The sequence below is a fragment of the Chionomys nivalis genome, chromosome 1 (genome assembly GCF_950005125.1).
Source record: "Chionomys nivalis chromosome 1, mChiNiv1.1, whole genome shotgun sequence".
Taxonomy (NCBI): domain Eukaryota; kingdom Metazoa; phylum Chordata; class Mammalia; order Rodentia; family Cricetidae; genus Chionomys; species Chionomys nivalis.
In genome coordinates this window covers 84891166-85035344 of record NC_080086.1, presented here as the reverse complement: position 1 = coordinate 85035344, position 144179 = coordinate 84891166, and the positions used below count along the sequence as shown (strand labels likewise).

Sequence of the window (144179 nt, the reverse complement as noted above, 5' to 3'; positions counted from 1 at the left end):
CTGTCTTGTCTCTTGTTGAGACCTACATCTGAGGTTTTTGTTTGACCTTGTAAATTTTTCATTTCCAGTTTTATCTCAGTTTGCGTTTCATTTGGTGATTCTGCTCTACTTTAAGGTCTTGAACTGTTTCCATTATTTCCTTCTACTGCTTGTGTTCTCACAGACTTCACTAAAGAGGATATGTATTTATATCCTCTATAAGGTCTTTGGTCATCTTCATAATAACTATTTTGGAGTCCTCGTCTTCTGCTTTAGCTGTACTGTATTTCTCAGGGCCTGTGTTGTAGTGTTCTTGGATTCAGGTGGTGACGTATTGTCTTGCTATTGATTGTGTTTTTTTCATGGTACCTAGGTATCTGAAGTTGGGAGTGTTATGAGTCTAGGTATTGGTATCTGGTGCTGTCTCTGTTGGGTTGGTGTTTCATTCCTTGGTTTCTGTGGCTCTCTCTTCATTGTAGGAAGGTTGTGGTGGTTGTTCAATGCCTGGTAGACAGTGCATCTTCAGAGCAGTGTGCGGCAGACAGGAATAGAGCTGGGCTAGGATAAAAGGCTCAGACTGCTTCAGGAAAGAGCTAGGGGGACCCTGTTCACACCGAGAGGTGGAGTCAATAGGGAATTGGAGATGTCATGGGAAGAAAGGATCCTACAAATAGATTACAGTAAGGCAACTAATTTTCTGGAGAGACAAGGATGAAAGAGATAGGAGGACCCTGGATAGGAATTAAGAATAGTTGCTTCTAGTGAGAGAAATTGAAATGGAAGAGGGACACCTGTTAGCAGGTTGTTATTGGACTGGTTGTAAGAATGAAGAGTTTGTAATGAAGGATAATGTGATTTGCCTACCCGAGTCCTTGCCAAGTATGGCCACCAAAAGTCCCAGCTAGAAAGTCTTTCTCAGTTTCAGGGACTAACAAGAAAAAACAAGGATGTGCTAAAAGTCGGAGCTGAGAAGGTCCACAGGAAGGGGGAAAGATGTGTCCTATTCAAGATTTGGCAAAGTTTCCCAGGACATAGAGGTACAGTGGGAAAACAGACCCCTGCAAGCTGGCTGTTACAGAGATGGAATGAGACTAGAAAATTTCTAATGGAGAACAAGAAGAGTGAAAATCACCCACCTGGGTCCCAGTCCCATGTAGCTATGGGGTTCCCAGGCAGAGAATATTGTTAGGTATAGCTGGCTGACATAAAGGAATAAAGGAATATACTTCATTCATAAGCTTTATCACATTAGTTTTAGTGGGTATCTTTGTTTCTTTGTTAGTCATGGGTTTCTTTTGAAATTTTAGTTTGTTACATTTAATTTCATTTTCTGTGTGTCTCGATTTGGGTTTTAATCCGTGTGGAGAGACACCATGACCACAGCATCCCTTATAAGGAAAACATTTAATTGGAGGGAGGATCACTTACAGTTTTAGAGGTTCAGTCTGTTATCGTCATGGTGGGGGGCATGGTGGCATGCAGGTGGACATTATGTTGGAAGACTGAGAGTCCTCTATCTTGCAGGCAATAGGAAGTGGATGGACAGTCACACCGAGGGAAGCTTGAGCAAAAGAGACCTTAAAGCCTGCCCCCACAGTGATACACCTCCTTCAATAAGGCCACACTTGTTAATAATGTCACTCACTTTAGGGCTATTTTCTTCTAAACCACCACATTGTACTGTAGTAATGAGCAACAGGCTGCATCCCTGGCGCCCGGCCGCCCACACGGCTAGCTTTACCCGAAATAATTACATGGAAACTGTATTCTTTTAAATACTGCCTGGCCCATTAGTTCTAGCCTCTTATTGGCTAACTCTTACATCTCGATTAGCCCATTTCTATTAATGAGTGTAGCGCCACGAGGTCGTGCCTTACCAGAAAAGATCTTAACCTGAGTCTGTCTGGAGTGGGAGAATCATGGTGACTGCCTGACTCAGCTTCTTTCTCCCAGTATTCTTTTCAGTCTACTCCACCTACCTAATTTTCTGTCCTATTAAAGGGCCAAGGCAGTCTCTTTATTTAACCAATGAAATTAACACAAAACAAAAGACTCTCCCCCATCATTGTACATGTGTGCACAAAATATGTGCAAAATATGACAAGTTTGCAGAGGTCAGGGGATAACTTGAAGGCGTTGTTCTCTCCTCCTACCATGTTGGTCCCAGAGATTAAATTGAGGTCATTAGGTTTGTGGAACACGTCTTTACCCATTGAGCCATCTCACTGGATGGTCATATGCTTTTTTAAAATTTATTTATTAAAAATTTCCACCTCCTCTCATCCTCCCTTTCCAGTCCTGAGAGAAGTTAGGGTGCCCTGCCCCGTGGGAAGGCCCTCCCCCTCCATCCAGGTCTAAAAAGGTGTGCATCCAAACAGACTAGGCTCCTAAAAAGCCAGTACATGCAGTAGAATCAAAATCCGGTGTCATTATCATTGGCTTCTCATTCCGCCCTTATTGTCAGCCACATTCAGAGAGTCCGATTTGATTACATGCTAGTTCAGTCCTAGTACAGCTGGCCTTGGTGAGCTCCCATTAGATCAGTCCCGCCGTCTCTGTGGGTGGACACACCCTTTGTGGTCCTTACTTCCTTGCTCATGTTCTCCCTCCTTCTGCTCTTCACTTGGGCCTTGGGAGCTCAGTCCAGGCTCCAATGTGGGTCTCTGTCTCTGTCTCCATCCATCGCCAGATGAAGGTCATACGCTTTTAAAAAGTAGATTGTTTAGAATGATATGAAAGTATAATATATCTCAATGTAGATTTTTGTAAGTGATGTCAGCAATAAACAGCCTGTTGATTAACATGGGTCATAGAAGGGTGAGATTTAGAATAAATTACCTCTAGAATTTTCTTACAAATCATTCTCAGAATCCAGAGGGGAAACTAATGTATCATGTTCTTATGATAATCAATTTTTTGTTGTTGTGACAAATGATTGAGAGAATTTAAAAAGAAGAAAGATTTGTTTGTCTGGGTTTTTTTTTGAGCTTCTTTTTTATTTCATTTTATTTTTCTGAGTTGTTAGGAGATAGAAGGTAACAGAATTACAATGCTGCTTACCTTACTGTGGCTAGAAAGAAGAAAGCTATCAAGGGTATGTAGCCAGAGGCAAGGGTATCTTTCCAGAACGTGTACTTACTAACCTATTTCTTATAGATACAACCTGTACCTACCAACCTATTTCTTATAGAGAGAACCTGTACCTACTAATCTATTTCTTATAGGTAGACCTTGTACCTACTAACATATTTCTTATAGATAGACCGTGTACCCACTAACCAATTTCTAATAGATAGACCATGTCCCTATTAACCTATTTCTTATAGATAGACTGTGTACCTACTAACCTATTTCTTATAGAGATTGTACCTACTAGCCTATTTCTTATAAATAGAACCTGTACCTACTAACCTATTTCTTATAGATAGAATCTATACCTACTAACCTATTTCTTATAGATAGACCTTGTACCTACTAACCTATTTCTCATAGATAGACTGTGTACCCACTAACCTATTTCTTATAGATAGACCGTGTACCTGCTAACCTATTTCTTATAGATAGGCTTTATACCCTCTTTTCCAACATTTTCTAACAACGTTGCCATGTTGTAAATATATCCAAGGACTAATATACTCATCAATTAATCAAAGATTCCCAGGACACAATCACTTCTAAAGTCTATCAGTTTTTAGCCCATGAGCTTGGGGAGAGCATGCCATACCCAAACCATCCCACTCACACTATCTTCCTGCCCTCACATGGAAGCTGCCAGGCCATCTTTCTTATTTCTCTGTTCCACTGTCTGAGGATGATTTTCATCCATGTACCTCTTACCTAAGATGCCTACTTTTTGGAGTACTGTCAGGTAACCTTCCTTGTACTACACATTCTTAAGGTAAGGTATGTCCTCTGAAGTCCCAAAGGCAACTGCACACTGTGGCTTCCTCCTTTGAAGATGAGAAGTGTATTTCTCAACATTGGTGGTGCAGGCTCCTCATGCTGTCTTGTACTTTCAGTATTTCCCAGAGATGTGCATCATCACATTCTAACAGCTTCCTATTGTCTGGGTTCTGGGAACTCTCTAGTAAGCAACTATTCAGAGCCCAGCAATTTGCAAAACATTCTACATTCACCCCTTTAATCTTTAACTCTGTCCAGATGTGGAACAGGTTCTACAGTATGAGCTCAGACTGGTGTCAGGTATGACACCAGCCACTTGTGAGCAACTTCTCCTCCTGAACACCACCACCCTTGGTGCAACCAGTATACCGCTCCCTCTCCTTCCTCAGAACAAACAGCCTTGGAAGTCTTCATTCTTCACCCACTAGACTGTCCTCTGAATGTATTTTCAAATATTTGATTCCTTGCGTCAATAGCTTAGTCTTCAGTGGAAGTGGCTGAACTGTGGTTTACACACTAACACTCAGAAGGAGGCAATGCTTTACTCAGAACAAAACAAACACTTTCAAACTTTCGCTGTGATAACGGCAGAATGGAAAATATAAGAAAATTTCCATTTGAGTAAGAAAGGAGTGGGCCAGTGGGCCAGGAACCATGCAAGGCAGCTCTCTGGATTCCATTGACGGGAGTCATCATTACAATGGTAGGTGGACTCTTTGGGAAAGAGCTGAAGAGGCATTTAAGACTTGATGAGTTTGGAGGATATTGGAATAGAAGAGATATAATTTAATGAAAGTTTCTGAGACAAATGCAAAGTTCTCCTTCTCAGCTTCTATTGCCAAGAATAAGTAAAGAGGGTGGAGACCTACAAGAGAAATGAGCAGACCGACACACTGTGTACAGGAAATGGGAAAGCAAGAGAAGAACGCAAGGAGCCTCATCCCAATGAAAATGAACATAACATAGAAGAGCCTCTGGGGTGCAGTGTAGCTTCATGGGGTCACTTTTAGGGAAAAGAAAAACAATTGCCTAGCTGAGAATCAGATATCATTTCTGTGTGGAAATTATACCTGATGTAAATCAGAAGGCCAAGAAATTATGTGCAGAAATTATCAGTTATAAAAGCCCATTTAAAAAAGAAACACAAGATCTAGAAAATCATTTTTATAAAATAGACTGGAGACTTGATACTTCAACTGATAGAGCCCTTAGAGCAGAAAGAATTACCCTTATTTCTATAGTGGTCATTATACTTGCATCTTCTCTGGGACAGGTAATGACTTAATTAAACAAATTTATATGAGTGTCCTTCTCCATAGAAGGATTGCATAACAGTCAGGAAGTGTTAGCTCAGGACAATTCCACACAAAATATGTTTCTTGGCAGATTCGATGCAAAACTTGATGCAAAGTTTGCTTAGTGTTAAGTTATTAATGTGTTTAGTTTTACTGGATCTAGAACTCTCTGGGAGAGTCCAAACCTGACCTGGACTTTCGATTTTAACACCTCAATGAGCCCTCTTTCTTAAATAAATATTCTTATTTCAAGGTTCACTGAAAACTACTTTATAATGAGTTTGGAAAAGTTAATAAAAAAACCTCAAGCACACTGAGGAAGGTATATAGCATGCTAATATTCACGTCTACCTAGAAATGAATTTAAAGACAGTTTTTAACTCATTTTACACCTTCACAGAGAATAAGGAAAGGCCTATGAAATACATAAGAAATATTTCTGTAGGATTTTGGGATAAATAGCAAAAAGCCTCAAGATTATTCTTTTTATTTAGTGAGGAAAATAAATACCCTAACTACTATTGAAGGTACATTTAAGGACCAGAGAGATGGCTCAGGTAACTTGCTGCCAAGGTAAACAACACGGGTTGTTGAATCCTTGTGACCTGCATGACAAAAAGAGAGAACCAATATTTGCAGGCTGTCCCTTGGCCTTCTCTGACCCCACACATATGCTGTGTCACACCCACAATTTAATAAATGTAGCAAAAATTTTTAGAGACAATTTTCATTTATTATTAAGACAATATTAACAAATGTTGTCATATCTCATGATAGTATATTCGAAGGTTTTCCTTTGATTTTGGCTTATTTTGATACAAAATTCCCTTGATGTGCAGAAAAACTCCTTCAGTCTTCCCTGGAAGCCTTTCCTCTAGATGCTTCATTTTTGTGTACACATAGTTTTCACTGCTTTTATAATAATAGTTAAAATAATATCTGATTATTGGTGTAGTTTTGAAAGTTAAATTCAGAGTCTTTGTATAACAGTTTATTGTGGAAAGTTTCAAATGTACATCGAAGTCAAAAGCATTGTATGGTGTGCACTGATATTCTCACTACCTGAACCTACCATTAACACTTCAATCTACTTACGCATCAAACATTTATGCATCTACCACCCCCTTTCCACCATCAACCAATGTCTCTTTTTGAGTTATTTCTAAATAAATTGCACAGAAGGTTTTAACCTTTCCAACGTCAACAAAACACGTTTCAGAACTTTGTGTATCAGTCTCTTATTGGAAAGCCTTTGCCTCTCAGAACTCAGTGGGATCCAGGGAGAAGCACAGTTTTGTTTGGCTGGATGGAACTGATTTTTTTTCCTTTTAAGTCTAAGCCATGAAGCAAATGACAATGCTTGTCGACCAAAGAGAGAATGGTGAGAAGTGTGTGCTGTGAGGAGTCATCGTTCATGTGGCAGCAGGTTGCTTCAGCCCCTAAGAGTGTATGTGCAGTGGGGGAATTGTTACTAAAGATCATGGCGCTGCCATTGGCAGATTTCACATAGATACGGTCACTTATAATGTTTATTCATTTAATCTCAAGCAAGATTAGGAAAGAAGCAGAAACAAGCTAGAACCTACTGGAAGAGACTGCTACAGGGAAAGATCCATTTCTGAGTACACTAATTCCTACCCTGAAGGTGTTATGCTGTGTCCATGTCTAAACAATAAATAAATACCAACCCAATCTTCAGGAGGTTTGCATAAGGGGAGTAAGGTAGTGAACCGTGATATTAAGTGATAGGGTGGATGAGTCACCAAATACCTTCAGAGTACAATGGAGGATGTAGCTAGCTCTGATCTGGAGGAGAGGGTTTTTTGCTAAGTGTGGAATACTGAGAGACATTTAAATCGAGAGGTTTCCTAAACTATAGACTAGTCAGTGAAAGCTAGCTATTTTTTTTTATAAAGTGCAGCAAAACCTACAAGTGTATATTCGAAACAGAGGGAGAAGCTTCCCATATTCCATGGGAAATTGTTTCAGGCCACCCCAGTCAAAAGAGTTATCATTAAGAAAATGAAAGAGAACAAATTCTGGGAAGAGTGCTTGGGAAATGATGTCTTATTCACTTCAGCTAGGAGCGGAAACTGGAAGAACCACTGTGAAAATCAGTGTGAGGCTTTCTCAGAAAAGTAAATAGAGAATACAATATAATCCACCCATACCATTGCTGTACACTCACTTAACATACTTCAGACACCCTTGCTCAGCCATGTTCATTGCTATCCTCTTTACAATGACTAACGAATGGAACCACCATCCATTTACAGACTCAAGGATGAAGAAACCATGCATACACACAATGAAATGTTATGTACTTGCAAGAAAAAATAAAATCATGTCATTCCAGGTGAGATGGATGACCTAGAAATTATCATGTTAAAGAAAATTACCAAACTCAGACACACGTCTCGTTTTAATTCATATGCATGTTCTAGTTTCAGGCCATTATATGATTGTGTATTTTTGTGTGTGCATTCAAATGTATGTGTGGAGAGAGAATCTTGAAAGCATAAAAGGGAAGAAGAGATCTTTAGGGATGGAGGAGGGAGCGAAAAGGGGAACGGAGTATGTGTGGTGTGGAAGTAGAGACAGCAATTTGCAGAGGATAAAGAGGAACAGAAATTAGGGGTGGAGTATGGGGGAGGACAGTGGGAGAGTGTGATGAATAGAACAAATTAAAGTGACTTTGAGGGATAAAATACTCTAAGGAAACAATATTTCATAGGGTAACTTAAAATTTTAATATAGAAAAGAATTCTGCTTTCACTCTAAGTCAAATGGGATGTCACTGGGCGGGGGAGAGGGCTACACAGATGAGGAACATAAACATTAAAATCTCACGGGAGCTACTGTGCTGATAACAGGAGGGTGCATGGGGTACAGGAGGGTAATCAGTACAGGCCTTGGGGTCTTTCAATACAATGATGGCTTGTTGTCAGTCTAAAGACTCTAAGCACCTTAATTAAGGCAACATCCCTAGTGACTGATGGGACTATCAAACGACAGAGCCAGGGATGGGTAAATGTTGTACATAATCTCAGAAGTGATCCCATGAATAAAACCAGGGTGCCAATGATTAAGCAAATTATGAAAAAGCATATTATTTCATTGCCATTTAGTCATCAAACTGAGAATTCTCTGTTTTTATGGAAATGGAAAGCTATTGCTTAGGGGTCTGACAGTCTAGAAAATGTTCATGGTTATTAAATACAGGCACTGAGATCTAAGGAGGAGTTAAAAATGACTCCATGATTTGGGATCTGGAGAACATTCATTCATTCATTACATTGGGGAAAATGGGTCTTACGAGGGAGTCAAGAAATAGGTTTAGGCACATGGAAACAAGGGTGACTTTGACATCCCCAGCAGAGATGGCAAGATAGCTATTAACATGGGGCATTAGAGTTGGTGAGTGAGTGCTTGATCAATTGTTTCTTAAATATGTTGATTGGCATAGGACGGTACATATTTTCAATATTACTTTTGCTAAGATCTATTAACTTGTGTGCAGCCTCCCATCTTTCCCATTTAATGCACAGTATACATGTGCAGGCTTGTTTTTACTAGAAATACACTTTGATCACATAATTACTATGTTCGAGGCTCTATGATAAAAAGTCAAAAGTACCTACTTTAAAATTGCAAATATGTATTTTCTGTTATCAGACTTACATGCATGAGCCTTCTGCTAGTCAAAAATGGATTTCTTCTCTGTTCCTGGCTCTGGCCATCCCCATAGTGTTTATTAAACTGTTCTTTTATTGCATTACTGCTCAACTTTCACCCTCTCTCCAATCCTGGGTATTAAGTCCTTCCATGGCTATTAATGGTGGAGAAGGGGCCACCACTGTTGTGAGCTGTTACTTGCTTTAATAACATTAGCCCTTACTCACTGACTTCCACTTACTCACCAGCTTACATATGTGCATCACACACTGCTGTGCATAAAAACATGTATGTATGCTTGTAAATATCTGTAGACATGTACACATGTACTGTATATGTAAATATTATTGTAAGCAGGGATTTTTGCTTATTTTCCTTTAGAAGTCAATAATTTTCAAGGGCACAGTAAGTAACACACAAATTATGAATGGTCGTTTTCATTTCTCATTTAATCTATTTGATTGGCACACTTTAAACATCACATTGTGATCATTATCCAAGCTTTTATTTTTGCTATCATAGATAGCCACTGTAGGAAAAGATGCTACCACTATCCCATTGCATAATGCTGAAGGTGAGTCTTGTCTGGTCACAAGCCATGCGTGATAGAGCTGAGAAATGAAGCCAGACAACTCAGCACCACAACTGGAACCTTTGTCTGTTCCAGCTCCTCCCTCTCCTACAGAGATAGCACAGGCTTCTCAGCAACCACACACATGGGTCCAGATAGCAGAGGTATTAAAAGAATTCTGTCCCTTTTGCCTGTCAAAGCCTCCAGGCATCAGTGGACCTGCATATTTTCTTCTCAGACCGAGAGAATTACTGTCAATACCAACAATAGCATCAGATTAATGACTTGTAATTTCTTAGGTTAGTTTTCTCCTACGTAGCAATTTCATGATAGAGGAATCTTTAAAATTGCTTTGGAAACAGGGAAGCGATACTTCAGTTTCTCTGAAAGTCACCTCAAAGAGTGAAACTTCTGAAAGAAAAGATTGACTGGAAGCCACACCTAGGAGTAGGTGGAGCCAAGGTCCCGAGGCTGGAGGAGCAAAACCCTCTCATCTCATTCCTGGAGCAGGCCTACTGAAATTCCTGTTTTCCTCTGCAAATTTGTTTCTTCAAATGTATTCTGACAGAGAACTCACAGAAATTCAGTTTTCTAGCCGGGCGGTGGTGGCGCACACCTTTAATCCCAGCACTCGGGAGGCAGAGGCAGGCGGATCTCTGTGAGTTCGAGACCAGCCTGGTCTACAAGAGCTAGTTCCAGGACAGGCTCCAAAACCACAGAGAAACCCTGTCTCGAAAAACAAAAACAAACAAACAAAAAAAAAGAAATTCAGTTTTCTATTGGTCCACACAGCAGAGGAGACAGAGGAGTTGGGATGAGAATTGCATAACTGTTGGATTGAACGTGATAACCACCATCACACCTCACACAATGACCATCCATCTGCATCAGGGTGCCATGGCAGTGAAGACTCCAGGCACAGAGATGCCAAGGATTGCATTTGAAGAAAGTGTTCATGGGTTAATGTTGCTGCATCTACTACACTAGTGCGACCCAACACAGAGAAGCATAAAGAACGTTGAACTATATGCACCTCACTCTGAGCACATGTATGGGTGGGTGGGGTGCAGGGGTCAGGGTGTATGTATGTGTGTTAGAATAAAATTACTTTTACATTAAAGATATTCTGTATTTTTGATGAGCATGTCTCGGTGTGGATAACATGTAAGTATCTAGGAAGCCTCTGTTTCTATTCTCTAAAATGAGCATGTGTGCTGTAACGTTTACCTTCGGAGCTCTGCAGGAACACATTGAGTCCCACGTGCATTTTTGGATATTGCTCTAAGGCACACAACTCTCTTTCACTCATCTTCAAAACAGACCCCCAAAATAACAGGAGGTAAACAAATATGCTTACGAAAACTCACAAATTTGGAGCATAGTATAACCGATACTCACCAATTTACTCATTTAGTAAGATGTGTTGAATATTGCTAAGGTAGTATGGCTGCAGACATGAATATAGGAACAAAGAAATGCACAAGTGAAAAGCTTGGAGAAGTGCTCCCTCTGGTTGGGAAGAAGAAAAAGGATAAACTCAACGGCAAGGGAGGCTTTGACTGGGTTCTGTTTTCACCAGTTGTATGGGGAGCGCTATGAAGAGGCAAGTCAGAAGGCACAAGGGGAAGGAGAGAGAGCCTCATTGTGTGGTGCAGAAATAATTCAGTATGGCGAACATGGAACAGAGCAGGAGAAGGTGAGAGAGATGGAAAAGAAGAATGGTCAGACCTTGGATACACATTGCCTTTCCACAGTTCTTTACTTCAGTCTAGCTGTATGTGGGTTTCTCCATGAAAGGCTCCCGTCGGGTGTCTGAACCTAAAGACATCTCCATTTTCCTTTTTGCAACTCTTGCCTCGCACCATTAGCTGAAAGGTCTGTAATAAGACAGAAGTCCACCAACATGTTAGAGAAAACGGATTTAATGATTTAAAACAGTGCCTTTCTGAAATATTTGAACTCGGTCTATGAAAAGTTAATATTAACCCTGAAAGCAAGCTTCCTGCCAATCCAGAACACATGCGTTTTATTTTGTAACAGATCGTTTTCTCCTGTTGGTTCTTCAAAAGCAGCACTCACAGATCTGCATGACTGTACACAGCTCAGCTCACATTTAGAAGACATTACCAGAGCCGGGCGGTGGTGGCGCACGCCTTTAATCCCAACACTTGGGAGGCAGAGGCAGGTGAATCTCTGTGAGTTTGAGACCAGCCTGGTCTACAAGAGCTAGTTCCAGGACAGGCTCCAAAGCCACAGAGAAACTCTGTCTCGAAAAACCAAAAAAAAAAAAAAAAAAAAAAAAGACATTACCAGAAAACCATACCCATAGGAAGCAAGAAATCAAGCTGTCCAAAAGATCAACAGTGACCTAACTGCTCCGGGAAATCCAATAGATGTGGCAGTTAGGCCGCTAAAGAAAAGCCAGGTTTGCCCCAGGCATTCTAAGGGTAGGAACTTCCTCCTTCAGTGGGAGAAACTGCCCAGAAAGGCAAAGAAGCTCAATTTACATACACAGCCAGATAATCTGCCACAAATCTTAGTCATAGTCTGCTGACTTGAGACACCCTGGGAAATCCCTGTTGCATGGAAGCCAATAAAAGTTAAAAATCACATTTCTCCTCTTGCATCCTTATTCTGTGTGATTAGCATGACTTTCTGCTACTGAGAACTTGTTAACAGAGACTTACAGTTTTCAAAGACTGGGCGCTCTCATCCTAAAAGGCACCACAAGAGATTTTCTTTTCTTTCTTTTTCTTTCTGCCCTACAAGACTCTGAGTAAGACAGCTTGCTCGTCTTCCCCAGGCATGGCTGGACTGAATGCAGCAGGATCTTACACGGAGCATGTGGAGGTAAGAACATGCATCATGCTTAGGTGGCCACCCAGAACTAAGAACACAGTAGTGGACTGTGTGATGATTAAGACCCGCTCTGTATTTTAACCAGTATTATTTGACATACAAAGGTCACTGACGACCATTGCCCTACCTTTGAACTCACTGGGACAGGCTGCTTCCATTGAACGACAGACTCACATCTGCACAGATACCTCTCCCTCTGCCGTGTACTTTACATTTTCTTCTCTTGAAGAAGAGTTTAATTTGGTGTAAAGTTTAAGAAGAATATTGTAAACATGTGTTTAGAAATAGAACATTTAGCAGTAAATGACTTTAATTATTAATATCTTCAGTTGATGCTATAATTGTATTTAGTTACTACAATAACATTCACTATTTCTATGACTTAATTATTTCACCTTCTTAATGTTTTATTGTATTTTTATTGGTTTATTTTGAATCTGTGCATACACGTGTACCATGAAGTGACTGTGGAGTCCAGAGGACCGCCTGCCAGACTCAGTCCTCTCTTTCTCCTGTGTGGGACTGAGGGAACGAACTTAGTGATTTGTCTCAGTGGCCTGTGCTACGAGGATTTTCCAGATAGCTGGATTTTCCTATGTTTCTTTTAAACAGATAGCCAAAATATATTAAGAAACTAAATAGAATCCATCTATTCCTTTAGATATTTAATTTGTTATGTTACAACTTAAACATCTTAGAAGTTGACTCGAATATTTTGATAAGGGAAGAAACACCTTGATATTTTCAACACAGACTGCATTTTGCAGAAAAATAATAAGAAGAAATTGTTTAGAAGGAATAATTGTTTCAGCAGAAGGCCCTTCCTAGAACCTAATGACTAAATATCTTTGCATGTACTGTGATAACCCATGCCCTTGTTAGCAACCAAAATGAATAACAAATACACACAAGAACTCACCCTAAACATGAATTCCTTTGTGTTTGATTGACTCTGATTGGTTTTAACTTGTACCCAAGGTGTACAAGTTATGGTACAATCCCGATGAACCTCTCTAGAAGTGTCTGGTGATGCGTTTCATCCACAAGTTCTTCCTAGCCTTCATGTTCACTATCATCTCCTTTCAATGACCCCTTTTAACATTGTTGTTTGAGAAACTTGTCAGCTAGTATTCCTATGGTTACAAGTAAGTTTTCTTAAATATTTAGTACAGAAAACTTATAAAATTTCAGCGTCAATGTGTTTTACAGTTTTTGCATAGAGAACATTGTGGGGATAGAGGATGCATGGAACAACAGGAACAAAACTATGCAAATGTTTGCTACTTAAAAATTTTTGCATCACAAGCTGAACAATTTTAGAGGACCTAAAGTTTCCATTTTCAACCATGATGTTGGATGTTAGGAAACATGTTAGCAGTGAATATCTTTGACTAGAATAGTGTTCCGAGTGCTTTACATGTCACAGGCTCCCCTGTGATGTTGTCATGCCCTTGGGGAGATTCACTAGTTTAGAATCAACTTCAGGGCACCTCTGCCTTGCTAAGCGCAAAACATGTGGGTAAGACGAGCCTATAGAACTTTTCAGATCAAGGACATTTCTTGCCTTAGAGCACTAATCAGAATGGGTCCAGTTTCTTAGACTCACCCTCAAAAGAGAAAGTTCAAGTGTATTGCCTGGCATTGCTGCCACCTAGGTTTTGATGTCACACTTCAGATTTAGCCAAATGCTTCTTGAGGTAATAAGCTTGTGTATTGACCAACAGAAGATTGCCCATAAAATGTGGTCTGATGAGAAGACAACTCTAAAGTAAGAGAAGTTTAAAAACAAACAACAGCATCCATTCTGTGCAAGACACCATCAAACTCTGAAACACTGAGACATAGATAAGTCAGAAAACTAGTTTTATAAATTGTTTCCAATGAAAGAAGACCTTGAAATCCTCTGACCACTTTTGGTGAGGACCAGTAAGTCTGGACAAGGTGCTTAGTTCTTCATGAATGGCTTTTGGGATTGAGGTTCATGGTAACTGCTGTGCCTAAAACTCTGCATAGAATTCAGGTCTGCCCTGATTACCCAGCTCACTGAATTACTTAGTGACCTGGATGGGGTGCACATAGACTACCAAGATACAGCAATGAGGTAGTCTTTTCTGTGAACTTTCCTGAAGGTGGTCCATTTGCTAGATGGTGGCAGTTTCTAGAACTTCAGTCCCTTTTTTGAATAATTATCTCAATTCCTAGGTGGAAAGTAACTGAAGACAAAGGCTATTAGTTGTCATTATGCCATAATTTATTACTGATCTAAACTGGTATTCTAATGCCCTGCCCCAAAAGGCTGGCCAAAATACATAGAGCCTGATAATTTCTATCCAATTCTACAACATATTTGTGCCATGGCCATAGAGGTAGTAAATTTATTCACAATTTGTAATCATTTTGATGCATTTTACCTGTATGTATTAGACTTGCTAATTTATAATTTATTTGTGAACTGTTTTAGTAATTAATTAAAATAAATGAATAGTAAATAGTGTATTAGGTTGGTACAATAGCTTGTCACTGTGATGAGAAGTTTGTGTATTGAGTGCTGGGAATCAAACTCAGGGCTTTGTGCATGCTAAGCACATGCTGTATCACAAAGACACATATCTCCAACCCCCATATCAAATCATTTTTTTTTTTTTACAAAACACAAGATTTGGCTAAATGCATGAAGTTTTTGAAGGACAGAACTAACCTCTTCTCTTTATTTTATAGGCTGCTTAATCTCAATCTTTTGTTTTCTTTTATTAAAGTGTGCTCCATCAAGAAGAAAGGACTCGAGAAATTCTCTTGAACAAAAGATTAGGCATTTGGAAAAACAGAGGCAAGAGGTAATGTGAAATATTGGATAAAGTCACATAGCCATGTGCTAAGCCTGAGAATAAACCAAGATGCCCTTAATTTCTTTTATCTCTGTTATTAAACACAGTGTTTATCTCTATAATACTGGACTACACTATTTTTGAAAGAAAAGCTTTTAGAAATCATGGTTTGCACTATGTTGAATGAAAAAGTGTTGATGTCATTAATATGGTAGTTATAGCCCATCTCTTCCAATTGTTGATGTACTTACCAATTGCATCATAGACTCTTACTGACTATGACCTTGCAAACTGATATATGATGAGATTTGAACTGTTAAAAGCTTGTGCATAGTGGATTTAAGTTCAGTGACTTCCTGAGTTAAGCACCTAAATGAGTGTGGGTTATAAAACACTGTCTTCCAGGCTGGAGAGATAGCGCAGTAGTAAAGATACTTGTTACTATTGCAGAAGACCCAGGTCAGTTCCTGGCACCCACATGATGGTTTCTGTCATCGGTAACTCCAATTCCAGGGAATCCTATATCTTCTTCTGACCCCTGAGGACACTGGGCATACATGCAGTTCACATACATGTAGGCCAAACACCCAAACATATATAATAAAAGTTAAAGATTAATCTTCAATAGAAAGCACATAAATGACATAAGAAGAAAGGTGATTTCTGAGGTGATACTGGGAATTAGCAGATGCTGTTAGATGTACCATGACTGTGGTCTGGGTCTAATGGGTGCTTGAATTCCTTCCCCTTCTCAACAGCAAAGGAGGAGAGCAAAGTAGAAGCATCCAACTTTTGGTTCGTTTGCTAACTCACTGTGCAGTTCATCTGCCTTGTTCTCGCTTCCGCACTTTCTCTTTCTCTTTGATGCTGAGTAGCACTGTGCTTTGGAAAGTCACTAACCTGTTGCAGCATGATGTTACCATGGCATAGTCCTGCAGGGCAATGGACCCATCACACAGCAATTAACAGACCACTACACAGCTGACTACTAGTAACTGTCAGCCTTTTCACCAATGATTGCCGTTTTGGATTAGGCTTTTGTTGCTGTTTTTTAAATTATTATTATTTAGGTAGAAGGTTTATTTTTTTATTTTTTGGACATGGTAATTAGCTTCTTGATGTCTGCCTCATGCTGCTAATTGTTGAAAAAAAATTTTGAACACAGAATTGTAAACTTCTCATAGAAAAAAATGAAATACAGACCAGGATGTTATTTCTTCCTTCTGGTTAGCAGAAAAATGTAAATGTATTTCTAATACTGTCTGATAACAAAAGTCATTACTTTTGAAAAATCCATGGGTTTAGAAAGATGTTATTGTTCTTTCATCCAGAAGAAATCAACAATATGTCTATAGGCTATAAAGATGGCTCAGTGGTTAAGAGCACTGGCTATTCTTCGCTGGGACTTAGGTTCAAGTCCCAGCACCCATATGGCAGCTTGCAACTGCCTTTACAATTCTGTTCCAGTTTCAGGGTACCTGACACCTTCACACAGACATACATGCAAGCAAAGCACCAAGGCACCTAAAATAAAAATAAATAAAAATGAAGCAAGTAAATAATCATTAAAATTAAAGATTTAAAAACTATTTACATCCTAAAGCATGCCACCACAAGTAAATGACTGCCAATTAGTTGAGTTTGAACTTAAACATACATTCTTTTTTAAAAAATTTTTTCATTAATGTTTATTGCATACTTTTAAAATTTATTTATTTATTAAAAATTTCCACATCTTCCCCTCCTCCCATTTCCTTCCCCCTCCCCCTTCCTCTCCAGTCCTAAGAGAAGTCAGGGTGCCCTGCCCTGTGGGAAGTTCAAGGTCCTCCCCCTCCATCCAGGTCTGGGAAGGTGTGCATCCAAACAGACTAGGCTCCCACAAAGTCAGTACATGAAGTAGAATCAAAACCCAGTGTCATTGTCCTTGACTTCTCAGTCAGCCCTCATTGTCAGCCACATTCAGAGAGTCTGGTTTGATCACATGCTCCATCAGTCCCAGTCCAGCTGGTCTTGGTGAGCTCCCATTAGATCAGTCCCACCGTCTCTGTGGGTGGACGCACCCCTCGCGGTCCTATAAATTCTTTGAAAAAGTTGTCACAAGAATTCATTCTAATAGCCATAGTAAACAAACAGGAGAATATGGAAAGAGAACCTTCATATAATAATTCTTACAAAAACAGAGAGTTTCATCAGACTCTGGATGAGTTAAACAAAGATGAAAACTAAAATAAGAAAAGTTGAAATTTTCTAATAAATGCCTCAGCTGACTTGTCAAGACATGATCTAACACTTAATAAATCTTTATTCATGAACTCGTTATGAAAATAAGAAAATGTGTCCATCAAAATGGCTGTCAGGGGTGCTGTGGGGGATACAGTCCAGCATTACTACATAAAGCTTGAGATGTTCCCTTAGCTTGTAGGGACCACCACACAAAGGAAGCCAGATGTTTGTTTTCACCACAGAAAAGAGTTCAGAGTAAGTCAGTAAGAACTGGAGTTACCCGAAAAGGAAGTTAGACTTAAACAGGGAGTTAATAGGAAGAGAAACTCTCAGAAAAAGAAAAAGGCACATTCCAAAGTGTGGGTATGGGCCCCTCACAGGAGAGCCGAGCTTACTCTCCTAGTGGGAGCCATGCATAGTATTTTGGTGACTCAAGTTTAAACTCACAGAATTGCATGTCCTCCCCCCCACACACATCCATCTAGTTTGATAAGAAAGGTTACAGGATGGCCCTCCTGGAGCCCTGAATGGACTGTACTCTGATAAAAATAAGCAGTAGCTCATAAAGTTTGCACAGAAGAGGCTAAGGCATATACTATACTGCAAATGGAATTTCTAGGGGGATTACTAGACAATTGTGGACTTACAGCAGGAAAAGAGGACAGCCATTGAAACTCAGGCCTTGAACTGTTTTAGCAATCTGACTCAAAACCTCTCTGTGTAATAGGAAATGTGTCTTTATATAGACTCCTTACAGTAAACATTGGAGGTCTTGACTTAGCCTAGCTGATGAGAAAGAGGCTTCCACCCGACTCTGGGGTGAAGGGCTCCTCTCCACACATCCTTAAAATTCTCTCTTTCTCATCATCATCATCATCATCGTAATTTATGCCCTGGCAATGCTTAAGCAACCCTTTTATGGCAGTTCTCCAGTTATTCCTACTCTGGGAAGTGCTAGGCGCTTGTGTTATTGTCGTACTCAAGCTTCCACAGTCTTCCTTTATGCAGTCTATCCAGCATTTTTTGAACCTTCCTCTTTGCTTTCTCTCTCTTTAACCTGGCCCAAAATCATGCCAGCCCAACCAGAACTTGCTAGGAGAGTTGCCTTCATCCATGACTTCTAAAATCTCAATAAGCTCAAACTATGATTTTGCATTTCCTAAACTTCCAAATGGATGGAAATCTTTTGTTGAAATGCCAAATTTTAATAATTTCAGCTCCTGGAAGTCAATCAACAATGGGACCAGCAGTTCCGAAATATGAAAGGGTTATACGAAAGAAAGGTAAGAAACTCTTCATGTGGGACTTTCTTTAATTCTGGTAGTAGGGTCCCAAGAAATTTTTGTGGATCCCTACCTATGGCAAATGAGGGGCAGAGTTCCAACATAATGTTTGGCCTCTTGCACTGAGGATGGATACAATGTCAGTCAATTGTTGGAATGTAGCCTTGGTTCTGTCCAAGAGTTCCTGTGAGCACTCCCAGCTCTGAGTTGTTACTGAGGTTGAGGTCAGGTCAGGAAAAAGTCCATCAAAGAATCAGCCAGCTTCCATCCTTAAAGAAACAGTGGTAACAGGCAGGATGAAAAGGGAATGCCCCCTTCTGCTTTCTTTAAAGCGTGTGGAGAAGCTTTTTAACCAGAAAGAAACCTTTGGGGGAAGTTTTTATTTAATAGGTTAAAGTCGTTATATTATTTGAAAGCATTCCATTTTCAAAAAGACAGAAGAGAGAAAGTAAATCCCCCTAAATAATTCAAAAGGAAGAAAACTGACCACAGTAACGCAACAGCGCTTGCATTTTCTTCCTCATTTGATACTCAGAATTTAATTTAGAAGCAGAAAGACTACTGTCCCACTGCAGTGGTCTGGATCTATACATTCTGAACCAGTCTGTGGCTACAAATTTTAATGACAGTATTCCCAGAAAGAATGTTTCCACAGCGTCCCAGGGCAGCCAGTAAATCCAGAGAAAAGAACAAATTGGAGGAAGCGCCATGTTCAAGGTTCTAGCACAGGGCTCTAATTTGTCAAGAGGGAGAACCACAGATATCCTGGCAAGTTTGCCCTTTGTAGAGGGCTCTACTCATTTCCTGACCATCTGCAGCTTTGTCTTGCCCCCTGCCTCCCAGAGGCCAAGTACAAAGAGCCCACCAGTCTGTTCTCTGGCTCCTTCATCCTTTGGAAGTAAGGGCCATGTGGAGAAAGGAGGGACGAGTAGGAATCCTCCTTTTGGGAGGAAAGTGTGTGCTTTTGTGTAGAGCAAGCCCCCTCTGCTGATGTGTTTTAGGGAAGAGCTCTTCCTTGGGGGGAGTTCCTGGACAGGGTGGGGTGGGGCGCCTCTATTCCCAAGTGCACTGGGCTTGACCGTGGTGTAATTGTCTGTAACTGTCTCCCTTCCATGATCCCCTAAGGTCCTGGAGCTGCAAATGAGATTGGCGGCCACAGAAGATATCCACACCATAAAGAAGGAACAGAAACAAAGTGCGGCAGAGGGCGACAGGCAGCTAGAGGTGGGTGGCAAGCGACTGACCTCTAGTTGAGCAAGATAAGAGTGGTGAAAAACAGCTCTCTAAGGAGCCACGAGCAGGCTCAGAGCACGGAGGTGGGTGGGTGGGTGGGTGGGTGGGTGGGGTGTGCATTGCCATCAGTGGCTGGGAAATTAGAAAGTGATTGGGTGAGGACCTTCCAGGGCTTTACAGCCTCTCTTGTGAGTGACTTCCTTTTATTGCTAGGGAAAAAGTCTCACTATGTCCCCCAGTAGTGCTACCTTTCTTGCCTAGAATTGACTTCTTGCCCAGGCTGGCCTTGAACCTGCTGTTCTCCAGCCTAAGCGTTCCAAGTGCTGGAATGGCAGAAGTTCTTCACCACACCCGGGTACACAGAACACTTTAAAAAACACTTCACATTCATTATCTCACTCAATATCCAAAGCCCAGCCTTGAACAGGTCAGCACTAAGAACACGGGGTCCTGAACCGAGGCTCTAAGCAGCAAGGGTGAGCAGGGACAATGAGAGGGGTTTCTTGTGGTGCAGGCTTTTTCCTCAGGATCTGGACTTTATGACATATATATAAAGTGATGTTGAAGTCTAATGACAGCCCTCTGAAGACATAGTAAGAATAGAAACAAGTATGTGTACTCTCATGGGCAGTCTTGCTGCTGTCATTGTGAAGGCAGAAAGTCTGACAAGACTGTTAGCAGAACCGCTAGGCTAAGAATCTGGGTCTGGGTGTCCTGTCTCAGCCACTTGTGCTCAAGAGGCAAATTAAAGGGACAGTTAATCATGAAAAGCTGAGAGAGGAGATTTTGTCGGTGGACCCACGTTGGGAAGAACAATAGAGAAGCCCTGTGACCTCAAGAACACCTTCAGGGTCCTGACATGAGCTTAAGTTTTAAACAGAGCTGAAGCGGCATCTGCTGCTAAGCAGTCCTGGTTGGGGCACGGCTCTTTGCAGATACTGTCACCACTCTGCTTCAGTCTGCCCAGCAAGATGATCTGACAAACTGTCCAAACCCTACAAAATCTCTTGGGCTAGCACCAGGCTTCATTCCCAGCATGAGATTCCTGGGGAAATCCCAAATCCTTGGAGACATTATCTCAGTAGTCTGACAGTCAAAGGGAGGACCTGAGTGTCTCCGTGAACATCTTCGCTCCTGTCAGGAGCAATACCTCCTATTCCACAGCCCAGGCTCGCTCACCTTGCTGAGGTTACAGTTGGGGTGAAACAGGAAACAGGGTTCTGACAAGCCCCTCTTTGGCATGCAGCACACACTGCCTCCTCTAGCTACACCCTAGCTTGGAATTTCAGTAACTTTTCTTTCATGAACTTGGGAACATTTTCTAGATGTAATAAAATAATATTCTTGTGACTGTGCCATTCTCCTTGGCCTCTCGTCAGCTCTCATTGTCCACCACATTAAGAGAGTCCGGTTTTATCCCATGTTTTTTTCAGTAGCAGTCCAGCTGGCCTTGGTGAGCTCCCAATAGATCGGCCCCCCTGTCTCAGTGGTTGGGTGCACCCCTCATGGTCCTGACTTCCTTGTTCATGTTCTCTCTCCTTCTGCTCCTCATTATAACCTTGGGAGCTCAGTCCAGTGCTCCAGTGTGGGTCTCTGTCTCTATCTCCATCCATCGCTAGATGAAGGTTCTATGGCGATATGCAAGATATTCATCAGTATGATTATAGGATAGGTTCATTTCAGGTTCCCTATCCTCAGGTGCCCCAATGAACTAACTGGGGACATTGCCCTGGGCTTCTGGTAGCCATTCCAGGTTCAAGTCTCTTGCCAACCCTTAGGTGGCTCCCTTAACTAAGGTATGAGTTTCCCTGCTCCCCCATCCAACCTTCCTTTACCCCCAATCACCCCGATTCCCCCAGTTCCCCTCATCCTCTCCTTCACACTTTTCTCTCCCCATCTCCCCTCATCCCCATCCCACCCCACCCCCCAAGATTCCCATTTTTTGCCCATCAATCTTGTCTATTTCCCATAGCTGGGAGGATATCTATATGTTTTTCCTTGGGTTTACCCTCTTGTTTAGCTTCTTTAGGATCACAAATTATAGACTCAGTGGCCCCTATCCATGGCTAGAAACCAATTATGAGTGAGTACATCCCATGATCTTCTTTTTGGGTCTGGGTTACCTCACTCAGGATCGTATTTTCTATTTCCATCCATTTGCATGCAAAATTCGAGAAGTCATTGTTTTTTACCGCAGAGTAGTACTCTAATGTATATATATTCCACACTTTCTTCATCCATTCTTCTATTGAAGGGCATCTAGGTTGCTTCCAGGTTCTGGCTATTACAAATAATGCTGCTATGAACATAGTTGGACAAATGCTTTTGTCATATGCTAGGGCATCTCTTGGGTATATTCCCAAGAGTGCTATTGCTGGGTCCAGGGGTAGGTTGATCCCAATTTTTCTGAGAAACCGCCACACTGATTTCCAAAGTGGTTGCACAAGTTTGCAGTCCCACCAGCAATGGATGAGGGTACCCCTTTCTCCACAACCTCTCCAGCAAAGGCTATCCTTGGTGTTTTTGATTTTAGCCATTCTGACAGGTGTAAGATGATATCTCAAAGTTGTTTTGATTTGCATTTCTCTGATCGCTAAGGAGGTTGAGCATGACCTTAAGTATCTTTTGGCCATTTTAACTTCTTCTGATGAGAATTCTCTGTTCAGTTCAGTGCCCCATTTTTTAATTGGGTTAATTATCCTTTTAAAGTCTAGTTTCTTGAGTTCTTTATATATTTTGGAGATCAGACCTTTGTCTGTAGCGGGGTTGGTGAAGATCTTTTCCCAGTCAGTAGGCTGCCTTTTTGTCTTAATGACAGTGTCCTTTGCTTTACAGAAGCTTCTCAGTTTCAGGAGGTCCCATTTATTCAATGTTGCCCTTAATGTCTGTGCTGCTGGGGTTATACATAGGAAGCGATCTCCTGTGCCCATATGTTGTAGGGTACTTCCCATTTTCTCTTCTATCAGGTTCAGTGTGTTCAGATTGATATTGAGGTCTTTGATCCATTTGGACTTGAGTTTTGTGCATGGTGATAGATATGGGTCTATTTTCATTCTTCTACAGGTTGACATCCAATTGTGCCAGCACCATTTGTTGAAGATGCTTTCTTTCTTCCATTGTATACTTTTAGCTCCTTTATCGAAAATTAGTTGTTCATAGGTTTGTGGGTTAAAATCCGGGTCTTCTATACGATTCCATTGGTCGACTGCTCTGTTTTTATGCCAGTACTACGCTGTTGACTCATCTAAGTGTGTAGGTTCAGCCTATTAAAGCAAGTGGTGATGAGATGTTTTCACTTCTAAAGAAAATAAGTTGCCTAAAATTGATTTCTTAAATTTAGTTACTATATTGGAATGTGACTAAAGTAATATTTGAATCCCCTGCTTTAGTTACTTCTCAACTTGAGCTATATTCTGCAATATTTATTTTTCTATACTGGATTCTCATTAAGGATCCAATTTATTTCACCAAATTTTGCTACCTACTGTATAGAATGAAGAGTTGAGAGATGAAAATCAGAATTTTCAGTTGTGTAAAATGGGGAAGTTCTTGGAGATTGTTGGAGGCACTGAGCATGCCGGCCACTGGAAGGCTAGATTTCTGCCTTTTAAGGGTAGTTGTGGTGATGCTGAGCTCTAAATATTTATCTGCAGCAAAGGTCCTTTTTTGTCTAAAATTTCTGGTCCTTGTCTCTGATATAAAATGGTGCAGGACTGGCCTTGAGCTATTTAGCATCAGTTTATCTCAGTAACTTTTCTTTTTCTTTTCAGGCGTTTTAAAGGTTTTTAAGCAGTCCCTTGGGAACAGGGGTAGATTGCTCCACAGACTCATTGATTTGACTATAGAATGTGAGAATTAGAGTTTTAATGGGTTTTAATGGGGGTCATCACAGTATCCCTAAGTTTTCATAAAGAAAAATATGTTCAGTAGCTCTGTCTTCTATGCCAAGAACATTGCTCAAAGGAATGTTAGATAAAACCTTGCGGGTCCCGTTTGCTTATGTGTGGTGTCTGCCAGAAGGAGCCAGTCTCTTCGGATTTCTGCCTTATCCTTCTCTGTGGGAGTTTTTGATCTGGGTCATGTTTTCTTGTCTTTTTCTTCATAAGGAAAAGGAAAGCCTAAGGGAAGAATTGCAAGCCCTGAAGAAGGAGAATTTGCTGTTGAAGGAAAACAATGCTCTCGCAAATAAGAAGAAAGAACACTATGCCTATGAAATTAAACGACTCAACAAGGTAGCAGATCAGGGTAGGATGAAATGAGCACGGAGGGTAAAATGATAACCTCAGCAGCAGCTGAGTCCTGCTGGGTCACAACAGAGTGGAGCCCACAGTGTGCCTCGTCCTACGTCTCCTGAGGTCCCTCTCTGGTTTACACAGAAACACCTAGCCACAGCTGGCAGTCACGTTTGGCTAGGATGCTTTGGGGAATTTCTGTCCCTGCAGAGGACCATGAAAAGGAGAAACAAAGAGAAATTATATACGTCAGTAGGATTTTTTTTTTTTTGAACCAGATAACGGCACTGGGTGTTTGTGAACAATAACGTATCTCTTGGTCGACCACAAAAGCTTCCTGAGGAAGCAAGCTGTTCTGTAAAGTGAAGGCTGTGGAGCTGGGTGTGATGCATGCATGATGCATGGACGTCTGCTTAGTGCCAGATTCAAGACTGAGATGTCTGATGCCTGGGTAGCCAGCTTAAGTCCATTGTGAGTTAGAACTGACAGAAAGAGGCAAGGCTTGGGGTGCAAACATGTGGCTTCACGGTTAAGCTCAGAGGAGAAACTAAATTGTTTTAAAGGGATGATGATGAGTATGTGAATGTGTGCATATGTTTCTATGTTTGTGTGTATGTGTGTATCTGTATGTGTCTACAAAATATGTGGGTGCGTGTATGTATGTGTGTCTGGGTTTGTATATATGTGTAGGTGTGTATGTGTATATATGTCTGTCTGTCTGTCTGTGTATATGTGTGATATGTGCATTGTGATATCTGTGTGTGTAGATGTGTGTATGTTTGCATATTTGCGTGTATATGTGTATGTGTATATATGTGTGTATATGTGCATATATGTGTGCATAAGTTAGTATATGTGTGTGTATATGTATGTAGATCAGTTAATGAACTAATGTGATATTCTGGAAATGAGAAAACTAATTCAGTACAAAAACATAAACCTCATACTGTTGTTATTTCAAGAGGTAAGCCAAAGGTAAACACAGGAATGCTGAAATATATGGATGAGTTAAGATCTACATCACTCAATTAGGGATTTCATGGCCAAAGTAACAGAAATGATTTTCTATAGCAAAAGAGAGCAGCTGACGGCCTTCACACTGTGTTCAGTCCTGTAACTTTGGACCGCACTTCAGCCCATGCTCAGAGGTGCTATTAAAGATCCCAGGTGAGATGTAAGCTGTGATGTCATTGACAGGATGCTTGCAAACTGGATTCAGCATTAGGTCTGCTTATAGCAAGAGTCATTTTTCAAGAAAGAACAGGAAAATAAAGAAAGACTTCCAACCAGCATTTCATCCTTCAGAGAAAAAGAAAGTGTTCAGACACAAAGTTTCAGGGCAATTAATTCTATGTCTTTTCCTTTTTATCCTCTACTGAAAAAAAATACTCCACAGAAATCAGAGGACATAGGATAACTGCAGTTACATGTGACGTTCTAGTTCATTTTGCCATACGGATGCAAAATAGTTCATTTCTGTCATATGAAAGCCCCAAAACTAAAACAAAAGCCCCCTCCCAAACCAAACAAACCAAAACCAAAACAAAACAAAAGCCCTGTGCATATAAACAGACAAGAGTTTTCTATTTTTTCATTTCTATATGCACATTAGTCTTTGCTATTGGTAATTGTGGTTGACAGAACATTTTTAAATTCAAAGAAATAGGCAGTTACGGTGCACAGCTATAGTCTCAGCACTTCTCCCTCAGGTTCAAGGGCAGCCTGATCTCCATAGCTAGCTCCAGGCCAGGCAGGTGTATCTCTAAGAAAAAAATAACTTTATAATTTGGTACCTAGAAACATAAAACCTCATTAAGAAAAAATAATTTAACAAAAGTCATGTCTTTACTCAAATATAACCTTTCCAAAGAATATTTTTCTTCACATCTCAATTAAAATTATATGCCCTCATTCCAGATACAATCTTTGATTTCTTTCTTGGCATTTATTATTGCTACCCAGTACATAACAATGTACATTTATCATTTATCATCCCTTCTCTATCAATCCACTATTGATTGTGAGCTCCTTGAGTTAGGTTTGGGCATAGTAGGAACCCTGGTGACCACAGTAAATACAGTGTGTGGCCATAGGGCAAATAAGGGCTCATAAATATGTCTTGCTTCTTTTTAAAGTAGAAGAAAAATAAAGCTTTAGGTTAAAAACATAAAACATATTGTATATTAGTTATTCACATAGCAAAGTAGCTATGAAATACAGTTTTCCTCGGTGTCCTCATGGAGGAAAGGCTTGGGAGAAGCTGGCCAGCACGCATCCCGGACTTTTCTGCTTTGGTCGCTGAAGTTTCCTGAGTGTCTAGTACAGGGCCTTTGTCACACGAAGTTCTTAAATGTTCACTGAGTGAGGAAAGGATGAATAGATTAGTAAGTACACAACATATGCAATAATGTTTTTTTTTGACCTGAGAATCACCATTTAACAGGCATCACATTAACATAATGCATAATTTATTGCTTATGATTCATTGTGATGAATATAAAAGAATGCTTAAAACCTCAAGAGATTTCATCCCACGCTGCTCAACTGAAACTGTCCCTTAAAAGCTTAGATATAAAGTGATGATTTCTGAGATTTTTCTTACTCATTTAGCACATTTATTAGTATCTAATCAGATACACATTATTAATATTGCAGCTATTACTATTGGACTTAAATTGCTTGTTTATTTTTATTCATATGTGTGTGCCTGTCTGTTTTTAATGTGCTCTATGTGTTTGAACTGCCCTCAGATTCCAGAAGAAGCACTAGATCTCCTGAAGCTAGAGTTATTAAATAGGGAATAGCCTGGTGTGAGTGCTAGCAACCGAGCCCCAGGGCTCCTAAGTGTCAGATGTTTGGATTTTGTGATGAATGCTTTTCTTTCCCTTTTTTTTTTACTATTATAATAAATATGGAGATATTTGAGTATCCCCCATAGCATGAATAAGAGTCAACCTTTAGCTTCTTGCTAACTCACTCACTCAGAAGAGACACAAGGTTAAGAATGAAAACTTCAGGAAGAGACACTTACACAAGGAATTAAATGAGCTTTTCAAATGTGTGCCTATACTCAACTCAGTTCATCTTGGAAGAAAATACTTCAGGATTTTGCCAATATCAAGTTCTTACAGAAATGTTAGATACTTAGCCAGAGTGAGAATTGGGACTAGTCAGCTAACGCCATCCTGTGCAAAATTGACCTGTCTGCCACCTAATCATTTTGGGAATGCAGGGGTCGATCATTTGACTAAATGTATCAGAACCTATAGTGAAAATGACTAATATAGAACAGGTTCACGGAAGTTGGAAAGCACCAACAAATGTTGATTCAACTCACGTTTCATGCATGACTCATTTTAAAATTTCCTGAATAGCATTGCGGAGTAAACCAGGAAATTAAAATAAGGTATCTGCAGAAGTCGTCCAGTTGTGGGTCCGGGGCATGGCATTGGCACATTTGATCATTACCATTCGTTTGTGAAACCCTCTCTGAATCCTCTCTACTAACATTTACACAGCACAAAATTATGGTCGGCTCTCCTGATATTTCCTAGAATTATGTAGATTGTGCATGTTACAAAAGGATTGGTGCCACTTCTGTTTCACACTTGTAAGGATTCCTAACACCATCATAAATAAATGAGTAAATTAAGACAAAATCCAACTTTTTTTTTTAAATCAACTTTGTTCTTTCTCTAAGTTCCCCCTGAAGGAAGAAAAAAATAAGTTGTTTCTCCTGAAAAGTACTGAAATGTACACTCAATCAGGCTAGGTGGTACATGTAGTTCCAAGACATGCTGTTAGTGAATTCCCAGTCTGACAATATCTGTTCAGGACTACAAGCTGGTTTTTCCTGCCTGTTTTATGACTATACTGTGTAGTGGTGGAGAGAGTGCTCTGCTGCTAAGATCATGCATTAACCTCACTTAAGTTCAGTAAGCTGTGCTGGCGTAGACCTCTGAGATGAACCCTTTCTATGCCTGGAGTACTCACTTGACTAACGAATAAGCTGTCAAAATGTGGTATTGAGGACACTCATGGATGAGAGTGTCTGTCACAACGACATCATTTTTATTAAACTCATCATGAATTGTAAGTCTCTAAATAAGAGTTAATGTCCTTGTATAATCTAAGTATGAGCACTACAGGCTGGTGGTAAAGGATAAGAAGTTACTAGCAAAAGCAAGCTTGTCTTTGACTCTTTATTCCATGACAAAATCATAAAGTTATAGCACATACCATCCCACACAGTCATGAGTAAATAAATGCTTTGATAAATCATAAATATGAATAGTGTGTTTGAAAATGCCAGAACAGAAGAGAAACACAGCAGGGCCTAGAGGCAGTGACTGTACAGTTGGCCACATGATATGGATTGCCTTGGAGACGTGGTGTGGTTAAACAGCAGTGTTCTTGCATCCCTCATTAGACCTGCCGATTCAGAAGCTCTGGAGATCTGGAGACTTGCCCAGGGAGGCTATGTCTGCTCTCTCTGATGCCCCCAAATAGAAAGATTACAGAGATAGAAAATATACTGGAGGGAAACAGAGACTCTGCAGAAGACTCTTGCTCTTTTCTTTCCTTAGCTAGGTGACAGGAAGGCCAACATAGTAATCTCCTTTAACATAGTGGAGGTTGAATAACACACACATCATCATGTGGAAGACAGAGATTTGGAAAGTATGCACATATATAGAAAACCAAAAGAAAAAAAAAAGCTAGCCAGCCATATAGGGAGCATTAAAAATAAATGCTTCCTCTTGTATTGGAGGGGGTTGTACCAATTATGAAATAACTGCTAAGGTCATTGTAAACCTTTTGTCATTTTTACTACAGGCTTTTCAGGATGCCTTGACAATCAGGAGCACTTTGCTTTCTGAGGCCTCCAGGAAGTGTACAGGCAGGTGCAGCCACGCCGAGATGAGGACAAAGGTGGAAAGTCACAAGCACCAGGTAAGAGGCAGAGGCGGGAAGTGGAGTGATCTTGGGAGAGCACAGGACTCGCTGTTCACTTTCCTTTGAACAGGTCTGTCTGTCTTTTGATTAAAATAGTAGGAAGGATTTTCTTATTTAGTTAGAGTGATTCAATTTTAAAACCAAATAGGAAAAATGGAGATGGGTTTTTTTCAGCCCCACTGTTCATAGATGAATCATAAAAGAGGAAATTGAACTTTAGATGAGTTACGGGGCTTCACCCAAGATCACTGAGTCAAGATAGTGGCAAGTGCATTACGCTGGTGTGAGATTCTGTCAGCAGCGAGTCTTGAGAGCCTCACGTAGATACACAGTATTTCTACAACACTTTAAACTCTGGCCCTTTTCAGAGAACGGTAGCAGTAGGGCCATTCCACTGCAGCTGCTGGCCTCTGGTTGACTGACAATAAGTGTACACATTTGCTTTTTTTTTTAATTTAGTGCCATTTATTTATTTGTATGTGGATGTCCAAACACATGTTACATGGTTTGTGTGTAAATCAGAAAAAGTTGGCTTTCTCCTTCCACTGTGCATTGAATTCAGGTCTTCAGACTTAGAGACAGACTCCTATTCCACTGCTGAGTCCTTCTGCAGGTCGCAGTAAGTGTAGCTTGGGAAAGAATTCTCCCCACGGATGGAATCACTGGCAATCAGGCTAGCTCAGCTCCTCCCATCTTTGGGTAAATAATCAACAGTTTGCTGACAGATATCGGTTTCATCCATCCACTACCTCAGCCTCTCTCCAGCTCACCAAGTGAACTTTGTGAGGAAATAGAGGATCTGCAAATTAAACTGTAAAGTTCCATCTTTTCTCCCCACCGCAAGGAGAAGTATCTGGGTAAGCAGTTTAGTTTGGGTTTGATGTGGACAGTGACAGGTATACAATGGTTCATAACAGCAAAGAGGAAAGCAAAGCCCATCTACTGTGTTTGGATGGCTCTATCACTAATGACCCTAATTTACATTTTAACCATTTATTTCCTCACTGAACAGCTCTAATGGACACATCACCAAGTGTCACAGAAATGCGTGTGGTGTGTGGAATTATGTGGCTTCACTTAGGAGCTATTGCCAGTTAGCTCTGCTTTAGAACTTGAAATACTGTTCAGACATTAAAGCCCTTCATGGATATGGTTAACTTACCCCACCACAGCAGTGCCTGACTTTGGCCAGTGATCCACGATGAACGATGGAACAAAATAATAAGACAAATTTTAAAACTATTTGTGCGGCTTTACTTTTGAGCTCCTAATGTGTGCTCAAGAATAATGATTTGTAAACTGGCTCTTCTAAAATTATAATCATAGGTATCTTTATATCCACCATGGGGGATTATTCATGAACAGAGGCTAAGAAAGATTTAGTTTGGAAAAGCACAGATAGTATCTATTTAAAAAATAATTAAAATGCCTGAAAGGAAAAATGAGTTCTCATTCCCTGTAAGACAGACTCAATTCTCAGGTATAGAACAAAGAACCTTTGCCAAACACATGTGTGTTCTTTTTTATTTTATTTTTTTTAAACCTCAAGCCCTTTAGAATTCTGGGTTGTCACTCGGTATTTTAAGAGGTTATTACTGGAGATGAAATCATTTCCATACATTCTTATAAGGAGATAAAAACTACTAGAAATTCTTTTCAACTTAAGTGTATGAAAGAATTACCCATGACACTGGGTCCCAGAGGCTATTTAAGAAATAAGAGTTCTTCTGCTCTTTTTCTTATAATATTTATCTTGGTAGATTTGAGAGTTTAACTACATACTATGCAAATACAGGCAAATTGTTCTGAAGCCCTTTTCTTTAAAGAGTTGTGCTGGAATGTGTCTGCCTTCCAAGACACACAGATTTTTAAATGCACATGAATAGAGAAATCCCAGGATTTCTTCGGTGGATTTCCAGAGTTAATGGAACTGGTACACTTTCAAGGAAGCAGGTTTCATGAAGAGTGTATTAAATAAGAAAGTTATGTGTAATAAAATATATAAAGAGTAGACTCAGGAAACAACTGTGATGAGTAAATACTGATGTTAATTAAAGAAAATGTAGTTAATGTCACCTTTTAAATAATTTTGAAGTTAACATACAATGTAAAGGATTTCATTATATTTTCATAAATATATTTATGCCTATGGATCCTTTGCTTATCTTCTACTTCCTGATATTCTTCCTCCTCAGATATGCTCCTCCTCTCAGATTCTCCCCTCATCCCAGATGCTCCCCTCCTCTCAGGTGCTCCTCTCCTCTCAGATACTTTCCTCCTCTCATGTTCCATGTATTCATTCCATATGCTTTCTACCTTCATGCTTTTTCCCTTTAAAATTGCTTTCTCTCCTCTCATGACTTTCTTTCTATCTTAATATCTACACACATACACACACACACACACACACACACCTTAAATAATGTGATTTATACTTAGAATAGCTAGAGCATTTTACTTGAAAGGCTGTGCCATGCCTTCCAGTCAGGAGGGAATTGGTGTGAGACCTGCTAAGATGGTCATTTTGCTTCAAAATGTTTAAGTCTTTTAAGAAAAGTTAAAATGTTAATCATTCTTTCCTTCTTGATTCACAGTAGATTGTGAGTTAAATTTTGCTTTCTTGATGCTTTTTCCAGGTACCGACATAAAATATTCAATTTTACATCTGAGTTATTTTGGCAGAACCATTTCTAAGAAATTCAAAATCATTTTATGCAATAAAGAAATATTAAGTTAAAGGGGATCATAATATAATTGGATAATTTTATGAAAATCATTTATTTGTTTTAATAAGTAACAACAATGGGTGAAAAATTCTAAGTGTTCTTAGTGAACAAATTACTCTCTTATTTATTTCTTACATGCGAAGCTACTTTAATTCTTTTTGTTTGAGCACAAATTATTTTTTCCTTACATATTTTATTCCTATTATATTAAATTCAGATTGATGATAACTCAGTGTTGAGGTTTGCTGATGTACTTCCTGTTACGGAGCTCTGGTCCAGTCAAGAACAAATATCCATCGATTTAACATTATGGAGAATGACCAACAAATAACTTTTATTCCCATGACATTTGTAACTTTTTATTAATGTCAATAAAACAACCAGTTTTCTAAGTATAATATGCCATAATTTTGCTTATAAGCAAAGAAACATCCTCAGATGTAATATTTTAAGTCTATCAGAATTTTTCTTTCAAGCTATGGCAGCCAAATACTTTTAATGTCTCATTCATTGTTGTAAAATAATAATAGAATTTATAAAAAAAAGGTGCAGGAGATGATTTGGTCTTATTAAGTGTATTGACAAGGACATTTGGCCATACTTTGTGGTGATACAGAACAGGGATGTAGGATGTCAATGGTTTGGCTAAGAAATCAAAAGCCAGATCCCTTTGGGTGTATCATGTAGGAAGGATCCCAGGCTGTTGACTTTGCAAGACAAAGTTGGGCCTTAAACAGTGTGAAGACATAAAGCAAAACAGTGTGGCTCTGAACAATATAGCCGTCTGTGTCCCAGGGTCCTCATCTATCAGGTGGAGATCATGCTGTGCTGCAGAGAGACAGGGAGATGGTGCTGATTGTACAGAAGGTCACAGCTGCTGTCCCATGTCAACACATACCATACTTTGCAAACATGCAGAGAGAATCTCAATGGCAGGCTGACCAATTCCAATTTCATTTAGCAAGTGGTGGAAGTGTCTGTGTTTATATCCAACTAGATTTACCAAGAAAGAATGGTATGACCTGACATATTTGTATAACACTTAAAGTTATCTGAATTTCTAACTTGTCTTTGGGAATTTCAAGATAGAATCAACATATCACAGGTAGGGCAGATCAGTTGGCATCATTGCTGGCAACACACCCACCCTTGGACTTCTGAGTGAGCAGGTCACTCATAGCTGAGTCAAAATCAACTTGGAAACTGATGATTTAAATTCTCCTGATAGATAACATCTTTTTTCTGTATATAAAATCTTGTCAAATAGCGGGGAAAAAACTACAAAGCAAGCAACTAAAATGGGTATTTTGGCCCATACACAAGTCCTCTTGTCTTTAATTGACAAGTTTTTCTTCCCACATTTCCCATGGTCCAAATGAAATATTTTTCTAGTCATGCAGTAGATGGCCCAGAACCATCCATTTTTTCACTATTTCTAAAAATATCAGTGAATAGATAGTACTTAGGAATTGCAGAGGTCATGGAATCCATGTGCCTCTCAGAGTATATCACAGGTACACAGGGTGTGTCAGAGTAGGTTCCAGCAAATACAGACCCCTTCACAAACCCACATGCACCTGAGAAATGCAGTTCTTAGGTGTTCTCAAGCATTATAGATTTTTTAAATGATAGTGCCATCTTGTGCAAGACTTACTTCATGAGACAATTCTATCACACCTAAGTTCTTATTGACATTTAATGTTTTGAACAAGTATTACGATAGATTAGACTAAACTTTCAAATGTAAACACAGACTGGTTGTATATAGCAAGTGTCAGTGAGACTTCTCAATTTTACCTACTTGCAGTAAACTGATACTATTGCTCCCCCCAGATGTGTGTGTGTCTCAGCCTGTAACTGTGGCCTGGTTTTCCATCTGCAAATCCCATAAGTACCCAAAACCACAGAGCTAGTACAGCATCCATGGGTACATGCACTGAGTAAGACTTCCTCCTTCAGCATATGAGTTTATAGGAATGTCTGTTGGTGGAAATGATATGCATCTCTTAAATAAGAGCACCTCTTTTACCTAAGCTCTTATTTGCAATGTTCCCCTGGTCCATGTCCACTGTAATTATCCTTGGGACACTGAACCTGTAGACGTTGGGATATGAGTAGATTAAGTAAAAGATACCAAATTGAACTCTAATTTCTTAAACAAACCTATTTATACAGGCCATTCTCAATTATTTCATATGACACCACTCAAAGTACATTTTTACATATAAGATGAACAAAGTAAATATAGCCAAATCAAACAACTGTGATGCTCTCTTTGGATATAAACTGATATTGAATTACTCTGAATATTTCTAGGTACATGCAAAGGAGTTTTTAGCTTTCCAGTTAAAAGGACTTTCTTGGAATATTCAAGAAAAAGTAGCTCACTAAAATTCTCCTTTGCAGCTGTGTCTGCCAGGATAATTGAGTAATTACTTGTGAATGGAATTGATTTGGCTTGTCAACCTGCATGAGCTTCTTGCTGTCCAAAGCTCTCTTGCTGTCCTTCCACCCCTATGAGCCCTGTATTTGATTCTTCTCTGCTTTGCCAGCATGGGCAGAGTCTTCATCCGTGTGCAATGGTCATATATTTTCTGCATCTTGGAATGACCAGACAACTCTCCCTGCCCAAAAGTTTTATGAGCAATGTCTGTAACCATGCCCCAACTCTGATACTAGAAGTAGGGTTTTCCTAGCAAAGCACTTACATAAATGATTTTCTCCCAGTTGCCTGGAACCTTGGTACTTTTGTGTGGAAAGAGTAACTAAAATCCTTCTCTGTGAGAGAAGATGAAGTCTATTTGATGGCAGAAGGGCACTGGAATTTAGTGATGTCTCCTTTTGGACCCGTGTCTCTCCCTGATGTGGCCAGTTGTTAGTCACATCTGCTCTCTGTCTTTGTTACTGGCCCTTCCGGTCGTCTATCATTACTATACACTTCTGGGGCTTTTCAACCTTGGCCATCATTCTTTTAGAACCTTTTGTTCAAGGATGTAGAAGTAAATTAAGTTTGTGGGAAACATAAGGAAAAGGAGTTCTACAGTTTGGGAAATTGGATAGTCTTGTGAAATACAAGGTACAAGAATAATTCAACTTTATGTAGGAATGGAGATGGTTGGCCGCTTCTGTCAAGCCTTTATTAACAGGAAGAAGGAAGAATTCATGTCCTATGGTGTAGTAAACTATCCCTGTTGATTAGAAGAGGCAAGGAACTCCAGATCATAAAATTATCATCCAAAAAGGCCAATATTTGATGAAAGCAATGTAAAGGCTTATGTTTTAAGCAGTATTCTGTTGTATGAAATCAGAGTAACGAAGCCTGAAGGTGAGTTTTAAAAGAATAATTCATCATTCTTTATATCTAAGCCTGAATTAAATCGCATCTAATAATGTTGGTAAGATTACACTTTATTACTTCATTTTGGCAGCTCTCCTGGAATATAAAGCCAGGGTGTACATCACTTATCCTGTGTGTTACTTGAGACATCTTAAAATAAAGGAGAAGATAAAGAAATAGAGCTGATATCATTTCCTCTTGTAATTCTTTCATTGGCCAAAGGAGCCAAGAGCTTGGGTGTCTGAGGGGTGAGGTAGGTTAGGCTTTGGTGAAGGCTGCCTTTCTTGGTAACTGAACTAAATAAACTATGGTAGTTGAGCTTTTCCACTGAGTTTTATATTTGCTATTCACCACAGATTGCTGTTGTGGCCACCTTGTGAATTCTCCAAGCTGGCTAATTTTCCTTGCCTTATATTTAGGATAGAATTAAATAATTGAGCCCAAGGCCTGCATTATCTGTGGGTGAATGGGGAAAAAAGGACGTCATGTGAGTATGAGCAGAAAATTAGACCAACCCTATGGACGAGAAGAGCTTGTTACTCTTCACTCCAAGAAGTTAAACGCAAAGATGGTGGCTTGGAACTTTCTTGACAGTTAAGGACAGTAAGTGGTGATACAACATCACCAAAAGAGAGTTGGGAAGGAAAGGGTTTGCTTGATTTATATATCCTGAATGACAGTCCATAAAGGGAAACCAAAGCAGGAACTCAAACTGGGGAGAAACATGGAAGCAGGAGCTGATGCAGAGGCCATGGGGGAGTATTGCTTACTGGTCTGCTCCTCATGACTTGCTCAGCCTGCTTTCTTATTGAACCCAGGGCTACTATTCCAGGAGTGGCACCACCCACAATACATTAATTAAAATGGCCTACAGCCACATCTTAGGCAAGCATTTTCTGAATTGATGTTCCCTCCTCTTAGATGACTACAGCTTGTGTCAAGTTGATATAAAACTAGCTAACATAAAAAAGTATAACTTATTCAATGCCGCTGGCTTATTCCCTGAGAGCCAACACTTAAGTGTAAACTTAGGAGGAAATTTTAAGTGAGAAAAAGTCTAATCTATTCAGTGTAACTACTGTATAATATAGAGACTACCTTCTTTAAAGCCTCAGCGAGAGGGAAGCTTTGTCCTGCTTTGCCTACTGAACTGCTTGTTGAATTCCCAAGATATCTGTGGACTCTTTCACAATCCACTAGAAAATATTAAGTTTGTATTTTTTGTTCCTGGCTTTCTTATTGCCTGCAAATGAAGGTATTAAAATAGTATTTATTGACAGCAATATGTTCTTTATTTGATTTGCATGAGATTGTAAGATTTCAAAGATGTTTCTACTTCTTCAGAGATCCAAACACATCATTTCAAGACAGGGAGAAGAACAGAGAGAGTAGGGAACAGAGAGGGGGGTGGAGGAGGGGATGTTCTAGATGTTGTCTCTTCCTGTGATAAAACACTGACTGAAATCAACTCGGGGAGGAAAGGGTTTATTTGACTTATATGCCTGCATTACAGTTCATCATTGGAGGAAGCCGTAGTAGGAGCATAAAGCAGGAACCTGAACACAGGAACTAAAGTTGAGACCCTGAAGGAATGCTGCTTGCTTCCCAAGGCTTGCACAGTGTAATTTCTTATACCAGGACCAACTGCCCACGGGTGGCACTGTGCACAGTAATATAGGTCCTCCCACATATATTGTTAATGCCCCATAGGTATGCATACAGATCATGCTGAAAGAAGCAATATGCCTCAGTTAGGTTCCCTCTTCCCCGGTGATCCTACTGTATGTCAAGTTGACAAAAATTAATCAAGACTGAAAAGAGAGAGGCTGGAGGATGAAGGAAAGGAAAGAAAAAAAAAGAAAGCAAGAGAGGGAAGAGGGAAAGAAGGGAGGGGGGAAGGAAGAAAGAGACAGAAAATGTATAACTTCCAAGTCACAGGAACTCTAGCCAGGCACATGCAGGGGGGCTGAGGTAAGTGGGTGAGATGAGGAAGATCGGCAAAGATTTGTATCAAGATGACTATTTTGTGTGTTGACTGTTGACTGCTTAATAAAATCCACACTGTATAATTATATCGTAATGTGCCACAATTGTCGCGGCCTCCCTTGTCCAGCAAGGATGACGCGACCACCAGAGCTCTTCTCACTGCAGTTTTATTCAGGACCTTTTGACAATTGTAAAATCTCTCTCTCTCTCTCTCTCTCTCTCTCTCTCTCTCTCTGGGCAAACCTCTCCCAGCCCTTAAGTAGGCCTGGGCTGCCAACCTCAGATTGCCAGGTGGGCACTGCCCATAGGTCCATGCATATGCAAGCAGCTGACAGTCATTGCGTGATAATAGCATAAGTCAGGCCTTAGCCATAGGAGTTGATTATCACAGAGAGCACTCGCTTTCGGGATCGCGGAGGGCGGGAGCCAGCACCATCAGGTGTGACTCCACACAGCTCTCTACATTGCCATCAGGTGTGGCTTCACGCAGCTCGCTACACACAATGCCTTTTTTGAAGTCTGTATTTCTGTAACGATGCTTTATTTTTCCCACAGTCAGACTATCAGTGGAATGCTCTTAACCAGACTCCTCCACATGTACAGCACAAGGCACGTGGTAAGAGCACAGCTTTAATAGGCGTTCTTTCATGTTTACATACGAGTGGGGTCTTTGGGGGAAGGCTTATTCAATATTTGTTTGTACTAGGGAGGACTTCCTGTGTAGCTCTGTCACGCACACACAATTCTAATTTGGTGGTCTGGTGTGAACTCCTCCAGACAATGGGAACATGATGAAAGAAACATGTGTCTTGGTTCTCTCTTCTGCTCCTATTCCAGGCTCAGAGTCAGAGACTTAGAAATGAAAACATTAAGTAGAGCCATACCCAGTAACATCAACAGCACTCTAGTTCTACCCCAAAGGACAGGTGCAAACCCACAGCCCAGGGGGAGTCAAGGCAGACTCTTGTTCGTTTTGTTTTGAGACTAATAGCTTCAAACTCACTCAGTAGCTAAGGAGGAGCTTGAAATCCTGATCATGCCATGATGTCCTAAGAGCCAGGATTTCAGGGGTGCATCACCAAGCCCAGAAAGGCAGATGTTTCAAATGTCACTGGCATACAAAAGTACCCCAAAGCTCAGAACAGTTTTCCCTTGAGATGTGATGGCAGAGTCTAAGGAAACGGTCTTTTCTGTTCTGCCAGAGTTGCCCACAGTACCCGTCTCACACAATGCTTCCTCCACATGTAACCACAAGGCACGTGGTAAAGTAGGAAAAATACCAAATGCAAAATACTCAAGACTGAAAATGCCTGTCAGGCTCATTTTCTTTCCTTTACTAGTCTCGCCTTCTCTCTAGAATCAGCCTTACTTTCTGCTTGTTTGAACAGTACCTTTAGGTCTTCCAGGAGTGGGCATTTTGAACAGAATTATAAGTAGAGACCCTCTGCTAGTCTGATCCATTTAAAGCCTTCTGTGACACACACTAACTTGACCTTGTTCATTTTCAGAGATGTGTACTTTTTTCTAAAAGCCTCAAGAGAAGCTCTGTAGCTTTAACTTGTACTTGAAATGCTATCACATTTAAATCCAAGCTGAGTTAATTTTAGTTTTTAACATTCTACACCCCCCTGCTCTGATATCTGCAGTGCACATTTCCTCTCTCTTGGCCCAGCATCAATCCATGCCCACAGGTCTCCGTGACAAATATCCCATGTTGTTGGCATCTCCAATATCCTGGAGTCTCTATAGCCACCTGAGCTCTACCTTCACAGCCTTACAAAATGGTCTCTGAAGACCACCTTGGCAGGGACTTGGATCCTGCCACATGTTGCCTGACCTCAGCTGCTCTCTGAAACCACGGAATGGAGCAGAATTCCATGACACTTGCAACCTTGTCTTTCCTTGCCTCTAGCCCAACACCATGAGGATTTCATTGCCACGCTCTGCTGCCATCAGTAGATGTAACCTGGGCAATTGGACCACAGTCACATCAGCTTCTGTGCTCTGAGCCTGGGAGAGCTCTTTGTTGTGTTTCCACTTCTGAGGAACAGGGAATTCCTTTGGATGTTTTCTCAGTTCAGGCTTTTTCCTTTGGTGCAAATTTGATTTTTTATAAATTGGAGCCTCTAATGAGTGGGTCTTATCTTGAAGTCACATTTTATATTGGTTCTAATGCTGAGTACCATCTTTCTTATCAGTGAAGCTGTTCTGAAAAATCAGAGCTGCTTCATTGTCTGCACTCTGTGTGAAACTGCAAGCTTGCTCTTATTCCCTTCTTCAACCAAACAAATTGTCTTTAAATCCAACTTCACTCAAGTTCTCAGGACACAGGTAGAATGTAGTCACATTCATTGCCAAAACATCATGTGAATGCTAGGAAACATTAAAAAAAATGGGGATTCTCTAATAAAATATCCAGATATATTACAGACAACTAACTAGACTTTTGATTTGTTTTGTTTTCTACTACAGATAGATTGCAAATATCACCAATAAAATTTTGGGTTCCTTTATAATGGAGAAATTAATTAGAAAGGCATATGTTTAGCCAGGACTATTGCATAATGTCTATAGTTTTGAAAGACATTGAAATGCGACACGGTATACTCTTCCACTTTCTATTGGTCTGTAATGAAAATAAGCCATTATCACCATGTGCTACAGTTTTAGTCACTAAAAGACACAATACAATAGAGAATTCGCCAGCCAGTCATTTGCACATTACTATCAAAGTCATCCAAAGCCAAAGTCACAGAAGATAACAATCACATAATATATGAATTAGTTATGATATTTGTTATCTAAATAAAACATGTAAAATGAAACTTATTAGTCATATAACGTCTACTGACATATCTGCCTAAGAAAATATAGTTAGCTTTGTAGTTCATAAACTTGTAACATAACAGCATCTACAACGATAACACTACAATCAAGAAAAGACCGGTAATGTGCCAACTTCAATAGTTTTATAACATTGTTTCTTTTCATCTTCTCAGCAATACTCTAGCATAAGTGTGCTTTATTCTACCTCATATGTAAGGAATTGAGCTGTGGAGAATTTTAGTATCATGTTAATTTCACAGTGCAATTTAGCACTGAATTTAGATTCTTTTACACACAGGATTGTAAACCTTGTGATTTCAATTTCAATTGACAGTGTCTTTGAAAGCTTACTCCCATTACTATATTAGAAATGCTAAAAAGGAGAATGGAAGTTCTTATTTGGGTAATGTTTAATTTTCAATAATTTCTATGCACTCGCTATATGTATTATGCCTTTTACTAAGTTTTTATTATAATTAAAAGTAATAAACTCATTCTACAAACAACACAATTGCTCCAAAGGAGGGCATAAAAGCCACTATACAACACAAGCAGAAAGCATTGTGTTTTCTTTGTCTGATGTTTAGACTATTACTAGGAAAAGACACTGCACTGTATATAATATTAGTAAACATATCACTACCTAACTCATGCATGAAAGGACTGGCAGAGCCTCTCAGGATAGCTGCTATTGAAGCCTGTCATTCTCTGTTCCCCACAGCCCTGTCACTGACTGTGTCTAAATACAGCAGGAGGATGACTCTTTGTGGGTTTGGGATACTAGATAAATTCCATATGCAGAATTAACTCTTCGTGTTCCTACTTCCCCCCTCTACTCTGTAGCTGTTTCATAGCTCAAATTAGGCTGTATTCAGCAAGTCTCTGAATCTGTCCTCATCACAGTGAATCCTATGCTTTCATTATCTTTACCAGTGCATCTTGCTGTGCTTTGGTTCATTTGCTGGGAGTCTGTTTAGATCTGTAATTTTAACTCAGTTGTTTTGAATGTTCATATAAGCACGTAATGATGATTACTAATTAATCATAGGTTTAAATCTTTAATTATACATCGTCTTAGTTTCATCCCTGCTGGTGTGATAAAGTACCCTGATCAAAGCAACTTAAGGGAGAAAGGATTTATTTGACTCATAGTTCTAAACCAATGGACTGATATCTCTCTTTCATTCTCTCCAGGACCCAGCCCATGAAATGGTACTGTTCACATGCAGAGTGGCTCTTTCCATCTCAATTAACAAAAATATGAAAATCCCTCACTGGCACGCCTACAACCCAACCTAACCTAGACAGTTCCTTACTGAGAGTCCCTTCCCAGTCCATTCTAGATTGTGTTAAATGACCATTAAAACAAACCATCACATACATATGATTGTTTAATGACAGTAGTCCTTGTTTTAGCATCTGACTACATATTTATCTACTTTTCAAGAACATTGTTCATTAGTATAACATGTTTAGATTGGAAATACTAGGAATAAAATGATGGAAAAAAATTAAATTATTTTTCTGATAACACATAAACAAAAGTTACTTCTTAGTAAATATATATATTTATATATTTCTGTATTTTTTTTAATGTGACAACTACTTAAAGTATTTTACTTCTGTGATCAGGAGCAACCCCTAGAAGTATGACTATTTTATTTTTTATTTCTTTTTCTTAATGAGTATGTAACTATATATGAGGCACAGTGTGGGATTTCTGCTCATGTGTGGCTCACACTGATCAATCAGGATGGTTAGCACTTTGTATACTCACTGTTTCTGAGTATATGGAAGCCTTGAGATATCCTAGCTCTTTACAAGATGTAAGAAGTTCTGGCATACTCTGGCCACCCATAGTTCTGTGCTTTGATATTCACTATCCACTTTCCTATATTCCCCCAAATGCTAGCCACACTTCTTAGCATGTAGTGATTACTATCATATTCTCTTCTGCTTTGAGACGAAAACGTTTAGCGTTTCATATGTAAAAGGGAACATCTGGTATTTGTGTTTTTGTGTCTGGATCATTTCGCTTAAGAAAACAGCCTTTAGTTCTATCCATTTTGTTGTAGACGACAGGGTCTCATTATGTTGTGATTTAATACTATTCTATCCTGTACAAAACTTATTTGTCCATTAATAGATACATAGTGTCTTGGTTAGGTTTCTGTTGCTATGAAGAGATACCATGACTGTGGCAATTCTTATAAAAGAAAAATTATGGTAGCTTGCTTGCAGTTCAGAGGGTCAGTCCATTTTTGGACTTTTGCAGGGAGAATGGTGGCATGCACGCAGATGTGGTGTTGCAGGAGTAGCTGAGAGTCACATACTAGGTGGTATCCTAAGCATAGGAAACCTAAAGCCTGCCTCCAAATTAACACACTTCCTCCAACAAGGTCATAATCACCCCCAACAAAGCCACACCTCCTAGTAGTGCCACTCCCTAAGAGATTAAGGGGGCCAATTACATTCAAACTATCACATTCCAATACCTGGCCTCCATAAGTTTGTAAGACTATCATAATGCAAAATGCATTTGGTCCAACTTCAAAATCCCCATAGTCTAAAACAGTTCAAAACTTGTTTCAAAGTTTAAAGTCTCTTCTGAGACTTACGCAATCTCTTAACTGTAATCCCCTGCAAAATTAAAATCAAAAAGCAGATAACATACTTCCAACATGTAATGGCGCTAGATATGCCTCACCATTCCAAAATACAGGGAAGGGGACATAGTGGGGAAATACTGGACCAAACCAAGACTGAAAACCAGCTGGGCAGACTCCAAACTCTGCATCTGCACTTCCTTCCACCTTTGCTGACTGCAACACACTTCTTTCCTTTTTGCTGGTTCCATTCCCTGATAGCAGTTTTCCTCAGCAGACATCTCATGACTCTGGCATCTCTAATATTTTGGGGTCTCCAAGGTAATCTAGGCTTCACCTTCACAGCTTTACACAATGGCTTCACTGGGCCTTCATTCAGGGACACCCCTAACACACACCTGACCTTGATTGCTTTATTCCATAATTCTTTTTCTTTTATCCTTAACTCTAAAACCAGACCCCTGCGGCCAAAGCTGCCAAGGTCTGATGATTCCTGGGGATGGAACATAGCCCCTTGTTCAACTACTTCAATTATAATTTCAATTAAAAAAAACCTCACCAGCTTTCTGGTTTCCGTACAATCTAAGTTTGACTGTCCTTGAATATGCTCTTTGGACCAGGCTGGCCTCAAACTCAGAGATCTCCCAGTCTTTGCCTTCCCAGGGCTGGGATTAAAGATATATCCCATCACACCCGGCTTTTAGCTTTTTTTTAAGTTTCTTTTCACAAGTTGGAAATTTAGCTGGGTGGGCTCTTGCCCTGAGGTCACTGCTCCTTTTATTCTATTTCTTAATCCAGTTATCTCCTTGAACATAGAATTTAGCTCCATTCCACTTCCTGGTATTTTTTTCTCCTCAAAATTTACATTTTGTAATTCACCTGCTCAGTTTACTTCTTTTCATTATAAATCTTCATTAGAGTCATCACTAAAAGCCATATGACAGGGTCTATACTAGGCTAGTGTGTCTATACTAGGCTGTTTTGATATTTCGTATGTCAATGGAATTAATCCAAAACTTTTCACCTCAGACTCAGGCAGACTCTTCAGACAAGGGCTAAAGGCAACTACTGTCTTTGCCAAAACATCACAATAACAATCTCTAGGCAACATATTAAATTCTTCTCCTCTGAAACCTCTTGAGGCAGCCCCACAGTTCATCAAATCATATTCAACACGACTGTGTTCTATGCTGCTACTAGTATGGCCCATTATGGAGTACCTACAGCATTCCACTGTTTTCCTAACCCAAGCTCCCAAAGTTCATATTACTCCAAACAGAATTATGGTCAGGCCTATCATAGGAATACTGCAGTCCCTGGTACCAGTTTATGTTGTTGTGAAGAGACATCTTGACCACAGCAACTCTTATAAGGAAAACATTTAATTGGGGTGGCTTGCTTACAGTTTCAGAGGTTCAGTTCATTATTATCATGGTGGGGAACGTGGCGGCTTGCAGGCCAATGTGATGCTGCAGAAGTTGCTGAGAGTCCTACATCTTGCAGGCAACAGGAAGTTGACTGACACCCTGGGCAGTATCCTAAGCACAAGAAACCTTAAAGTCTGCCCCCACAGCGACACACTGCCTCCAACAATGCCATACCCACTCCAAAAAAAAACCCACATCTCCTAACAGTGCCACTTTATATGATTATGGGGGCCAATTAGATTCACATATAAGTGGGATCTATGATTTTGCTACTGAAGTATCTTTTTAATACAATGATTGTTTTCCCTAGGTATATTTCTAAAAGTCTGAAAATTTGGCGTTGGCGGTTGCTCTATAAGAAAAGTGGACATTTTCTATACTACTAATTGCATGGATAACTTAAAGCTCAGCCAATACTGTTGCTATTAGTTTCCTGTTCCTTGTTGCTGACAAGTTTATTAGTATTTTTTGACTTCTGAATAATGGAAGTAATAAAGGTAATAATTTTTATCCCAATGTCTTCCATTATAATTATTCCAGTTATGAAAATGATAGGGTTTTTAAAATATCTTAGCTATTTATATGGAAACAACTTCATATGTCTTATTTTGTTCTTATTTACAAACAAGGCTACATTTAAAATTTTATTTTTGAAGTCAGTATAAAAGGTAATGGGTTTCACTGTGGCATTTTTAAAACATACATTTCATTATGTTTTCTTATTTGTTCCCCTCCCTCATCCTGATGTGTTTTCTGGTCCTTCCTTTGACTTGCTTGTCACATGTATTCTATTGGCCTCTCTTCCCCATCAGGATTTCTTCCTTCCCTTCTGATGACTATAGGTTTGTTGAAAATGCCATTATTATATTGAGGTATATTCATTCTATTATTACTGTCTTTGGGTCTTTTATCATAAACAGATGCTGACTTGGATTAAATGTATTTTCTGGGTCATGTGATCTTAAAGTTTTTTTAGATGTATTGATTTGTGTGTAGAATCAGTCCTGTATCCCTGGGATGAAGCCTATTTGGTCATGTTACATGATCTTCTTAATGTGTTATTGAATTCACAAGAATGTATTGAGAATTTGTGCATCTATGTTCATGAAGGAAATATGACTATAGCTTATTATACGCTTTCTTTTGTTCTTCTTCTGTTTGTATGTTGGGGTTATATGAGCTTCACTGAATGACTTTGGTAGTGTGCCTTCCCTTTCTGCTTCCCAAACAGTATGGAAAATACTAATGCTAGCTCTTTATTAAATGTTTTATAGAATTTGCATCCAGTCCTGCATCTCTTTTTATAATTAGGGCTTTTATTACTGCTTCAAACTTATTGTTTGTTTGGATCTACTTAAGTTTTTACAATATGTCTTTGAAATAATTTTGGAAATCCTCTAAATTTCACCGGCATCTGTTGTAATATGCCCTCTTTGATGTATGATTTTATTGATTTGGGTCTTTGTTTCTTTTGTTTAGTTTGTGTAGAGTTTCGTCTTTCTTCCTCGTTTGTAGCTTGATACTTGTACCTTGCATCCTCTGCCTCTCAGTCTGTGGCGAGAATGCAGTGTCTCTTGGAGACAACAGATAATTGGATCTAGTTTTGTACTTCAGTCATCCAGACTGGGTCTCTTGATTGGTGAGGTGAGATCATTTACACTTAAGATTTTATTGGGAAATATTTACTGATTTCTATAACTTTGTGGTTGTTTCTGTGTGGCTGGATTACTGTTTGATCTGTTCCTTCTGGCCTGTCTATATCAGGGGTTGTTTGGCTATGTGGGATGTGACGAATTTCCTGTTACTTATCCTTTGTTTAGCTACTCTTCACATGATATTTATTCTTTCCAGGGCTGTCATTATTGAGGGGTTGTGTTTGTGCTTCCAAGACCTTCTAAGGGTGCAGACGTCCTGAGGGAATGATGCAGCTGTAAATGTCAAGCAGACTGCTGGGCTTCAAAAGTTTCAGGTTCTATAGCAGTGATTAGAAGTAGATGGCTCTTGAGGTTGCCTGACCTCAGTCTCAGGACTATCAGACTTCAGGGTGATTGCCATTCATGGGATCTGCTCCTGGCAGCCTACAGCAGAGCTATGTACTTTAGCCTTGGCAATATATATCCTCCAGCATTTCACAATGGCCTTCAGAGGCTGTCTATTACCCTGTGGCAAATTAAATTCAGGTTTCTGGGGTCTTGTGATTTTTTTGTGTGCTAATGTTACCAGGGTAGCTGTTTTAAACAATGGGTCCTTGCTGTAGATGGCACCTGACCCCTGTTCCCCAAGCCATACTGAGTGACAAAATGAGATTCCTACATATCACAGAGATCTCCATGTCACTAGAACCTACAATTTGACTTTGAAACTGTTGAGGCCCAGGGGTTGCCCTGAGAACAGGACTACCAGGATCTTTCCAAAGAGCAACCTTGGCTGACCTTTTGGAGGAAACTTCTGCCTCTCTGCCTGTTCAGGGGAATCACCTAACTGGCTTCTTTTCTGGATAAGATCTTTACTTTGTACTTTAAACATATTTTACTACTGCCTTTGTGAACTTCCAGCTCTCTGTTTTTGAAGAGAGTCGTATTTTCTCTCAGTTTGATTCTTTCCCTTCACTGGCTCACGTAGAGATTCCTGTAGGCTGCCATCTTACCTGAAAATGCTTCGTTCATTGTAAAAGGGAAATAAGTGATGATGGTGAAAGTTCAGTACCAGTAGAATTTTGAAACAATCATTGTCAGGTTCAAGAACAAATAGAGAGCTGCACACTTTATGTAAATTTTATAAACCGTGCTTAGAAACTGTTATAGTCCTTTCTTCACCTTGATAAACATCCCTGGGATGAGCCAGAGCAGATTTAGTATATTCTTTCTAAGTCAGTTCTCTGCCTCGGAATGAGCCTATCTTCTTGCCCACAGGTACCGTCTAGGCTACCATATTGCTCTTACGTGTGGGCTTTAAGACAGTGCAGCTGCCACAATCTGATTCCTCCCTCCAACCCTCACCACACCACAGACAGTGTCTCCTACAGGACCCTCAGTTCTGCAGAGACTGAATGTATCCTGAAGAAGGTTTAGAGCCATTTAGACAGGGTCTTTGGGGTTCACATTTCTGTACCAGGAACTTGTTTGGTACTATAAGCCCATAGGACTATACAATGAAAGTACAGCTGACTGGTCTCTAGACTAAACTCATGGGAGGAACCCAGTGAGGAACCCCAATGTGGGATTCCCCTCTGTATGATGTAAATATCATTAGTTAATAAAAGAACTGCTTTGGGCCTATCGCAGAGCTATAAAGGAACAGAACTAGGAGGGGAAAACTATACTGAATACTGGGAGAAAAAAGGTGGAGTCGGAGAGAGACCATGGAGCTGCACTGGAGACAGACAAGCTGAAACTTTGCTGGTAGGGGATGACCTCATAGTGATGCACAGATTAATGGAGATGGGTTAAATTAAGATGTAAGATTTAGCCAATAAGAAGCTAGAGCTGCCGGCCAGTGGTGGTGCATGCCTTTAATTCCAGCACTCAGGAGGCAGAGGCAGGCGGAACTCTGTGAGTTTGAGGCCAGCCTGGTGTACAAGAGCTGGTTCTGGGACAGGCACCAAAGCTACAGAGAAACCTTGTCAAAAAAAAAAAAAAAAGCTAGAGATAATAAGTCAAGCAGTGTTTTAAATAATATGGTATTTGTGTGGTTATTTCGGTTCTGGGTGGCTAGGATAAACAAGCAGCCTCCTCCTACAGAACCCAATTTACAGAGCTTCAGGAATACCTGTCTTTTGAATAGTCACTGTCATTTCTGTAAAACCCTTGTTCTTCCTTTCCACAATGGGATTTATCCCCAAATATCCCAATAATGTATTAATCATTTATTAAGCATAATTTCTTTCTGTACTGGTAACTGCTTGAGCTCTTCCCACATTGTGGGACCCTGGTGTGAAAGTAGTCACTCAGTCAAAGAAACCTTTCTTCTCATAGTCAAATCTACATAAAGCTAGCTCCCCACAATTGTCCTTTATGGCAAAACATTCGACAAGGAGAGGAGCCTTGCAAATAGACCACATAAGAACCTCAAAAGACAGGCACCAGATAGATTATTGGGGATAGTTTTCCTTATAAAATACATTTTATTGTTCTACTAGTAGTTAAAATAGAAAATCTATCAAAAGTTCAACTTGTCATTAAATGTAGTGATTTTGCTAAAGAAATATTTAAGCATATATAAATATAAAAGTGAGAAATATATTTCTCTCCAAACATTGATTATAAATGAATAAAGATATATAGAGATTATATATGATAGACAGATGATAAATAGGTGATAGGCGAATAGATAAAGGATAGATGGATAGAGAATGGATTGAAAGATACTGTATGATAGAAGATAGATGTACGGGTAATGATAGATGATAGAGGATATATAGATGATAGCTATATGTCAGATGGATAGACAGATTATAGATTGCTAGATAGTAGATAGGCAGAATCATGATACATACAGATAGATGAAAGATAGAGATTAGAAAGATAGATAATAGATCATTGATAGAAGGTGATAGGTTGATATAGAGTGTATAGATAGCTGATAGATATTAGATTGATATATAGATAAAGAGGGGAATGTGGCAGATAGATATATTGACAGATACATAGGATTAGATAGCTACATGACAGGTAATAGATGATAGGTGTGTTGGTAATAGATATGATGATAGGTGATTGGTAGATGCTTGATAATAGATGAACAATAAGCAGCTGATAAATAACAGGTAGATGGTAGATAGATATGAGGATAAATGATACTTGGTAATAGATGGAGAGACAATAAATACATGGACAATAAGTAGATAATAGATAATATAGACAGATGATAGGTAATAGATCATCTATGTCAGAATATAGACTGATAATAGATAAATGCAGACAGATGATAGATGGATAAATAGCAATGATGTATAATTACTTATTTAAATTAGTAAATTGCTCATATTCTCTATATGAGTTTTAGGAAAGAAAGCAATATGTATATTATTGCACCTCAAATGGGAAGGAAGTTTGGGAAAACTTGACTAGGTTTGAGGAAAAGTCTACCTTCCCTTCAGGAAAAAAAAAGGTTTGACTTTTTTTTTTTCAAATTCCTATTATTCTCTGGCTTATTTCATGGACACGGCCTCTTTCCAAAGCAAGATGATAAAAATTTTAGCTCTACCTATCTCACAAAAGCACTGGCCAAATGACAAGAGGTACTTGCAGCCAGGAGCCATTAGTGTATTCGGGCCTAACACCCCCAGTTACATGAGTAAATGATACTTCAGTCTTAAAATTATTTATCTTCTCAATGTACAGAAAGCTTCTAGCTTTGGTTTCTTCATTATTATGGTTTACTTTAATAAGAAATGTTGTCATATCACATAGCCACATGCATCTTGTTCCTCATCACGGAATGTGTGATAATTACATTCCTGCAACCTCTTTCTGAGAGGGTGTGTAATCACTCACTCCTCCTCACTGCCATGGCACCTCTTCCGTTAGCTTCTTTATGATGGCCGCACTTTTCTGAAATCTGTTTTATTTAATCTTTTTGAAAAATTAAAATATAAATACATTATTTCCTCTTCTTCTTTTCCTCTTTTTAATTCTTCCCGTGTACCCCCTCACTTTCTTTCAAATTCATGGCCTATATTTTTAACTGTTGTTACATCTCTCTCTGTGTATACATATATAACAATAATTCATAAACATGTAAATGTATTCATATGTTTAGGAATATATGTTCATATGTAATATATTATTTATATATTTCTAAATATACAACTATAACCTGCTAAGTCTATATCATGCTAATCATTTGTATATGATTTTAGGGCTGACCATTTGGTATCAGAAAACCTATTTGGGGCTTTTCCCCGGAGAAGGCTATTTCTCCTACTCTCAGCATATTTTTGTTGCCTATAGATCTTTGCCTACAGTTGTGGCTCCATGAACTTTCCTCCTTCCATGGTAGCCTGGCATTGGTATCTCTGTTCAGGTCATTTTTAGGCAGCCATCTGATGAGAATTCATGGGTGTAACCTCTTATATTTCTAGGACACTGTCTCACAGAAAACTCACTATTCCACTGAGTCTTACAACCTTTCTGCCCCCTCTTCTGCTAGGATCACTAAACCTTAGATGCAGGAGCTGTGTCGTCGATACATCAGTTGGGACCACATCATCACTTGTTCTCTGCATTTTGATTGGTTGAGGTTTTCTGCAAAGATCTTTATCTGTTTCAAAGAGATGTTCCTTTAGATGGAGAAAACTGACCTTTTCTTCATGGTCTTTTGCTTGTTATTTACAAAGATGTGAGCTTCTCACATCTTCAGTATTCCAAAACAGGATATCAAATATAAATATTCAATACGTTTATGCTATCATAAATAAATGAGACATTTTTAATATTTTTTTTCATTTTACATACCAACCCCAGTTGGTACCTCCCCTTCTCCTGCCCCCTTACTTCCCCTGTCCCACCCTCATCCACTCCTCAGTGTGGGTAAGGAATGTTTTTTCCCTTGTCTGGCACAGCAAGTTGAAGATGGACCAAGTGTTCTGCCACTCCCCCTCCCCCATCACACTCATATCAAGATTGAGCATGGTATCCCATCATAGAGAATGGACTCCAAAAAGCCAGTTCATTAACCCAGAATAAATCCTGGTCTCACTGCCAGGGGTCCCTCAAATAGACAAAGCCACATGACTGTCAACCACATTGAGAGTGCCTAGTTCAGTCCCATGCAGGTTCCCCAGCTGTCAGTCCAGAGTCTGTGAACTCCCACTAACTAGGGCTGGTTGTCTCTGTGGTTTTCCCCAACATGATTTTGTTTCCATCAATTACTGGATACAGGTTCTTGTCTTTCTTTAATAACATCATCTTTATTCCTGTTTCCTGTTGCCACATGTAAACCCCTGGTTCTATCTACTTCGTCATGCTCACTTCTGCTGCTCTATCCAAAGCCTACGAAACTAGGTCAACACTTTCATCTTGGTCTTCATACTGCACTAACAAATGTTATGAATTATGGCATTTTCTGTGGCTTTACAATACAGTCAGTACCATTTTATCTTTCCTTTATTTTTTTTTTGTGACAGAATATTGCTACATAGTGCCAGTTAGTCTAGATCATCCTCCTGCCTAAGCCTCTCAAGCGCTAGATTGCAGGCAGGTATTAGGGAAACACTTGGCAAGTGCTTTTTCTTTGGAGGGAGTGGGGCATGAGACTGGCAGGTAACAGTAGAAATGACTTAATTTTACAAGCAAACGTCTAAGCCACTGCAATGCCAGAGATAATGAAAATTTTAGTATAGACTATTCCTCTCCACTCATAATTAAAAGTAGACTGAAAATGATTGCCTCAATGATAAGCATATGTTAGTTCTTGAAACAATGACCGTCTATTATGACCTTTTGGTTTCTGAATAAGTGTGTGGGGAGATCAAGAGTAAAATATCTCTCCTCCTTTTTTTTCAACCCAGAAGTTTATGTTACTTATCTCTAAGCCAGAAGAAAAATGAAATTTAATCTGAATCATTTTCCTACTGTCTTTCATAGGTTTCTCCTCAGAACGGAAATCCAACCAATAGATGTGCACATTAGCAAAGACGAGCAGTGGACTCTCAGTTGTGACCACTTTGCTTCTGCAGGACAGCTGTCAATGTTCTCCTCTGAGATCTGTTCCTGATTATCTTCCCTGTGGCTTGAATACAAGGAAAAGAAGGACCTCTGAAACACAACAGAGCAGCAAGACACACTGTAACCAAGCTGAGCTTTTCTCCACAAATGAAACGGGGCAGCTGCTTATATGACACATTGCTCCTCAAAACTCTCTTCAACTAAATGCTGATGGGTTTGCAAAGATGGTGCCAGGACTTGCCTGACTCCAGTTATGGCACTCTGACATTATATACTGATTTAGAATAACAGATATTAAGACAGGCAAGGCGGAACATTCCTATAATTCCATGGAAAAGTTGAGGCAGGAGGATTGCAATGAATTTGAGGCCAATCTGAGTTGCAACACAAGTGCCGTGCCACATCAGCAATTTTCCATCTCAAAAAAATAATAATATGTGATACAGCCTCTGGGAGAAAGCCTTTTTCCATAGTTGCTAACTTAGTTATTCATTGGTTTGACAGTTGGACTAGTTCATATGTTCATTATTACTGAATTTGAAACTAAATGAATTTGGACAGACAATCAAAAGACCTATAGACTCCCCTTATTAAATGGGTGACCCAAACTGAATAAAATGATAAACATGAAACTGTCCTTGCAATGGATCATTTTTAGGGTTGTCAGAAGTTATGAGCCTCTTTCGTCTTTATATAAAATGAATTATGAAAGGGTAATGCCCTGAAAGGATGGCGGTAGCCTCCTTCTGTCTACATGTAGGTAGCAAGAATTGCCAGATACATGCATTGAAGTTCTTTCTTTTTGACATCTTGTGGATTTGAGCAATGGTTTAAGGAAACTTAACTTTGACTTCTTGAAACTAATTAACCTGAAAATAATATATGCCTAAGTTCTATTGCAGTTGAGTTGCAAAGTGATTGATCAGATTTCTGAAGGAGTTCCTGTTTGTAAGGATGAGCGTTCATGACAAGAGTGTGAGATCTGGAAATAGCTCACACTTCTAGCTGAACTTAAATAAAGCTGGGAACATCCAGGGCGTGTGCAAATAAAACGACCGGATCTGTCTAACTTCCCTTCCAAAATTACACAGCTTGTCTAACTCAAACAAATTTTGTTTTACTTTGTGGGTACACACTGCATAATGATGTTAAAAAAAAAGTCTTAGGAAACTAAGCATTTTTCCTTTGGGCTTTGTATATGCTGTAACTTAACTCTTAAGAAAAGCAGAATGAGGGCTGGAGAGATGGCTCAGAGGTTAAAAGCATTGCCTGCTCTTCCAAAGGTCCTGAGTTCAATTCCCTGCAACCACATGGTGGTTTACAACCATCTGTAATGGGGTCTGGTGCCCTCTTCTGGCCTGCAGGCATACACACAGAGAGAATATTGTATACATAATAAATAAGTAAATATATATATATATATATATATATATATATATATATATGCAGAATGATCCTGCCACATTAGTTTCCAAGCCCCTTGTTTATGCTGCCATTTTTCAGAAAGACAAGTCATCCTTGGGTGTTACTTTACTTCATGTATTAAAAGGCAAAGTATTGGCTCAGGGCCCACAAAACCAAATTCTCAGCACAAAGGAGATTTATTTGCCCCAGAGGGACAGAGGACAGGGAATAAGAGACAAAGATGGGAGACAGAGGACAAGAGAGAAGGGAAGGGAGAAAGGGAAAGGGGGCAGGGGTATTTGTCCTGGAGGAGGGACAAAGGACTGCCACTTGATAGAGGAGGCAGACAAGGCCCATATGCAAATGGTGGTTTATCAAGGAAAAATGGGAAACCCCATGTTGGGATAAGGTGTTTAATTTTAATTTGGCAAGTTAATTAAGTGAGCCAAAGGAGACTTTTTATTGCTGAACTTTAATACTTGGATTCAGTATTTGATTGCTTTGGTGGTCAGCCTCAAGTGCAGGGACTGGCTAAATAAGAAACTAGGTCTTGGGGGCTTGCTTCAGGAATGTAATCTAATGATTTTTAGCAAGGCATAGGGAATGGGAGAGCAAGACATGGCCTGCTATGTGGGAGCCCACAGAAATGGGTGTTTGGAGCCACATGTTAGCTAGAGTGGGCTAGTGTCCCTTCAAGTATTCCAGAAAAACAACTGTCATCTTTAAGAAGGCATATTGTGTATTGGAATTCCATTTCTTCACATTGTTAAAAAAAAGTCATTCTAAGGTCTGTTTCTCTTTAAATTAAGTCTATGAAACAAGATGTGTTATAGAATAAAAAATGTACACACAAGGAAACACTCCACAGGCCAGTAACGAATGCCTGCAACAATAAAACGTGGTTTAACTATCCAACTTGATCCCATGCTATTACCAATTAACAGGTTCTGAACACTGACAAGAATGTATCAGTTTTGACCTTGGGGAAGAATAGCCTTTGTTAATAAGAACTAATTTCATTTTTTTCTCCCAGTGTGAGGGACTGACCTACAAGTGTGAAAAGAGAACCCTTTATGCAGAGTTTAACTGTTCCAGAGAGATTTTAATCCCCCAGTCTTCCTAAATCCCTCTCCCCAGCAGCATGTCTGGAGACTTCTCTGCTTGGGTTCATAATAAGGTTCATATCCTCATATCTGTGGCTCTATTTTATTTTCACAGAGACTTTGTGGACATTAGTGAGGAATAGCTGTGTTGCTTTGAAAGGAAAGGAGGTCATGACGCCTGTCTGGGGAAGGAAACATGAAAGTAGGCACACTTCAAGAGTCTGGCTGATCCTGGAGAATTTCATCTTTGGCTTGAAGACATCACATGAAGGAAAGCATGTGTTCCCTTTGTTTTGGTTGCAATGTGAGTTTAGAGGGAAACTGCAGGTCTGGTAACACCTGGGGCATAGGTCAGCTTTGCCTCCTCCTTGCTGGCTTCACTCTGATTTATTTGCTTTAGGCTTTGTTTTCTGTTTTGTAGTGTATTCACTGAGCTCTGACACCACCAAGGGAAGTATAATTATGTTCTGGTGATGGGTGATCGATCTGAAGCTTACAGAAGATCAGTGATCTTCCTAGAGACCCATGACAAATAGGTGACAGAGGCAAGATTCAACACTGAACACAGAGGGGCAGTTCCGGGTGTGTGAATGTCACAGCTCTGCATTCTAGGACACTTCAGAAAGTTCTGTTCACTGTGAGGGTCCACTTGGTCTTCATTAAGTTCTATCATAGAGGAAAATTTTGAAAAGAAATTAGAGAAAATGATACCTACCGTATAGAATTATTAAAGTTTTATCCTGAGTTAAGAGAAATCTTATTTAGATCATGCAAAGAAAGTAAGATGTTTACAAAGTGTGTGACACTCCAGGTATGGACATGTTGTTGCTTTTGGCTTTCAACCTTTTTAACAAAGGCCAGTCACTAGTAGAATCAGATCTAAAATATATGTGGTACGGTGAAGGTGGACTTATCTGTGCCACCAACTGCTCTCCAAATAACGACACAAAAACATATTAATTATAAATGCTCATTACTAACTAGCCCTTACAACTTAAATTAACCCTTACTTCCTATCTAAGTTCTACAATGCTGTTCATGGCTTGCTACCTCATTTTCTACAGGCCCTGCTACCTCAGCATCCAGCTTGAGACTCTCAGACTCTGCCCTTTTTGCCTCCCAAATCCTGCCTAGCTACTGGCCAATCAGTTTTTTATTAACATTGAGAGCAACACATATTCATAGTGTACAAAGATTGTTCCCCAGCAATAGGAAATAGATATTGGAGGGTAATGTTGAGTCTAGCTGTCATGACTTACATACCCTCTTATTTTCTTTTAAGTAGCCCTGCTGCCTGCCTTCATGAACTGCATGTGAATGGATCCATATTTGAAGGGGAGGGCAGAACAGTTGTCAGCACAGTATCTCCCCCAGCTTAGGGTTCTGTTGCTGCTTTTCCTTGTTTATTTGTTTCTGCCATTTCTCTCTCATTCTGCTGAGATCCGCATGATTCTAGTTCCTAGAGAGCCATTCTGTAGCATTAAAGATATAACTGCATGGAGGCTTCTTTTTCTGCCCAATTGCTTGAACCCAAGTTACAGGGTTCAAAAGAAAAAAAAGGTTTCTATAGTCTCTACTTGTCAGTTATTTGAGGAATCATTTCATGTGACCAGTTTCTCTTTCATAGGATTCATTTCCCCATCTTCTGCTCTAAGAGAGAACACTGCCTGAAGAACACTCTATTAAGTTTACTTCTCTGCTGCTATGATAAAGCTCTGATCCAAAGCAAGTTGGGGAGGAAAGGGTCTTATCAAGTTTACAGGGAACAGTCCATTTAGAGAAGCCAGAGCAGGATCTCAAGACAAGAACCTCGACGAAGGAACTGAAGTAGAGAACATGAAGAAATTCTGTTTTCTTCCTCACTCAGTTTGTTTGCTTTCTGGCTTGCTCAGTTTGCTTTATTATAGAACCCAGGGCCACCTGATCATGGATGGCACTACTCACAATGGGCTATGCCCTCCCACAATCATTAATTGTAAAAACTCTCAAAAGATATGCCCACAGACCAATGTGATGGAGGTACTTTCCGAATTGAGGTTCCCTCTTCCTAGGTGACTCTAATCTGTGTCAAATTGAACTAACTAACCAGCACAAGCAGTTACACTCCTCGTCTTTGTGATTCCATGGGAGAGGAGCCATTTCTCATCATACACCTACACACATCACACACACCTATATATATACTTGGCATATATATTGGCACGTTCTTCATATAGATACTGCACCTATTATATGCATATATATGTATGTGTAGCAATATGTATATATAATATCCATCACATAAATACAATATACACTCACATTGTACATTCCTCATGAGAACCTCACACACATACATGAAACAAAGAACACTCCTCAATCTTGTAAGCTAACTACTTCAAGTATCATATCAAATAGGTATGGAGAGAGTGGACATCCTTGTTTTCTTCCCGAGTTTGGTGGAAATGAGTTTCTCCTGTTCAGTTGATTTTGGTGCTGGCTTTGCTGCAAATTGTCTTTATTATGTTGTGGTATATCCCTCATATTCCTCATTCCTCCAGGATTTTTATCATAAAGGGATATTGCATTGTCCAGGGCCTTTTATGCATATAATAAGATGATAATGTGGTTTTTTTCTTTTAATTTGCTTATGTGCTGGTTTAAGTTTATTGATTTACATATATTGAACCATCCCTTCATCTCTGGAATGAAGTCAAGTTGATCATCTTTTTGATGTGTTCTTAGATTTGGTTTGCAAGTATTTTATTGAGATTTTCTGTATCTATGTTCAAAAGGAATGTTGATTTATAAGTCTCTTTTTTGTATGGTGTTTGTGTGATTTTGGTATTAGGGAAATGGTGGCTTTAAAAAAAAGAATTAAGAAATGTTGCTTCAATTTCTATTTTGGAGACTAATTTAAGTAATGTTGGCATTAACTCTTCTTTGAAGGTCTGGCACAGTTCTACACTGAAACTACCTAGCCCTGAACTGTCTTTTGCTGGGAGATTTTTTTTTTTTAAATTACTGCTTCTATTTTACCAGGGGTCATGGATCTGTTTAAATTGCTTATTTGATCTTGATTTAATTTTGGCTTTTGTATATCAAGAAATTCATCCATTTCTTTTTAGTTTCCTAGTTTGGAGGAATACAGATTTTTAAAGTATGTCCTTTGATTCTCTAAATCTCCTTAATGTGTGTTGTGATGTCCCCCTTTTCACCTCTCATTTTAATAATTTGGATCTTCTATGTATGTCTAGCCAGGTTAATTTGAGTTAGCATTTACCATTAATTTTCTCAAAGAACTAAATTTTCATTTCATTGATATTTAAAATATTGTTTGTTATTGTTTTATTAGTGTCATCCCTGAGTTGGGTTACTTTTTCCTGTGTATTCTTTTGGGGTATAATTTATTCTTGGTTTTTTAAAACTTTAAGATATTTCATTAAGAGCTCAGACCGTTGCTCCAAATTGAGACTCTGCCTCTACCTCGATCCATCGCCAGATGAAGGTTCTAAGGTGATATGCAAGATATTCATCAGTATAGGATAGGGTCATTTCAGGTTCCCTCTCCTTAGTTGCCCAAGGTACCAGCTGGGGACATATTCCTGGACACCTGCGAACCCCTCAAGAGTCAAGTCTCTTGCCAACCCTAAGATGGCTCCCTTAGATAGGATATATACTTCGCTGCTCCCGTATCCATCCTTCCTATATCCCAACCATCCCAATCCTCCGAGCTCCTCCCATCCTCCCCTTCTCATATTTCTCAGAAGGAGGGAGAACATGAGCAAAAAATCAGGACCACGAGGGATGCACCCACCCACTGTGACAGTGGAACTGATTTATTGGGAGCCCACCAAGGCCAGCTGGTCTGGGACTGAATAAGCATGGGTTGATTCCGGACTCTCTGAGCATGGCGGTCAATGAAGACTGATGAGAAGCCAAGGACAATGGCACTAGGTTTCGATCCTAATACATGAACTGGCTTTGTGGGAGCTTAGCCTGTTTGGACGCTCACCTTTCTGGACGTAGATAGAAGGACCTTGGTCTTCCCACAGGGCAGGGAATTTGGACTGCTCTTCAGTATCGAGAGGGAGGGGGAATGGAGTGGGGGGAGGAGAAGAGGAGTGGGGATAGGGGGAGGGAAGTGGGGGGAGGGCAATATTTGGGAGGAGGGGAGGGAAATGGGAAATGGGGAGCAGGTGGAAATTTTAATTAAAAAAGAATAAAAATAAATAAATAAGTAAAAAAAAACAAAAAAAAAACAAAACAAAACAAAAAAAAAGATATTTCATTAAGTTACTAATATAATATTTCTCCAGGTTTTTTTGTTTTGTTTTGTTTTTGATGCAGGCACTTAGTCCAATGAACTTACCTCCTAGAATTACCTTCATTCTATCTATTTTTCTTTATTTTTATTCTTTTTTATTTAAAATTTCTGCCTCCTCCCCGTTTCCCATTTTCCTCCCCTTCCTCCCACACATTGCTCCCTCCCCCAACTCCCCTCCCCCTTTCCCCCCTCCTCTTCCCCTCTCCCCACACCATTCCCCCTCCCTCTCGAGACTGAAGAGCAGTCCAAATTCCCTGCCCTGCTGGAAGTCCGAGGTCCTCCCACTTCTATCTAGGTCCAGGAAGGTGAGCATCCAAACAGGCTAGGCTCCCATAAAGCCAGTTCATGTATTAGGATCGAAACCTAGTGCCATTGTCCTTGGCTTCTCATCAGCCTTCATTGTCCGCCATGTTCAGAGAGTCCGGTTTCATCCCATGCTTATTCAGTCCCAGCCCAGCTGGCCTTGGTGAGCTCCCAATAGATCAATTCCACTGTCACAGTGGGTGGGTGCACCCCTCACGGTCCTGACTTCCTTGCTCATGTTCTCCCTCCTTCTCCTCCTCATTTGGACCTTAAGAGCTCAGTTTGTTGCTCCAAATTGGGTCTCTGTCTCTATCTCGATCCCTCGCCAGATGAAGGTTCTAAGGTGATATACAAGATATTCATCAGTATGGCTATGGGATAGGATCATTTCAGGTTCCCTCTCCTCAGTTGCCCAAGGTACTAGCTGGGGACATCTCCCTGTACACCTGCGAGCCCCTCTAGAGTCAAGTCTCTTGCCAACCCTAAGATGGCTCCCTTAGTTAGGATATATATTTCTCTGCTCCCATATCCACCCTTCCTTATCCCGACCATCCCATTCCCCCAAGCTCCCCCCATCCTCCCCTTCTCACGTTTCTCACCCCATTTCCCCTTAGCCCCATGCCACCTCACCCCCAAGTTCCCAGTTTTTGCCCGGCAATCTTGTCTACTTCCCCTATCCCGGCGGCTGACTATACGTTTTTTTGGGGTTCAACTTCTTATTTAGCTTCTCTAGGATCACAAATTATATGCTCAATGTCCTTTATTTATGGCTAGAAACCAATTATGAGTGAGTACATCCCATGTTCATCTTTTTGGATCTGGGATACCTCACTCAGGATAATGTTTTCTATTTCCATCCATTTGCATGCAAAATTCATGATGTCGGTGTTTTTTTACCGCTGAGTAGTACTCTAACATGTATATATTCCACACTTAATTCATCCATTCTTCCATTGAAGGGCATCTAGGTTGTTTTCAGGTTCTGGCTATTACAAACAACGCTGCTATGAACATAGTTCAACAAATGCTTTTGTCATATGATAGGGCATCTCTTGGGTATATTCCTAAGAGTGATATTACTGGATCTTAGGGTAAGTTGATCCCAAATTTCCTGAGAAATCGCCACACTGATTTCCAAAGTGGTTGCACAAGTTTGCATTCCCACCAGCAATGGATGAGTGTGCCCCTTCCTCCACAACCTCTCCAGCAAAGGCTATCATTGGTGTTTTTGATTTTAGCCATTCTGACAAGTGTAAGATGGTATCTCAAAGTTGTTTTAATTTGCATTTCTCTAATTGCTAAGGAGGTTGAGCATGACCTTAAGTGTCTTTTGGCCATTTGAATTTCTTCTGTTGAGAATTCTCTGTTCAGTTCAGTGCCCCATTTTTTTAATTGGGTTAATTAGCATTTTAAAGTCTAGTTTCTTGAGTTCTTTATATATTTTGGAGATCAGACCTTTGTCTGTTGCAGAGTTGGTGAAGATCTTCTCCCAGTCAGTGGGTTGCCTTTTTGTCTTAGTGACAGTGTCCTTTGCTTTACGGAAGCTTCTCAGTTTCAGGAGGTCCCATTTATTCAATGTTGTCCTTAATGTAGATTCAATGCAATCCCCATTAAAATCCCATCAAAATTCTTCACAGATCTTGAGAGGACATTAATCAACTTTATTTGGAAAAACAAAAAACCCAGGATAGCCAAAACAATCTTATACAATAAAGGAACTTCTGGAGGCATTACCATCCCTGACTTCAAACTCTATTACAGAGCTTCAGTATTGAAAACAGTTTGGTATTGGCATAAAAACAGAGAAGTAGATCAATGGAACCGAGTAGAAGACCCTGATTTAACCCACAAACCTATGAACACCTGATTTCTGATAAAGGAGCTAAAAGCATTCAATGGAAGAAAGAAAGCATCTTCAACAAATGGTGCTGGCAGAACTGGTTGGCAACCTGTAGAAGAATGAAAATAGATTCATATCTATCGCCACGTACAAAACTCAACTCCAAATGGATTAAAGACCTCAATATCAGTCCGAACACACTGAACCTGATAGAAGAGAAAGTGGGAAGTACTCTACAACATATGGGCACAGGAGATCATTTCCTACGTATATCCCCAGCAGCACCTTCATTCTATCTTATAGGTTTGGGTATATTTTATATTTATTTTCATTCAAGTATAAAACATTTTTTATTTCCTTCTTGACCCAATTTTGATTCAGTTGTGAATTGTTCAGTTTCTGTGAGTTTGCACAGTTTTTTTGTTTGTTTTGGGTTTTGGTTTTTTGTTTGTTTGTTTGTTTGTTTTTAATATTTCTATTCTTGAAGTACATCTTTAAACCATGGAGGTCAGATAGGATACAGGATGTTATTTTGATTTTTTTTAAATATCTGTTGAGACTTATTTTGTGTCCTAATACATGCTCAGTTTTGGAGAAAGTTCCATGAGTTGCTGAAAAGAAAGTATATTCTTTAGTATTTAGGTGAAATGTTCTGTAGATATCTTCTAGGTTCATTTGATTTATGGTATCACATAACTTTAGCATTTCTATGTTTAGTTTTTGTCTCTATGACTTGCTTATTGACAAGAGTATTAATGTTTTCCACTATCACTGTGTGAGGGCCAATATAAAATTTTAGCTGTAGTAGTATTTATTTTATGAACATGGGTACTTCTGTCTTTGGTAAATAAATGTTTAGAATTATAACATCTTCTCAGTGGATTTTTTGTTTAAGAATTATATGATATCCTTTCTATCTCTTTTGATAAGTTTTCATTTGAAGTCTATCTTTTCAGATATTGAAATAGCTATATCTGATTTCTTCTTGGGTCTATATGCTCAGAATACTGTTTTTCATACTTTTAAACTAGGGTGATATGCATCCTTGATGGTGAGATATGTTTCTTGGACAGCAGAAAGATGGATTTCTAATCCATTCTGTTACTCTGTCTTTTTATTGGGGCATTGAGACCATTAATACTGAGTGTTATTAGTGAACAGTGTTTTTTTCATTCCTGTTATTTTTTTTTTGCTATGATGTATTTTACTTTTCTTTTGCATTTAATGTTCTTAGATTATTTATTCCTGTGTTTTCTTGGGTGTGACTAACCCCTTAGAATAAATTTTTCCTCCCAAGACTCTGTAGAGTTGGATTGGTAAGTTTAAACTACTTAAATTTGTTTTTATTGTTGAATGTTTTTCTTTTCCTATCAGTTTTGATTTCTAGTTTTGCTGGGTGTTGTAGGCTGTCATCTGTGGCCTTTCAGAACTTGTAGAACCTATACCCAGGCTCTTTGATTTTAACAGTCTGCATTCAAAAGTTAGGTGTTACTCTAATGGCCCTGCCTTTATACGTGACTTGTCTTTTCACATTGTAGCTTTTAATATCCTTTTTGTTCTATACATTTAGTGCTTTGATTTTTACATGTGGTCAGGAGCTTTCTTCTGGACCTGTCTATTTGATGTTCTATATACTTCTTGTACCTCAATATGCACCTGTTTCTTTAGATTGGGGAAGTTCTCGTTTATAAGTTTGTTAAAAATATTTTCTGTGCCTTTGACCTGGGTTTCTCTTCATTCTTCTATCCCTGTTATTTGTAGGCTTGGTCTTTTCACAGTACCCTAAATTTCCATGATGTTTTGTACCTAGATTTTTTTTGTTTCCTTGCTTTCTTGTTTGTTTTTAGATTTGACATTTTCTTTGAGTGAGCAACCCATTTCTTACACCTTGTCTTCAGATCCTGAAAATTTTTCTTCTATATCTTATAATCTGTTGTTGAGGTTTTTGTTTCACATCCCGAGTTTTTCACTTTTAGTATGCATTTCTTTAGTGATTTTATTTCTACTTTCATGTCTTGAAACACTTTCACGGTTTCATTCCACTGCATTTTCATAGTGTGCATTAAGGCATTTGTTCATATCCTTTTTAAGATCTTTGAACATATTGGTAATTACTGTTTTGAATATCTTATCTTGTACTTTACCTAAATTCCATTTCTAATATTCTATTGCAGTAGGGTTACTGGCTTGTGGAGGTGGTATATTTTTGGCTATTCATGTTTGTACTTTTGCTCTGGGATCAAGGCGTCTGGAAATATGATGTTTGAGGTGTTCCTTGGTGTTTCAATATCTTATTTTGTCTTTTTTGGATGGGTGTGCCATTCTTTGGGTGTTGTTGACCAATCTGGATTCTAGAAGTGTTGTGGTTATGGGGTCTCTGATAAAGTGTGCTTCTACTGGTAGTTGGGTGATATAAAAGGGTAGAGATGGTGTAGGACAAAAGGCTGAAAGAGGTAATTGGAGAAGACTGGGATACCCTGAATGTGTATCAAGAGGTTGAGACCCAGGGAGTAGATATAGGGTGGGAAGAGGGCTTCCTCCAGGCAGGCTGTAGCAGGATTAAGAGTAAGTCTGGAAAGACCAGAATGAAGAACTAGAAGGATAATGAAAAATTTCTTACCTGCATCCTATCCCAGTGTGGCCACTGAAGTCCCCGCCAGTCCCTGCCAGAAAGTGTTTCAAAGAAATGGAGATAGACTACATAGATGGGAAGGCTAAGAAGAGAAGAAGGAAAGATTAGGAAGACCCTGGATCCACACCAAGAGGCCAAGTAGGTTTCATTGTAAAAGATTTTTTTGTTTTTTATTCCTTCATTTTGATATGCAAAATCTTACTTCTTGTACCTCAGTTTTGAAATCACCCTATCTTCTGGCTTGTATTCTGATGGTGGTGATGGTCATAGAACTCAATAACTTTGGATTCTTTTTTTTTTTTTTTTTTTTTTTTTTGGTTTTTAGAGACAGGGTTTCTCTGGTTTTGGAATCTGTCCTGGAACTAGCTCTTGTAGACCAAGCTGGTCTCGAACTCACAGAGATCCACCTGCCTCTGCCTCCCGAGTGCTGGGATTAAAGGCGTGCGCCACCACCGCTGGGCTAACTTTGGATTCTTAACAGTTGTGTTATCCAAACAAGGAGGATCTCCTGGTCTTAGTGGTTAATTCCCCATTTACTTTGTCTTTAGAGGGTACACTCATTGTTTTTCACATTTGAGGCCAAGGCCAAACTTATATTCAAACATGAATGTTCCTGATTACAGGACCATTCTTATGAGATGAGGCCGAGGATATCATGTCCAGATTTGATTCTCCCTTTTAGAGCAAACAACATCTTGGAAACACCTCAGAACTAGAATATCTGGTGTTTATGTTGGTCAAGACTTAGAAGAAGATTGGTAGCAATGCCCTGGTCTTGAGAAGCAGACTCCTGGGCATCATTCCATGACTTTTATGTCTCGTCGTGTTTCTTCTAGGAAAAGAATCATGCAGGTATACTAGGACTGACAACAATATTGAAGACTCTTCAACAATTTAAATAAACAACCTTGAAAATCAGTTACGCCTTTAAATACAGTTGAAATGAAAGCACAAGAGAAATCATTGGAGGGTTACACAAAATACTCCCCAGCAAAGCCACTAGGATCAGATAAATACATTGGTATCAGCTCAGTAAACTTTGGAGAAAAGTGACCTGGGGTTAGGGAGAAAAGTTGCATTACAGAGGTCAAATATGCAGCAAAATTCTTGATTTGGAAAATCTGAAGAGTTGGTGAAGCTTCAATGTCGATAACTAAGATTTTTGAGAAGTCAGTTGTCCTCCTTTGTTGATCTTCCCAATGTTCTTAAGAAAAATCTTCAAGGCCACAAACATTAAGCAGTTACAAAGGTGAGCTGCCAATGTCACACAGCCTGTGTCACTTCTGGTCATGGGACCCTCACCCTGCTGTCACCTTGTCTCCAGACTCAGTTTTTCTAGTTCTGAGATGTTCCCAAGATGTTGTTTGCTCTGAAAGTGAGAATCAAATATGGGCATGATATCCTTGGCCTCATGAGAATGGTCCTGTAATTAGGAATATTCATGTTTGAATGTAACTTTGGCCTTGGACTCCACTATGAAAACCAATGAGTGTACCCTACAAAGGCAAAGCAAATGGGGAATTAACCACTGGGACCAGGCGATCCTCCATGTTTGGAAAACACAGCTGTTAGGTACTCAAAGCTGTTGAACTCACAATATGGGCATAAAAGAACTCTAGTCAATCTTTCTTCAGCAGTTCATCTGTAATTTGTGACTACCTAGCTTGGCCTTATATGCGGAGTAAACAATGGCACCATCAAAATCCTGACATCCTGGAGGAGGGCTAATTGAAGTCCCTTTGTGTGCACAATCAAATAATGCTCTGCATTGGTCTTAGCCTTTTGCATTTATATGGGCACATTCAAGACGTTCACACCACATGAGCATAGCCTATAACTGCAAGGGGAACAAACAGATTTCTTTTTTCTCCCAGTTAGAGGCGTACTAAAGGGTGCTGCAGAGGCCATGCCACATTGATCTGGGCTAGGCTTTCTTACACCATCTGGCTCCTTTTCTAGGGATATCCTTAACTAACCCATCAGGGCCTTCTCTCCTATACATCCATCCACGTGAAAACAACAAAGGGAGTCAATTGTGCTGGTTCTCTGTGTGAGCCCCCATACCAGGCTTGTTAGCAGAAGCCTCCTTCACCCAGCCTGCCTAGCCTCCCTTTCTCAGTCAGGAGTCTTCATTTAAGTCCCTTTTAATGAGAGGAGCTGAGCGCTAACTCAATAGTTGCAACCTTCCTCTTAAAGAAACTTGAAGGGTGAACTCCACCCTCCTAGCACAGCCACTTCCAACAGCATCCCTAATAAGATTCTGTAATGTTTCCCTATGGTATTTATGCAGTGCCTACGCAGTTTTATTTTCAGAACCACTGTGCTCCTTCTCAGGATCACTGTGTTATAGGAAACGATTCCATTTGAAGTAAGACCCACCACTTACTGTTTTCCCAAATTAGACTGTGGATTTATATTATTAGAACAACTTATGAGTAATGTAGACTGCCGGAAAAGTTGGTTACTCAGAGATAAATATTAAAAACTCCTTCAACCATACAACTTAAAAGTCCTAGACTGCTTATTATTTCATTGGGTAAAACTTGTTCATGGAAGAGGTGTATTTGGCAGTCAAAACAGGAGGAACAGCTGAAAGAGTTAGCTCTGCTTCCAGTGAACTCAGTGATTCATTTGGAGCTATGTAAGCCGTTTAATCAAGAGGTGCTTAAATAATGCATGGCCCAGGGTAGCTTGCTGACTTGTGGTGATTCTTTTGATTTGAAAAGAATCCATATGGCTCTCAGACCACTTATTACATCACCAGGAAGTCTATTCTTCCTGTTCCTTTTGTCCTTGTTCCCAACTTACTGTGTTCTTCAAATGTATTGTGTCCAAAGACAAATTTCAAAGTGATTCATGTTGGGGGCACATGCAGGCCTTCAATTCACCACCGAGAATCTTGACATTATTTAGTGGAAAATGGAAGCCAGTTTATATTTCTACACCTTCCATTTACTTGGCATACTCTAACCAGGCTTGCCAAACACTACAGCCAACTTTCTGCATCTACGAGACAGGTTTGAACCACTGCTGCATTTCACTTGTCACATCCTTGGTAGGTTGTCCGGGCCAAGCTGCCTATCTTTCTTAGTAGCAGAGAGGTCCACATGTCAACTTAGGGACTTCACCACAAGCCGCAGTTTTGTCATTTTAGTGTTAGTCCTTCACTGTAAGGAAGTACATCACTCATATTTACAAATGCTGTTCTCAAAGTGATCACCAGCAGTAGCAGGGCCAGCAAGGGGCTTTCTAGAATTGTGAATTATCAGGCCATAACACGGAATCTGGATTAGAAACTCAGTGTGAGAGGTTGCAGATCTGCTTTGACAACACTGCCCTCCACCCCCGGGATGGTGGGTTTAATACCAGTTTGCCTGAAAGTGGAATCACCCGAGCAGGAGCCACACAGGAATAACTCTTCTAATTGCCTTACCCCGTGTGGAAAAATCTCCTGTCTCCAAATGTGGACAGCATGGTCAGTTAGCAATCCAGGTAAAAATGGCACGGCCGAAGGAAGATTATTTGCCTTCTCCTCCATTGCCCTTCCATCTTGCCTGCCTGAACTTCCATTTTACTGTTGAATTGAGTAGATTTACCGTGTTGCTGCTGCAAATTCCTTTGCCAATAACAGAATCACTGGGTTGTTATCCCAGTTTTCCATTATTGCCTAAGGACCAGTTTTTCTCCAGGAACTTCCCAGGTTTCCAGTGTCAGATTGGGACTGCTAAGGCACCCGCAAGATTGGGGTACTCCCAGGTTTGCAGCCTCTCAGGTAAGCCAAACCTGTTGCTGCTACTTTAGTGTGTTTATTTAATAAATTCTTTTAGTATATATTCATTTAATCAGTTCTGTTTCTCCAGAGTACCCTGACTAACACTCTTCCAAAGCCTTATTGACACAAATCCTTAAGAGTGAACCATACCTGCCCCTTAACTAGGGAAGTGACTTACTGTATGTTCTATTCTTACTCACAGCTCAAAAGCACAGTGGCCAGAATGGTACAGGAGACTTGAATAATCTTTTTCTTAAAAACATTGTCTTTAGTAGAAAAAAAGTGCTGAATTTTAACATTTTCTCATTCACAGTCAAATCCATTTCAGCACGTTAGACATAAGTTTGCTTCTGGAAAGGGAGAGACTAGTTACAACGCAGTAAGGTGGCCAGAATGGCAGTGATGTACAGGTAGTCATTGTTCCTCTTGTGCCTCTCAACTTAAAACCTGCGAGTGTTTTCAACATTCAGTCCTAAGAATCTTCACCTGTGAGAATTTTTCCTTCCACATTACTAAGCTAAAGCACATCGTTGAATGGTATCTTGTCCTTCATTGACTTTCTTCTCAGTGTTCTCTAGTCGTCTTGACTGGCCTTTTCATCCTGGATGATCTTCAGTCTGTGGTCTCATTCACTTCTCCTTGTCTTTTTCTGGCATCTACTTAATATCTGACTATATCAGATCTCATCTTCTATTATGGGGGACCCTCTAGATTCAGAGTCTAGAAGAGCAGAAAGAGGCTTAGAAAGCATATTCAAAAAGGGAATTCACTAGGGTGGCTTACATGAGTGTCTGCATGCTTGAGAAGCTGAAACCCCAATTACTGCTTAGTCCGTGCAGCTAGATGTCCCAGAATCCCAACCCAGTGATGAATGTCTGGGAAATTCTTGGGAAGTCCCTACTCTTAATGTTGGAATGCCAAAGGTACTAGCTGGTGCCTGACATTAGCAGAGGTGGCATTGGTCACAGAAGGAGGAGGGATAGATAGATACTCTCATTCAGCAGGGAGCAAAGCCATGCAGGCACTTAGCACTGTTTGTTCCTCAAACTTTTTGTAATCTAGACCACAAATAGGAAGTTGCTACTACCTCAAAGGAAGATCACCCTTAGTTAATCCTTCCAGTAAATGTCCCCACAAACCTGATCAGAAGTATGTCACTTGGGTGATTCCAAATCCTGGAAGGTAGACAATCAAGATTAGTCAGTACAACTCCCTTGTGAAGGTCAACTTTAAGCATGGAAAACTATCAAGAGATCAGGAACAGTCTTTAACATACCGAACCACCTTAATTCTGTGTTATTGCCCTCTATGTGTGTATCTTCCAGCCTTTGGAAAAACACATACCTTTGGTCAAGTTATAAGAAGTGGATACTCTTAACCAACAGACAATTTGACATAGAGTGTGTCCCCCATTCCCTTAGATGGGTATATACAGAAAGATAGGTGAACCCTTCTTAGGGAGGTCTAGCTAGCCTCAGGGACTGCTGAGTATGAGGTGGACAGATCTAAAAGCCCAGTTTTCATGCCACAGCTTATCCTGGTGCCTTTCTCATGTCAGCTTGTACGACGTGATCCACAGTCCCCAGCTGCTTTCTGCTGCATCCAAAGCTATGTTGCTTAAAGCATCATTTTTGGTCTGGTACTGTGAGCTAGAAGCCTGCTGAAGCAAAAAATCCTAGAGCTCTGCTGTAGACTCAACCCAAGAAGCAGCAGTTTGTAACCACATCCTGCAGAGGGTTGTGCTGCCTGCTCGAGGGGAGTCGTGTGCATAGTAGGTCCACAGTAAATATCTATTGGTTGAACAAACAAGTGAATTCCTCCTTCAAAGACATCAAACTTGATCACACTTTCTCTTTGAGCAGCCCTTCACCACGTGTTTGTCTCCACCCTTCCTCTGTTCACAGAGTTCTAGAATACAGTGTGAAGAGATTTAACCACTGCATCAAACTTTCCTGGCTCTTTCGGTGATTTATACTGGCAGATCTGGAGCACAGCAAGTTTTTACTAGACTTCATTTCTCTCACCACCACACAGTGCCTGGACCATAACAGAGACTTAATTCACACAGAAGAAAGCAAAGAAGGACGATAGAGAAATAAGCAAATAGACAAAGGATGCCACCTGTCTGTCAAAAGCCCAGGCTAAAAAGTATCTGCCATGACTTTCCTGAAATAAGTGCCAGTTCTTTTTCCTTGATCACAAGTAAATCAATGCAGTATGCCAAAAACAAGAGATAAAAACATATCATCATCTCAATAGACACAGAAAACCCCAGATGAAGTTGAAGATCACAGCAAACGTTGCACTCCCTTGAGTAGCTGAAGCCTTGCCTGGTCCAAAGTGAGGTTCCTACAAGGTGAGCATTCTCACACATACTGCTTCTGTACATGGCATACTAGAAGTCCAACAGAGGCAATAGACAAGAAAAATAAATAAAATTCACTTAAATTTGAAAGAGAGAAGAAATACTATCCTTGCTCATGTAAGAACACTAAATCCTCAACTCAAAAAAAAAAAAATCATAGAATTAAAAAAAATTCAATAAAGTGTCCAAATACAAAGTTGGAGTCCACCCAGGGTATTTCTATGCATGAACAATGAGCTGTTCAAAAGGAAGCTAAAGAAAGGATCTTATTCATAACAGCAACAAAAACAATAAACATGGGCAGGCAAGATGGCTCAGCAGGTAAGACTCTTACCAAGAAAGTCTGGAAACCCGAGATCAACCTGAGAACCCACATAAAAGTGGAAGAAGAGCAGGAGGGTGGTGGCACACGCCTTTAATCCCAGCACTCAGAGGCAGAGGTAGTCATATCTCTATGAGTTTTTGAGGCCAGCCTGTCCTACAAGCAAGTTCCAAGAGAATCTGGGCTGTTACACAGAGAAACCCTGTCTCAAAAAAACCAATACCAAACCAAAACAAAAAAAAGCAGAAGAGACCAACTCCCCCCACACCCAAGTTGTCTGAACTCCACATGTGTGCCACAGCAAGTTTGACCTACAATAATAAATAAAACGTAAATTCAGTCCTAGCTAGTGTCCTAGTGAGGGCTACTATTGCCGTGATGAAACTTGAAACACGACGACGAACAGCAACCTGGGGAAGAACGGATTTATTTGGCTTATGCTTCTACATCTGTGTTCATTGTTGAAGGAAGTCAGGACGGGAACTCAAACAGGACAGTGACCTGGAGGCAGGAGCTGATCCAGAGGCCGTGGAGAAGTGTGGCTTACTGGCTTGCTCCTCATGAAATTCTCAGCTTGCAACACGTAGAACCTAAGACCACCATCCCAGGGATGGTACCAGTCACAATGGCCTCAACCCTTCTCCATAAATCACTAATTAAGAAAATGCTCTACAGCTGGATCTAATGAAGGAATTTTCTTAATTGAGGTTTCCCCCTTTCAGATGACTCCAGTTAGTGTCAAGTTGACATAATACTAGCCAGCACATAGGACAAGATGATTCATATCTAGGATTAATTCCAGCACTTGGGAGCAAAGACAGGAGGCCTGTGAATTCCAGTTCAGCCAGAGATGTACAGTGAGACCCTGTCTCAAAACAATCTCTCCTCCCCAAAATGGCTCAGTAAAAATCTCTAATGAGTGAAATAGCCATAAAAGAAGCTGGATTAGGGACAGGGTAAGATTCATGGTAGAATACTTGACTAGTCTGTGTGAGGCCCTAGGATTTGATCCCCAGTGTCTTTCCTGGCCTGTAGAAGAGCAATTTCTAGCCATTAGCTTAGTAATAAGTAGGATTTCTAAATGACCACTTATTAAAACCACTAGATTTTTCTATGAATCAAAGAGTTTTCTTCACCCCACTGTCCCATTTGGGTTTTGTTCTCTGTGTTTGCTTTACTGGTTCTTGGGGATTTTATTCTACTTGCTTACATAGATTCACGTCACCTTCTAATTTCTTAAACTATAGCATTCCATTCTCAAAGTTCTCTTCTACCAGAATCAGTTCATGAGATGTTTTCTGGACTCAGGAACAGTTACTTTGCAGTTCATATGTGGAAAACTACCGACTAACAACAAAGACATTTAGTTAACACATTGTCCATCCAAGTGAAAAGACAAGGCTTAACTCTTGGAGCCTACAGGAAAGACATTCAGGGATCATGTCACTGATTAGGATTGCAAGCTGGCATTTTTGTCAGCCTGAAGCTATAGGAATCCTTAGAGACACAGTAGCTCATAAGCGTAAACCCAGGCTAGAATTGGTCCCAGCGTATGCAAAACAGATGCAGTCATTTTCCCTTTAAGCTAGGATGGCGGCTCTGGTCAGGTTGCAGACTGTGGCTTGAGTCATCTTTGTTCAGCAATGTAATCAAGAATCATCACATCTCTTCCAGATCTTGCCATGAGAACTCAGACTGTAGGTTTTTAAAAATTTGTATGGTGCAAACATTTTGGTTTTGAAACAAAACAGAAGTAAATAATCTAACCAACCATTGATCTTTCAGAATAAAAGCAGTTCTGAATCTCTTTCATAGAACCGTTCATAGAAGGTTTAGGTTTCAAATTTACTGACAGTAGATTCAGATGCATACAAAAAGTGGTCACTATAGAGTTCTATATCCAGTACTCTAGTTGCACTATATAGTCTTTCAGTCCACTTTTAGGGATATTGTAGTTAGAACCAACATTCAACAGAACCAATACAGATTTCAAGTGGGCTAACATTTTGGAATCTTTGGATGGCTGATGTCTGACTTAAGCATCTGAGTGAATTGGCTGCTTCAAAGACCAGTGGTTACCTGAGGAGGAGTGCTATTCTCTTTTCTTTTTATCGTCCCCATGGCTCACTTTGGATTACTGTCAAGTTTCCACAGCAAGAGCTCCACTTGAATCACTCCACTAAAGCACACTTAATATCACACAGTAACAGTAAACACTGTCTGAGTGAATAATGAATAAATAACTCGGTCACGAACGTTTTAGACAAGACACTTTTAAAACAAGTTGGTTTGTTTCTGGCCACAGTCCCACCAGGCCTTTTGTGTGGCTTGGCTCTTTTTAGTTACAAAATTAGACAAATCTGTAAATATCATCCCTAAATAAATAATGTTAAAGTTCATCCCTAAATACATGAAATTTTTATTTATAGATAAATCCTTCTGTTTTTCTGTTAATCCTCTAGATGTCTATCTTCTTCTTTAAAATTTACTATTTTCTATATTATTTTCTTTAGGGGGGGAAAACTAACGTTTGGATTCAAGGGTTTGTTTCTAAGTCAAATGTCCACTAGATGGAACTATTGTCTCAAATGAATGAGACTTGAAAAGCCCTATTTCTAACTTTCCCTGTTGTTAGGGCATAAAATCTAACGGGTGATCGCCCTCCTTTTCTTTAGTGTCTTTCTTTATATAAGCGACATTAACACTTAAAACGGATGCCATCTGACTGCTAATTCACAACCATGCCGCTGCTAAGACTTCAGTTAAGATGGCCCAATGCTGAGTCTCCCTAGGTCTTTCTCTGTTTCATAGGCTTAGTAAAAACTAATGAGAACACTTTGACTAAAAACTATACCTTAAAACTAGAATTTTGGAGACTTTCCAAATAATAAAAAGTTATTTTTAATAAAAATTATAAAGTATTAAAAAGTTCACACATACGTAAATAAAAACTTTAAATTTACCAACCAAAAAGATGAGGAAGCCCTCAAGACCAGAATCATACCCACCAAGAGCAAATTCTAGTGTCTGTCCCACCTGTATGTTAAATTTTAAAATAAAAATCACTGTGATTCATTCATACACTCTTACTGAGTGTATACAAGTTGTTACATAAATTGCATATCTTCTTTTACCTAATAAAAATTGGGCATAGCAAAGTAATGAGCTCATTTTGTTCCTATTTACAATTACTGTCATGAATATGAAAATCTCTCCTCACTAAAATCTATCATGCTTTGAAATTTTTTAATATATTTAAGCAGCTTCATGAGCAGCTTTTTGTGGTTTTCACAATAGTATTTATAACTAATATTAAAAATATTTATTTAAATTCTATGACATTGAATAGTTTATAATAGTATATTAACTCTAGAATTAATTATTGACTTTATTCTTAGTAGATACAATTTTATTTATGAAGCAATGCAGAAATATTTTAGCTGGGACATCAAGTCTCCAGCTAAATGACAAATTTCCCTCCATGTCACTCTTGAGTATGCACATGTAGCAGCCGATGAGAAGACACCTGTACCCCAGGAAGGAACTCTTTTGGAGGCAATAGGTAAACGTTAAACATTATATGTTTGAAAAGCCAAGTCTGAGCCACTGTGATATCTCTGAAATTACTGTGCTTCTTTTATCCCAGCTTTTTTCCCTATGAAAGCTAAAGGGAAAATTTTTTAAATTAAATATAAATAATTGCAATATTTAATATTTTTCAAAGCTCTCATAATTGAAGAAAGTATTAATTTTTAAAATTTTGAGATATATAGTCTTCTTTACATGTATAGTCAAAATAGTTTACCCAATAATCTAAGATTCTCAAAAACAAAGAGGAATTTTATATTCTTCCTTTAAATCAATATAGAATCTCAAACATTAAATTTTGATTTATTGTTTTATGCATAAAAACAAAAGTAGTTCGCTCTTAGTAAATTTTTCTGTCCTCTGTATTTTGAAAGCATAGAAATTCATTTTCTGGTCTTAGAATTGGACAACTACATTGGTCTCCTAAGAACTCAAAGGCCAGTCTGTTTTATATCTGAGAACACTGTTGACTGAAGTGTGGGCAGGAGCTGATTGCCAGCCCGCAGCCCCAAGGGCATAAAGCACTGGCCCCTGTGTCACAACAGGATGACTGTGGCACTACTTTCTCCCCCACCCAACTACTTCATCATTTCTTAATCCAACGCTTATTATGGCTTTAGAAACATACAAAATTTTGATGTCTTTATTTTTAGTATGCCATCATATCTTTCTAATTCTCAAAAATCCTAACTTACAAATATGAGAAAAATTATCTCTGAGTTTCTATTATATTTTTTTCCATACAGCTCCAGGTTACATTCTGAGATAAAGTTTCTATTACTCAACATATGTGTTACTGCACTGAAATTTTGAGATATAGTTTCTGTCACTCAACATATATATATATATATGTTACTGCACTGAAATCATATTTATTCACTATTCCCAAAACCCTTTTTTGGTATTTTATTTTCACTGATGTCATTCTCCCAGGACAAATGTAATAACCTCCAACTTTCTCACATGTTTAAGACAAATCTCAGATGTTGTTCCTAATTTTTCTTTCTTTTTCTTATTCTATTTATCCACCACCTCTCTTTCAACCATCTACCTATATACTTATCTGGATATTATCCATCAACATCATCTATTTATCTATCTATCTATCTATCTATCTATCTATCTATCTATCTATCTATCTATCTATTCATCCATCCATTCATCCACCTACCTAATTACCTATCTATTTGAGATAAGGCCTTGAATCATAAATCTGGCTTACCTGTTATTTGCTATGTAGCTAAGACTGACCTCAAATTTGCACCCTACCAAATGCTGGTAATAGAGTTTCACCTTACCTGGCTGGTTGCCACCTTTTTGATGAGGTTCAACTTTTTCTAATCAGAAGCAACATTTCCAGGCTTTATTTTTTGATGACTTTGACACATCTTTCAGGTCATTTTTTGTTTCTACTTGGGCTGGTTCATTTACTTTCAATCTGACACAAACTCAAGTCACGTAGTAAAAGAAAAACTCAGTTGAAGAATGACCTCCATCAGATTGGCTTGTAGGGTATCTCTAGGGCATTTTTTAAATTAAAAATTGTGAAAGGGCTCAGATCACTGTGGGTGGTACCATGCCTAGGTGGGTGGTCCTGGGATCTATAAAGAAGCAGTAATCCATGGGAGCAAGTGAGTAAGCAGTACGTTCTCATGACTTCTGTTTAGTTCCTGCTTCCAGGTTCCTTCTTAAAGTGCTACCCTGGCTTTCCTTGATGATGGACTGTGACATGGGAAGTATAAGCTAAATCAGTTGTATAAGCTAAGTAATCCCTTTTCTCCCTAAGTTGCTTGTGGTGATGCTGTGTTACAGCAATAGAAAGAAAATGAGTACAGTGCTGTGTAACATTTGCATATGTTATGTTTTCTGGTAATCTACTTCCACATTGAATGCAACATCAATTTGATAAATACAAGTCTAATTATGCCCTTGACTGGACGTATTAATTACTCTACTGACTTGAAGGACCAAGTCCAACTGCCTTCAGAAGTTTGTTAAGAGTGAGTATGATATGACCATTATCCCTTACCCTCAGCCATTTCCAGTTCAATATTCATGTGCACTTAGCTTGAGTTTCCTCAACTTACAGTGGTCTTTGTTACCCCTAGGTCTTTACATATGTTGTTTCGACCACTCTTAATCTCAGTTCATGCCAAGCATGACTAAGTCCTCATTCACCACACTTTTGAGCCTCCATATCTTCTTCCACAACATACTAACTAACATTACGTCTTTGTCCAAGATCCATCCTTTGTCCTTCCAGAAGCGGCCCACACTTGGTGGACTGTATTTAATTGGTTTTACCAATTTCCTTCTCTTTATGCTTATAAATTAGTTTGTAGAGACTGTGTCTATTTCATGTCTAGCTATTATCACACTTTTTTTATATACAGAAAAAAATTACATGTTAAAAAGACTGTAGGGACCCATGTGTATAATATGTAATGAATGTTTTATAGTAATCACATTTATTAAATTTTGGGAACAAGGGTGCTCCATGGTTATCTAGATGGTTTTATTCTTTTGTAAGACAATGTTTTGGTAAAACAAAGATAATGTCATCTAAGAAAGTCAATAAGTCACACACATAGAGCAGTTCCATCACATTTTGGTTTTGTATGTACAGAGACGGTATATCTATGCCAATTGTCACATCTCGACATTCAGGTCTTCCTCAGATAACCAACAGTCATTTCTAGGAGTAACAGAATAAATGTATTGGCTCCAGGAAAGTACGGGCATTAGCTCACGTGTGTTAGCATACCCTAACTCATTGAAAACATAATTTCTCATAGGTTATACTGAACTACTGGAGAAGTCACTTTACCCCTGCTGAACTACTCTCATCATTAAGGAGCTGAAGTGGTCTCTGTGGTTCATCTTAGAGATGCACATCAAATGGTACACTTTTTAACTCTCCAGAATAGTCATCCACATAATACAAATCAAAAGCAGCAGTGTAGCTTACTTACAGTCCTCACCCAGCAAGAGCTAGGCAGAGGGTCATCCTCTTCAACTTCCCTGTTTTACTCATAAGGGCAAGGGAGACCCAAGAAATAGGGTAGTGTTTTAAAGTATGTCCCACTACAGTAATGGATTCCCCATGTAGGATGTGGGTAGTCATTCATCACTCACACTCTCTGATCCATTACACCCTGTTGCCCTTACTGACCACTCCCCACAGACTGAGACATCCTTTGCTGGCCCCTCATGTTTCCATTCCTAAGAAACCATGAATGTTCTTCAATATATATTTTCATGGGATTATAAACTAACAAAATTAAAGAAGTGTTATCTGGAGCTGCAATATAAAACAGAAAGTCAATGATCATTTTTTTTCTAGAAACTTAAATCTTATTTGTTTAAAGGAATTCAATGCTCTTTTAAGGGTCTCAGATATTTAAGGAGATAATTCTGAAAACCCTTCTAGAGGGAGAGAAGTAGATATCTGGTCACAGACATTCTGGATTCTGCCACTCAAGCAATCTAGTGCTACCCTTTGGCATAGAATTGGCTGATATGGCAAAATGTACTTTGACAGATGCAAGCTTTGCCTTTTCAAACATAACATACTGGTTATGTGACCTTTCTGAGCCTCAATTTCTCCATCTGCAAAATATATATAAAACCCAGTTCTTGCAGTGGTTGCTTCATTGGTTTCTTGTTTAGTCCCAAAGGACATCATGGCTTGGAAAGGCTTTTAGAAACTGTAAAAAGCAACACAAATATGAATTAAACATATGGTTTACTTTTACTTTTAGGAGATAACATGTTAAAGTTGCATAAACTTTCAGGAGTGCAGATGGATATCCAATGGCAGACAAGTCTCTCCTGTGAGTACTCAGTCATTCGGATGTGCTCTCCTGGGACAGCAGAGGTGATCATGTTCTTGTTTGTCCTCTCATGGGTCTATTTATGTGCAAGTTATTATGGAATTTTTCATAAAACTCTCTGAGCGCTCCCTCAACTTTCTCCAGCCTGAGGCCCCTCTTAGCACCTTTGAAGCCAATGACACCCATGGCTAACACCTACAACTGGCCTTCTTGCATGGCCAATTGCATTTTCTATTAAGAGCCCCTCAGTCAAGGGGAAGGATTCTGTCTGCAAAAGACATCATTCAATACACACAGTACCACTCACCCTCTTCTGTACCCTTGCTGCACCCCACAGGAATACTAAGCCAAAAAAGCCCAAAATGGTAGATCTAATTGCCTTGGAACCATAACTAATCTGTGTCCCTCACTCCACACACACCAGCAAGGCCTCAACCTCAGTTCCCTGAATTTTTTTCTTCTGTAAGCCCTTGCTTGACTTATTAGCATATAATTATATATATGAATTTTCTGCTATATTTGTTAGAAAAAACTTACTTGAAATTATAGTCTAATATTTTCCTGGTTTATATGTATCCTATTTATCCTGTATTTATATTTGTGAGAATAATAAGCAGATTAACCACAGATATCAATATTATAAAGTCTACCTTCATGTGTTGTGTGTGATTTTAAAGTTATAGTCTATCTAATTTTAGAGCACTTCTGGATTTTTTCAATTACATCCTCCCTTTAATAGGGTATAGTTACCAAATAAACGTAGTTCATCCAGAATATAATATCGGGTTCTAATATGCTTCTACATTATGAAATCACTACATGAGACTCAGTTACATGCTCATTCTCTCACATATTTTGCACTGAAAATATTTATGATCTACTATCTTAGCAGTTTGCAAGTTTGCGTATCATCATTTGCAATGCATGCGGTATGAATGCAGACTGAATTCATTGCACTGAACTAAAACTCTAAACCCTCTGCCAGCATCTTCTCCTTCCCCACCATAATCCCAGCCTGAGCAGCAGACATTCTGCATTTTTTATTAAGAATTTGACCTCATTGAAAATTGGTGTTTTTAGATGCCTCGATGAAGTGAGATCAGACAGGATGTATCTCTTTGTCTACAGCTTCTTTCAGTTAGCGTAATATCCTGGAGGGTTGTCAGATATGGTTCATGAATGATGCTGTGTGAGGGGAAGTCTGAGTGCTTCTGTAAAAACTCCAGAAAAGCAAGAGAAGAGTCTAATGACCTCAGTTAGTTCAAATCACAGAATTGTTCTTAGAATGGGTTTTTGTGCTCCTCCCAGGTATAGCATATTGGAATGAATTTACTTCAACTTTTGTTATCCATGTGCCTCTGTGGGAAACATGTTTTTGCTACATGCAGCTTGTCTTTATGATTGATTGCATACTTTACTGGGGTGACACTATTTAAGGGGTTGTTTGATTTTTTGTTGTTGTTCGGTTATAATTTTGTTTTGTTTTTGAGACAGGGTTTCTGTGTAACAGCTCTGTCCTGAAACTCCCTTTGTAGACCGAACTGGCCTCAAATTCACAACGATATGACTGTTTCTGCCTCCCTAGTGCTGGGAGTAAATATTGTCTGATGCTCTGAATAAAGTTGGCTGTTGCATGAGAGTTTATTCTGCCTCAGTTTTAGACCCACTTTCCCAGGTTTAGGCAGCCAATTAAAGTGGCAACAGAGGGTCATTCATCTGTTGTGAATGACAGGCTTGACTTCTCTTTTATGTCTTCATTGTGGTGTGTTTTTGCATGTATGTTCACATTTTCTTCATTTGTGTCTTGATGCCATGTCTTGTCTATTGCACAAAGTGATTCTACAAATGGGGTAGTGCTAAAATACATAGGGTCCCTTTGTCTTATGTTTTTGCCATTGGTAAATACTGTTTGTTTTCCACAATAGCTATTTTTAAAAGTGTAATATTGTATCTTCTTGAGCTTGGACTTGAATGACATGATAAATGCTGTTGAACACTCTTTCTGTTAATCATTTATGCCCTCAGCCCTTTGAGAAATGTCAAGTTCCTTGCCCACATTTAATAGGGTCACATATTTTCTTGCAAGTGAGATTTTTGAGATCCTGACATATTTTGAGGAATTATTGCTTATCAGACATATGGGTTATAATTTTTTCTTCCTATATATATTGTTTTTATTCTGTTGGTTGTTTGCTATGCAAATGGTTTTTAGCTTACCACAATTCAATTTAGCTATCTTCTCCTGTGTTTTGAAGCCATATCCCCCAAATTACTAATCATATCAGTATCAAAATATTTCCCTTAGTATTTTTACAGTGCTATTAAAGTTTCAAGGTATGAACATATGGCTAAGCAGTGAAAAGCATTAGCTGCTCTTCTAGAGGACCCAGGTTCAATTTCCAGCACCTACATAGCAGCTAATACCCATGTGAAACTCAAGTTGCAGCGTCTCCCCTACTCTTCTGGCCTCTGTGGACGTTGCATGCAGGGGATGCACAGGCAAAACACCTATACACATAAAATAAAAATAAATGAATCTATAAAAGTTTTAAGACTATATTTGTATTTTTAATCAATTTAATTATATGTTTTTAGTATATAACACATAAATCTATTTTTTCTCCCACAGGAATTTCTCCAATACTTTTTATTAAAGTTATTCTCCAATATATATCCTTGGCATTATTGGTTGAAGATCAGTCAGATATGTGTCTTTCTCACTTCTGCATTCTGATAGGTCTTAATTCCATACTGTTATTTTTGACTTATTAAGAATGTATTTAATATAGTAAATAATACATATTTGTCAAGATTCAATAGTAAGACAGAGCCATAACTATTTTGAAAACAGGATGCTTTTTACCACTGATTTATTACAAGCACTAACAGTAAAAGGCGATCACTACAGAACCACACAGGGTGCAGCTAGGGAACCAGTTACACCTTGTAGGATGGAAGACAGAAAGGTCTAGAGTCCAAAGCTTAGGGATGGACACATGGAGTCGCTGTGACGTGCAGCTCTGATCTCTGAAACTAAGTCATTATTTACCTTTTCCCGCTGTCTTCAATCCTTGAAGGAACACTGAGCCTCTGAGAACAGGGTACTGTTCATTTGGTCCTGATGTCTCTGAGGAACTGTGATGAGACTTTTAATAAATGTCAGAAAACAAACAAAGAAACAAACAAACAAAAACCCATCAACTGTAGTCTACAAAATATTGCCAGTGCCTGAAGAACCACCACAACAGAGAGGCAGATGGTAGCAGGGAGGAAAAACAGGTTCAAGAAGGAAACAGAAAAGGAATATGCCCCAGCACTCGGGAGGCAGAGGCAGGCGGATCTCTGTGAGTTAGAGACCAGCCTGGTCTACAAGAGCTAGTTCCAGGACAGGCTCCAAAACCACAGAGAAACCCTGTCTTGAAAAACCAAAAAATAAATAAATAAATATGCCCTTCCTTCGCCAGCCTTGTTCTCCACCTCTACTACCCCTCGCTCAAAGAGTTTAACAGAGAGCAGCAAAGATGAGATATGCCATACAGAGATCATCCTCAAGACCACCAGGCAGAGCGTTAGAGTTATGTTGTAGCACATAAAATTAGCTTAACATTGTGTATGAAATGGTACAGAGAAATTTTTTAAAAGGAATTTTGAATGTTTAAACTTTAAAAACATAATCAGGGAAAAACATCCTTTCCAAACTAGAAATGAAGTTTTAAAAATAAAACCTTTTATTGCTTTAGGTAGACTTGGGAACTTTCCATTGCTTCTTAAACATTTGTTACTGGAATGTTGAGACTGCCATCATTTCTGTACTTTTGAGGTGCCAATATCATACTAGAAGTTTTCAGTGAAATGCTATCATAGTAATTAATTGTATGCTTAGAAATTAAGTAGTAGCTAAGGCACAGCTACTACTCTACTGATTGTGTCTGCTCAGATGGCTGGAGTGGCTGATCCCAGTGAGCATCTTTAAGAATAAAACAAGGTATTTTGTGTTTTATTTAGATTGAAATAAACTAAATTGATCATTAGTCTGGTTCTTTCCATATAGAATCTAAGTATGGTCTTCTACCTTACACAAACAAGGTAATGCCTAGGAGTTGTGTGTGCAGACATGTGAGGCAAGATCTGAGATTGGCATTCTCTGCTGAACAGAGAGTAAAACTGCAGCAATCCCCATTTTTCTTCATTACCTAATTCTGTAAAGTAGGGTATGTCTTAAAAGGAGTGCAAAAATGCCATCTTAATTTACTAGAACCCTGTTAATTATGGTGCTGATGCTGATATATACTGAGCCTTTAGCATCTGATTATGGAAGCGATGGTAGATTAAATGTGACCCAAAAGTTTTTGTTTCTCCATTGGAGGTAGAGTCTAATTCCTTGTGTCTGGAATCAGACCATCTTTGTGAATTGCTTTGACTAGAAAGGGTGCAGAAGCAATTGATCCTGTCTATGCTTTCTAGGAGATCCAAGAAACCTTTCTCCTCGCCTCCCTCCTCTCAGTCCAGCCATGCCCCCATTGCAGACATAGTACTCTGTCCATAGCTCTACTGTATTTCTTGCCTCCATTAGCTCTTTCAGAGACTTCTCACCACTGCAGAAGCCAGACAAGAGTTCTACCTTCCCCATAGCCTACAAGCATCTCACCTCTAATGCATACAAAAAAAAACAATGGCATGAGGGAATTTTAAGTGATTCCATTTTTTAAAATGTTTATTTTAATGCATATGAGGAAAAGAAAAACCACAACCAGCACATGACACTGATATTGCTGTTTAGGTTGTTAATTTCCTCTTAAAATAAGCTATTTCATAGAGAGAGGGTCTACATCTTAAACAAATCAATCACACAAGTAATAGTAGACGCTGTGTTTAAATACAGACAACCTTGGGGAAATTCTACCTTAAGGCAAATTGGCTTAAATCCCACTTGGTTCAAATCCACAATCCAATTTACTTTCTCTCTTTTCACCAAAAAACTCCTCATGACTTAAGAGTTTTAGTGTTTCCATCCTCGGAGGCTCTCTTAGCTTGTTCTGTGGTGGCTGCAGTTACTGTGAGCTTGCAGTTTGTTTTCTTGATGCACCAGCATGAGCCTAATGTCACTACAGCATTGTGATCAAAGGTTTTACAGTGGTTTCACTTCACTATGCCCTGCCTCTCTCTGCCATGTCTGTGTTCCCCCCTCCCACCTCACACTTTCTATTCTGTGGACCCCCCTCTCTGCTATACCAATCTTTCCCACTACTCCCCACTTTTCCCAATCTGTGACCCCTTTTGGCAGCACTACCTGTGGTGCATTGTTTTATCTTGGACTTGTTAGTTGGATGTTGTTGATGATCTGTTCTGACTGGGGTGAGATGAAACCTCAAAGCAGTTTTAATTTGCATTTCTCTGATGGATGAACATGTTGATCATCTTTTCACATATTTAATGGCTGTATGTACTTCCTTTGAGAAATGTCTATTCAATATTAATTTGTTTATTCGTTGATTTCATTGTATGTTATTTTGGCCTTTCATATTTAGTTCTCTACGTATTCTAAATATAAAGCAATGTCAAACGAATAGCTGTCAAAGATTTTCTTCCATTCTGTAGACTTTTTCTTTCTTCAATTAATTGTTTCCATTGCTGTTTAGAACCTTTTTAATTTTGCGTAATCTCATTTGTCAATTCCTGCTACTTTTTAGAGTCCCACTCAGAAAGCTCTTGCCTGTGCCAATGTCTTGAAATGTTTCCCTGAGGAGTTGAGCGAGTTCTTTGGTCCACTTTGTATTGACCTTTATACCTGGCCTGAAGAGGTGGGGCCAGACTTAACATTTTCCTTAGCAATATCTACCTATTCGAGACCATTTTTGCTTCATTTCTACTTCCTCTACTCCAGAATCTTGCTTGTTCATCCTTAGTGCTGCTAATGATTTCACCTACCTGTTTTTATTTTCTCATGACAATTTTTAGTTCTTAATTACTATTTCCTTTTCATCCATCCTCCCCCCTCTTTTCCGCTTATAAATCTGATATCATTCATCGGTACTATTGTTCTTTGTGTTGTGATTGTTTTCACTTGTAGCGGCGTAAATGAAGGCAGACAGAAATTATAATAAAATATTCAGCTTTAATTAGGAAAGACTTACAGAACCCGAGGTTCCTGCGGAGAACAGGAAAGCAGAAGGGGCGAGGGGGGGCACACCAGCAATATTTATTAATAAAAATATCCTCAGGGGGCCCCGCCCTACAAGCAAGGTGATTGGCTGGGGCTTCCCCTACATTCACTACTTTTATGCCTTGTCTTGAAGTAAAGATAAGCAGAAAATAGATTCACGAATGTATATGTTGGCAAAATGAGGAAGGGAGTCACATTGCTGCAGTCCCGAAGTTATGTCTGGATTTGAGGCATGGCTGGAGTATATGTATGACCTCCTTCTTCAAGAACATTCACATCCGGTATTGAAAACTCTGCCCAGAGTTGATCAGATATCAGTTTGCCTTTACTTTGTGAATGACACTCTGTATTTAGCACAACTTGCTCATCACTTGGAAAGTGAATTTCTCACAGAGGTGAAGTGTTTTAAGTTTCCTTTCTTTCCTTTCCTTCCCACCCCACCCCCACATCAGACAAATCAAAATGCCTTTCCTTTCCTTTGACAGATGCACAAGTAAATTTAAGTTCGAGTCATCTGAGTTTCAAACCTATTTGAATTCTCATTTTCTTTTCCTAATTGCAGGAAAATATCTTACCTGTAGTAGTCTCTTTGAACCAGAACTCCCTTGGATTTTGGTTGAGCTGTTTGAGCTTGACCGTCAGGAAGTGACAGAATACAGTGATGTTCACATTGCATGGCTTCAGAAATGTACAAAGGCACAAAGAAAACAAGAACAGGAAAGGAGATAAATTCAAGTCTTTGTATCTGGGGAGAGAAAATTACATATAAGGATTAAACCAATGAAATGAAGGAGTTTTGGTCTAGATTCATCTAAATTTATAGTAGAGAAAATCAGACTTCTCCCTGGAATACCAGCAGTTTTCAATCACAACTGACTCCATTGTTACAGAAATGCTTTTTCTAAAATCATCTAGGGACTTAATTACAATTTATTATTCAGACAAAATGGCTTTTCTCTTTTGAAGTGGCCCAAAATACTACAATTTTTCCTTCAATAGAGCATAAGGAGGTTGAGAAGTTATGCTCAGGAGTTGGGTAGAAGTGAGGTCGGGAGAAGTCATGCTCAGAAGATGAGAACAAGCCTCTGTTCCTTATTACGATCCACATACAGATTGTGAATTTTGCAGTGTAGTGTTCGTGTTTCCTTGGGTCTTCTGAGGACCTGACTTGGCACATTGACAAAATACATTGTCAATCCTGATAATACTACTACAAAGAAAATGTTATTGCCCCATTTTACAGATGAGTGAGGACACCTCTGAGAGACTTGGCATTCCCAAGTTCACACAGCCCCAAAGCTATTTGAATGGCAGTATAGAAAACGGTACCCAAGACTTCTGGCTCAGAGGCCTGTGTTCTTTCCCACTCCATTTATGTCCATTCAGATACGTGACATTTAAAAATAAGTAGGCCTTGTGTCTGTGTGGCCTTAAGGCAGAATGACATCACTGGCAAGTAACTCTGAGGGACTTGGCTCAAACTTCTCACGTGAAAGATATTTCTTCCTTAGCTTCATCTAAACAAAATGGATAAAATAAGACCATCTGCACATGAATTCAATTATAGAAATGTTATCTGATGCACAGTCCCTGAGTCCTACTTGTATGGAAAGCAAATCTCCATCCACTTCATTCAGACCTCTTTATGCTCTAGACTGGTACGGCGTTTTTCCTCCTCTCTTATCTGCGTGTATATAAATCCTCATTGGCCTCACAGAAGGTCTACTGGCTTTGGCTCTCACGGTATGCCTTGATGTGAGTAACACAAAGCTACACCAGAAGAGAATCTGGGGTACCACAGGCTTAGACTTTGTGCCATCAAGGACTCTAGAACACAGAAGGCTCTTGGGAAATGTGATTCACATTAAAAAACACTTGAAATGTTTCTACCATGTAATTGATAGAGTATAATACATCAGTTACTAAAAATGTCCACAGGAAATGGGTTGAATGGGAGAGTATATTCTTTGAAGTGAAACAAACAGTACTTTTATGTGAGAGACCTATTACTTGAAATCAAAAGGATCTCTCTTTTATAAGTCACCAGCATCCTTCTTCAGTGTAGAAAATAGTATTTGTTTTCTTGCTTTTTATATTTAGTCTTTGTGCATTGCCAAGAGGATGAAGCTTAAGCTTCTAGCATGGTGTTTCCAGTGTGTCCAGCCTACATAACAATTTCTTCTTCTGTGTGTTCCATTGACAAATTCCATTGCAGCAAAATGAATCTATCCACTGCCTCTCAAATGTTCCTTACTACTTCCTCTCTAGGAACCTTTCCAGCATGACACTTCTATGATTTCTATACTCTCACTCTTTTTCCCGCCAATTCAAACCATTCCCAGTAGGAAGAAGTAACATCCTGTCTTCTTACTATTCGTTTGGACTTAGCATTGAGGCTGTGACCAGAGGTTACAAGTCAGCTAGCCTGCCTGTTCTGCAGTGTGCTCTCTGAAGATGGGTGATATTTATCTTTTGAATCATATGTTCTAGATTCTGTAAGGTAATAGACACTTAATACATATTTATTAGATGTCTGAAGGGATGAAATAATATATCTCTAATATCATTTTACAAATTTCTGAATAAAATATTGTTTTTAGATTTCTATGCACCAAGTACTTTGCACAAGTACTAAGCTCAGTACCTAAAAATAATTAAAATTTCTGTATGGGATACTAAATTACTCCTGGAATCAGTGAAGACTATATTTGAGGTTTTAAATAAAAATTTTAATTTTTGTTTTTAATACAATTAATCTTTATATGAGATCATAGCATTCCGATTTAAATTAAATATAATTGAACATACTACAGGGTTTAAAAACATTCTAATCAAATTAAGATTCAATGGAATATATTATTATCCATATATTCTATGTTGTTTCTTGTTCTAATCCTTGCACCCATGGCCACAGAGCCATCTTTATATTTCTACTCAAATTTTGGGAGTGGGACATTTGGATGGTGCTGCTGGAGATCAGGCCCCTGATTTGAACATGGTAGGTAAGTGCTCTACCACTGAGCTATTCCTGCACCCCCAAAGGTTACTTTCTCTAACAATCTTTCCAGGTTTCCACCCAGGATTCCATCCTCCCAAGCTTTCCCTAAATTTGCACAGCACCTTATTATTTTTTGTACTTCATGCAAATTACATACATCTCTACTAGACTGCAGGTTCCTCAAGGAAAGGACCTGCTTCATTCTTTCACTCCCAGCTCAGTTGCATATTGTAAGAGCAGGATCTGTGAAGCTGGCTGAACGTCCTCAGGCAGCATGGATGGTGGCTGAAACTTGGTGCACCTTTGCATTGGATACCTGTGTCAGAGTGATCAGATCTTCACTGAGTCTGACAGTCTTCAGAGAACAGAGTGACAACCCCTGCTGTGCATGGGGAGACAGTGCATGAAGGGGGGAGAAGGAAAGAGAATGCACAAACAGGACTGCCCTCTGCCAACAAGGCCAGGAATAAGATTCTATATCATCTAAGCTTCGCAGTTTGGACGATAGCTTCAATCGGTTGTCTTGACTGCCCCCTGCCCAAGAAGAATGTCAACTGTTACATTATAAAGAAATATGTCTGCATACCAAAGGACATACTTACATTTAGTAGGTGGGTAACAAATATGTAATTACAGTGGAGATGATGATGTCTAAGCCTTGAAGATCTTTCAGTCCATTTTTGTGACTGTTTCATATGATGTTGCCTTTTTCACTTTACAGTGGTTCTTACATCAGCTAATATGATAGAGGACCCCAAGGAGCTTTTTTTAATCAATATTCTATATTTTATGAATAAAGACACACATTTTAAAATATTCATTACAAAATAACTACAATAAACTTAAGATATACTAAATAAGCTGGGTGGTGGTGGTGCATGCCTTTAATCCCAGCACTTGGGAGGCAGAAAAAGTGGATCTCTGTGAGTTCGAGGCCAGTCTGGTCTACAAGAGGTAGTTCCAGGACAGGCTTCAAAACTATAGGGAAACCCTGTCTCAAAAAAACCAAAAAAAGGTACTAAATAAAAGCATTCCCTGAAAAATAATCCTCTTTCCTAAAGAAAACAATTTAACAAAAAGGGGTATTGTTTCCTATCTTAATAGGAGAGTTGTCATCTTATATCACATGTGTATGCGATCTTTGCAATGTTTACTTTCATCTAAAGTCAGTGAGGAAATTCTAGTTTTGTACAAATATACAATTGGAAATTAAAACTATTTTAATAGCCTATTCAATAAATCTGGATATTCTTCTTCATAAGAGCGACACCAAAACCCAGTGAGGACTGGGTTCTTGAACCTGATAATTGTAATATAAAAAACATGAAGCCACTTCAGTGGACTTCTAACACTGTGTTACATTCAAGCCCAGTGGTTTATTGCACACTTTGAAAGGCTCTTTAACTCAGGGCTGATTCTATGATTCATCACTTGGAAAATACTGGCTCGCTGTTTTATGCAAATCTTGCAAATATGGATACATTTGGTTATACAAAATAACCTCAATTTCAGTACAGAGAGCTATCAAGTTCACTGTGACAGACTCGAGTTCTGTAAATGCTCAGATTTTGTTTTCATTGAAAATAAATGCTGCTTATTAACTTGGAGAAGACAAGCACTTCATTCATTTGAAGAAAGTCCATCAGTATACAAATCAAAATAGCACGGAATGTTTACTAGTTATTCTTTAAGTCTATACTTCAGGCTAAGAGCAGTTTCATCTCACACTATTCATTTCAGGATAGATACTGTGTGTACTTTAGTATGCAATAGAAGAGTTTATGTGCATTGCCTGTTTTGCCACAGGGAATATTAAAAAGACATAGAGCTGGAATTTCAAAAACTACTGAATTTTTGTTGTTCCATCAAAAGCATTCTTAAGGGTAACTGAATTTTGTGGCAATGAAAGTGAAGTAACCTTGAAAAGGGTTTCATGGCATTGCATCTTTCAGCCAGGTGCTAGCAGATTTTCCCACCAGTGTCTTGGTACTGTTAGAACCAATGTCACCACAGGGACAAAAGCAAGTCAGTATCTTACAACTTATTTAAAAACAGCCTCCCCTGAGAAGGAGGCAGAGGCATACTTGGAGGACTGAGCCTAAGAAACAGGACTTGTTCTAAAAGTCCTCCCAAATAAACTTAATATCCACTCTGAATTTTCTAATACCTTTTGACTCACTGAATACAAATTTTGTAGTTTCCACAGTAAAATCTGGGCAAAAGTAGGAAAATTCTTAAGAAGGACCTTAATATATAATACTGTTCCATGAAACATACAAGTCATAACTTGTAATATTTTGTATTCTAAAAACATTAATACTCAGAGAGCATTTTGCTCTATAACAAATAGTTGTCAAGACTGAATTAAATGTGGCTGGCTAAATAGTGCGTATTCTATTTAATATTGCATAATGCCCAAGTCTTCAAAACATACAGAGAACACATGAAATATGAAAATACAATGCCGCTGATTTTATTTTTTTGAGAAATGAAGCATTTGATGACACATTTTGTGGGGAAAACAAGTATATTTATAAGTGCAAATCCTGATTTTCAGAATGGATGTTTGTATGCGTTTCCACTAAAATCATCTTCACTGAGTACTTAAAGCTTTTCTCACATAGACCCAGGCCTGTCTTTAAGGGACAGAATCAATAAATCACTTTAGTGTCTTGTGGACTTTCTTCCTAATGAAAATTTAGACTAATTCCTGAGATATGGGCTGGTTTGAGCACTCCACCCATCTTATACAATTGATCAGGTAGACTTGGTTGCCTACATAGTACCGAAGTGAGAATGGACTCTCAGAGAAGTAGTAGACTTCCCTTTTGTATCTTCAGGTGTCCCTGCCCACCTGATTTTCCTCAACCTCATTTAACCTAGGCCTGGTGACTCATGGATGAAAAAAAATGACAAATGTTACAAAAATTTATTCTTCATAACTTTCTTTCCTCTAACGAGTCGTCAGATAGGGAAACAAATGAGACCAAAGTCTCTATTCTGATGAATTTACTTTCTCTCTCTGCTATTTTCCAGATGTATACATCACATGTGGACAATGCAAAAGAGATGCCAGGTCATCCAGGCATGTAGTAGACACTGAATCAGCGCTATAACAGAGGGTTTGGAAATGCACACAGTTAAAGCCACCTATGTTAACAGCACACGTTGGAGCAAAAACAGGTTTACGTTACAACACTGGAAAATTATGTTCCACATGAAAAAGAATGAGACTAGATCCACATCTTGCAGCCCACACAAAAGTCAATTCAAAATGAAACAAAGACTTTAAAGTAAGATCCAAAACTTTAAAACCGCTAGGAGGCAAGACTTCAAGATATAGGCAAGGAATTTCTGTAAAGGGCTCCCATAGGACAGAAAATAATTCCAAGAATTAACAAAGAGGATTAAATGAAATCAAGAAAATCTTCAGCACAACAGAAACTTATGAACAAAGTAAACAACCTACAGAATGGAAAAGAACTTTCCAAGCTTCACATTAGACAGAGAACTAGTATGTAGTATACATAAGGAACTACAAAATCTAAACACCACAAAAACTCTAAGCAAATGATCCAGTTAATAAATGTGATAACGACCTGAACATACAGTTCTTAAAAGAAGAAATATAAATGGACAATAAATGTTTTAAAAGACATTTAGCATCCTTGAGCATAGGGAAATGCATATTAAGACTGTGTTGAGTTTCCAACACACCCTAGTCAGAATATCTATGATGAAAAAAAACAAAAATAGAGTAAATGGCAGTGAGTTTGGGAAAGAAGAACTCTATTCATCTCTGGTGAGAATGTAACCTTGTATAAAATGGAAGTCAGTATGGAGTTTCCTAAAACAAAACAGAACAACTCCCTCCAAAAAACAACTAACCAAACAGACAAACAAACAAAAACAAAACCCTGAAACTAGTAAGGGCTGGATAAAGGTACACAAGTAATGCCTTGACATACTTGCAGATAAAACACCCATTCAGATAAAAAAAAATAAATAAAATTAAATCCTAAATAGAACCAGCTATACCACTCGAGTTTGTACCCAAATGATCCTGAGTCAACATACCGCAGAAATACTTGCATATCCATGTTTACTGATACACTTATCACAAGAGCCAAGGAGTAAAAACAGCCTAGTTGTCTATTAACAGATGTGAGGATAAAATGTGTACAATGAAATTTTATGCGGCCATAAGGAAAAATGAAATAATGACATTTACAGAAAAATATGGATGCAACTGGAAATCATTATGCTAAGCAAAATAACCAGACTGAGAAAGATAAATACTCTGCTTTCTTTCGCATGTAGAACCTAGATCCGACATTCTTTATATGTATGCAGATATGTATGGGTTTATGTGTGTGTGTGTGTGTCTGTGTGTATTTATGGGCCACAAAACTAGAAAAGAAACCATGAAAGAGTAGGAAGAGGTCTTAAGTGGGGAAGAGAGAGGGTGGTGGATAAGCTGTAATAAGAATGGGTGAGGAACTGAGGAAGTGTCAGGAAGAGAGAAGGCAGTGGGAAGACACCTGAGGGCAGAGCGCAATGTCGCATATGTATGGGGAGTGTCACCACACACACCATGACCTTGGGGCCTGGAGAGGTGGTCAGGGGTTCAGAAGGCGTGCCACTTTTGCAGAGGACTTAGAGTTCAGTCCCCATTGTTCACATTGGGTGTGCTCTAACTACCAATAACTCTGTCTCTAGAAGTCCTCACACCCTTTTCTGGTCTTCTCAAGGATTATACTTATGTACATATTGACACACGCACATCACTAAAAATTAAAAATTTTAAAGACTTTTTAGAGATTAGTCTGCACATTAAGCTAATTATTTTTAATGAAATCACACTTCAGTCAGATTATATTAATTTGTCTGCTGCATTCAATAGTAGAGACCAGTCCCAAACACCTTTCTTTACCAGTTCTGCTCATGCCTTTGGCTTTCTTTCTGGTCTCCATCTTTTTCTTTGTCAGACTCTCTTTCCTCTCCCTAATTCTCTAACGTACACAATGCTGAATTCAGACATCACCAGCAGCTCAACTCCACACATATAAAGCAGAATATGTTTATCTATCTATCTATCTATCTATCTATCTATCTATCTATCTATCTATCTATCTATCTATCTATCTATCCATCTATCCATCCATCTATCTATCTATTTGTTCTATGTATATATATATATATATATGCATATATATTTCCTCATATTGCTTCTCTTGGTTAATGATACCATGACATGTCTTGAGCCACCCAAACAACTTAAAATCAGTATAAACCCTCTTCTTCCATCTCCCTTTAAGTCCTTACTCACCCATCTGCAAATTCTAAATGTATTTGAAATGACCCCAGCCTCCCAGCTTCCTTGGTTGAGCCCTATTTTTGCTTCCTTCCACCTTGTGGACATCTTCCCACTGTTAACTCACTCCTATTTGTCTTCCAAAGGGGTATCAAAGAGTGACCTTTCTAGATGTGTACCCGATGACACAAGCCTTATGATCTGCCTAACACCTTTAATCATTGTTCAAACAGCAGTCACCTTCAGAAGTTCTGTCTCCACGAGCTGGGAGGCCGTGCTCACTCTACCGGCAATGCAGCCACACCTAACTTCTCCTTGTTCCCAGGGTGCCCTTGTACTCTGACAATTTCCTGACCTCTTCACTGCTGTTTGTGGAATGCTCTTCCCCTCCCTTGTCCTTATGTGGCCATAGGTCCCGCATCCTCCAGAGTGCTGCACTGAAACATACACTGAGCACCCTCCAAGTTTTGCTGTCGTTGTTGTTTTGGTTTTTGGCATTTACAAAACTATGCATGGCGAGGAAGCATTTCCGATGGAAGGAGTCTCCCTAGCCACAGAACTTTGAGAGATGGACTGGACTACCCACTGAAAGATGTTTGGTTTTCAAAGGCATCTAACAGAAAGCTCATAGTACTAAACTTGATTTCAGTAAGGTTGTCTTTCGCCTTATCTTTGCTTTGGTGACAATGGAAATAGACAAGAGTTTTCCATGTTTTCAATACCCACACACGCCCAGGCTCAGGCCAGGTTGCCAATTAAGTAATTCTTAACATAATTACCTAGTGAACCTAATGACTTTACAATTTCTGCCCGGTCTCACTGGTCCTGTAGAGTCGTTTTTTTCAATTGTTAAAATAGTTGCTGAGTTTCAAGCCTGAGAGGCTGGGCTCTCAAAAGCTCCCAAGTGAAGGCTGGGGCAGGCAGTCCGTGAAGAGTCGCTTTCTGTGCTCAGCTTTCCTCCACCAACCTCCAGCCTTCTGAATTGAACCTTCTGTACCTAACCAAGCCCAGAGTTCCTCTCCATTGTGTTCCCTTGGCTTCTGGACAGTAAGACGGTCCCGTGTGCACCTCTGGCCAGGTCGTGCATCATTACGGAGGTCTCAGACGCGCCTTCCCGCCCCCACTCCGACCCCTGTGGCAGGGACCTAAAGATAGCAATGTGTCCTGTGCGGCCCCCCCCCCGCCCCCGTGGGTCTTGTGTGGGGAGCTCTTGGTCGCTGGACGGGAATGTATGGGAGAGAGAGAGAGGCAGCGAGGGAACGTGTGTGTGTGTGTGTGTTGCACGCTAGCGCGCGACGAGAGAGAGGGCGCGAGGCACGGAGGGGGAGCGGCGGGCAGAGGAAGGCGGGGCGGCGGGCAGAGGCGGGCAGGCTGGGAGGGGCAGAGACTCAAGCTTCTGCAGTGACACTCGGAGCCAGCGCGCACTCCTTGCCCGGAGAGGCGAGAGAGCGGAGCTAAGCGAGCCGCGTAAGAGCTGCCGCCTCTGTCGCCGGTGCGCTGGGCTCTGCCTTAGCAGCCCGCGCCGGCACTTATCGAGCCCGCCTGTCCAGCAGCGCCAGCTCCGCGGGCGGGTTCAGCATCCTCCAGCCACTGGGCGCCCGCATCAGCTCGTGCTGCCCCGAGACCTCCAGCGGGGTGCCGCTGCCTGCACTACTTACTGCAACTTTTGCAGCCGTGTGCGGCCGGCCTTCTGCCCGGCTTGGAAGTTCGTAGCTCCTGCTACAAAGTTGAGATACTTGAGCAATCGAATTTGCTTTTTCATCTGCCTCTTCCCCAGCGTGCAGGTCCCCCTTGGTTCGTGGATCCTCGTGCTTGACATCTCGGTGGGATCCCGGGACGTGGACTTTCCCCCGTACACCACATCCTCGGGGAGAGATAAATCAAACAATTTTTCCTCTTCCCGCTAGGAAAAACAAACAAGTTCTTTAAGGTAAGGAGCAAGAGCAAAGTAATCCTCTTTTCCCCGACGCCTTCTTGCGCGGGTACAGATCTGGTCCGACCGCGTTTGCACTCATAGTCTGGTTCAGGGTCCCGGTTGAGATGCGTCCTAACACAGGGATGGATGAGACCAGAAGTGCCTAGGACAGGGACGTGGGCATCTCTCCCTGGGCTTGTCCGGTCCGCCTGTGGCTTGGCCGCGGTGAGCGGCTTTAGGTGGGCAGACACATCTCTAGGGCTGGGGAGCTGGACACGCGGCGTCAGACTGGAGCGGGTCCACGGATCCGCTGGCTTTATCCTAGCCTTCCTGGACACTGAGTTTGGCCAGCTGCGGGTGGGCTTTTGCTTTCCTCCCCTGTTAAAGAACCATCACCCTATTCTAGTTTTGCCAGACTGGGTGTTGCGGGGTCGGGAGGGGGGCATCCGCGTGGGCTGCGAAGCTGACGGGAATCGCGGCAGGGAGCGTGGAGGCAAGCTCCCCACAGACGGTGATGGCGGTGGTGGGGATCTTCTGGGACTCGCCCAGAAACCCCGCGCTCTCTCCTCATTTGACCTCTGCTATGCAGGGCGGCATCCTTAGAGAAAACTTCTCTAAGCTGGGTGGTCTACGTCCCGCGCATACTTTACGCAGCAGAGCAGAGCAGCTTCGGAGGTCGGGATACCCTCCCGCCGCAGCAGCCACCTTGTGTGGCGACCTCCCCAGTCTGTGTGCCCACCCGGGGAACATTCTGATCCCAGCCACCTTTCTCCTTGTCGCAGCGGTGGGAACTCTCCGGAGTCGGAATGCCAGCCTTCAGACCGGTTCCGCTCTTACCGGGCTCTTTGCAAACTGCTGAATTTGGGGCGCCCTTTCATTTTTGTCGCTCGCGCTTCGTTCCCACTCTTCCCCTCTCCCTCGTCCCAGGCTGAAGTCTGAGAGTTCTCGAAGTAGATCGCTTCAACTGCACTAGAGTGGCCTAGGGTGACGAGGCCCTTTTTGGCCAGAGTATATCGAAGCGGTTCACCCCAATCCTCTATAGATCACCGCCCTCCTCCTTGACCCTCCAAAGCGCTGTCCATCTTTGCTCTGGGCATAGCTCCCTGGAACCAAGATATGAAGTTACAGAATGAACCTAAGAAAAAATTCTGGTTTTGATTAAAAAACAACAACAAAACAGAGAATTCTCTAAATAATTTGGGATTGTGATCTATTTACTTCTTGTCTTTTCGTCCTTAAATTACAGGGAATGATTTATTTGTTTATTTGCCCTGAGCTCCACGTCTCCAACACACTACTTTCTCATTCTCTCTCTGCCCCCTCCTTTTACTTGCTTTGTGGCCCTTTTACGGTTTTCGGAGAAGAGGGTCTCCACTCCTCCCCATCTCCTCCCACTGGGTCCCTGAGTGCCTGTGAAAACTGGGGAAGTCATCCGTGGAAATAAACAGGACCCCTACGCCATTCCCCCCCCCCCCTTCAAGCAAGTAAAACCCTCCCTGGGCTCAATCACAAAAGTAGAGATAAAACAGATAAAGCCGCCTTCCCTCCCAAGGGAACTGTTGCTGAGGATTGCACGCCTTTGAATTGTGTTATTATCCTAAAAGAGTGATGGATGGGTGCAAGATGCACCGCGCATACGGAGCAGAGTGTGCTGGGGGAGGTCGGCACTTATTATTATTCATCATTAAGTATTAAGAGTGCTAATAAGGCCATCACCCTAACCGAAGTCTGTGTTTATACGCACTTGGTTTTATGTCAGTCTCTTATTACAGTGGTTTCCGAAAGGGCCAATACCACAACTGTATTCATTCCCCACACTCATTCCACATATGGGACCGATCAACTGTCAAAAAGATACTGTCATTTTACCAGTTTAACTCGTGAACTTGGAGAGGGCTGCAGCCCTATGAAATGTCATTTTCATCACTTTGCCTTTTCTGAGTTTAAAAAACTTGGCAAAATAATTAATTATGGTCCCAATTCCCATTTTCAATCTAAACCTATATCCAGGATTATATTAAAATGTCCCATCACCCATTCTCTAAAAGTGACTCTTGTGAAATTACATTCCAATTTGGGGGATGGTAGAACAACTGGGAATGCTGGGCCCCCGAAGTAGGAGAGATTAATACTGTTTCAAATTTCTGTCACAAACTCTTCTTCCGGGGGCTAGAGAGATGGTTCAGAGGTTAACAGCTTTTGAAGCTCTTGCAAAGGGTATCAGCTCTGTTCCAGCACCCATGGCAATCAACTCACAACTAGCTGCAAGTTCAGCTGTGGCTGGCACCTGCACATAAGTGCCCATGTGTGCACATGCGTATGCACACACACACACATGCACACACACGCACAAGAGTTAAAATAAATACAACTTGAAAACTCTGTTTTCCTTTATAGGGAGTTATTACCCATTTCTTCTTTGCAGGGCTCTTTAGTGACTGTCCTTAATCTTCACCATACACTTGAGACTTAACAGCTTGCAGCTTTGTCTGTATTCCTATTTCCATTTTTATGTCAGGGCCCCTTACTAATTAAACTTTTATGTCAAAGACTTGGGCTCATGGCAGCAACACTTTTTAAATTAGTAACTATCGTAAAAAAGAAGCTAGAACTCTGTAATGGGTCCAAATTGCTAGGAGTTATATGTGGTTTAAGTTATGCGTTTATTTCAGCAGAATCAAAAACATCTTTTAATGATTTGCACATCCAGTTTTTAATCTCTGAAGATGTAACAAAACATATAATTTCAAACCATCCTGGTAAGAACAATGAAGCCTCACCCTTAGTTTACTCATCCTGGGTCTTAGCATCCATGTACTGAGGTGAGAATCTCAGAGAGAAAAAACTCACGTCATAACTTTGCTATATGGTGCAGAAGAATGCAACATTCCCAGGAGCCAAAGCAGGTTGGTCTTTGTGTAACTTGGAGATTTTTCACTGACATTATGAACTTGGCCTTTTTGACTTTAGGTTTTCTCACATGGATTTATCACCCAGACACTGCCTATTTTGCGGGAAAGCGTGTATTTTAAAGCTCTAACGAATTATTGGAAATGAAAGAAAGGTATCCAGTGTTGATTTCTTGGCGGTTATAGTCCGGCTACTCAGAGATCAAAATATTCTGTTTTAAAGTTGACTATCACACACACACACACACACACACACACACACACTCATTGTGACTAGAATGGAAGCGTTTCAAATTGACGCAGGGGCAGATTAGGAATGATTATCAGAAGACATGAACAGTATGTGATTTCCACATAATTGCACAAATTCTATTATTTCAGTGTCTTTGTCCTTAGTTTCCTTGTGATGAGGTGGTTGATACTTTCCCATAAGTATTGTTATTTTCCCCCCATTCTCTTGATGTCTGGTTTGATAACTGAACCGACAGAAGCACCCAGTTAAGGAATCATCTCTGCCAATCCCTAGGAAGAGCAGATATGGCACAACCAACACAAAACCATTCCACCTGATCCTTGAAATAGTTTCTACGATCTCTAAGAATTTACTTTAGAATGATTACTTGGAAAAATATAATTTATCAATCCTCTGTCGGCTCATTCCCTTGCCTGTGGCCTCGGCACCGCTGAGTTGTTGAAAAGCTGACAACACAAAACATGTGCTTTAAAACGGATCTTAAAGTACAACTCTGCTGGTATTTAAATACCAGCCCCCCAAAAAAACCCTCTGTATTAAGGCTAGAGAGATAGATCAGTGACCAACAGCACATGTTGCTCTTGCAGAACACCTGAGTTCAGTTGCCAGTACCCACCTAGTGGTTTGCAATGGTCTATAATCTGAGGTCCAGGGAATCCAATACCGTCTTTTGACACTCTGAGGACAGGGCCATGTGTATGGTACACATACATACACACAGGCAAAATACTCATGCACATAAAATAAAATAAATGCATCTTTTTAAAATGCTATGCGTTTTAGGCTGGATAGTTTCTACTTCCTATATATTACAAGGGATAAAAAAATAAAATGAGAAGCTTCTTTGTTGATTTCCGACTAGGAATAAAAGTAAATACAATAAATACAGTAGTTTGTGATATCACAAGTAGTATGCAAACCATGATTTCAGAAAGCAGGGCACATAGTGTATTTGTGCAAATTTGTGTGTGTCGACACTTCTGAGATGTCACCTGGCACTTGCCCAGGGGTGCTCAAAAAAGATCTGTTGTAAGTGGCTTACCTCTTAAATTCCAAATCTAGGAAAGGGAGGGAAATGGGAGGAGGTGGAAAATTTTAATAATAATATTAATAATAATAAAAGAAAAAAAATTCCAAATCTAGAGAGGCCAGACCCATGCCTTTCCTCTTCCTTTGCAGTCTAATGAAAAACTGCAAAGAACAACTCCACAAATTTCACTCTTCTGAAATATTTTAAAAACATAAATTGTATAGATAACATAAATGCTCCAAATAAAAAATCTTCTTGTGTTGCATTTTACAGCTTAAGAGTAGAACATTTGATGGGTGTGGAGTAAGGGCAGCATATCTCTGTGGACTCATCTCCTTATCTCCTTGGGAGGAGGAACCAGGTCTGATCTCAGAGTAGCAGAACCCTGGGCCCTGCTGCACTGTCTTTGCTGTCAAGGAACTCAGTGAACAGGATCCCATGGAGGCTTCAGTTTAATGTCCCCGGTTCTCAAGAGCACAGAGGGTTGCAGGGTTGGACATTGTTAGTCTTGCCATTACTTGGAAACAGACTTTAACTTGTTTGGTGAATGCACTGAGTTTTTCATTGTCAGTTTTCCTATTGCAAATTTGGATGACACATACCGAGTATAACTTGGCAATTATGACAAAATCCTAATACACAAAGAGTGAGATTCATATCATTGGCAAAGGTGTTTACATGTTTTGCTACTTATTGGTAGCAGGTATGTGAGAAACAGTGCTAACTTGAAAAGGCCTTTTTGTTTAGGATTGGCTTAGATGCTGCAAGTGTCAAGAGACCGTAGAAAGTGAACAGTTACAGTTTATAGAACATTGTAGTAAAACACGACCCATAGCCAGTTTATACATCTCGAGATAGCGATGATGACTCCCTGGAGTTGCCTTAGCTGTCTTAGAACTAGAACATAAACACTCGAAAGCACACAAAACATATAGGCATGGCCAAGTAGAACGTTATACATTTTATTCCAGAAATAAAATATACTTCATATTATCATACAAGTAAATTCACACAATATAAGCATGCATGATTCATCTTGGTGTTAAAATGTATTTAAAAACACATAGTAAGTACAGTTTCTCTTTTGTAGATGCAGGAGTATATGCTTGTATGTCTTCACATAGTTCTAAATGTGCCACTTGGTGTCACCCAGGATATACGTTCACCAGAATTCATTATCAAAAGCTTTAAATTTGGATAGATTCTGACATTGGTGGGTCAAGTCATTGAATAAATGGCTAATTTATTGCCACAGCAGGGACAAAGATGAGGGACAGGAGTTGCCTCCACAGCTGGGCACCTGGTTTCATTTTTATCCTGTTGCTTCCTTCCATAAGTATTACTGGTGGTTGTTCAAAGTCCAAGGTGATTTGTGAAAATCTGCTTTGAAAACTTAAATTTTTAATGGAGAAATGCAGCTGCCTCTTAAATGGAAGCTAAAACCCAACACTAGCCGTGTTGGTGGCAAGATTCTATGCTAGCAAATGAGCTAGACATGAGGAAAATCTCCTGCCCAGCTTGTGAGAAGGAGGGACTGATGAGAAAATAACTTTTATATTAATTTTAAAATAATCTTATTGTTCAGGGTCCTCTATAAATACAAAAATGAACCAGCAGTAACAGTAAAATCATGTCAGATAGGATCTTAAAGAGATAGATAAAGCCAAACAGAAAGGAGACATATTAATACAGAATATGTATGTGTTCCATCCAGACACATGCATGTCCTAAAGCTTTTTTTTCCAGTGGGGGTGGCGGGTGTGGAGGAGAACCAATACTAAACTTTCCTCTAGTTTCCTCTTCTAATTATTTTGTCTGTGGTATTTTAACAAAAGTTATAACTAGGGCCGGCTTTTTAGGTCACACATAGAAATACAATGGCCTCAGGCGTCCTTGATGCCCTCAGGAAATTAAAAAAGTATATTCTGATCACAGTTTCTCTTCCCTCATCTTGTCCCAGATCCTCCCACTTCCCCACCCACCTAACTCTCTCCCTTTAGGAAACAAAGAGGCAAATATAAAACAAATCAGTAGAATTAAACAAAACAAGTAAACAAACAGGAAAAAAAGCTTAGAAAAAGCATGAGATGCACACACACATACACACGCTCCATAAAAACACAAAACTGGAAACCACAGTATATAAGTGAAAATATATATTAGCCGTAAGTAAAAAGATTTGCCCCCAAAAGCGTTATGAGACAAAACATATCATTGATTTTAGTTTCTGTTGTCCATTTGCTGCTGGGCATGGGGCTGGCCCTTAAGGATGGTTTGTATATCCAGTGATACTCCGTTATAGAAAATTGTTTTGGCTTTTGTTTGTTTTGTCTGTGAACAGTTGTCAAACTGCAGGTAGCTCTGGTTAGGGATAAGAACTGTGTCCATTTTCCCGCCATTTCTGGGATGCCATGTGTCTTGGACCTGTGCAGGCCCTGTGCATGCTGCCACAGTATCTGGGCATTTAATTTTCATATCAGGAGGAGGTACTTGTGCTCCTGTGTATCATTCCTGTTGTGTCTAGAAAACACTGTTTCCTTGGTCTCTTCCATCCTAACTAGCTGTTACAATCCTTCTTCCTTCTTTCCTACAGAGTTCCCTGCGTCCTGAGTTTTGAGTGCATTTCCACTTTATACTTGCCTTACAAATTTGTCTTTGCCTATTGCTCTGGTGCAAATTTGAGACGAAATGTTCTGATGTGAATTAGATGGGACAAATAACCTGCAAGGTTAGGTCCCGTGGATATTCGCATTTCAGAACTTGAGTTTTAAGTACAGTGAAAGACATAAATGCTCTTTCCAACCACGGACGTATAGGCTTCCAGAGCCTGTAAAATCCACCAACTCACAGCCCGGGATAATGTCAGCTTGACAAAGCAGTTGTCACCACAAAAGCACAAGTACCTCCTCCTGATATGAAAATTAAATGACAAAGATTGATTTAAATTTGTTTTTATCTCTAAGGAAAGAAACCTTGTGTACACGTACAGATGCATGAACACACTCGGCATGTCAGAAACCTTGTGTACACGTACAAATGCATGAACAGGTAGCCAAAGTTTCTGACCTTTCTAAGTGAAAGCAAGAGGCAAAATAGTGATTTGTAATCCGCCCTGTCCACAATCCACCCTTGAAACAGACCAGGGCACGTTTGAAAGGCACAGTGATTTCCACTAAAGGTAATGACGATATCCAGTTCACTGTAGGGTACTATTGTAAAAAAACACCATATATACTACAGCACATATGTAATGCAACGTTCCAGATTTGCACTCTAACATGTAGACAGAAAACTACAAAATGAGAGCATTGAAATAAGATGAAAATGCTTCCAAATAAACCTGTCATTATTGTGAAGAATAGTTATGCTTATCTGCATAAGCATTTATAAATAAATTGCTATCATGTCAGCATAACTTCAAAACTCCAGTGTTCCGGAAATTAAAATCACTTTCTACTTTTTCATGCATACTGTGCTGCATTTTGAAAGTTTCCTTGAAAATTTGGCTTTCTACAAAGTTGTTAGTTATTAACTGGTATTAAAGTTGTTCCTGTGTTTTGAATTTCAAGCATAGATGCAAATGTTGTATTCATCAACATTATTGTTGTTCTAGATAAGCCTTGGCGATTTGCAAAGTGTTTCCACATCCCTTGATTTCCATAATATCTTGCTGCTAATGAAAAATCTAAGGCATTAACTCAATGAAGACACCTAAACTCAAAAGAACTTTTTATTTTATTTTATTTTATTTATTTTTTTGGTTTTTCGAGACAAGGTTTCTCTGTGGCTTTGGAGCCTGTCCTGGAACTAGCTCTGTAGACCAGGCTGGTCTCAAACTCACAGAGATCCGCCTGCCTCTGCCTCCCAAGTGCTGGGATTAAAGGCGTGCACCACCATCGCCCGGCTCAAAAGGACTTTTTAACTATAGCACTAATTCCTTGGTTGAAAAACAAAATGGTTTTTAAAATTCTATAAAATTTGAGTAGAAATTAATGACAACTTAATTTGTATATATAAAATTTGCTTTTTTTCCTTTATATTTTATTGACTAAGAATATCACTTCCTTATGAAACCTAAGGTCCTGGGTTCTAATCCTTGGGTTCCACCTCCAGCAGATGTTCTCTGACCTTCACATGTGTTAGAGGCATGTGTGCAGCCCCACATACAAATAAATAAAAACAAAATGATTTAGTCTGCAAGATCATAGCTGTGTGCTGTCCCTAAATGTTTCTGGCTGGCTTAAGGAATTATTTAAGTACTTTCGAGGAAAATATTTTAAAGCTTTTACATTTAAATTATTCTTTAGTTGGAAAGTAAAAAATATTCCCTCTGGTTCCAAAAGGCACAGGAGGTATGCAAGGTAAACAAATAAATATTGGTCCGCATGTTTCTTTCTAGAAAGAAATCTGTTTTCTGATGAAAAATCTCTGGAAGTAATATGGGGCAGCCACTTCCGAGCATATGCGTGCTAACACAATCCCCAGCACCCCCCTCCAGTCAGTCTTCACACATGATGCTCCATCGTAGAAGGCAAAGTAGGCATCGGTTGCTGTTAATCCACTCATGACTGTGAAATTACTTCTTGCAGGCTTGTCTCCTTCATCGTTTCTCCTCTCTTCGGTCTGATTGACCAGCTTTGGAAGTCTCTGGGTCTTGAGTGTTGCAAGATATGCTATTTTTTGAGTCAGTTCTCTGTTGTTGTTTTTATGTAAGTGTGTACACACGCAAGTAGATCCACATGTATGTATTCATTGATAATTGACAAAGATACTCAAATATCTTAGAATTTTTCAGAAAGAAAAGACATAAAATGATTTTCTTTTAGTAAGTAGAAACTATTAAGAAGAGTTGGGGTTAGAAAAATGAGTTGGAAATTTACTTAAGACACGTAACCTATAATACTGAAACATTTAAATTTTTTGTAGTGACTGTATCACTAGCAAACAAAAATCCAAACTCATCCAAGTTAATTGCATTTAATAGTTCATTAGTCCTTTTATTCTGTAAACTGTGATGTTCTTTAGTGGTAAGGAGTAAGGACTAAGGTAGTTGAGTTCTATGATTGAAAAAATTATTTCTAAAATCATGGATGAAATTGTACATTTCAGCAGAACACTGAGACTGTTGTAGACATATAGAAAACAAAAACAAAAACTCCAGGATATTCTAAAAAAAAAAAAAAAAAGTTCAACAACTGGCAGAGGGTTAGACACCTGTCGGACACCTAGAATCTTCTACCTCCTCATTAGTCTTTTTTTTTTTTTTATGTTTTCACTAAATATTTATTCGGTCTTTAAGCTCTACAACTTGAAGAAGTAAATGACTGTAGAAATTTCATGGTGGAGAAAGATGGGAAAGAACACAGAACGGACCTGTACTTAAGTTAGGTACAGGTAAGAAAATCTAGGTTTGAATTGATGGGACAGTAAGATGTGGACAAGTCGTTCACCTGAGACATGGAGACATGAGCTAGACGAGAGAGCTAAACAGAGAAAGTGAAAGAAAGCTGCCTTCCCACCAGGTTCTCAGAATGACTAGGAGGTCAGAACTTGAGTCCTTGGAGGATATTATCTCATCTTTCCAAGATGTGTCTTTGTTCGGGGAAAGGAGCTGGACTTTTTAGAAGTAAAATATACTTAACAACTACAACTTTTAAATTTTTTTTTACAGCAACAAGACATTTTTGTATCACCTCCTCTTCTTTTTTTCTAGGAGAAAGGATAATTTAGTTTCACCATTTTTAACTATTTATGGTCCCTCATCCATTTATTCATTCATCTATGACTTTCATGATCCTTAGTTTACTTATTTAAGAATAAGATGATAGATATTAATTTTATAAGAGTTTCAAAATAAAAAAATGTATGCATAAAAATCAAAGATTTTTGGGAGCCAAAGCCATCTACAACCCGAATATTTGAGTGCAGCCTAGCAGCTACCAGCATCCTTATGCTACTGGGCCAGTCTCAGGACAGACCCTAGGCCTGATGAACCAGATTGCACTGTACTGGCAAAGTTGAGTTATTTTTGTGTTAGTTTGAAATTTTAACACTCCTATCGTAAGATCAGAGTATATTCTAATGCATTTCAAGTAGATAGAATGTGCTCTATTCTGACAGAATTATTTCTGTGTTCTTCTGGAGAAAAGTCATATATTCCCAGCATACATCGGGTCATCTGCCTCATGCTCCCTTGCCCACAGCAGTCTTAACCTTGAGACATACTCAAAATATTCTGGATATACTTCCAGCTACTTCAGTTCCACACAGTAACCTGTTATACATTTGGCAATTACAAAATTGTCAAAAGCACATATTCCTTCAGATCCTGTTATTACCTGGAAAAATAATTCTACCCTTTAGTAATGAGTCAATTTCAATATTTTGATGCTGGGCTCTATGATTAGCATTATTAACTGTTGAACACTTAGGGAACTCATGTGTACAAACAGGATTTAAGCTGGCTGGCTGTGAAAATGTATGACTAGATTTTTCTGATTTTGTCAGTGCTTGAATCTTACAAAAGGAACAGAAGCTTGTGTCTAGAGAAATGGTTAAGGCATTTCAGCACAGGAATGGTCTCTGCTGGGGCCTGTGCTCAGAGCGCCAAAGCAGACTGGGAGAAAGTTGAAGAAATGAGTTTTTTCAGCGTGAATCAGAGTTGGAGGACTAGACTCTCATGCAGCAGGAATTTTTTAGCTTCTGGTTAATGGAAAGCCATCTGACACCCCCATTTTTTCCAAAATTATATTGAAACATATTTTTTAAATAAAGGTAACAATGTGGATATTATACAAAGTATAAAAGCAGGACACAGAGATGCAATATGTAAATAATGTTTGGCATTTTAATAGGAGAGGCGGCATGCTAGTAGGTGGGCCAGCAGGATTTGATGGCTAACAGAACATGGATGTTATCCATGTTCTTCACTGATAGCTTCAAGGATTGATCTGCTGTTGTGGTGAAGCACCCTCTGCCCTTCACACAGCATCTCAGACCTCCAGCTGCCTTGTCAGGATCTATGCCTTCATGATCAAATATGAACTCTGAGGCTCAGAGCAGGGTCATTCTCTACCTGCAGTCATAGTGGCACAGGGATGATCTGCCAGAAGGAAATTCAAATCTGACTGTGGAGCTAAGAGAGGCTACTGCTATGCCATTTTCCTCTGCTGGGCAATCTGAGTTAGCATGGGGCAGCTCAGAATGAACTGAGAGGCTGTAGCAAGCTGCCATCCCTTCGTTCCTCTCACTTGCCAAAGACTTGCAGGATTTTTTTGATAGGACACAGTCTAGATTACTTTGGTCTTTGATATTAGCATTTCCAAAGCAGATAACATAATTCAGCAAATATTTATTTTGTGCAAGCAAGCTAAAAATAACTACCTAAGGTTGTAAATAGAGATAAAAACAAATTTCTGCTCATAAACTTGTGTCCTGTAAGTCTCACAAAGAGCATTTCTATAGGGGCAAAAATACATATATAAAATACAATTCTAATGAGTTAGGGAAGAACATAAGAAGCAATCTGGTTTCAGCAAAAGACTGTGACTCTTCCGTTTCTGAAGCACCTCCCCCAGGCTGGGACATTGTACTGGGTTACTGACATTATACAGAAGGGGGTTCAGATAATAAACCATGTAAGGAAATAGTACCTTGCCACGGTCCTCAGAGCCTCCCTGGAGTCTATAGAGCACTGTTTTGGTGCCTGACTCCAGAAGGTTGAAGGCATCCTTGTACTGTTGCAGCAGGTCTGACATTTTAAACAACTCCTTAAAGCAAATGACCTTCCTGGAGCCTCTCGATGTTCCTTCATCCTAGTCTCCACTCTGTTTCCTTTTGGCCCTCAGATGAGCTGAGAGGTTCCTCTGCCTCATCGCTTTACTCTGGCGTTAGCATCTTACTCTTCACCTGACATGAGGCAGGACCTGTTTTCCTAGCCCTGTGACCTCCCGCAACAATTATGAAACCATTTCCTCCAAGATTGAAACATTCTATCATACAGGAAATCTCCTTAAGCGGGAAGGTAAATAACTCAAAATAACCTCAGGAAGTCCCTGAAACTGACCAAATTCACTAGGAACCCAGCCAGGGAAAGCAATAAAAGCTAAGAGCCCCTCTCAGCAGAAGAAAGCTGAGCTGCAAAGATTCTTAAAGACTGAGGGCGGAGCAGCTGCCAGGAAGAAGAAGAAACTAGCTGTGCTGCCTTTATAGGTTGAGATCAACTGAGGCACTTGGAAAGGAAATTCTAACTTGTTGAGTTCTCTGCAGGCTGTGCCCTGTGCTCTAGGTTCCCAGTTCTGCTGGCTATCATCATTGCTGGGGTGGATTTTGATGATGGCATTTTATACTCACCCATACTCCTCTAAGTAACGCCAATAAAACTCATTGTTTCACCAAGTGGGACATTGGTGGTTCCTGTCATGGTTCCCTCTCTGCGGTAAGTAGATGTATGTGTGTGTTGTTTCCCCGGGATAAGTTTTGTCACACAACACCAACAGCAAATCCCTCTTGGCTGGTAGTTGCAGTTAACACACAGATGGTGTGAGTTCTGAGAGAACACCTGCTGTTCTGCCCCTCTGTCTTTCTCAGTGTCTGCTCCCTTCAAAGTCCCTTCCAATTCCAATGTCCCTAGCTCTGTAGAGCTTCCTCTGTATTCTAGCCTTTAGTAAGCCCCCTGCTGAGTTGTTCTTCCTCACAGCTGCAGTCTCTGACCTCAGAGCCTGGAAGACCCTCCTTCCCTGTCTTCTTCAGCCCATTTTCTGTATAGGGCCTATTCCTCTCTGGAATGGGCATATTAAGCCAAGGTCATTCTTTTTGTTCTTCGTCTCTCTGACCACAGTGTGAGCCTGACAGGTGCAAGCACTTCGCAAATCTTGTTCATTGCTGAATCAGGGTCTCTCAACCAGATGTTAGCACAGCCTCTGTACCCAAGCAGTGCTTGGCCAATTGCCCATTGCGCTCTGTGGTTCCACCATGCTTGCCATTCTAATGCAGCTTCTTCTTGTTGGTGGGCCTTGGTTTTAATTACATCACTAGGGGCTGCATTATAAAAGCTTTCTTTGATCAAGGCATTCTGGAAGACGCAGCCCATGTGTTTAGCAGACACAGCTGGAGAATCACCAAAACAATGCTCAAAACCAGGTTTGTCATACAAACAGGAGTGTCTTTGAACTTGAATCATTAAATACCTTGTTTTGTGGGTTAGTATGAGGATTAGAATGTTTATGGTCTTTTGGAAAAATGACACACTTTACCTGCAGTTGAGAGAAAGTGATGAAAATTTAAGGTTGTTGCTTATGGGTGAGAAGAGTGGAGTCTATGAGTCTTTGTAGAGTCCTCTTTCTGACTCTAGTTTTCTCTGTTATTCTGACTTCTATCATTCTTGCTCACAAATAGAACCCGTGCATCTCAGTGCAGAGGGTCCAGTGAATAACCCACAAGGTCCAATAGAACCTGTGCATCTCAGTGCACAGGGTCCAGTGACTAACCCACAAGGTCCTACAGGACCAGTGCATCTCAGTGCACAGGGTCCAGTGACTAACCCATGAGGCTACGCTATCCAGTAGAGCTTAGTAAGCATTGGCTCTACTACAAAGCGTACAAAGGGACCTCTCTTTTCCCCTCTTGGACTGTCCATCCCCTCAGTGTGTTACCATTCCCTGACTCAGCCAGTTGCCCCTTGACTGTCTCTGACCCTGATGGTATTTGATCCCTTCCAGTCTTTACTAAGCAGCCATCTGCTTCCTTGGTGAAAATCTAGGCCTAGACCCACCCACCCATCCCCATATACATGAAGTTGCTCCTAGTGAAACAAATTTCAAGTAGGGCACAAAATGTTTCAGGTGCACGAATTTATCTAAAGTACCCAAAGAACTAACAAGCCTGGAGCTTGAATACCTGTTTCATCACACAGCCTGTATTTTATGATTCCTCATATTGGGATTTCTTACCTAAAAATGCTGACAAGTCCAAGATATGTGGCATTTGGTGGATGTTATTATAGGAGGGCTTTTACATTTTTTTCCAGCTATCTGTTAGGAAGAGATCTGGTCTGTCATGTTTTTAAAGGACATTTCTTTTTAACGTCTGTGTTTGTTTTTCTTTTTTGTCTCCTGATCACTAGTAATAACTGAACTAAAACACAGCTCCAGGCTTATTAGTTCTCTGGGTACTTTAGATAAATTCATGCACCTGAAACATTTTGTGTCCTACTTAAAATTTGTTTCACTAGGAGCAATTTCGTGTGTGTGTGTGTACACCAATTGCTTTCCCAGTGTATTTCATGAGCTTTCCCTATTTCTGGAAGGAAGATCCTCTTTTGCATTCTGACAATTGAAATCAAGACTTTCATTTTTTAGGTCCCACATCTCAACACTTCACACCTTAGCTTTTCCTCCATTGCATAGAATTCTCATCACATTAAGAGAATGGTGTCCTATTTTGTTCTATGCCCAGATACTTTATTTGACTTAAGAATTACTTGGGCTAGTGATATGTCTCAGTGGGTCAAAACTGACGACCTAAGTTGATCCCTGAAAGGACAATGGAAGGCAGAACTGACTCCGGCAAATTTTCCTCTGACCCCACCACATGCACACTGTAACATGACAAAATAAAAAGAAAGCAATAGATGTAAAATACCAAGAGAAGAGTTTGTTTCAAAAGCTGCATCTAAGATAGGTACCTATGCATAGATTATGTCAGTCTGCCTAATTTACCTTCCGTGCTTTCTTACATTTCTTCCAACCATATTATATTTGATGCTTCACCCTGATTCTGTCTTCATCTCCTCTGTATTCTCTGTGATCTATTCTGTATCCCAAACCTCCTTGCTATTCTCCATTCTATTTCCAAATAATCTCCACTCTGCCCCCAGAAGCTGCCACAGCCTCCTCTGTGGCTTTAAGGGAATATATATATATATATATATATATATATATATATATATATATATGCTTCTGTGATCATGCTTTCCCTAAAATTGATTCCCTACCACAGTGCATAGTTACTGCTTAGATGAACAGATGGATTTACAGACAGACAGACAGATGATAAATAGATTGGATGGATAAAAAGATGGAGGGAGGGAGGGATGGAGGGATGGACAGACAGATGGGCGGGCAGACAAATAGGTAGATAGCATGGATTAGCCAGAGATCCTGCCCTACTTAGAGAGTTTTCCATCACATTCAGAATAGACACCAAAGTCTTGAATATGGGTGTAAAAACCTGTACTTTGTCTCCTGATCGCTGCCTTTTCTCTGATCACCCAATGGCCTTTTCTTTTGTCAATACTCTAAACTAGAGCCACCTCAGGACATTTGCACTAGACGTTTCTCTGACCAGGACGCTCTTTCCCCTGACCTTTTCTTCTCTGGCTTTCCCCTTCTGTTTAAATCCCAATGTAAATGTCATTTTCTCCATGAAATGCTCAGACTGAAGTTGCTGGAACCATATGCCTTTTCACACAGTTTATTCTAGTTTTCTGCATGGCAGCGATTAGTAGCCAGGATTGCTTTCTTGTTTATATTTGTGTGCTAGCTATCATTCTGCCTACTGTATGCACTTTATGGTATGTTCCCAAATGAATACCTGATACATGCTCATTACAGAGACTTTGAATTTTAAAATAATGAGTGAAAATATTAATGTAATTTATCCTAGTAAGTAGCTCTTGTAGAATATTTTGTTATTGTTGAGTCCCTCCATCATCCAGCTCAGTTTGGAGTACTAAGTTAGCAATTGGCAAGTCAATTATTAGCAGCTTGGCATTTTTTACTAGTGTTTTAACCATATTTACTTTTTGATAAGCTGACATTTCAGCTAAAATAACTATAAGGTCAAATTTGAGGGTGTGTATGGAACAGTCTTTGGCAACTGAGACAGTTGTTGTCTGCCCCCCTCTGCTGACATGCTGGGGCTTACCTCCTCTGCCCCATCTCCACAGAGAATGAGATGTGTAGGGAATGGATTGCTTTGGGAACATTGCACAGGAATTCACTTTCATTTTATTGCAAATCAACAGAAAAGAAAATAGCTTAGTTGTCCAACAAAAGCAACCAAGCATTTTTTTTCCCTCCCACAGGCGCTCTTCGTTCTAGGAATCATTAGCTGCTTTGAGATGGTGACGGGGAGGTATCTCCCAGCTGTCTCAGTTCAGATCCAGAGGACATTTTGATAGAGAAAAGTCATTCACTCTTCTGTTCCAGCATTACTTTTTATTATCCTGTGTATTGCGTTTTGATTTTGTCATATCTTATAGTCACCCATCCACTGCATTTTAAACCTTCTTTCCTTTGGTAAACTAAGTCTGGTTTCACAGATCAAAGGCTGTAACTATTTATAGTGCATTTATTTCAGCCATTTCTGTTGATCATTGTACTTTTATTGGCCTTAGTAATAGTGAGAAGACAGGGTTACTTACTTTAAAATGTGTTCATTCATGTAGTTCAGATTCTGTGCACTTGGCCTTTTAAAATTAGAATGCCCTTGACTTTGGCCTTGTCGTGAACTGTGCACCAGGGGGATCAGAGCAGATGGATGACAGAATGGAAACTTTATTGGAATCTTTGGCAGGTTTTAATTTTACATTGCATTTTGATATTAATTCAATTTCCCCTCTGAATGAAAGTTGGCAGTCATTGGGGGAAGTGTTCAAGGAGGTTGGAATCACTGGTGTAATGAGCTCTAAAGCCTTTCATAATTGTGGCTCCGTGGAGTGACAGCAGATTCTGTGAACAGGGCTGTAGCCACAGAGGGTGTGTCTTTGTAAGGGAGGACCAGTCTCACCTGCTGAGAACACACCACAAGACACACCAGGAGCCTCCTGTGGTTGTCCTTTCTTTTTACACACAAAAATACCAAACTACAGTGCATATTTTTCTTCTTGAATCTTATATCAAAGCAGGGGATATTTTTGAACTTTTGCAAACAACCAACTAACTTCAGTCAACATTCTTCCTGTTTGAAAAGACAACAAAATTGAACCACTTTTAGGAATTTAGCTCTTATTGTTGCTTTCATGGCTTGAAGGGACGCTTTTATCCAAGGAACAAGTTTTAGCATTCTAGGGTACTGTGCTGGCTGCCAGCAGGTTAGTGCAGACACTAGGGCACTTCCTTAGACCAACATCACATTTGCCTTTGCAGCTAAGTCAAGCACTTAAATATAGTTATCACATGTGTTTAGATGATGCAAATACAATCAAATTCCTTCAAGTGTAATAATAGTAGTTAAAAAGATGAAATATTTGCATGGAAAGAAAATAACAGAGATCTTTGTGGCATACCATTCCTTGGAATTATCCTCACTCCATTATAATCATGTAGTTTCTACTCTGTAATTAAACATTAAATTTTATTTATTCCAGATGCATCTGCTTCAAGTCATTCAGAATACTCATCCTTTTGGGGGGCTTGGAAGGTTGCTTTAAATTTATTTCAAGTAATATAAAGTGAATCTTGATGTGGGTATTTTAAAATTATATCCTTCTTGTAGCATATTGATACCTATGAATTTGAGCTTACGTTTTATACTATGGAATAGCTATCATCACCTGATTCCATAAATATGTTCATATGTTTCCACAAAGACATTGTGGACCTTGATTACTTGTGAAGGGAGGTTGGCTGAGTTTGTTTTGATTCTAGTCACACCACTGAAGAGAGCTATGGTGACAGTTCTGAGGAGTCTGCATGGCCGAGGAAGGTCGGTGTCTTCAATTGATATCATGCTGCCCTTTCGTCAGAAACTCGGGGTCAGATATATCACAAGTCAGATGGTTTTTATTACCAGACTTACAAATTACACACAGTGAGAAGATCACAAGCAGTAGGACTGCCGGTTGGTTGTTAGTCAATTTGACACAAGCTCAAGTCTACTTGGAAGGGAGAAGCTCAATTGAGAAAATGCCTCTGTCTGATCAGCCTATAGGCAAGTCTGTGGAGCATTTTCTTGATTAATGATTGACACGGTAGGGCCAAGCCCACTGTGGAGAGTGCCACCCCAAGATAGGATGTCCTAGGTTATAGAAGAAAGCAGGCTGAGCAAGCAAAGAGAGGCAAGCCAATACAGAGCATTCCTCCTTGGCCTCCATTTCCATTCCTGCTTCCTAGGACCTTCCTTGAGTTCCTTTCCTGAGTTCCCTTCATGATGGAGCGTAACTTAGAATTATCAGCCAAATAAATCCTATCTTCTGCAAGTTGCGTCTGGTCATGGTGCTAACTGCAACATTAGGAAGCAAACTAAGACAGCAGTCTATAAAGACCGAAGGCAACATTTCTAGTGGTTTGAAGTGGTTTCTGCTCGAGATTTTCAGTTAGAATTTGTAATTTAAATCCCTTGAAGGCGTATTTTATAGCAAAAACTCACCCAGGTTTATTGCCTTGCTATTACTGTTTATACAGTTTAAATACTAAATAGTGTTTGCCAAGCAAGTCAATGGTTTGTTCAGGACTGGCGGGTAGATGAGTAAAAGGTGCATTGCATGGACTGACTGTGCAGGGATGCTCTAGGTATCCTACTGTAGGCTTCACTGGAGCTGGGGTCAGTTGAGGGTTTGTGCGTGCATGTGAGGTATAGCTGAGTCTAGGCATCTGGATGATATATTGGTAAATTTCCCAAGTGGACTTGGAGGTTTTAATTTGCTTATTATCTGGCCATTTTACATTTTGTGAGTATTTCTCCAAGTTTGTGGGAAAGGAGGAAGCTAGGTCAGTTTGACTATTTTAACTATAACAAAGCCTCCATAGAATAAGAATTTCAAGACCAAAAAGATGGCTAAGTTGGCAATGGCTCTTGCTGCCAAGCTGGACAGTTTGAGTGAGATCCACATATTGGAAAGAGAAAACTGATACCCAAAAGCTGTCCTCTGGCCACTGAACACTCATGCCACAGCACACATGTACCCCAATATGTACGCCCAACACAATACAACCCCATATATACAAATTAATTAATTAATTAATATCTTTTTAATATATAAGAATTTCATATTAATTTTGAATGTCTTAATTTATACATTTTCAACTTCCCATTATTTGCCTACTCCTTAGTTTTTTTAGAGCAATGAAAATGTTTCTGAGTTTTTCATTGGTTGGGACTACAGAAATGTCCCAGCAGTTAGGATTGTGTAGAGGGCCTGGGTTTGGTTCTTGGAACTTATCAAGTGGCTCACATCTGCATTTAGCTGCAGTACTGGGGATCTGAAGCCACGGGCTTCTGTGGGTGCCCACACTAGGGTACACATACCTATATAAAGACATACAAATACACATAATTGAAAATAAAGTATCTATTTCTTCATTGGTTTATTCATTAAAACTGATCTTCAGTTCATTCCTTACAATCTGTGCTCCCCAGGGTTCAGAAGAAGTGAAAGAAAGTGACATAGAGAGGAGTCTACACTGAAGTTCAAAAGCATTGAGAAGCAAGATGTCATCAGACCTGCTTCACTCTCATGCTTGCCTTCTCACCACACAGCAGCAGCAGATGCCACACTTTGTATTGAGCAGATTCCTCCTCTAGGACTCTCCTCATTGATTTTCACTTCTGCATCAACTAACTGCATTCCTAAATTTCTATCTGTTTCTTTGATCTGAAGAGCATGTACATATAGCATATAACTAAATATATAGCTATTATTATATAATATATCCAGACTCTCCTCAGCTTTATCAGGATAGAATATGTGGGTAGTCTTGAGATGATCTTTCAGAAACTTATCTCCACTCCTCAGTTCCCAAGAAGGAAATAGATATGGAGACAGATAGACATGGAGATGATGTGGAGAGAGAGAGAGAGAGAGAGAGAGAGAGAGGATGGAGATGCAGACAGAGCTAGAAATGGTAGTGACAGGGGTGGAGACAGAGATAGAGATGGAGATGATGGAGATGGAGACAGAGATAAAGATGGTAGTGACAGAGGTGGAGACAGAGATAGAGATGGAGCTGGAGAAAGAGATAGAGATGGTAGAGACAGATAGAGATGGAGACAGAGATAAAGATGGTAGTGACAGAGGTAGAGACAGAGACAGAGATGGAGATGATGGAGGTGGAAACAGAAAGAAGGAGATGGAAGGATGAGAAGAGAGTAAAACAGAAAATGAAACATTTTTTTTTAACTTTTAATCTGGACTATATTGTTCTTCTAAAGAATAAAACTATTTCATGTGTCAGTAGCCTGTAATTACAAAGGCTTTGGTACATCCAGATACCAATACTCCTCCCTCTTTAGTCTCAACACATCTAAAGGTGGGTGCTGTTTAAGAGAAAGGCTTTTAACAAAGGAACAGTGTCAGAGATTGGTTAGTAGATCTATGTTCCAGGAACCAGAAAATTCCAGTCCAAACCATGACAATGACCTTAGGTATTTACGATAGCAGCAAGCCATTTTTCTGCTTTGTGAATAGTCTGTACAGTCATGCTGATTGACTTTCCTAATGCAACATATATGCATATGCGTGTGCATTTGCATATTTATTTACATATGTATTATGTGTATGATATGCATGTGGAGCCATCCTGGCAATGTTTTCCATCTAATTGAGCTACACTCTGTGGTAGAAAGGTAACAAGATTCCTTGCTATACAGACGTACTCCCCACATTATCTACCAGGTGGTCGTGTTAGAAATCATTCTGAAAGTGAAATTCTATCTGATGAGTTTTTAATTATTGTTGCTTTGGGACTTGTTTTGTCTGTTTTGAGAAGGATGGGATGCTATTTTTGTTTGTATGAGACAAAAGGTTTCATTGTAGTTTAGGCTAGCCATAAACCCGGTAAGTAGCTGAGAATGACCTTGAACTCCTTGACCTTCCTACTTCCATTTGCTCCATTTCCAAGTACTGTGATTATAGGTATATGCCACCATGCACCATGCCTGGCCTCATGAATGTTACTGAATTTAAACATTAAATTTAGATATGCCACAGGTGGAGAGGTAACATAGAAACAAGAAGAGTCACACCATTCGAGAGTACTTTTATAATTTTAGATTCTGTTCTTAGAGGTTGACTTAGCAAGGCTTACTCTAAAGAGGAATGCATTTCCAGTTGTTCATTTAAAGTGGCTAATTCCTTACATGTGACATGAAAGTAGGAAGACTATTTGGAGGAAGGAAGGAGCCAGGAGGATGGGAGATGGGAGAAGGGAGATCTTGAATACTCACAAAGAATCATGATCTGTAGGATTGAAAAATGATGAGATCTATGACTTTGTAGGCTAATTTTTTAAAAAAACTTCAAAGTGTCTAATTTTTGGGATGAATGCTTTAAAGAGAACACATACATTAAAGAAACTATAAAACTTTAAAACTTCCATTTAAGCAATCTCTGAATTAATCCATTTTTGCTCAAAGAGTAAAAATTACTAATGAAAAATCTACATATTGTGTTTGCAAAGTAATGTTTGATTACTTTTAGTGCTTTCTCAAAACACATTTTGTTAAAAATCAATTCTATCTATAATCTGATAAAATTGGACAAATGAGTAACATTCATCAGGGTACCCTTTGCCTCCTCAATCATTTCATATTAAAATGTTGACTGTCAACCTAGTTCAATCTCTAGGACAGAAACGGTTCAAAGAGAGAACCTACTCCCCCAAACTGTCATTTTACCTTTGCCATTCAAGCACATACAAACGCACATGTGTCCTCTCCCACAGAAAATAAATAAGTATATGTTTAAAATGTTGAGTGTTGAATTTTATGCAAATTTTAAATGCTTCTCTAAAAAAAAACAATCTGCCTTGCTTATCATAATTTGCATGACAATTATGATACTTGTCAGAAACCAAAAGCATAGCTGATAGGATTATATTTGAGGAAATATGTAGAAGTTAGCTTGATTCGGGAAATAACCAGGCTAACTGAAAGATAAAACAATCATATTTTTTTTATTACAAGGGAAAAACTCATGAAAAAGGAACGGAAGTCCAAGCTCAGCTGTGCTTTCAGGGAACCACAGAGAGAGAGAGAGAGAGAGAGAGAGAGAGAGAGAGAGAGCGCACCTGGGCCATGCATGTGCCATTTTTTCTTCAGGTCCCAGAAAGCCACACCCAAATTTGGTCCCACCTCTTAAAGATAATTGGTTAACAAAGCTTTCCCATCAGAAATATGATATTTTGACAAATAAAATGCAAGATTCTAGATGAAAGCTGGATAAAGGACACTAATCACAGATAGAAGAAGCAATGCAGAAGTGTTCATGGCATAGTAGCCACCTATGTGGTGAAATTATTCAGTACATATATGCTAAGAGCTAGAAGAGTCTGTTTTTCAATTTTGGAAAGTCTATTCTCTCTTAGTTAAAGTCTGTAATATTCAAGCTAGTAATTAGTTTGTCATCGTTTTGTGGATGCCTAAAGAAGGTGTGAGATTCCTGGACCAGAGAGACTGCATTCCTCAGATGACCAGCCTCAGATATGGTGTCAGTTTCTTCAAGTGGCTTCCTGATCCCTAATCCCCACAAGATGATTAAAAGAGGCAGCTAAGTTTAGGGAATCCTATCTTTGACAGTGTGCAGTGATTATTCTCACTTTTGTATCACAAGGCTTTATCCTCCAAGGATGTTTGGTTGACAGGCCAAGCAGCTCTAATCCAAAAATAACAATAATAAAATAAACTTTGAAATGCCCTAAAAATAAAGAATTTTTTGAACCCCAGCATGACTTCATACATTAAAAATACCAGAAAATGAACTTTACTTCACATACAAAATTATTAATTTATAATATAAATTCACCTTTGGGCTATTCCTGACAGTCATGGCATACTTGTTTTTTCAATTTGAAACTTTCCTAAAATCTCCGAGGCATTGGTTGGCTTAGTGGAGCTGAGTCACCAAATGGATCTGTACAGTTGACAGATTGATGGACAGACAGACAGGGAGCCTACTGATGTGTGCTGCCCTGGAGTAGCAGATTCCTACCATTCTGAAGAATTTAAACAATTGTCTAGAATCTCCTCTCAGGAGGCAAAAATTGGGAACAGTATTACTCCAAGAGGAATGAACAAGTATGTACATTTTATTTGGTTAACATAGCAAGTCTTCCTAAGCACATTTTATTGAATGCTTAGCAAATGCCAAATACTTTTCAGGTTTTCATTTTCTTCCACCTCAGGCAGTAGTAAGAAAGAGAAAGGAGACAAGGTACCTGTCCAGCCCACGGTGTCCCTGTTTGGTAGGAACAAGTTACTTGAGTTTTGACTTTGGTTCCCTCAGATGATTCTTGTAGACTTCTATCAGGATCTCACATAAGCTTGTACTTATGTGAAGAAAGCACACAAAAACTGGCATCTCTTTTAGTTCTTGTTGACAAACACCCAAGAGAGACTGGTAATTTTTCTGCGTACAAGCTGATACAGATGGCAGGTTTAATGTTCACTAGCAGGATCCCTGACTGTCCATGGAGTTCAGGGATCATCTAGCCAAGTCCTCTAGAAAATCAAGTTTCAGAGTGTTCGTCTGAATTGCCTAAAATCATACATCTAGTTAAAGGTGAAAACTGAAATGCTAGCTTTCTCAGTTCTCTGCCAAGTTTTCTTCCAAATTCAGTGCAACAAGTAAAGATAGAAGATAAAAACCCACAGCTGTCTTGAGAGATATTGCAACACTTAGGTGTTGCAGTTAACTCTACCTGCAATTGGATCCCTTCTCAAACTATGTAACTGAGATTCCTTTTGTATGATAACACCTGTTTCATACTATGTAGTGATTCTGACTAATTTTGTAACCCAGTGTAGACATAACTTTCATAACGTTAGCTAAATATAGTAAGGCAGTCAATTAAATGGGATATGCTTGCAGTAACTCCATCATTACAGATATTTTGAATGGGAAAATATATACAAAACAGAAAAAAAATATGTAGAAGTTAAAATGACCTTTTGGCCATGATGATTGAAAAACTACTCATACCATCATTAAAAAGTTTATTGCTTTCAAAATCATTTTTAAATATCTAAAACTTTTCATTTTTTATTTTTATGTATGTGCGTGTGTGTGTGTGTGTGTGTGTGTGTGTGTCTGTATGAGTGAATTTCACATATGTGTGGGTGATCCGGGAAACAAAAAGAGGTCATGACTTCCTTGGGACTGGAGTTACAGGCTGTTATGAGTTCCCTTCCTGGGTGATGGGAACAAAACTTGACTCTCTTGAAGAACAGTATGTACTATTAACCACTGAACCATCTCTCTTGCTGGTGACACTCCCAAAAAAGACAAAATTAAAGTCAAACTATATTTTAAAGCCAAGGCCAATTAGTAAGCTTATAATAATAGCTTTTTAAAATGATCTACTTCAACTCAAATTATTGCAAACATAGGCATTTGACTTTCTCACTATGGAAAGTACTTAAGTGTAAAACCATTGTATTTTTCTAATTCTTGAATTTCTGGGAAGTAATTCTTTACAAGACTTTATAAGAAAGAATTAGAACAGTTCATCAGAGGAACAAAACCTCACTTAACATGTCAACCCTTGTGTCTATCTAGGCCATTGTACAGATAACTGAGTCTTTAGGAAACCAGTGGCCTTGGCAGAAGCCTTATCTGTGTGTGCAGTAGAGGATGAGCCTTTGTTATTGATAGGGACCTGTGATGGAAGTCAGTGGCAATGCCACCATATAACTCAGTTGGAAAGATCCTTTAAGAAGTTAAGACCAATGACTTAAAGGTCTGGTGGCTCATTCTTTGACTGGGATATGAGGCCCAGTTTCTGTCATGCAAATTTGTATGCTGATGGAGGAAGGTAATTGGCTAATAAAGAAACTGCCTTGGCCCATCTGATAGGGCAGAATTTAGATAGGTGGAGTAAACAGAATAGAATGCTGGGAGGAAGAGGAAGTGAGCTCAGATGCAGGGCAGCTCCTCTGAGAGACAGACGCCATGCTCTCCTCTCCAGAGCAGACACGATGAAGCTCTGACCCAGGATGGACGTAGGCTAGAATCTTCCCGGTAAGCGCACCTTGGGGTGCTACATACATGAACAGAAATGGGCCAAGCAGTGTTTAAAAGAATAGAGTTTGTGTGTCGTTATTTTGGGGCATAAGCTAGCCAGGCAGCCATGAGCCGGGCTGTGGGAAGAGGCCCGCAGCCCCTACTACAGATGGCGCCCACGTGGATAACTGCATCCACAGAAAGCCTGAGAAAGCTTGGGAAAGAATAGAGTAAAGCGTTTTTTCTTGGTAGCAGCAATTTCTCGGGTCTGCTCTGCTTGCTAGAGGCAAGCAAGCGCTCTCATCTAAGAGAGGCTTCCTGACTCAGCTTCAGCTGCAGAACCCTGCAGCTCATTAAGAGGTCCTGCCACGAAACACTTAAAAGGTATTGATAAAAGCTGACTGCATACTTGTTTGTTTTCAGACGTAGCAGGAAAAAAGTTGTGCTGTTTTAAAACTCTGGCATTCTGGTCCATCCTGCCAGGGCAAACTCTGACTGTTTGAGGCAGGAGGGCCGACTACAGAGAGAGGACTTGATTGTTGTCTGTGGATGTAATGCTGCAGTTTGCTTGTTGGCAAAGACCTTGAAACGCCACAGAGTTGTGATAAACATGGCTACAGCTGGTATCTCCGCCATGAGGCTGGAAAGCTAAGGAATGGCACGGCTTTCGTCCTACTGATATTGCTTGGTAAATTAAAGACTCATGTGGTCAGAAAAAGAGAGAGAGATATACAGTAAAGAGAGATTCAAAGACAAAAGAAAACTTTAAATGATTTACAGTGTGTTTAAAAATATATGCAGGCTGAAAGTTAAAGTTCTTAAAAGTAAAATAAGGAAGAAAGATAGTAGTTGGGTGCGGTAGTACACACCTTTAATCCCCAACACTTGGAAGGCAGAGGGAGATTGACCTCTGAGACTTCAAGGTGTGGTAGCACACGCCTTTAATCCCACTGCCTGGAAGGCAGAGACAGAAGGATCTCTGAGAGTTCAAGGACAGTCTGGTCTACAGAGTTATTCCAGGACAAATATATACAGAGAATATAAAACAAAAGTAAAAATAAACAAAATAGAGTTAAAATAAAGCTGCACAAAGATGGAAAATACACAGAGAATCTTGATACTGTATGCTATTATGCTCTCTTTGAATTGTTTGAATGCTGAGGAAGGAGCAACAGATGCTAAAAGATATTTGTTTATAAGTGCTGCTGAACTAATCCAAGATAGATATTTTCAAAATACCTTGACTTTAAAATTTGAATCTAAGGACATGATGCTTTGGAAAGGAGTTTCTTCTTTTGTTTTCACAGAGGATGAGACTCTGTCGATTTTTTCTATTCCAATATGGTATGATAGACCACGCCCTCCTGAAAGGTTGCTGTGAACACCTTCAGAAAATTACTTCACTCAACTGCCGACTGAGATGACCCTGGCACACAGGTTACTCCATGAAAGATCTGAATAACAGCGCCCCCATTCAGCAGGAAGCAGTTTGGAGAGAAATAACTGCGCCCATGTTCCCATATATTGTTCATAAATGTTCTTTTACATTTAAAGAGGGGATGATATAGATGTGAATAATTTGCATTGATATGAATCTTGGTTTACTGATATTAATTTAAGGTCAATTTTATTATATGTATATGTATTTCTGATATTAAGGTATTGTGATTGTGTAGTTCACTTAAAAATGTAATGTATATAGGTTGTTAATGGATAATTATCAATAATAGTCAAGTTTGTAGTCATGTTAGATTTTCTAGATGTGCATGCATATATTTCAGATAGGCATTCATCATATCTTTCAAAGGCTAGAGAATATGGTATTTTAAATGTTTTAATAACTTAGGGTTTTTCATGACAATGAGACACTCTGCTCCTGGCAGCACCAATCTACTTCAAGCAGAAGATGGGCATCGAAGAGGCACCTTATGGAGTTTGATAGCCATTTGGGCAAGAAATTGCTCTTGCCTGGACTGTTGCATAAACTGGACACAGAGAACCCACAGAGAGAGGACTACTGAACTTGCCTAAAGGTGAGATGATCTTTCGGGGTTCCTGATTCATGAAGGAGTCTGCGAGACATTCTGCAGGACACAGCAGATAGTGACTGAACTGACTTTGAAATTTCCTGCTTCATGGAAATGTGTGCTGGAAACTATGGGCCTTTAGGCCGAAGATGGATGCCCCAACAGAGAAACTTTGGGTGACTGTCAAGGCAGCGAGATGTCTCTGTCATTTCTAGAGTTTAGAAGTTGCTTATTTCTTGTTTGCTTAGGTAATATTATATCCTTCTGGAGTCTTTGGTAGAGTTGAAGAATAGTTATAGTTTTCTTTAGTTATGATAAAGATAAAATAGATGTAAATATTGTAACTGTAATTCTTACTTGATAACTGTTTTGCTATATGTAATTTTGCTATGTTAGAGCCTTTCCTTTTTGTTTAAACAGAAAAAGGGGAAATGATGGAGGAAGGTAATTGGCTAATAAAGAAACTGCCTTGGCCCATCTGATAGGGCAGAATTTAGATAGGTGGAGTAAACAGAATAGAATGCTGGGAGGAAGAGGAAGTGAGCTCAGATGCAGGGCAGCTCCTCTGAGAGACAGACGCCATGCTCTCCTCTCCAGAGCAGACACGATGAAGCTCTGACCCAGGATGGACGTAGGCTAGAATCTTCCCGGTAAGCGCACCTTGGGGTGCTACATACATGAACAGAAATGGGCCAAGCAGTGTTTAAAAGAATAGAGTTTGTGTGTCGTTATTTTGGGGCATAAGCTAGCCAGGCAGCCATGAGCCGGGCTGTGGGAAGAGGCCCGCAGCCCCTACTACAGTATGCAAATGTGCTTCTGTTTGTTGTAACAACTAGATATCAATATAATAATTCACTTTATGGCTTTGAAAAATTGTTTTACAAGCGACGAAGCCATTTTTTTAAATCCCTAGTTTATGAAATTCTATTGTTATAAGTAAAATATTTTTTAAAATTTAGAGTCAACGTTTGAGCAAGAATTTAAAAATAATGTGTAAAATATTTCCACCTTCCAGTGGGTTTCTATGACTTAGGCTGGAAGTTCAACCATGTCAGTGACTAGTAACTTTGCTGATGAGGGATGACTCTGGCCAACCTTGGGCAAACATTTTTTAAAACTTGCAAGGACAGACCTTTGGTGGTCCTCTAAGCTTTCAGACACCAACAGATCTTCCTTAGTAAGGATTATATTGTCTTCCTTCATAATGAAGTGCTGATTTTCTCTGTTAGGACCCAAGGAAGTTAATGAATCAAAAGTTCTTTCATTTCAAAATGTTTTTTTGAAGTCTGAGATAATAGTATATCTATTGTCAATAGTATGAAATGATTTGAAGAAAAAATGAAATAGGAGACTTGCGTCAAGATTGGTGCATATTCAAGGCACATACTATATCACTGATTCTGTCTACATCAAGAGTGCTGATCCTTCAGGAAGTTTCCTACTGATCCAGTGTCTGCCTGCAGAACTAATTGAATCACTTGTCTCTTGTGCCCAGGATGCTGCTGCTCCAATGGTGTCTGCTGTGGCTCCTGTTGCCGCTCACCTCGAGGACCCAAAAGCTGCCCACCCGAGATGAGGAACTTTTTCAGATGCAGATCCGGGATAAGACATTTTTCCATGATTCGTCTGTGATTCCAGATGGAGCTGAAATCAGCAGTTACCTCTTTAAAGATACACCCAGAAGGTATTGTCCTCACAGTGCTTGCTGATCAGTGTTCATAAAAGAGGCTCCATAGAAGACAAGAGCCTTCCAAATGGAGTGTTCAAAGTCAACCTATGAGTGGCATTATGTATGATTATGTATAATATGTAGGATTAAACTGAAATTAATTCAACATATATGGTTCTTCACACATTTGTATTTGTGGAAGGATAGTACCAGGAGGTAGGATGAAATTCTGAGAGACTCAAATGGTGAAAAACTGACAGTGATCATTTCTTTCATTCTACAATAAACACCTGGGCTTCCATAGTGTTTCCAAATATGCCTGTCTTTAAAAGTTATACCCACATATCATAGAAATGATATACTACAAACTATTATATTTAAAGTTATTAAACTGCCATGCTTTAAATCTTCTCTGGCATTCATTGTTTATCTTTTGAATTTTTACCAGAGCAATTTGTCATTTTAACCTGAGATAAATTGACTTTCCATGAAATAGAATTGTTCCACTAACCCACTTCGCAAAGACTGAGGTGGAAAGGATCTTTATGTCATCTTTTCAATTTCGGGAGGGAGTATGGTTCTCTAAAGCTCTTCTGTTTAAAGGCCCCATTATCTCACCCTCTGATGAGTTGGAATGAGCACAAATGACCAGTCAGTCTTGAGAGGTGAAGTGAACATTGTTTCAAATTACTGGAGTAAGATAAATTGTTTGAGGGAACACGACAGACTAAGAAGTGACTCGAAGTATAAATAATTATGAGCATTTTAATTAATTAAGTAGTATTCATGAGACCAAAAATGTAAGATGAATGCTTAGCAGGAACTTGCTGCCATGACCCGCACAAAGGCTCGGTCTGTGAGAATAAGAAAAAATACACAAAGCCTTGCATGACTTCAGAGGACTCCTTAATATTAATTGGATTGTCATTGAGCACAGTTTACATTTTTGTCCTTGAAATAGCTGAGTGAATGAGAACAAACCAAAATTTTTCTTTAGGCATAACTTTTAATTCCCAAATACACTTGGGTTCTGTTCTCTTTTAGTAGTCTTTAAATACAGCTTACAATTATATAATCATGTCACTTAATCAAACAAATGACTTATCCTCTGATCTTATAAAAATTAAATAAGTTGTAATTCTAAGGGTATTATTAAAAATGACATTTTTTCTTCAAAACATGTTTTTGTTATATGACATTACATAACTCTTAGTACATCTTCCTTCCCCTTTTCTTTCTTTCATATGCTAATTTCTTAGTTTTGTATTGTTTTTCCAAAGCAAAATTTTAAGGCCCTTTGTATTTATAACTGAGTGAAATGTTTGCTTACACTAATTAGGTTGGTTGTAGCGCCAAGATGAAACTTAATTTTGTAGTTGGGGATATACGTTCCACCTAGGATGAAATGTCTCCTAAGATTGTGGGAAAGACATCCAGTGTACAAGTTGTTCTCATGTTTGAACATCAATTGCAAACTGGATGGTTTGTAGTATGCATCTTTCATTCTTGCTTCCTTGTTGGTGTCATCTCCTGAAGCCTCACTGTGCAGTACATATCTGAACACAGAGATCGTGCCCAATCATTTCTTATTGCCCCTCTGTTCGACATGTGCTTGGGTCCTTAGTAACAAATGCATGTCATGTTGTTGAGTTGGTTTAGATTCTCATTTTCCCCTAACTTGCAAGCTTTCAGATGAAAGTGTTACCTTGGGGTGTCCTGTGACTGTACTTGCCCAATGGTCACCTTGAGGGGTACAGACAGTTATGGTCTGTCATCAAGTCACTAACACACAGTTGCTTAGCTAAGGGAATAGACTGTTTTCTTAAAGGGAGAAAGCAGGAAACAGATCTACTTGAGCGCTGTTTTGGGCTATGGCATTGCTATCTTGTGCTACTCAAGTAAAAAGCAAAGAAGTAAACTACCAAATTCCAGACACTATTTGATGTGGTGTCTCTTTCTCTGTGATATGATAGGCTCAGCTTAATGTCATCCCTGCTAAAAGACAAAACAACAACAACAACAAAAGCAACCACTATACCACACCAAACCTCTTCAAAAAGCAGGCGGAATTAAATAGTAAATATCCTGACATGTGTATGGATGGCCGTGGCACATCAGGCTTTAGACAGTAAACAGCTGGATCATCTATTTGTCCTTTTAGATGGTTGTCTGGCATTATTTTTAAGACATTGCATTTGCTTAATACGTTCCCCAGTCTGTCTTGTCTTGATTCATATCACTTGCCATCTCCAAATTCATCTCGGAATAGTGTAGAGAAACACTTCTATTTTTGTCCGGATTCTATGTATTCAAACAGAAACAGATTCTAGATATAATATCCTCAGGCTAGACTAATGAGATTGCTGTCAAGATTGTTGAGTTTAGCTCATTGACTTAGTAATTCATTCATTCAAAAATTTCCAGCAAGTTCTTGCTCTATGTAGAAATCTGTACTAGCATGCTAAGCACAGGGCATATAGTGACATGGGAGATGAGCCCTAAGTGGGCCATGGGGGAATATGAAAACAAGTAATGATACAAATACATGTAGTTCCAAGGTGCAGTGAATGTGAGAAATGAGCAGCACAGGCCCTGAGAGACAACATGCAAACCCCTTCTGGAATGAGTGAGGAAGGACATTTCTGAAGAAGCAGGATATAAATATGAGGAAGGCAGAGAGGTGGGGTTGTCAAAAAAAAACCATATTTCAAACATATTTCAAAGACCCAGGAATAAGAAGTGTTTGAGAGATGACAGAAGTCCTATGTAGTTACAGCACGAAAAGCCAGAGAGATGGAAAGAATACCAGAGACTGGGGAGGAAGGCAGGACCCCACTGAGGACGCTTGACCGTGAGATTAGTTACAGACTTTCTCAGTGCTAAAATATAAAGCCGTGACAAGACTCAAAACTGAAAACTACAACAGCAACAACAACAACTGTGTTTTATACATGTAAAATGCAAGGTCTGTGCAGGGCCAAGACAATGCTGTGACTCCTTCTCGGGGCCCCTATCTTAAACATAAAGGCCTGATACTTATTCTTGTATGAAAGATGCTTGTGGGTTATGGTACTTGGGAAGTGGTACAGGAGCCTGTGAGAAATGGTGGGGCTTAGACATAAGAAAGGAACTCTGACATACACAATGATCTATTTAATGAGGTTTTTTTCTCTTAGTTTGGGAATAAGAAACTCTCCATACTTCACTCAGAACCTGCAATAAAAGCTGGAAAAGACTTGTTCTCATTCTGGTCGCCCAGTGTTTCATCAGGTTCTAGAAACTTTGAACAGGATGTTTCTAGAGATTGCTCCTGTTTCAATGGAAAAAAAGTAGTTAAATGATTTAAAGATGGATATCACAGTTGGTTAATTCCCTCAACACTTATTTTGAATTATTTTAGTGTCTGAGTATATAACAATAAAACAAATGGCTGCCTTCTTGTGGCTGTCAGTCTAGTCAAGGGAGACAGAAAATTTACAAAGGAATAAAACAAACATATAATCTGTTAAGTGACAATAAGTACTTTAAAAATAAAACCAAGGAGACACTCATTAGTAAGGGAATATTTTACATATGGAACCCAAATAGATCAACAGTGCTGGGGTAGAGTGCTGCAGGAAGTGCCTACATAGTCACAGGCCTTGGTCTAGAGGAGTGCTCTGCTTGGGGGAAGAGCAGAGGCCCAGGCTGGAGCTGGGACACAGTACTAGATAACAAAGCTCTGAGTGAAGCCATGGCAGAATAGATTCAATCAAGTTTGGACACAAGGGGATATGTGGGATACTGTAAGCTCTCTGACTCCTACTCTGAAGTGCCCAGGTCTCAGAGGGTTTGGAGAGGAAGTAGGGGTTGCTTGGATGGGGGTGCTTTGTTTAAGGTTTGCAAAACTAAAAGTTCCAGTGTGAAAACAGGTAGCCTAGTCAGGAGGCCAGAGGGAATGAAGACAAAGCAGTATTGTCTGAATGCATTTCTAAGACAAAGTAAAAAATACCGATATTTTGTGTGTGGAGTCAGAAAAAAAAAAAACCAAGAGAGACTCAAAGATGAGTTTCTGGAATAACCAGAAGGTTGGCATTGTCATCTACTAAAATTGATGGTCAGCAGGAATTCAGATTAGATGTCTCAAGTTTGAAATGCCAGTGTCCTATTGAAGATGGAAAGAGTTCAAGATTTAAACCCTAAAGTTATTAAAACACAAAAGGTAAAACCAGACATCCAGGTGAGATGATATGAGAGCAAGAACAGATAGAAAAGGGACATCTATGTGACAACCCAGGCTCCCTAGAGCGATTAGATGCTTGGAAGGTGAGCAGAGTCAGCAAGGTGGGGTAATGTGGCCAGTGTGGCGTGTGTGTCGCTGGTGGGTGTTTAATGTGGTTAGTGTGGCATGTGTGTCGCTGGTGGGTGTGTAATGCGGCCAGTGAAGCATGTGTGTCGCTGGTGGGTGTGTAATGCGGCCAGTGCGGCATGTGTGTCGCTGGTGGGTGTGTAATGCGGCCAGTGCGGCATGTGTGTCGTGGTGTATGTGTGAGAAGAAGGATGCGAGGAACGTTGAGCTGATCCTGCATGTAGGGAGTGAAGCCCACCTTTGCCATAGAACCAGTGGGCACTGCTGAGCTATCCAACACTGACACCAGTTTCCCTCATTTGCAGAGTTACAGCCTTTGAAACATAATGGCATGAGATCATGAAGGCAATTTAGAGTTAGAATGTGTACAATCTTTATAGGTCAATGATATTTTTATTCTCCATAAAGTGTCTTCTGGGGTACCATAAAATTGTCTGAGGGGTAAAAAAAACATATCAGAAAGTTTTGAACTTTTTTAAATTTTGTTTTCAAATTATTAATGTACTTAATTTAATGGATTGTTTTAGTAATTAAATAAACACATACACACTGTTATCTTGCCAGAGACCAAGGGTGCATTTTGGGATATGATGTTGGAAATTGATCTTTTGACATCATGGATGACATGTCAAAGTGCCATCAAGGTAGCACAAACACGTGTCAAAGCTCAGTGCTACAGGGCACACAGGGAATACTTAATGGTTGTGACTTATCTTATGGCAGGAATTCCTGTGTATAGACAAGAGTTCATCTTGAACACAGAACACTTGGCTGAATATCCCTTTATTACCTTCTTGTATTTGTTGATGTTTGGCTTGTGGTTGGATTGTATTTGTTGATGTTCAGTTTGGCTGCTGAACTCCATTTGGCCTTTGAACCATTGGACTTCCATAGTTTTATGTTTTTGCTGAAATGGGATAAATGGGTAAAAACATGAAAACCAAGTAGCTTTTCTGGTAAGTCTTGACTGTCACTATCAGAATTATCATGGGGTCTGAACTTACCCCTAGGTACTTCTTCATGGTTGAGGAGGATAACACCCCACTGTCTGTCACTGTGACACCCTGTGATGCACCTCTGGAGTGGAAGCTTAGCCTTCAGGAGCTGCCTGAGGAGGCGAGCACAGATGGATCAGGTGAGTGGCAGGATCCACCTAGCCTCAGAGCTCTGAAACCCACAGCCTTCTGCAAGGAAGGGAGACAGCCCAGTTGCACATGTGAGGCTGGAGCCTGATACAGAGAAATGACATGAGATGACATGGATCTTAGTAAAGTAAAAGAGGCAAACGGGAGTGTGGAGGTGAGCGGTTTGGGTAGCCTCTGTGTCAGTTGTCTGTAAGCCTGTTTGCATATTTGCAGCATCTGGAACTCCAGGTGCCTGCATTTCAGCCCCACATGATGCAGCTTAATTGCTGTGGGGTACAAAAAGCTCCCTACAGGTGGTTTTGAGGCTCAGGCAAGGTTAATAATGTCTCATTTTTGGGAAATAAAGGGTGCATATATACTCTGACATTAAAGAATTCAATGGTTCTGTTCTTCCTGTAATTCTGGAATAAATCATTCTATACACTTTCAATTTATGGTAATAATCTAGAAAAAAGCTGTTCACTCTGGTTGCCCAGCATTCTATCAGGTTTTAGATATTTTATGCTTATATTTGCATGGCATTGATGTTAATGGTAGCCAATTTTTTTAATTGGGAAAAATCCCTTTGGTTTTTAAGACTTCCTCCAAATTATCCTGGGAACCAATTCTGAACACTGGTCCTTATGCACCTTTACTGGCACTTTATGCCCTGTAGTTTAATCAGGTTATCCAGTCCCACTGTCAGTCATGAGATTTGAAGAATGGACCATGTGCAAGCAACATGTTTGAATCATTTTCATTCACATCAGATTAATAGTCTTTAGAAAGTTTGCCCTAAGTTTTTCTCTAACTGTTCTCTGTCCTGAAGAAATAAATTAAGAAAAGCTTTGCTCATGCATGGGCATCATTTGAAATAGGAAAAGATAAATCAATATTATTATTTTATGACATAAGCAAGAACAGGGTTTTAAAACTAGAGACTTATCTAGATTCATGTATTTATGAAGGTATATTTTATTAAGTTATGGAGAGAAATCAGTGAAAATTACATTAACTGTTCAAAAAAACATGTAAGAGAAAAAACTGGATAGAAGTATAGGAGTGTTGTTGGTTTTGGGATTTTTCTTTGGTTTTGCTTTTTTTGTTTTATTTATTTTTTTACTATTTGGGGGCCTGCCACCCAGCTCCCAAATATATACACTGAGACTTATCCTTACTTATGAATGCCTGGCCTTAACTTGGGCTATTTATAGTCAGCTTTCCTTAATTTAAATTACTCCACCTACCTTTTGCCTCTAGGCTTTTACCTTTCTCTATTCTGTATATCTTTCTTTAACTCCATGGTTGATTGTGTGGATGGTCCCTGGTGTCCTATTCTCCTATTCTTCTTCTCCCCCCCCCCTTTTTTTGCTCCTCCTTCCTTCTCTATTGGCTCTGCATGCAGCCCTGACTATCCCTCTCCTGCCTAGTTATTGGCTGTTCACCTCTTTATTAGGTCAATCACGTGTTTTAGACAGGCAAAGTAAGACACCTTTACAGAGTTAAACAAATGCAATGTGAAAGAATTGCATCATTAAATATTCCACAGCATAAATGAGTGTAACACATCTTAAGCTCATATTCCACAACACAAGAATAAAAATAGGACTCTCTGGTGAGAAATTGGTGACTCTCCTACTTCCTTTGGTGCCATTGTCTTTGCTAGGACTGTGTCATTATCTTTAACATGAACATAAGATGTTTGAAAACATAATCTAAGGTTGACAAGCCACCGTAGCACTCAGCCTATCTCCCTTCTTCTCCAGGTGACCCTGAACCACTTGATCAGCAGAAGCAGCAGAAGACTAACTTGGAGGGCACAGAACTGTTCTCCTACAAGGGCAATGATGTTGAGTATTTTCTGTCTTCAAGTTCCCCATCTGGTTTATATCAGCTAGAGCTACTTTCAACAGAGAAAGACACACATTTCAAAATATATGCCACCACCACTCCAGAATCTGATCAGCCATACCCTGAATTGCCATATGACCCCAGAGTTGATGTGACCTCCCTGGGACGCACCACAATCACTTTGGTCTGGAAGCCGAGCCCCACGGCCTCTTTGTTGAAACAACCCATTGAGTACTGTGTGGTCATCAACAAGGAACACAATTTCAAGAGCCTCTGTGCTGTGGAAGCAAAGCTAGGTGCAGATGATGCCTTCATGATGGCACCCAAACCTGGCCTGGACTTTAGCCCTTTTGACTTTGCCCATTTTGGATTTCCAACAGATAATTTGGGTAAAGATCGCAGCTTCCTGACAAAGCCTTCCCCCAAAGTGGGACGCCATGGCTACTGGAGGCCGAAGGTTGATATTCAGAAGATCTGCATAGGAAATAAAAACATTTTCACAGTCTCTGACCTGAAGCCGGACACTCAGTACTACTTTGATGTCTTCATGGTCAATACCAACAGCAACCTGAGCACAGCTTACGTGGGTACTTTTGCCAAAACGAAGGAGGAAGCCAAACGGAAAATAGTGGAGCTAAAAGATGGGAGGGTCACAGACGTGTTTGTTAAAAGGAAGGGAACAAAGTTTCTGCGATTTGCTCCAGTCTCCTCTCACCAAAAAGCCAGCTTCTTTATTCACTCCTGTCTGGACGCTGTTCAAGTTCAAGTGAGACGAGACAGGAAGCTGATTCTGTCCCAGAATGTGGAAGGCGTTCGGCAGTTCCGGCTAAGAGGAAAACCCAAAGCAAAATACCTCATTCGTCTGAAAGGCAACAAGAAAGGAACATCTATGTTGAAAATACTGGCCACCACCAAGCCCAATAAGCAGGCTTTCCCTTCTCTTCCGGAAGACACGAGAATCAAAGCCTTTGATAAGCTACGCACCTGCTCTTCAGTCACCGTGGCTTGGCTAGGCACCCAAGAAAGGAGGAAGTTTTGTATCTACAGAAAGGAAGTGGATGGGAATTACAGTGAAGACCGGAAGAGAAGAGAGCAAAACCGATGCCTCGGACCAGACACCAGGGAGAAGTCAGAGAAGGTCCTCTGCAAATATTTCCACAGCCAAAATCCACAGGAAGCAGCGACCACAGAGACAATCAAAGATCTGCAGCCTGGCAAGTCTTACCTGCTGGATGTTTATGTTGTAGGACATGGGGGACACTCTGTGAAATATCAGAGTAAAGTTGTGAAGACAAGGAAGGTCTGTTAATTACCATGAGTGAAGATGTGTAGACTCCAGTAGAGACGTGGAATCACTCTGTAAACTGACTCCTCTCACGGAGGACCAAAGTTGTGACCTGGGATACCAACAAGTGTACGGTGATATCTGTGTAACATAACCTGGAGACTCACGCAACTTGTACTCAAACACACCTGTGGTACTTAGGGTCCATCTGTCTGATACTGGTTGATGTCAAAGGAAGAGGGTATCTTGACGGATACCACCCCTTGCTTTGAGCATTGCATGAACTGCTTCTAAATTATTTTATTACCTAAAAATTAAAAAATATGCCATTTGTTGCACACATTCACAAATGCAAATCATTTCTTTCTATAGATGTTATTAGGGGAACATATATATATATATATAAATTATTTTATAAATTCTGTTTTAAATGTTGGTGTTTCTATTATTGTAAGCTTATTAAATTCTTTCTCTGTTAAAGTATAGATCTAATCTAAGATCACATTGCCCTCTAGGCAGTAATATTGTTGTAAATTCTTGTTTGTTCAGTAAAATGTTTAAATGCTATGTGTATCTCATGTAAAAAAATGATATATAGTATATTCATGTACATAAAATTAAGAATATTAGATTATTACACTGTTCATTTTCCCAATGAGTACTGTGGTGTATTCAATTTCTTATCTGTCTCTAAAACTATGCTTCTTTGTAATTTGGCACCAAAATTTAGTCTTATTTAGTAACTAGAAGGGATTATTGCCTCTCTTGACATTTATGAGCATCAAGAGCAGTTATTCAAATCTAGATGTGGGCACCAAGTGGGAACCAGCCTTTGTGGGAGGCAAAGAGACCTGCTTGAGAATAGGGCAGGGCAGACACTATCAGCCTGATAAGACAACATGACGACAACCTGACTGTAGGAGAACGCTATTTCCCACGATCCCACTTTCTTGTTTATAAAGTTGAGGGGGTTGTAGATGTGGATGCAATGACCTGGTTAGATACCTTCTGTCATAAGAAGCTGCATTTGTAGAACTCTAAAGCCTCACATCCTACAGCTACGGTGGGACAGGCACAACTGTCACTCTCTTTGCTGTCTGCTGCACAGCCTTTGCTGGCATAGCCTTTGCTAGGTGAGTTCACGGGCAACAGCATTGCTATAGAGTACAGGACTACTGTGGGGCTACTCCAGTCCTGTAACATGTGCTCTGCTTTCCTTCAGGGTAATGACAGTTATGACAGACCCTCAAACTCCTCAGCAGTAACCTTTAGCAAAGCTGGTTTGTCCACATAAGACAGGAATGATACCTGAGATAACTTTTTTTTCAAAGCAGAAGACTATGCACCCAATGCTTTATTTAAGCAAATGCCTGCCATATAAGAAGAGACTGACAGTTAACACCCAGAGAAAATATATTTAATTATAAATGTGGGAGAAACATCTTCCTAATGTTGTTGGGTGACTTGAAAGTGGGACTCCAGTGGACCAGATTTACTGCAGCTTTGATGGCATGGATTCTTGGGTACTGCCAAACACCCATGAGCCGGGAGCCAGGCTGCTGATCCACCCAAGTTGGCTTTTCCACTATCTGTGATGGTGGTTTCTTCACATTCTGGACAAATACAGGAATCCTTTCATGGCTCTAGAAAAATTAGCCTTTTGAACTAAGGAAAATGAAGCAGACATTGTGAAACTTCTCCTGCTCATAGCGAAGGGGAACCCATGACAATCATGCCCTGCCACTGATGTTCTAATATCTCAAGAGCATCCAGGTAGATCAAGGGACAAGATAGAAAGACTTGTTCATGTTAACAAAAGAACTACAACCTTGCTAATGTGAAAGGGGAGCCTGGCCTATGCTAATCTCCAAGTGAACAATAGATACTGAGGGGAGATGCCCAATCTGTGGGTAGATGGATTTGAAAAGAGAGGATTTTGAGGTATTTAGTTCATTGTCTTTACTTTTCAGGTGCAATGACAGAGAAAGAACAGAATACATTTAAAACAAGAGAAATAAAAATAGAAAACTTGTTCAGGTGTGGTGGTACATTCCTTTAATCTCAGTACCCATGAGACAGAGGGAGGCAGAGCTCTGCGAGCTGGAGATCAGCCTGGTCTGTCTAATGAGTTTCAGGCACACGAAGGGGTACAAGGTGAGACACTATCTAGAAAACAAAAAGAACATAACAAACAAACAAGTGACCCTCCCCCCCACACACACAAAAAAACCCAGTTGAATAGTTGAAACAGCTAAGCAATTTAATTTGTAGACTTCAAAATTCTTTCCAAATACAAATCACCAATGTTTGGTTGAAGGAGAGTCACTTGTGGATTAGTTTTTAAAGAGTAGTCATTTATGCCAATCATTTCTAATTTTCTTGTTTGGAGACAAAAGTATTTCTAGTGTAGATTTGCATGCATAAGGTTAAGTCTGTTTATTAATGTTAAAACCTAGATTTTGGAGTCTAAAATTATTAAGTCTCTATAAAACATATAACATTTTTTGTAAATTTATTTTTTTATTTTTTTTTTTTTTTTGTAAATTTATAATCAGCATCTAGATCAATTTGTTTTATGTGTACGGGTGTCTTGCCTGCATGTATGTCTGTGCACCAATTGTGTGCCTGGCTCCTGTGGGGGCCAGAATTGGGTGTTGAATCTGCTAGAACTGCAGGTACAGATGGTTGTGAGCCACTTTGGGGATACTAGGAAGTGAACCTTTGTCCTCCAGAAGAGCGTCCCATGATCTTAACCTCTGAGCCGTCTATCCAGCTCTATCCTAGATAGCCTTCGACCCTAGCTTAGTTTTTAAACATTCAATGTTTAGACCTGAAAAAGACATATGCATCCTGAATTTTGTTGCCCAAGACACATCCTATGGCCTGAATAGTCACATGGAGTGATGAGAGCTCAGTCAACACTGATGAATTTTTGAATTTGAATAACACTTAATGCTTCTTTCAATTTTTTAAAAAATTATTGTGTTGTATATGTATGGGTGTTCCATGTGCATGTGTGTGCCTTTTTTGTCTACAGAAAACACAAGAGGGCATAGGACCCCTTGAAATTGGAGTTACAGATGGTTGTGAACTGACATGAGAATTTTGGGAATTGAACCTGTGTCCTCTAGAAGAGCAGCAACAGAGCCATCTCACCAACGTTATAACTTAACACTTCTTAATCACTTTTGGGAAGCAGGGTTGGGTATACTCAGTGAAATCACACACAGAAATACATTTTTGCTCATAATTTCATGGTTAGGTCAATTTTAATCCAGGATCCCTTCAGCTCTTTCCCAATGCCTTCTACAGACTGACTAGCACTGCCACGTGCTTACAACAAGGGAACTGAGATCAACTCCAGACACTAATGCAGGTTCCTTAACACACTTCCAACACACTGCAACACTCCCAAGGAGCATGGAGCACTGCCACCCTACTTTACAATGAAGAAACTGAGGTCTCTCCAGGACTGGGACCCTTTGTTCCCAATTTAATGCTTACTCCATACTTGATTTAAAGCCTGACTTCACTTTAGGATGTATACAACAGTTTACCCAATTTATTTCTTCAGAGCAGCTGTCGGAACAGTGACCCAAAACAAAACCTGGTGACTGACTTGAACACGCTTTTTTGGAGCTTCACCGTGGTTGCTTCCTTTCCCACTTTAATAGGGTGTCATAGAGATAAAATCTACTGGGAGCTTATCTTCAGCTTCTGTCCCCATGACCAAGCTGAGGTAATTCCATGCAGATGTCAGCTGCCATTTGCAGTTTTCTGGTGACCTGGAATACATCAGGACACATGTACCATTAATTTTTCCCCAGAGGTATTTGGATAGAAATATACGTAGAATAGTGTGGTGTATGGGCCTTTGTTGTTGGTTTGAAAATGGGAAGGACAAGAGGAAGAGCAGACCAAGAGTGGAGGACAGAAAGAAGGGTCATTTTATCTAATTTCCTACTCTGAGGGGCCATGGAAATGAAGTGAAAATTGTAATACAATCTGTTTCATTAAGGTTTTGAATGCTGTCCTACATGCAACTCACACTGGAGAGTAATTATGACCCAATTCGCCATCCTCTGTTAGAATTGGATGCTACTGACAGACACTTTTCATTTCTTAGGAGTGCCCAAACTTGTGTGTAGACGCAATTGAATTAATTTCTCTTTACACCCTTCTTTCCAACCTGTGAAAACTAGTTTTCCTAAACAAAATTTAGAATGGCCTTTCAGGTCCACCCTGGATTTCTTTCACAGATGGTTTTATAATATTCTTCTCACTTACAAAAAGGAGAGGTTTCTGTTGCACTGTATAAGAAAATAATTGGCCCAAGATTGCAGAATTAAGTCCTAGGCATGGAGGCACTGCTTCATTGTCTCGGTAGAGATAGCCAGCATCAGTGGGAGAAAGAACCCCGGGTTCTACCGGGTTCTAGTAAAATCCAAAGATGTGTACATAATTATGCACTACCATGTTTTCACATTTGGAGAGACTACACCAAGAGGCAATCACAGACAAGGATGCTACTGGAATTTAGCCACTACTCACTAAGCTACCCAGGAAAACTTTTAGGAAAGTGTGTGTTCTTGAAACTTGTTAGAAATGTAGTTTTGAGATGGAGCCAGTGACAGACATATAAGGTACCCTGCTAAGACAGAGCCTTGCCCCCAGACATCAGGTATGGGGATAGTTTTTGGAGGAGATCAGTGTTGATTGAGAGTGATGGGATGCAGATGTTGTGGCCCCCAAAATAAGACTATATTGAAAATGAGATGGTGAATGAGCCTGCTGTTTCAGGTTGGCCCTGGCATAAAACTGGGCTATTTCAGCAGCAGTTTCAAATGATCGTCTCAGCCTCCCTCCCTCCCTCCCTTTCCTCTGCGTTTCCCTCTATCCCTTATCCCCTTTTGTCTCTCTCCATTCTTTATTTCTCCCCTTCCTTGCTTTCTGTCCCTTTCTCCTTTCTCTTCCCCCTTCTCACAAATACTGCCTAAGGTTAAAATCCAATCAAATTATCATGATTTCAAAAAAAGCAAATATATAGTTCTTCTCAGTAAGTGCCTCTTGGTATAATCACTCCAACTGTGCAAACATGGTAGCACAGGATAACATAAGCAGTCATTTCAGGGTGAACCTTACAAAGCCCTGAGGTTATTATTAGTTATTATTCTAGCAAGATTTTGCTCTGAGATAAGCTATCTATATGAAGTAGAAACAAGCACTTCATACTTGAAGCACAGACAGTTGATTATTTGAGGTGTCTTAGAAAATGTCCTCTGAACTGTCAAGGAGGACTTAATACATCAGTACCCTTACCACCTAGGCTGGAAAAGCCACACAGTGCTAGACCGACACCCCAAGAAACACAGGGGCAAGTGTGTTCTAGAGATTCTTTCTACATGGGACTCAGGAAGTGGTTCAGTGATTAAGAGTACTGACTTCTCTTCCGGAGGTCCTGAGTTCAATTCCCAGCACATACATGACAACTCACAACCATCTGTAACTCAAATTACTCAACACAAGTAATTTTTTAAAAAGATTCTCTGTATGCTAATTAACTAGACTGTGACTTAACTGTTGCCATAGGAATGACTATAGGCATAGATGACTACAGGCAATTCACAGCACTGCTGAGATCCAATGCTCGGTTTCCATGCAACTCAGCAGTGACTAAACCTTAAAACATTTAATGCTTTCTGCGTTTCCAAGATATAGTAAGAACTTTAGGTGAGTGAGACAAGAACACATACGTTTGCTTAAATAATGAGAAATAATATTCTAGCAGTTATCCTACGTGTTTTATAAGCCATTTAAATTAGTAGCCTAACCATCTCCTTCTTATGAATGGTCATTCTGCCTCCCAGCTGTAAGCTACAGTCTTGAATGTCTCACTTTTCCATCAACCCAAGAATCAGTGCTCAGGGATGGGAAAGTGACAGAAATCTGAAAGCACCATGCAGTCACATTCATTCTTGCATAGGTCTGAGTGACTGCTGGTAGAGCAGGGCTTCCGGTACAGCTGCGTGCCGGGCAAACGTAGCTGCTCTCAGTATCAAACACCAGCCCATCAGCCATGCCCTTGTTCTGGCATCCCAGCAGGCCCAACTTGAAGTGGGCAGATGTGTACTGAGTCCTGCAGATTCTACTGTCAAAGCATACTGAATGTTCATTTCTGCTGTGGGCATCTTGGAGGAGCAGAACCGCTGTTCTTAACGTCTCTGAGGACTTGAAAGTGTTTTTAGACTGCTTATTGCTCCTCTTAAAGCTCACTCCTACTTTCAAAGTCTCGGTAGCTTACCCACACTAAAAAGCAGAAAATAAATCTTTATTCCATTGAGCTTTCTTTTTCTGAAGTTATGTGGCTTAATAAGAGAAAGGAGAGTAGTAGAAATAAAACTTTAGGTGTTCTTCTAAGCTTCTGGGACTTAAACTTCCGTATTTGTAAAAAGAGGATGGTGATGACCACCATGTTTCCTTCTGGGGAAGACAGGGGGGTGGGGGAAGTCCACACCAAGTGCTGAACATTTGCTCACAGCAATGAACAATTGAAGCCAGGATCGCATTCTTGTTTAACAAAACGAAAGAACAAAGCAACCATACAATGTGCCGAAGGCCACAAGGTTAAGACAGGGTAGAACCTGTGAGATTCTTCTGGTTCTGGAGACATCTCTCAGCCTGCCCATACAGATTACCTGTGAGACAAATAAATGTGGACAACAAGAAATGGAAGAGATACCATTGACAAATTGTTGCTGAGTTCTTCAAATTGTGTAGAATTTTGCCGTCTTCTACTGTGTCCTATGCTACAACAATAAAATCAGATGATATTTGATTTTGTCAGCTATTCTGTAGAATGTGCTGTAATTCTTATATCTGGTGTGAATGTCTGTAATATGTGATAATAAAAGTTGCTTTACTGCTCCTGTTCAGCACACAGACAGCTGCCTGTGCTTGCCTTTGTTTCTGTCTTGCCCTTATGCATATTGCTGTTCTTTGTTACTGTCTTTTTCCCTAACAGTGGATATTTGGGGGGGGGGGGTTGAGGTTCACTACATAGCTGCCAAGGCTTGAGTTGAGGGCTTTACCCTGAACTTAAACATTGTGTCTTTGATCTTCATGACCAACTTTCTGAAGCAGACTGTTTTTTTTTTCTCTATATTTTACTGCTATAGAAATTGAGATTAGAGAAGTTGAGTAACTTTCCAACTGACTCGAATAAGAGGTTCAGCCAGAGTCAAATCTTATAACTGCTTACAAAGCCAACACTGGATGGCTTCATCTGGGAGATCATCCAACTGCCTTCCGTGGAATTCACTAAGTCTATTAGGCCACTCACTTTTCTACAGGATTTGCTAGGACGACACATCCTGTGTTCGCTGGTGACATTCTTATTTGCTATATTGCACCTGTGTTCTTACATAAACTCTTACATGCCCCGTTTAAGGAGCTCACACACAGCCCCTGCCTTTGAAACAGAAATGACACAGGATTTAGGCAGTGCTTTTGTGGCCTTGAATCAGTCGCTGTGGTTTCATGGGTTACTCTCTGGACAATGATAAAGGGTGGGTGTGACTCTGCTGCCTCTCCTGCCCTCCCCAGCTTGAAAGCATTGTTAATTACCGAAGTGCACATATGTAGATATGTACAAACTGCATTCCTGAAGTGCACGTATGTAGATATATGCAAACTCCATTTCTGCCCCTGGCACCACAAAGCTCCATTCTTAACTCTGATTCCTTTCCACAGAGAAAAATATTTTAACGATTCAGCTTGAATTCTGATCCTTTTCTCTTCAGTTTACATACACACAAAAATCAATTACACTGAGCACACAGTCTTTCACTGACTTTGCATTTCTGCATATTTTGGCCCACATTCTATTTCAGTTTGGCCTCGTTTGTAAACAGGCTGTTTTCTCTGACCCCATCCTCATGTGTAAAGGGGTGTGTTGTGTGCGTACATGGCAGAAGCCTGCAGCAGTCACATTTCAAGGCAACCTCCCCTGTGTTTACTTTGTCGCAGAATCTTCCTGTGTGGAGAAGTAAAGTACCAACAACTGTGCTTGGTTTTGGTCTGTTAGCACCTTTGAGGCGAGGATGCTTCTGAGACGATATGATCTTAACATCAGACTCCCGTGCTTGGACATCAATTCTAAGAAAACTACTTGAAAGCCTCAGTTCAGCGATTTTTACTTTGATGTTTACATTACGCTACTTCCTGGGCTGATCTCTTATCTCGTGTTCATACTAATCAAGTTGGCATTTGGAATGTAAAGCTGACCTTCTTGGTACCAATTTCTCCTGTATGCATGTGACTTAGAAGTTGAATTAAAAGCAGGTTATCCTCTGCCTTCTCATTTGCCATCCACAGAGCCTCCAGCCAACCCCAAATACATTCCAGTAAGGGGAAAACCAAGCATTTTATGTTTTCCATTTTCATTTCATTGTGGTAAAACTTTCAACATGAGACTCCTGGTGACTTTTTATGGGAACAGTGCACTATGGTTAATATTTGTACAGTTTTGTGCCGCAAATCCCTAGAGTTGACTCCATCTTGCTTACCTACAACTTGACCATTGATGAATATCCCCAATGTTCCAACTCTACAGTCCCTGGCACCCTTGCACTTTGTCTTGATTTTGTGAATACTCCTATTTTAGATACCTTAGAGCTGGAATCCTCACATGACTATTTCTTTTCTTGGGGGGGGAGCTAGCCCCCCCTTTTTAAAACCTAATGTTATTCCCATAAAGTTCATTCATGTGTTGCTGTACATTGAAGACTTTGCTTGTTTTTCTGAATGTGAATTGTGCTTCATTATACACGCATCTTGTTTCTCTAGCCAACTGTTCATCAACACTCAGGTTGTCGCAATGGCTCAGCTGTTTTAGTATCCATAAGCATGAGACTACTAACACCTTTCTTTTATTTTTTTATTTTTTGTTTGTAATTTTAATATTACATTTTTTCATGTGAGGGGCAGGGCACAAGCAAGCCATGGCACGCAAATGAAAGTCAGAGGACAAACTGCAGGAGTTAGTTCTCCTTCTGTTATGCAGGTCCCAGTCATCAAACTCAGGTCACCAAGTTTCATGGGAATCTCCCTTCCCCTAATCTTATTTCAAAACCAAGATTTGAATTAACTGAATGAAAACTTCAGCACAGGACTGGTAGGTTACACAGTACTTCAAAGCATTTTACTAACTTACATAGTTTCCACACTAGCTGAACTGTTTTACATTTTCACCAAGTATTCAAGGATTCCAGTTCCTCCAACTTTTCACAAATATTTACACTTGCTTTTTATTTTCGCCATAGCCATGGGGCTATGAGGTGGGGCTGACTTGCATCTCCCTGACAATTAGTGCTGCAAAGATGTTTCAGGTCTCTTTGACTGTTTACATGCCTTCTAGAGGCAAAGGGTTATTCAAGTCCTTAGCCCATTGTTAATCTGGTCCTTAGTTTTGCCTGCTGTGTTGGTGGAGTTCTAGGCATGCTTTAGAGGCTGGATCCTCATCAGCATCAGCTCATGGTCTGCCCTAGGACCCCGCAGGTCACCTTTGATTTCTGATAGTATTCTTTGCTGTAGCAAGTATTGCTTCCGTTTCACCTGATCTCAGTGTTTACATCTTCCTGTGCCCCCCCCCCCCGCTGTGATGTTCCACTGATACTCTCATGAGGCAACTCTGCAAGCATTTCAATTACATTCAGACAGCCTGAAGGGGGAGAGCATTTCTGTTTGAGTTGCCGATTGTAGGAAGGAAAGAGATTTACCTTTGTACTCTTTGTTGGAAAACAGTTCTGTAATCAGTGAAAATGTCTGTATCAACTTTGTTGATGACTCCCCATGGGAAACCTTACCCTCTTTGAGGAGTGAATGCAGGGAAGGAATAGAGAGGAGGGAGTAGAAGCTGGGATAGGTATGTAAAATGAGAAAAGATCATTTTTTTTTAAATATTTATTTATTTATTTATTATGTATACAATATTCTGTCTGTGTGTATGCCTGAAGGCCAGAAGAGGGCGCCAGATCTCTTTACAGATGGTTGTGAGCCATCATGTGGTTGCTGGGAATTAAACTCAGGACCTTTGGAAGAGCAGGCAATGCTCTTAACCACTGAGCCATCTCTCCAGCCCGAAAAGATCATTTTTAAAGAATAAATTATTTAATTATTTTCTTTTTAAAAAAGGAAATGTCGGGGCTAGAGAGATGGCTCAGAGGTTAAGAGCTCTGGCTGCTCTTCCAGAGGTCCTGAGTTCAGTTCCTAGCAACCACATGGTGGCTCACAACCATCTGGCGCCCGGGCATACATCGAGGCAGAATGTTGTATACATAATAAATAAATAAATCTTTAAAAAAAAAAAAAAAAAAGGAAATGTCTGTATCTTCAAGTCACCTTGAAGCTCTACCCTCTACATGCTACTTTCTGGGATGTTCAGGTAGGAGGCTGACGTTTGCCAAGATGCAGCCTGAGCCACCCTTTTGTGGGTTTTAAATGTCATGACTTCTCTGTCTGTCAAGATCTTGTGTTAAATGGTGTCCCAATTTGTTTTCCTTTGCTGTGCACCATGCCCAGAAGTAATTTGGATAGGAAAAAGCTTAGTTCAACTGATGGTTTCTGACGGTTTTTCTTTCTTTCTTTCTTTCTTTCTTTCTTTCTTTTCTTTTTTCTTTTTTCTTTTTCTTTTTCTTTTTTTATTTTTTGAGACAGGGTTTCTTTGTAGCTTTGGAGCCTGTCCTGGAACTAGCACTTGTACACTAGGCTGGTCTCGAACTCACAGAGATCCACCTATCTCTGCCTCCTGAATGCTGGGATTAAAGGTGTGCGCCATCACCACCTGGCAGCTGATGGTTTTCAGTCCTTCACGGAAAAGGAAAATTAGGGCAGAAAACTCCAGGCAGGAACTGAAGCAGATATCACAGACAACCCTTGCTTACTGTCTTACTCCTTGTGACTTATTCAGGACAATTTGCCCAGGGGCGGCACTGCCCTCAGTGGGCTTAGCTTGCCCACATCACTGTTAGTTGGCAAATTATGCTTTTCAAACATTGCATATGACTTTTTAATTTTTTTGTTCTGTTTCGTCCAAAAGATTCTAAGCATAGTCTATTAAAGTCTTCAATGGCGGTAGATTCATTAAATACTCCATTTACTCTGTTAGGAATTTTCCTAACACAAGCTCTCTGCCGATGCAAAATTCCTAATCAAGCCCAATCACAGCAAGCCACATTAAAAAAAAAAATCCAGATTTAATGGGATTCCTGCGCTCTTGGGTGGTCCCGAGGAAGAACAGAAAGGGGTGGGCAGTACACGACACCATGACACCATGAGGGAACTTTCTGGGGAAGTAGTTTTAATAGACTAGGGGAGTGGTCAACGTTTTTGCAGGCTGTCTTGATCCTCCTCCGGGGAGGGGTCAAGGCTTGGTGGGCACAGGGACGGGCCTCCAAAGATGGAGGCCAGAGACGGGGACTTACATTCCAGACTGTTTGTATAAGGGGTAACAGGAAGCTGAGGTGATAGTTTGACTAACATTTAGGCTTTCTTGGGAAAAAGGGGCATTGACTCAAGTCTGGCTACTTCCTGCAGCATGGAACGATGTGGGGAAGGGGAGAGCTGGGTGTTGGTGGGTCCATGCTCAGCAAGAGGTGTGACTGGAAAGGTATCCAGTACTGCTATCCCAGAGACGCCAGGCATCCGTTTCTTGGGGGAGGTGTGAAGGCAGGTGTTTAGGAAAAAATATTGTTATATCACCAAAGATGGGTGTGCCAGGATGAGGAGCAGGTAGGCCCTTCATTGTGGCATCTTGGAAAATTGGAGGGTGGAAGGTCCTGTCTGCTGGCAGACCAAGTGTCCTGAGTAGGTGCCCACTTGAGCCTGGAGAGATGGTACCAGCATAGGTGTCCCAGTAGCTTGGCAGCCGACTGGGTGGTGAGGATTACCGTGTGAGGTCCTGTCCATCGAGGTTTGAGAGGCCTAGGAGTTAGCTGCTTGAGGAGTACTCTGTCCCCTGGGGAGAGTGGGACAGGTTTAGGTGCATTAAGGTCCACTGATGTGGGGGCAGGTAGACAACTGTCAGCGTGTGAACAAAGAAGGGGCCTTAAAAGGGAGAGGTAGGGTAGGTACCCTGCCAGAAAAGAGTTTGGACTGGGAGGTGATGGTTAAGGAGAAAGGGCCTGCCATAAAGCAGTTCAAAAGAGCTCAGGTCCATAAGGAAACATGGGGTGGCCCTGAAGCAAGTAACGGCAATAGGGAGAAGGGAGGGCCCAGATAATCTGAGTTCAATGGAGAGCTTGGTTAGCTGTTGTTTGATGGCCCTCTCTACCTTTCCAGAGGATTGTGGATGGTAAGGGGTGTGGAATTTCCAGGAGATGTTGAGAGCTTCTGACACAAGCTCCATGACCCTGGAAGTGAAGGCTGGCCCATTGTCCATCTGGATGGTTCGTGGGACACCAAACAGAGGAATGATGTGGTCCAGGAGTACCTGAGCCACCACATCTGCCATTTCCCTAGAAGCCAGAAACACTTCTATCCATCCTGTAAAAGTGTCCACAAGTGTTAAGAGATAATGGAGGTTTTTATGAGTAGGCATATGAGTAAAATCAACCTGCTACTCTTCACCTGGTTGGTGTCCACAAAGCTGGTGTAGAGACTGATATATGTGGAGAGCCCCTTGTGGGTTGGCCTGGGCACACATCTGGCAAGAGGAGGGAACCTGTAAAATAGAATCTCAGAGATAGGTGGGGTCAAAAAGGGGCTCCAAGAACCGAAGCAGAACAAAACTATGTGTAAGGTCCAGTGGATGTCTGAAATGATTGACAATGCCTGGTCTTGAGGGTGGATGAGGTGGTTATTTAAATAGAACCATCCATCCTTTGTTTTTGTGCCCCCCCCCCTTTTTATAGGCTCGTCCCTTTCTTTAGGTTGGTAACAGGGCCGATAGGAGGGAGTTAAGAACAAAATATGTTCTGTGTAGTCTGAGGAGCTGGAGACCAACCCTCGGGTCACTGAGTCAGCCTTGGCACTCCCCTGAGGAGTGTCAAGGCAGCCCGCCAAAATCTTGACCACTCCCCCAGTTTATGGAAAGTTCCCTCGTGGTCTCTTTCCTCTCCCCCTGGTAGCCACAGTCTCCATTTCCTGGTTCCCCCTTGGGGCCACCCAAGAGCACAGGAATCCCATTAAATCTGGATATTTTTTAATTTGGCTTGTTGTAATTTGGATTGATTGTGATTTTTGCATAGGCAGAGAGCTCGCATTAGGAAAATTCCTAACATA

General features: G+C 39.9%; 2 protein-coding genes across 2 annotated transcripts; both read left to right on the top strand.

The window, feature by feature from the left end:
• Positions 1 to 12225: 12225 nt before the first annotated feature.
• Tnip3 (TNFAIP3 interacting protein 3) lies at positions 12226 to 51706 on the top strand. The gene is made up of 9 exons (XM_057791248.1): positions 12226 to 12273; positions 15039 to 15116; positions 18548 to 18613; positions 19739 to 19837; positions 19991 to 19993; positions 23953 to 24078; positions 28915 to 29031; positions 37639 to 37699; positions 51529 to 51706. The coding sequence occupies exons 1-9, from the start codon at positions 12229 to 12231 to the stop codon at positions 51558 to 51560; spliced, it is 627 nt and encodes a 208-aa protein (XP_057647231.1). The 5' UTR covers positions 12226 to 12228; the 3' UTR covers positions 51561 to 51706.
• A 41285-nt stretch (positions 51707 to 92991) lies between these two features.
• Positions 92992 to 131560, top strand: Ndnf (neuron derived neurotrophic factor). Its single transcript, XM_057790181.1, has 4 exons — positions 92992 to 93482; positions 122120 to 122308; positions 127652 to 127776; positions 129532 to 131560. The coding sequence occupies exons 2-4, from the start codon at positions 122121 to 122123 to the stop codon at positions 130923 to 130925; spliced, it is 1707 nt and encodes a 568-aa protein (XP_057646164.1). The 5' UTR covers positions 92992 to 93482; position 122120; the 3' UTR covers positions 130926 to 131560.
• Positions 131561 to 144179: the final 12619 nt, after the last annotated feature.

Coding starts and splice junctions, on each gene's coding strand:
- Tnip3 (XM_057791248.1), top strand. CDS start 12,229: ATGGCTGGACTGAATGCAGCAGGATCTTACACGGAGCATGTGGAG. Junction 29,032..37,638: donor TGGAAAGTCACAAGCACCAG/GTAAGAGGCAGA, acceptor TTTTTCCCACAG/TCAGACTATCAGTGGAATGC. Junction 37,700..51,528: donor TGTACAGCACAAGGCACGTG/GTAAGAGCACAG, acceptor TGTCTTTCATAG/GTTTCTCCTCAGAACGGAAA.
- Ndnf (XM_057790181.1), top strand. CDS start 122,121: ATGCTGCTGCTCCAATGGTGTCTGCTGTGGCTCCTGTTGCCGCTCACC. Junction 122,309..127,651: donor TTTAAAGATACACCCAGAAG/GTATTGTCCTCA, acceptor ACTTACCCCTAG/GTACTTCTTCATGGTTGAGG. Junction 127,777..129,531: donor GGCGAGCACAGATGGATCAG/GTGAGTGGCAGG, acceptor CTTCTTCTCCAG/GTGACCCTGAACCACTTGAT.